Source organism: Natrix helvetica (assembly GCF_964273705.1).
Source record: "Natrix helvetica genome assembly, chromosome: 2".
Classification (NCBI taxonomy): domain Eukaryota; kingdom Metazoa; phylum Chordata; class Lepidosauria; order Squamata; family Natricidae; genus Natrix; species Natrix helvetica.
The window spans coordinates 84,189,004-84,293,171 of NC_138552.1; the positions used below are offsets into that span (position 1 = coordinate 84,189,004).

The following is a 104,168-nucleotide window of genomic DNA, read 5'->3' on the forward strand; positions in this document are numbered from 1 at the left end:
ACCCACATTTATTTGAAGCACTAGTCTGAATTCAAAAGTGAAATAGTTCAAATGATGTTGCTTCTCTATACTCAAAATATAACAACGAGAAACTGATTGTACATGCAGAGATCCAATGGCAATGATATTGTTCTCTGATAACACAAATTATTATTCCAGCTCAAATTCTGGAATAATATAATTATGTATGTGTGTATATGGGTGTGTATGGATGTATGCATGATTTCAACTGAGATGCAAGCAGTTTTATTCAAACTATAAAATCAGAGATATTTGGGGATTGCCCATGGAAGCTTTTCAGAAAATCTCTTTAAAAACTAGATTTTTAAAAATTTGATTCAGTTAAAAAAACAACTGTCTATAGATTGTCTTGGCATTAAAAAGTAACCAAACCACTTCTTAGTCTGATTTATTAAATTAGTTAAAATTAATCCTAGACTTTGGATGTCCGACATCGCAATTGATGCGAAGTACATTCTTCTTTGCTTATTACTTTAGTGTAATGATGCACAGGATTATGAACTAACACTGAGTTAATTACCAATAATAATCCATATATTCTGGAACATTAGAGCAGTGGGAACTGTTCAAACTCATTATAGCATTTCAAAGGGCCTCATTAACAAATGCTACACATACTTTCCAAGTGCAGAATATCTCATGTTCGGTTTCCATCATGCTATTTAAAAGATGTCAGATTGTGCTTGCCCTCCCAGGTAAACTAGACAGGAAATGCAGCTAGATGAACTAATTCTACTTTATTGTAAGGCTACAGTAACAGAAATTTGTAAGCCAGAGAATACAAGCATCTTGCTGCCACATTTAACAGTTCGATCCCTTAGGGTGGATCCTTCCTAAGTTTCTTTCTTTGACTGTTAAGACACCGGGGGCTCCTGCCTCTCTTCTCTGATAGTTTCCTAGGCAACATCTCTTTCTCTCACCTTCCAAGGTCGTCCACACCAGGGGTGAAATTCAGCAGGTTCTGAGGAACCGGTAGCGGAAATTTTGAGTAGTTCGGAGAACCGGCAAATGCCGCCTCTGGCTGGCCCCAGGAGTGGGGAGGGAATGGGGATTTTGCAGTATCCTTTCCCTGCCACGCCCACATAACCAGTAGCAAAAAAAATTGATTTTACCATTAATCCACACAGGACATATCACAAGCATCCTTCCTTAGGAATACTTGGTGTGACTCAGTATCTCTCGTGTAAATTGTTGGTGGGAATAATATTGAAGCACAGTTCTTCTTTCATTATTGTTTCTTAATGGCCTGAGGAAGAGTAAAGGATTCTAGGCACAAGAAGTGGGAGAATTTACATGCCCTGAAGAATTTAACTGAATAACTCAAGCTAATTTCCAAAGGGGGGGGGGGGAGACACACAATTGCTTGGAATTGCTAAAGGCAGGTTGCGCACCATGTTTCTTTATTGGACACTGAGAGCTCTCTTCCCAGAATTTCACTAAATAAATGTGTATTTATTTGATTAAAAAACGGCCTAGGTAAAACACGATAAATTCACGATATTGCCATTGCTGGATAACAAGGTGACCCTCTCTCAACATTGGGAGAGCATCAAGTTAGAAGCTAGGCAAGTGGCTCTTTCACCAAAGCTCATATCTCACCAAAGCACTGGCTAACCCAGGGGTGCAATTCAGTCGGTTCTATCCAGTTTGGGTGAACTGGTAGCGGTGGTGGCGGGAGGCTCCACCCACCCACCCACCCAGACGTCATCATGTCCCGGTTTTGCGCTCTGCACATGTGTGGAAGGTCCTGCGCACGCGTGGAGGTGGTGCATGCGCTCACATTTGTGAACCGGTAGCAAAGGTAAGTTGATTTCACCCCTGGGCTAACCTATGCCTGCTTAGCTTCTCAGTTCAGCCAAAGGCAGCCGAGGATGGCCACCAATTCAGGATTAAAACCAAGGAGGAGGTGGCAAATGTTTAATCAGATGAATATGTAGCAGGAAGTAAATAACTCTGGAGCGAGAGTTTGCATGCCTCTATTAACTCCGTGACAGTTGGGTATCGGGGGAATAGACATGCCAGTTTTAAGTCCCCACTCAACTGTTTGGTTTCAGGACTTTTAGTTCTTCAGGAAAGTATCACCGAAACAGCTAGGGATATCAAAGCCATAGAAACTAAACAATGGAAAGAACAGCAGTTAATGAAGGACAGCTCTCCTACATGGAGACTCTAGCAATGTGTTGGAGCTGTTTGTTCCTGTAAAGGTTTTCTGCCTCTTCCAAATGCCAGTGTTCCTTTCGGTAGAACCACCCACCCCACAGCTTCCTGCACAGTTGTCTCCACAAATGGTGTTTTTGCAAAGCTCACTGATTTGCCAATGTGCCGTGTTTCTCCAGCCTTCCTTTCTATGACATACAGCCCACATTCTTAGTCATCACCCTCTTCTTGCTTCTGAAGTTTCTCCTAGTTGTGTGTGAATTTTCACCCATGAGAAATTAAAGCCTTTGGCTTCTAGCCACGGAAGCTACTTATAGTTTGCACATTTTTCCATGGTAGGCATCAATGTGCAGGAAAACTCACCACATCTATGGAATAAAAAAAGAATATATGTGTATAGGTGTGTGTGTGGTATATATCTATATGCTTACAGCAACAATGCTATTCATTAGTAAATGTGGTTCTTTCGTCAGCAAAGGAGGCTCCTGGAAAGCTATTTTGCTCCATTAGCCCTGTCTAGCTAAAAACGGGGGTTTGTTTTACCAGCGTCTTAACTAGAGAGTAAATCAGAAGTGAGTTTCATATGTTTGACGGGGCTTGCTCCCAAGTAGGCAGATTAGGCTGCTGCCAACATTAGCTCACAGAGAAAAATCTGTGAGCAAAATTCTAAGGTTTTCTTACTGATTCATTGCCATAAATAAGAATTCTACATGAGAAAAGGTTATTTGAAAATCAAAATGGGGTTGACCAAGTCATGCCAGGATTCAAGAAGTTGTTTAATGATGTACAAATTAGTTCTTTAACTCCTAGACCTAGCTTAGATATTTATATATAACATACTGATACTTCTTTTGTGCATTCAGACAGATGTGGAGGGAGAAAAGGGCCTAGGTAAATCTTAAATATCGGGGTGGGTGGGGGGTGGATTCGCTTGCCTATGATGAGGCTGCATTTAAAATACACAGCCAGTAAGAAGAAGGCATACAATTTCAGGTTACAGTTCTGGGGCATATGATGAACAAATAGAGTATCCTTTTCTTTTATTAACCACGGCTGCCTTAGGCTTCACATTAAGCAAATCAGCATTTGCTTAAGCATGGCTTAGGCTGGATTTGCACAAACACAGTAAGCTATAAACCACGGCTGATTTCACACATCGTGGTAAGCCAAAACCAAATGAAACTCATCATAACTCATCTCTACCAGGCATTACAAGAATATCTAAGATGTAAGATTTCCCGATAGCTCTGTTGAATATCTACATGAGGCTGCTGGGGAGCTTATCCATTGGTTTGTCATCAGGCGTCTTCAGAGCGCTGGTGATTCAGTTGTACATCTCAAATCTCTAGATAACTATAGGTGCCGACAGCATGCCTTAGGTGCCATCAATTAGATAGCATCATCTGAAAAGACACATGGTGTCTACCCTGTGGAACAAGGTTTTCCTAGAAATTTGTATGGGCCCACTCTGACCATATTGAAAGAAGAATTTAAACCTTGGCCTGTGCTCCAGGCTTTGGACTGGAGTGGTTGTGGAGCCCTTTGAGGGACGTTCATTCAGATGGTGCTGAAGTTCTTTTTCTGGACATTTATTTTAATCGTTTCATGTAATGAGATGCCCAAGGTTGGGATGGAGTTATTTTATTCCACTCATCAGTTAATCAATCAACAAATCAATCAGTCGTTCAGTTCAACCGTTACACCCATCCAAGGAAGAGACAGCAGATTGTTACAATAATTATTGTGGCAACTTTCTTAATTATTTCAACATCCACAATCTTTTTTTTAAAAAAAAATAGACATACTTGTTTCATGTACACTTGACTTTTCTATGATGTACCTAGATGTTGCTATCCACATATTTATACATGGAATACAATGAAAAGTTTTTTTAAAAAGTGCTGTAGAGAACGAAAGTGCAAGTACAAGACAAACAAAATAGCAATAACATTGAAGTAATTTTCCAAAGATGTGAGGTGCCAAATTTCTATTATGCCTGGGTGGACCTAATATATGATGAGCACTGGTGATGGGTGGGTGGGTGACTCATAGGAATTGTTCTACATTTTAACAAGATCAAGAATACAGCACAGACAACTGTTGCACTTTGTTTGCAGACAGTTGCTGTTTCAGCCATTCTAGTTAATGCAGGGTCATAGAAACACCAAGCCTTGTTTGGTCTTCTATGATTCTGGAAGTGCACCTCTTCCTGATGTTTCTAGAGGAGCAGAACATAATTTTATTTGTTGATCTAACAATCAGAGCTGCATTCAACACTTTCCAGCAGCCTTGGAAAATTCTAGTATCAGTTCAGCAGTTCCACTTTCCCACACATTTCCAAAGCTTTAGAGACAATAAAAATGGAACCACAAAGCTTTTGCAAGTAACAAAACCAACCCACAGAATACATTCAGTTTTGCCTCTGTCACCCATTCACCCAGCAGTTTTAAAATTCTATTTTCAAAGCTACAGAGCCTCTTAGGGATGACAAAGCAAACAGCATTTTAAATGATTTAGTATTATTACAGTATTGCTGCACTTAGTAGCTGTAGAAGAGACATCAAAATCCTCAAATGAAGGTTTTCCCAGTAAACATTTCAAATGTCCTCCTGATACAATCCGGCTATATATAGAAAGAACCAACTGCAAAAACAACAGAGGCCTTTCCAGCAAGCCCTAACCAGTCAGCAAATATCTGTAAGGCTAAAGCTTACTGAAGGCAGGCAGGAACATCGCTTGATTTTCTGATATCTCATGATGTGCAACTTATTTTACAAACTGTGAAAAGGATTGTAGTACAAAACCCCTCTCATCTGATGTGGGAAAGTTCCTTATTCTTCTATGCATAGTCATATGTTAACAGCAATATAAAGACATCTGAAAATACGTGAACATATTTGAATTTTAATCCACTGGGGATGCTTTAATTGTAAATATGTCTTTTATCTTTGTAAACTGTTGAGGATAGGTGATAGATAGAAGATACGTAGATACAGATGATAGATAATAAATAAATCTCATCCTTGTAATTTGTGAGTAATGTTACTGAAATCACCATGATCACCTTGTTGATTTCTCAGATCCTGGAAAGCCAACTCAGCTTGCATTAACTCAGTTCTAATATTCTTCATGAGTCTCAAATGTGTGACATACAAACGGCATCCTTCCACAACCTTCTCTTGTTTGTCACATTGCTTCTGCTGCCCCTGCTGAATAACTCTTCTATCAGCTTAAAATGAATATGTACAATCCTAAATAGGAATTGCTGTTTCCAAAGATAGATAATATTCTTTCTATTTAGAGATGCAGCTCTCTCGTTTTGATATACATATATCTGTAATATATATAAATATTGCAGATAGATTGAAAAACGTGCATGGAACTAGATCCTAAACAGAGCCCATGCAAGAAGCTAAATATACTCATAAACAACAAACGTACCATACCTCCAACAAATAAGCAGTGAAAGCTTCTTGGAGCATATTTAAAGCTGTGAGTTTTCACTCTGCACATCGTTTTTGTTCGGTGGCAGCTACTGCATCAGTTGCATTCGTCCATGTGTAATTTCAGCTCCTCTTTTTTTTTCTATCGTTTTAAGTTGGACAGTTCTAAAGATAGAGTTTGTTTTTAGTTTTTCCCCCCTTCAGTTGTTGTCTGTTTGACTGTTCTTCCCAAAGGAGTATTTCCTTCCTATTAGACAGACACGGGGCACACAATAATCCTGTCTTCCAGAAGGACGCTGACAATCAGGAATATAAAATAGAGCCCGAACATGGTGAAACCTAGCAATTTGTTCATTTTCCATTTGCAGAATGCAATAGAGAGGATGACAAAGAGAAGCATGATGAAGAGAAGAACAATAGCACAGAATAACCCATTGCTGCTCACTTCCACTGGGGAGAAGTTGTTAATTATAGCATAGATGAACCACGGCAGAGGAAGGCTGTTGAAGAAAAAAAATGCCAATAAAAACTAGTTTTGCTGCTAATTGGAAGGTGGCGTGATATATCTCTATCTCTGTCTCTATATCTATCTATCATCTATCTATCATCTATCTATCTATCTATCTATCTATCTATCTATCTATCTATCTATCTATCTATCTATCTATCATCTATCTATCAGCTATCTATCTATCTATCATCTACTATCTATCTATCATCTATCTATCTATCTATCTATCTATCTATCATCTATCTATCTATCATCTATCTATCTATCTATCTATCTATCTATCTATCTATCTATCATCTACTATCTATCTATCTACCATCTATCTATCTATCATCTATCTATCTATCTATCATCTATCTATCTATCTATCATCTATCTATCATCTATCTATCTATCTATCTATCTATCTATCTATCTATCTATCTATCATCTATCATCTATCTGATAAGTAGAAGGATCATTACAATATGTTTGCAGCAGATGGGTTAAAATGATATTTCTACAGTACCTCTAGAAAAGCATTGAAATAATCAACTTTCTTATTCTTAAGGATTATCCTCGAAGCTAGATAGCTGTTGAGTACTAGGAGGTCGAAGCATATTTCAGTGCAATTTCTTTTATGGCGGTAAGGCAATACAATAGCAATAGCACTTATATACCGTTTCACAGTGCTTTTTACCGCCCTCTCTAACCAGTTTAGAGAGTCGCCATATTGCCCCCAACAATCTGGGTCCTCATTTTACCCACCTTGGAAGCATGGAAGCCTGAGTCAACCTTGTGCTGCCCATCTTGCCAAGCTGACCACAGTTGGCTTACAGTCATTCAATAAAAATACCATATCAGCCATAGAAAACACCACATAAAACATTAAAGCAATAAATAAGAACCATACATTTAAAAATTCAGATAAAATTTGATCAACCATAATGGAAAGGAAACAAAACGTACAAAAAGAAAAGGGGGGGGGTCCTGTGTAATTCATTAACTACCCCACCCCCAGGTCTCCTTCTCCTTCCCTCTCCATAACAAGAAGCAAGACTAAAATCTGGGATAGCTCTTTCAGAATTTGAAAATACTATTCTTTTGAAGTAGAGATGAGGCATTAACATTTTAACATATCTTGATTTATATTTACATAAATTTTTAAGTGATGAATGAAATAGCCCTAGTCTGTTATGGCTCTTTCTTTAACAGCCACTTCGGGGACTACAGCAGGTCCTGAATGCAGTCACTCATATAACACAGCTATTGTGCTGCTTATCATTTGTAAGTGCTTGGATATTAGTGTGATTGCTTGTCTCCAATTGACTCTTCCATTTAGTAAGAACCGATAGGGCTGGAATGCTTTGGATCCCATCTATTAAACAATGTCAATTTGCTCAGTCCAGGTAATGGGCCTTCTCTGTTGCTGAACTTGAATGACACTCTCCCAGGGTCTGCAAAGACCTGATCCTGATGATCTTCAAAAGAGTCTTGAAGACTTTTCTCTTTACCCAACTACTGAAATAGGAGGCTGTGTCTTCCCACCATTGAATTGGATTGTTTTGTGTGTAAATTGTGCTATTTTCTTCCAATGATAGCCATTTGCTGGGAGAAGCATATAGAATGCAATGACCAAAATTCAACCACAGAGAAGAATACTTATAGGAGTAAGCAGTCTGAAGAGTTATGGAACTCAGCTTTGAAATCCAATAAGGATTGGAGGTAAGAAGGGTAACTGCTGTACAACAAGCCACGTGTGACTTAGCAACCTAACCTTCAACGAAAGAAAAGTTGAGGTAATGCAAGATGGAATACAACTAACAGAGAATAAAAGGCAAGGCTACATAGAATTTTGTCAGATCTCCAGTTGGCATGCTTCCATCAACATCTGCTGAGAACTCCTGTCCTCCCCAGCTATGTGCATTAACACTTTTGTAGCTGAGCAAGAGCACAAGAGAGTGAGTTTGTATGTCTCAATGTGTAAAGCTCAAGCAGCTGTAACTACTAAAGTTCATGTAGGTTAGCAGAGATTCTCAGCATGTTGTGCATTCCCTTGTGCATTTCCTTATTTCAATGCCTCCCTGTTGACCAAAGTAATGTGCCACAAAGCCTCCCAGATCTATAATCTTGGCTACCTGAAAGTAAAAGTAAAGGAATGGAATATATAAGGAGATGACATTGTAATAGTACTTACCCCACGGTGATGTCAAAGATGTTGCTTCCTACAGAGCTGGAGACTGCCATGTCCCCTAGTCCTTTTCGTGCCACAATGACACTGGTGATTAGGTCAGGGATGGAGGTACCAGCAGCCAAGATGGTCAAGCCCATGATTTCTTCACTGATCCCGATGGTCTCTCCAACCTAAATTGAGAAAGAACCACTGAAATCATTTGCAAAATACAGGTAGTCCTTAACTTATGACCTCAGTTGAGCCCAAAATTTCAGTTGCTAAGTGAGGCATTTGTTAAGTGAATTTTGTCCCATTTTATGACCTTTCTTGCCACATTTCCTAAGTGAATCACAGCAGTTGTTAAGTAAGTAGCACAACTGTTAGGTGATTCTGGCTTCCCCGTTGACTTTACTTGTGACAAGGTAGCAAAAGCTGATCACATGACCCTGGGCAGGGGTGAAATCAACTTATCTTCGCTACCAGTTGGCAAATGTGAGCGCACACGTCACTTCCGCACATGCGCAGAGCGTCAAAAAGAGTATGTGATGACGTCCGGGCAGATGGCCTTAGCTTCCCGCTGCCACTGCTACCGATTCACCTGAACCAGCTGAATTGCATCACTGACCCTGGGGCACTGCAATTGTCATAAATATGAGTCAGTTGCCAAGTGTCTGAATTTTGATCATGTGACCATGAGGATGCTGCTACGTGTGTAAATGTGAAAAATGATCATAAGCCACTTTTTTCAGTGCTGTTGTAACTTCGAACGGTCACTAAATGAACTGTTGCAAGTCAAGATATATCTGTACAGAAAGAAAGGGACTGACTAGGGATCCACAGTGTAAAAGTACATAATACTGCTATATTTGCCGTTTCATGATCTACTCACTTTAGTCACCTTTTTTCAGTCTCTAATAGTGGCTAACACTTAGTTGGGTTGTTTTACTGAGCCTGCCTACTCTTTGTTGGTGATGTTTCTTTTGTGCTTTCAAAACTATAGGATTTTTTAAAAGCAGCGTTGCTTTAATGTTAGTTTGTTAAAATAAAACTATTTTAATCTAGACTACTACTAACTGCTACGGTGCAGAAAATCAACATAAACGTTAATATAAAAATAGAATGTGACAGGTACTTTGAAAATAAAGATAATAGTGATGTTTTAACAGATAGCATCACGTGCACCAAGTAATTGTACAAAGGGACAAAGCATTATGAAGAGCATTAAACTCTTCATCCAGAAAAAAAGTCCTTCATAAATTGAAACATTTCTATCCCTGAGAGCATCAGCTGAATGCCTTCTTCATGTAATAGGCTAGTCGACAACACTATAACATGGGCAATTCTTTGGATACTATAAAAAGCTTCTGTAAAGAGAAATTTGTTTCTAAGACTGTATCATTCCCTTCTGAAATGCCTTTCTACATTAATTGTATTTATTTTGAAAAGCTAATGGTCTGGAGTATGTAAGGACTTGGTTACCTGAAGGGCTACTTTCTGTCCAAAGGAGCTGTTTCAAGTTCATCTTGGGAACCCTTTTCTGACTGTCCCAACTTTAGAGATAAGGTAAAGGTTCCCCCGCACTTGCGTGCTAATCATTTCCGGATCTAGGGGTGGTGCTCATCTCCATTTCTAAGCCGAAGAGCCAGCGCTGTCCGAAGATGTCAACGGTCATGTGGCCAGCATGACTAAATGGCGAAGGTGCAGGGAGCATTGTTACCTTCCCAGCAAAGTGGTTCCTACTTTTCTATTTACATTTTTCTACTTGCATTTTTACATATTTTCGAACTGTTAGGTTGGCAGAAGCTGGGACAAGTAATGAGAGCTCACTCCGTTACACGACATTAGGGATTCGAACCACCAAACTGCTGACCTTTCTGATTGACAAGCTCAGAGTCTTAGCCACTGAGCCACCGCATCCCCTACTTTAGAGATAAAGAGGGTCAATAAGGCAAAAATACTTCTGATTCTCCTGTTCCGTCTCTGAAGTACTCAGCATATTTGGTCTTAACTGGGTATCTTCTTCTTAACCTGGCCTATAGCTATAACAAAGATTTGGTTGTTTTCAGCCTTTCTTAGCTCTTCTTCTAATAGTCCAAAAATTATGATCTTTTAATTTTATCTTGATAATGAAATTTCTGACCATTTTAATGTTTAATTTATTTAAGACAGCTGAATTTCATTCTTCCCCACCCTATAGGAGACTCTCGAAATTTATTTTGGATTGCAAAATATAGCTGTCAACTCTAAAGGTGAAACTGCTTCAGCTCTCAGTCCTGATATTCCCAATACTTTATATATATATATAAATATATCACACTCAATTATCAAGGTAGAAAACTAAAGTCAGTAAAAAGCCTGTCTTTTAAAATGCCAATGTAGAAAATGCATGAGCATGAGATCTACTGAAATATTTAAACTGCAATTTTTATTCATTTATGAAATTCAGAGGCCTTCTCAACTCTGGGCAATTTACATTAAAAAATAATGTTCAATTAATTATTGAATCAATCAATGCAATTAATTAAATATAAGCCAAAACGTAAGACCAAATCCATCAAATAGCTCACCTGATGTGCCCACCAGACCATTAGATAAGAAAATACAGCTATCCAAGAGATGGATCCAAAAAAAGTGAAAGGAAAAAACTTTTTGGATGGCTGAAAGAGAATAATAATAAAAATGTTAAGTGTCCTCATTCTGTATTATCATAAGCCTTTCAACTTGAACATAGCATACAGTGCAGTGTGATTGGGTTTATCAATTTCAAACCAAATTTCATCAAATTAACATGGAACCCATCCATTAAAAATTACTGTATTATTTGGGACTGCATGCATTAGATAAAATTCAGTTTCTTATGTCACTATGAAAGCTACCGAGGAAAGGTAGGTTTCTCAACTTAGCAACTATTTACAATTGGTATACTATGATTGCATTCAGTAACTATAAGCATTAGCAAGATCCTTTTCAGTTTTGAAGTATTTTGTCAGAAAATGAGAATGTCAAGGGGGAGTTCCACCCTGAATTAACGAAGAGTGGACCGTGGCTTCTCCTAGCAGCATACTTCTGAAGACAAGCAAAAATAAAACCGAAGCAAGATCTAATAAAAACATTTTTAATATAAAAGAAAATAAAAATACAAAAGTGCTAACTCAATTAACTACATTTTGGCAAGATCTATGTGCCTGCCACCTTCTTGGCAGGCGAACAGAAGATCAGAAGAGAAAGTAAAGTTGGAATGTGTGACGTATTATGTGACATGCGTATTTACTAAATCACTTGCAGATAAGAACTGGAGCATGCTCAATAAATTTCAGCACAGCTAAGCAAACCAATTAACGCAGTGACAGAGAAATCCATATAATAACTTCAAGGAAGGACAAAAACTAGTATTTATATTTATATTTCTTATTAGCTTTTTTGTTCTAAAACACTAGTTTCTCATTAAACACAGTTCTGGCAACTGGCACTCTTCCACTGTTGATAAAATTTAGGCAATTTTAGTTTTGATCCCTTTCGTAATGATTCACAATATGGAATTCAAATTTTTCCCTGCTGTTATAGAGAATAATTTGATGTGATTATATATCCCTTGTTTCCTCTATTACCAAATCACTTACAAATAGTCAAGGAGATTTGCCAAGTTTTGTAACTACTTGTGCCAAACTTGATTTCTTTTTTTCTTTTTACCTATTGAAATCAAATTCATGTTCAACTCAAATCTTTATTACCGTATAATCACAAAGCCAACAATTAGATACAAATTAAAAGGAAAAATGGAAGATTAAAAAAGAACACTTCATATATGTAATCCTCTGTTAGGTAATTATTTCTAGACAGAATGGATAAAAGTCTGTAGAAAGAGCAATCAAAGAGCATGTAGCTCAAGGACTTTTGAAATGCCCAAATAAAAAGTGATGCATCTAGCCCAGTGGTGGGTTTCAAATTTTTTTAGAACCTCTTCTGTAGGTGTGGCCTGCTTTGTGGGAGTGGCTTGCCGGCCATGTGACCGGGTGAGAGTGGCTTGCCAGCCATGTGACCGAGTGGGAGTAGATTGGCAGTCATGTGACTGGGTGGGCGTGGCCTACTTGTAAAATGTGGTGAAACTCACTTAACAACGCTCTTGCTTAGCAACCAAAATGTTGGCTCAGAAACTCTGGCATTTGAAGCACGCAAGTCTTAAAGCTGTCAAGTTACAAGACCCTTGCACCCCTAACCCTTTAGAAAAAAAAACCAGGGGTGTTCAAACCTGACAGCTTTAAGACTTGTGGACTTCAACTCCCAGAATTCCTTCTCTGGCTCTTCATCTTGATGATGTGTGGACGGGCGGGGGGAGGAAGCTGGAACTGGTTCTAAATGGCACTGTAGATTTGTGGAACCTCTTCTATAGAAGAGGTTAGAACTGGCAGGAACCCATCCCTGATCTAGCCCAGGGGTGTCAAACTCAAGGCTTGTGGGCTGGATCTGGCCCACAGTGTGCTTAGATCTATCCCAAGGGGCCACCCTGGAAACAGGAAAGGACAGGCCCACAGTGCCTCTACCAGTGAAAACAGAGAGCTCCGTTTTCCCTGGCAGAGCACTGCAGGAGACCATTGCAACCCAAACAGACCTCGTGAGAGCTGCATGTGGCCCTCCAGAGCTCTGTTTTTGCTGGCAGAGTGCTGGAGCCATTTTGTCATTCTTCCCTGCTTATGAAGCAGGCTGGCTCTTTCTTTCTGGTATTTTTATAAAGTACCTTCCTTCTTTCCTTCCACCCCAGCCATGCCCACCCAGCCCCCAAAAGTCAAACACAACCTGATGCAGCCCTCAATGAAATTGAGTTTGACACCCTTGACCAGAATGAAGCCATAGCATAGTTTCAGAACTTGTGGAAGAAAGAGAGGAGACTGGCATATACACATGTGAAGAGATGCCACGTACTGCTGAGACTGGGACCAAATTTAAAGTGATTTGAAAAACAATGTCCCAAATAGGCTGCTTAAGTAAAGGTACAGACATAAGTTAAGAAGCAGAAGGGTTAGGAATGAGACACTTCCTGCCTCATTCCTCTTTAATATTGACAACTGCAGAGAGGTTCCCCCTGGGTGAATAATACATGTCAAACTTGTGTTGGAGTGGATAAAGCTACATGAGAAGTGGAAACCTCTCTCTATTGAAGATACACTTAGTTTTCCCCACAGCTTCTCCCTCTGAATTAAATCAAACATTAATTTAAAATTGACCAGGGCTTTGAACAGACTGCTTGTTCCTCAACTAAGATGTTTCAATTTTAATCCAGTTCAATAGTTTGAAATATAGATATGGTTAGCTGGTTAGTTCTATTAAGCAAGCTGATAAGTCTACCATTGGTAGGGTCTAACCTATTTCTTTTGTTATTATAAAACAAGGTAACAATGGAGTAGCTCTAACCAAAAAGAAAATAGGCTGAAGTGTTAATATGGGTAGCCTGGATTGATGTTCATCATTCCTAGTTCTCCTTTAATAATTCTGGGGGATACTTTTCCTCCGATGTCATTTTCAGATTTCGGTGGAGAAATAAAGGTATTTCATTTGAAATGTGGACACAGGAAGAGAGAGAGGTGGAAAAGAGTAATTCACAGCTGGATTGTCCAATGATACCATGATAAAAATATTTGGAAGTAGTTTTCTCAAGATTCTGTGGATATTTGAAGTCGCTCTGTTAGTGAGATGCTGGTCTCCAAATTTAATATATAAATATATGTTGAGGTATTAAATTTAGTAGCTGAAACAGTAAAACGTACAATGGGCACAGTTGCAGTTGATTGATTGTAGAGGGCTGGCTCCTGCATGAGGTAATCTACGCTATGATTGGTTGCTGTGGGTATCAAGGGGGAGTTTCCCTTTCCCCCCGCCTTTTTTCTTCTGTGTGTTCTCTATGCTGTTTGATTTACCTCATGATGTTCCTGACTATCCTGTCTGCTGTAAATCTAAATGGTAAATATATTTATTCATATAAAACTATAAGTTTGTGCATACATCTCTGACTTCATTTGAACACTTGTTGTGCAATTCCTTGACAGGTTATGGGCCCAGAAGCACCTGTAGTAAATTTCTCTGAGGTGAAAGATTTTTTGTGAACCTAGGAAAAGCTGAGGATGATTGGCTTGTGTAAACAGTACAGTGCTATCTGTTACAGGAATGAGAGATGGATTTCCTCTGGTTTGTCTTAATGAGACCAATTCTCTCTCATGGAGCCCAAAAAATAGAGATGTTTTTATAGACAAGATGTTTTGAGGGAAGATTTGTGGACAGTTCAAAGCAATCCTCCAGCAGATCTCAATGAGATGGTGCTCTCCAAATTTAATATATGCATATACATAAATGAATTTGTAGATTGGACCAAAACCCCTAACCCAAAACTGTTAATTAAGTGCTAGAATCAGGAAACTGAGGCAATTCATGTATTCTACTTCTCTCTTGTAGCTTTCCTGGTCTTTGGTTTTTAGAAGGGCTTTGTAGCACTTCTTTACAAATGAATATGGAGGGTTGTTAAATTGAAAAGCATGGACTGCCTTTCTTGCTCTGTCAGGGTTTGAAGCTAAGAAAGTTGTGACAGTCTGAAGATTAAAGATAACAGATTTAGGCTAACTAATCCATCATGGTGTGTGATCGGGCTATCTGAGGGACCGCCTCTACCCGCTTACATCAGCCTGCCCATTAGATCTGGTAGAGAAAACATGCTGTGGGTACCATCAATTAAGAGAACTATGTTTGGGGCGTTCCAGGGCACATGCCTTCTCTGCCACGGTGCTCACTTTCTGGAACATATACCCCCCCACCCTCCCAAAGTAGGTTAGCTCCATGCCTTGCAGCCTTTTGCTATTCCAGAAGGTCCCTCAAGACCTGATTATGTTATCAGACTTGGGGCTCCCAGAGAACCAAAGACATGCTTCAATAGCTCCATTGCTAAGGTGGCCATTTTTCTCCACTCTTTGCTTAGGGTTTATACATTTGTTTTCATAATATTTATTTTTTACTGATGATGTTTATGTCTTTATATTTGTTCTTTTTACATTGTTTTTTTATTGCTTGCTGTATGCTGCCCAGAGTCGTCTTTTTGTGAGATGAACAGCTAAACAAATTTGATGAATAAAATAAAACCCAATCTTGCTCAGGGTGATCTGAGAGGGAAGCTGAAGTGGGAAAGCTGCGTTCAAGAGACCCAAGAGGTCTTTTGCCCACTCTGGAAGACCATTTATTCCAAACTTGCCTTTTGAAATCAATTACTCTGAAAAGAGCTTAGACTGTGAATGGATCTTGTTGGGATTTAAAGTAATGTTAAATTATAGCAGAAGCTTTAGAGTTGTTAATGGAAAAAATGTTGGGTGTCTGCATAGTCCAAGAGGAACATTTCTTCTGCAAATTAAGTTTAATAGACATCTAAAGAAGAAGGCATGCAGACAAACATAAAAGAACTATTAATACAATATTTTATAGGTTGCCATTAAATATTTATACAAGTAAATGGCAATGTATTCACTGTTATTGTCTGCCAAGCAAGGTCTCCAAAAGCTCAAGCCGAATGTAATTTACCATGACATCTTTTATCAAGTATTTTCTCTCCCAAGCAATCTAATGGAAGCTGAAAATGAACTTATTTATGTATACTCAATAATAGTATCAAGGTTAGACTTGTCCTTTACAAACATATTTTGCATACCAATTCATATATAAAAGTTAAAATAGTAATTCTCACTGGATTTCTAACATCAGGTAGAGTCGCCCATAATGGAAAAACGATAGGCAAAACAACCAGATACGTAAGCTGTTTCCGGGGCGTATCAGGCCAGGCCAGGCTGAGAGGCTGATTATCGTCATCATCTTCCTGTTGTGGGGAAAAAAGACAATATTAATTTAAATGAAAAAAATGGGGAAATGTATTTTTTTTAATTTAAAGGAAGTCTACAACAAGCTACCTTCAATGGAAAAAAAAAACAAATAAACTGAAGAAAAAAATCCAGTAATGCCATAAAATGTGCACCAGAATTTGAAGGAGAATTTTACTTATTGAAGTATTTGTGAATATTCTATCTGTGTTCATCAATGTAAGTGGGGAAGGAAATATCTGCCCTGCAACATAGACCAAATCTTGAAAAAAACACCACGTAAGATACTGGAATTTTATTGTTATAGGGTATTATAACAAAATCTTGAATCAAGACTTGGCAATCTTCATTCCCCCCCTCCTGTATATCCTGACTAAGCTGATTTTTTTACATAATGTTGTTGAATTCCTGCTTCAGGACTATCTCTGTAAATTGGATTAAATGATTAATGAAGTCCTTTCAAACTTGTTCTAGGATTCTGTGTAAACCAGATGCTTTTGTCCTGTTGTTGGCTTTCCAAAGCACTTTTTACTGTTATGGAAATGATGGAATAAAAAGGTATTTAGCTTCATCTAAGGTTATGGCACATCTTACATTGTTATGTTCAATATTCTCTAAAATATTTATTTTGCATAAATAAAGATGAGCTTCTATCATTGATTATGTACTTGTTCCAAACACAGAATCCATTAGTCTTTATGCTTGGAAAACTACTCAAATTGTACTTTATACTGTACCTTAGATTTAACAATTATGTTCCTACTAAAACTTTCTCATGATATAGGAACAGTAAGGGATGTATGAATCAATTCTTCAAAATTATATCACTGTACTACTAAATTTATCCTTTCAGCCATGAAAACTGTACATCCTACTCAACTTAAATATATTTGCAACATTTTTAATGGAGAGAAAAATGTATTTCTTTTCCTTTTTGCCCCCTATATGCTTTTCTCAAAGTCACATGTACAAACATATATTTAGTATGCTAAATTCACCATGGGAATAATATTTGAAAGCAGTTTACTTTGATAAAAATCAGATAAAAGCAAAAAAAGTTTACATAAACTTTGTAGATTATATGTTTTGTTTCGGTTTCAAGCCATTCAACAAGAGTTGCTATGCAGTCATAAATTTCATACCAATTTATTAGAACAGATAAACCTAACTTCCTGGATTACAGAGTACAAATGATGATGTATTATTTACATGGATAATGTGGTAGAGATGTATAAACATTTTATACAGATGGTGTGATGTCTAGATTTGTAACGCCAGAAATAACCTTATTTACTCTGGGATCCTCTGAGGTATATTTTGATCCAGTTTGTTCCTAGACCAGAAGTAGATTCAAAAAATAGACTTTCCCCACTCAATATATCACTTAAAAATAATATTCCTTCCTAAATATAACAAAGCTGGCGGTCAGTGCTTGAGAGTAGGGAGAAATCAAATGTTAATTCACTTGTCTTTTCCACAAAATAAAATAGTTGTTACTCCTTTCATTCAATGTAGATAAACCCATGGCTGTATTGCAAGGTATTTTTTTCTCTCCTGAAGGAGAAAACTGATGTATTTTTTTCGAACACCTGTGAGATATCAATTGGCTGAGATAATACACATAACTCTTTAATTGCAGTCATTTAAGTTTTGAGTGACAGATTCACTGTGCACACAATGGAAAAGGAATTAAAGAACAGAATCCAACCTATTAACTCCATTAAAAACTAAGACGGAAAACTGATTTCCTCTTCATTGTAACTAATTATAGTGTGGAGTTAAGTACAGATTGAAATAAATTACATAAGCACAGTTTGCTCTTCTGTTTGTCCTTTAAACCAAAAAAAAATGGCTATTATGCTGCTAAAAGAAATTTAATACCAATGTGACACAGCTTATAAGAAGAGTCATAACACTCCAGCTGAGATTAATGTTATCTGAAATTCACCCATTTAAATGTATGTTTTCTACTCCAACAAAAGCTGTTTTTTTAAATGGAGCCCCTCACTATATTGTATACATGGAATCAGACAAACACAACTGCCTAGACAGAATTTGATAAAATATAGGTTGCATTGGTAAAAGAGATCATATATGACTGTAGAGACACTTCCTACTAGAACTTTTACTGATATAAACTAATCAACACTCTGGTGTGCCAGGGACCTACTGAATAACAGTGGTTCAATAACATACTTAACGATCATAAAGCACATCATGAAATCCTGGCTTCCTTGTTAGAAGTAGGCTGCCTGTTTCTTTCACTTAACATTATCTTTGTGATGTGAGGCACACATATTTTTCTTTCCTTGCTAGTTTCCATAGAAACTGATAAAAAAGGAACATGTCTGAGTATGAGGAGATGAGACTACGAAGTTGATTATTTTTAGGGAAGTCAGAAACGAAAATAATTCAGCTAACTTTGAATCTCACCTTATTTTAAAGTCAACAAATTGTTTCTTCTTTCGATATTTCATCTCTTATTTATAAACAAATTTCTAAAACCTTGTCATTTCAGTCCTGATCAACAAAACTCCTCCATTAAGGGTTACCAGAGATAACATATTTATTTTAAACAGATGAAATAAACCAACGTTATACTCCTTCATTTTACCTCCAACAATCTTATTATTTAATCCTTTCAAATAATATCCTAGAACTTGATTTTTTGTCATTTTTTTCTTTGTCCCTTCTTACAAAATTCTTCAAAGCTTTAACAAGTTTCTTTTATAAATCCAATCTGGAAACTTATCCAAGTCATCCTCTTGGTTTGTCCTTTTTAATTAAAACATTTTTGTAGGTCCAATGTAGCATCTTTTTCCATATGTTCTTCTCCTTTAATTGTAACATTTACTGTAACTTTGTTGCTTGTATCCTTACAATTTATATTGATTGTTTCCTAGTATGATTTGATTGCTTATTTGTACCCTATGACTATCATTAAGTGTTGTACCTTATGATTCTTGACGAATGTATCTTATCTTTTTATGTACACTGAGAGCATATGCACCAAAGACAAATTCCTTGTGTGTCCAATCACACTTGGCCAATAAAGAATTCTATTCTATTCTATTTAATACTTTCTAGTTCCGTCTAGAATCTCCAAAGGTTCAATATCCAACCTTCAAAGTTGTATCCTATCATCTTTTAAAAAAAGAAATAACAGTATTTTCCCATGGGAAATTCTTATAAGAAATATTCTTATAATTAATTCTAAAATCTTATTTCTGGACCGTAACCATTTGTAACTTTACAAAATCAATGTTTTTTGTTTACTCCTTTTTTTAAAAAAATTAAAGATTCCATTGTAGATACAAAACTAATATCAACTTTGAAAGATAAATGAGTTGAAAGGAAAAAAAAACTTATTTCTTTATCCCAGCAAACACACATAACTTTAACATCTCTTAAATGTTGTTTAATATCTCTTATCACCACTCTTAAAATACAACAATATCTTCATCCCATATCTCACCTCATTCTCTATAGATAAATCTTTAAAGCCTTATCATCCATCTTAATCAGAAAAGTCTATTAAGAGTTACCAGAAATAACCACATATCTATTATAAACATTATCTTAAAGAAAACCCAAACAATTGAAATCTTATTTTATATTTATGTCTCATTTTTTATTTTTAAACAAATCCTCCAAACCTCACTATTTAAATCGAATCAGTAAAAATCTAATAAATATGTCAAAGGTAATAATGTAACTGTTTTAACCAATCAGATAAACTTAAAAATATTGCTTTCCCATACAGCAATATCACTTAGACTTATATACCTCTTCAAGTGTTTTACAGCTGTCTCTAAGCGATTTACAGAATTCGCATATTGCCCCCAACAATTTGGCTCCTCATTTTACCAACCTTGGAAGGGTGGAAGGCTGAATAACCCTTAGGATCGAACTCCTGGCAGTTGGCAGACTTAATCTGCAATACTACATTCTAACCTCTGCGCCACCACAGCTCTTATAACTCTTATCTATAAAGAAGCCCTTAAAACATTGTTGCCTAGTTAAAAAAATATTATTAAATATTAGCCAGGATAGCAACTTGTCTATTTAATCTAGGTTAAAATAAAGGCAATATTATATTTTTTCTCCTTTCTCCCAAAGATCTTGGTCTTTAATCCCATCAAATAATGACCTAATACTTGATTTCTTCATTTTCATTTTGTCTTTTGTCATAAAACCACACATTTATGTATTTATTATTTATTTAGAAAATTTATATGGTTGCCCACTCACTCACACTGATTCTGGGTGGCTTAAAAAACAGTAAATTGACAAGTTCCTTTTACAGAACCAATATTAAACTCATAAGGAGCAGCTGCCTGGAGAATATGCAGACCATCTCATGAACTCTATTTTCTCTGGAGAGTTTTCACCAGTTCAGATCCTGCATCCAGCCACAGATGTTAGCTATAATGTTGTCCTTATTTCTTTAGAGACATCTTTCAATGTAGTTTGGTGCTGTGTAGCCAAAAAAAAATTTCAATAACATTCTTGCTTTCCAGGTGATTTTCTCTGGCTCCACTAACAGATCTTCAAACTGCTCATCACAGATGACATTTCTGATTTGTAGACCAACAAAAATGTCTTTCCTTAATCTTTCACAAAAATTTTCATCAGTCTGAGTTTTATGTGAGGTGAGGGCAAAAATATCTTTGTCGGTTCAGCAAGTGATTCATGTGCCACATTTTTCTGTTCTGGAACCAAATTCTTTCCAAATGGCCATTTCTTTTTTAATGTAATCTGGCTCTCTTGCACAGCTGTCCCATTCACATATGTAACAACAGCACTTGGTATCAAAGCTACATTCCAACCAGCAGTCATTATTTTTAGATCTCATAGATTGTACTTGCTGTACTGGATGTGCTTCAACAAGAGTTCTGAATTTTTGTATGCTTCTTTCATGTGTGCAGCAAAGCCAACAGGTACCAAAGGATGAACACTGCCATTGTGTAAAAACAATTTCTATAAAATAGTATGTGATAGGTTAAATTATAGGTTACTTTAATGATTAACCGCTAAAAATTTGTAAGAAACATCCAAAGTGTTCAGGAAGTAAAATCTTTGTTGTCCGGTGTTTCTAGAAAAACCCGCCATTGGTTAAGTTGGATTTACACTTATAACCTTGTGATTATTTACAACCACACAACTCAACTTATGACCATGGTGACTTGACCTACAGCCGTAGTATATATGGTTATAAAAATTGGGATTTGGTCATATGATGATTCAATTTATTTACCTCAATGACTTATGACAAAAATTCTAGTCCCAATTGTGAATATACAGTATATTGAAGACTAACAGTACTTGAAAGCCAAGGCTGGTTATGAGGAAATCAATTATTTTCAGGCCAGACAAATCATTATGTAAATATCAAAGATGTGAGGGAAAGGCTGAGGGAAGTAGTCCAAGAATCTTTGGAGAGGGAAACAAAGATAAGAGAGATAGAAGATAGAAAAAGGCAAGGATTGATGTATTGATTCCTACGTTCTGCTGCACATATATGTATGTTTGTACGTGGTGTGACATTTCTTGTTTACATTAGAATAATGTATCTGACTATTTTGAAACCTCTGACGTCTCTGCTGTTACTAAATACAGATCAACTTATAAAGGAGAATATTTGTAGCTCAGGGTTGAAATGAGGGGTCCTTGATGCTCCCTCTGAGCTTGGTTGTTTTCTTGTAGCTGTTTCATTACACAAACTAGATAATATCCTCAGCGCTCAAAGTACTGATATACCTGCAAGAAAACAAGCAAGCTCAGAGAGCTTCAGGAATCCCACAGATTGACTTTCTAGAGAATAAATATCAAGAGCCATGTGAAGACTGATATTGTGCTGCTCTTGAACATATATTCTTGATCACAGTAATGTATACGCAGCAATAATGTCAAGGATCTCACATTCTCAGATTAGTTCTAATTTTAGTTGTGTGCAATTATAGGCAGCAGACTTTGCTTTGTCATGTTGAGGACTGGTAACCCAGCAACAGGGCAAGTCATCAATAAAAAACTTTCTATTTGTCTAGAGTGTAAGGACATTTGTAGTGGAATGTCTGAAGGAGAACATCTTGCTCCTAGCATTCCACAGATAATGGCATAACTGACATATTATCTTACTCACAGAGCAAATGGTATTGAAAATTGACAGTGATGATGAGGACAATGCAGGAAAGAGGTTCTAATGTAGCTCTGGAACTTGAACATAAAGTCTGTTGCTCACTTTGATAGATTAAGGATTAACATGTCTAGTGCACTTCAGAACAGGGAACTTGTTCTGTTAATTATTTCTAGGGGTTTGATTGCCGGTTTATCCTTGTTAGCTGCCTGGAGTCACCAAGAGTGGGTTGAGTTACCATATACATTTTCTTAATAAATAAATAAGTGTGTATGGTGAAAAGATAGGGTCAAAGATGAATGGCGTATTAATGATTGTAGATTGAATATAAAAATAACTAGTTCAAAAGAATACTAAGGTGGCCTTGGTCAAATGGACAGCATTAATAAAGATGGAATTGCAAAACAATGATATGAAGAGTGAATAGGTCAAGGGGAAAGAGCCAGTTTAGTCCAGTGGATAAGGTACCAGGCTGGAAACCAGGAGACTGTGAGTTCTAGTTCTGCCTTAGGTATGAAAGCCAGCTAGGTGACTTTGGGCATTTGTCTCTTAGGCCATAACATCAGACTTGGGCAACAAGGTGATCAGTCAATTCCTGTCACAACCAATGGATCAACACTTGGTTGATTTAAAAAAGGAGCAGATTTTGCACTCACAGGAAAATACTTGGAACAATAACAACAACAACAAAAAAAAAGAATGGTTCAAGGGCTAGAGGAAAACTGAGAAAGTTTTGAGTTAATGGAATTGGTGACATCCTCAAAACAGAGTTGATGAGATTCTTGTAATTGATAGGAACCTCAAAGAGAAAGTTGTAAAACGTTTAAGGGCAATATACTGATGATGTGACATAAGTACAGTTGGTTTGCAAAAGCTGAAAGATATGGAAGTAATATTTTATAGTGTCAGTGGAAACTGAATTTAATTATATTTTACTTTTTTATAGTTTCCTATCTTTAATTTATTTTGCTTATTCCTTATCACTCAGTACTGCATAAGGATACTTATTCAGAAAAGATACAAAATTGTTAAGTATATACTAACAGTATATATGCATGTATGCATGATTGCATCTCTTTCTGGATGTTGAAAGAAAGTCTCTCAAATAATCTGTTCCATCTAGGAATATCAAGAAAGATAATTGAGTTTTGCCAATGATACAGTAATTTTAAACCTTCATGCTATGTTTCATTTTGTATACTCCTATGGCCCCTAAAAATGATTAAAAGCTATTGTCAATATTGTAAGTCAATTAAATATCCCAACTTTAAAAAATCACTCAAGCAAAATGTATTTTTTCTGATTAGAAAGTGGGGGGAGGGAAACCTAATTGCACATTGTATTCTCATTCTCTCTCGCTCGCTCCCGCTCTCTCTCTCTCTCACACACACGCACACACTTTTCTCTTTAAAAACTGGCTAAAATTTAAATATGTAAAAATGTAATAAAATATATTTTGTTCTCAATATGCTTTAAAAATTTTTAGATTACATTGAAGTAATTTTGTAATTACTTCAGTAATTTACCTTAACTGTCACTATCAACTATTTTAAAGGTTAGATAGAAATCAGAGAGGCGGGGCTGACTTCGCTAGAATGACCATTGGCTTACCTGAAGGGTCCTTTTCTGTACACCGCGGGAGAGTCCAAGCAATGGGTTAATTCAGTCTGCTTGCCCTTAGGACTGAGGAACTATTTTTCCTTTAGCCACACCTCCTCCTGGTGTGCTCAATCCCCCAGAATTCTTAGAAAGAGTCAGTTCGTGCGGACGGAGCGAAGCGTCCAAGATGATGTACTGTTGACACGAAGAACCCGAATCCCGGCCTTGAGAGCCAGGGTGGGTTGGACTCTCCCGCGGTGTACAGAAAAGGACCCTTCAGGTAAGCCAATGGTCATTTTCCTGTACACCGCTTGGAGAGTCCAAGCAATGGGACATACCCAAGTTATTGTCCATCTGGGTGGGCAGAAGAAGGCTCCCGGGATTCGGTCTCTGACACAACCGCCTGGAGCACACGCCTGCCGAAGGACGCCTCAGCCGAGGCGAAAATGTCCAATTTATAGTGTCGCACAAAAGGAGAAGGAGAGGACCACGTAGCGGCCCTGCAGATGTCCAGGATCGAGGCCTGGGTGGCCCAGGCCGCGGAGGTAGCAGCACTCCGTGTGGAATGTGCTGTGATGCCGCGCGGAATGGCCTTGGATTGACTTTCATAGGCTGTCGCAATGCAGGCACGAAGCCACCTGCCAATCGTGGAGGAAGAGACCTTCTTCCCTAGGGAACCAGGTTGGAAGGAGAGGAAAAGAGCCTCTGACTTCCTGAATTCCGCAGTACGAGCTATGTAGACCTTCAAGGCCCTCCTGACATCAAGATTGTGCCAGGATCGCTCTCTGGGATGCGACGGATGAGGACAAAAATTTGGCAACACAATGTCTTGCGCTCTATGGAACCATGAGTTTACTTTGGGGTTAAAGGTCGGGTCCAGCCTCAAAATGACCCTGTCAGGGTGGATGACGCACAGATCCTGGCGAACAGAAAGAGCCGCCAGCTCCGAAATCCGGCGAGCTGACGTGATGGCAATCAAGAAGGCCGTCTTCAGCGTCAGGAATCGAAGAGAAGTAGTGCGTAGAGGCTCGAATGGAGGGCCAGAGAGGGCCCGCAGGACCACGGACAGCTGCCAAGTGGGGTAGCGATGAACGGTGGGAGGGCGAAGGTTAGAGGCGCCCTTGAGGAAAAGGCGCACCTTCGGGATTTTGCTGAGAGGCAAAAGGTGGTCGCCCGACCAGACGGTGGACAAGGCCGCCACTTGGCGTCGAAGGGTGTTCGGGGCCAGGCCTTTGTTGAGCCCCGCTTGAAGGAAGTCAAGTACTCTGGAAACAGGCGCGGTCGTCGGCTCAATGAGCAGCTCCTCACACCACTTGGCGAAGGCGGCCCAGGACGCATCATAAATCCTGGTGGTTGAAGGGCGTCTCGCCGCCTGAATGGTGTTCACTACCTCCTCCGACAGGCCTTGGCCTTTCAGTTGGTCCCCCTCAAGTGCCAGACGGCCAACTGGAGCCACTGGGGCTCTGGATGAACCACGGCCCCCTGGCTGAGGGAGATCTGGTCCGGGGGAATGCGCCACGGAGGAGACACCGACAGGTGGACAAGGTCGGCGAACCACGACCTGCGGGGCCAGTGCGGGGCCACGAGGAGGACCTCCGCTGCCTCTGCGATGACTTTGGAGATGAATTGAGGAAGGAGAGGCAGGGGAGGGAAGGCATACAGTAGCTCGCGGGGCCACTTGCAACGCAGTGCATCTGTCCCCTCCGCCCCCGGGGTGAAGAACCGGGAGTAGAAGCGGTCGAGCTGCTTGTTGTCCCTGGACGCAAACAGGTCTACGGCCGGAGTCCAGAATCTGTCGGACATCTGGTGGAACAGGCGAGGGTCCAGTTTCCACTCCGCAGGATCTATGGTTGTCCTGCTCAACCAGTCTGCCTGTGTGTTGTCCACTCCGGAGATATGGTCGGAGCGGAGGGATTCCAGATGGCGCTCCGCCCAGCGGCCCAGGGACTCCGCCTCTCTCATCAGTGCTCTGGATCTGGTGCCGCCCTGGCGGTTGATGTGGGCCTTGGTGGCCACATTGTCCGTCATCAGAAGCACATGTTGACGATGGATGGACCGGCTGAAATGGCGCAGGGCCAGGCGAGCAGCTCTCAGTTCCAGCAGGTTGATGCTGTAGCTGGTTTCCACTGGGGACCACTTGCCCTGGACAACCAGGGAACCCATGTGGGCTCCCCAGCCGGAGAGGCTGGCGTCTGTGGTGATGATTAACCTCTCGGGCTCCTTGAATAGGTGGCCCTTGAGGGTGGCCGGAGACACCCACCAGCGGAGAGACCTCTTCACGTCCGGCGTAACTCGAATCGGCCTGGTAGAGTTGCTCCTGGATGCCCTCTGGTGCGGCAGCAGCAGCCACTGAAGAGCCCTGGAATGCAGGCGGGCCCACGGCACGATGGAAATGCAGGAGATCATTTTTCCCAGCAGCTGCGACAGAAGGACCACTGGAGCCTGCCTCAAGCTCATCACCTTGTGGGTCATGGACCTTAGACCGGCCAACCTGTCTTGGGAGAGGAAAACCCTGCACAAGTTGGTATCTATCACCGCCCCCAGGTGTACAAGCCTGTTTGTTGGAGTGAGATGGCTCTTCTCTATGTTTAGAGTGAAGCCGTGATTTCTGAGGGATCTCATAGTGGTTTGGAGATCCCGCAGGGCCTGCTGTCTGGACGACGACTGGATAAGGATGCCGTCCAGGTAGCACTGGAGCCTTATGGGCCTGCGTCTTAGCTGGGCCGCCACTACCGCCAGCACTTTGGTAAACGTCCGAGGGGCGGACGAAAGGCCGAATGGTAGAGCTTTGTACTGGAAGTGGCGACCTGCATAATAGAAGCGCAGGAACTTCCTGTGCTGAGGACGGATGGGGATGTGGAGGTATGCCTCTTTGAGATCTATAGATGTGAGTAGATCTCCCTGTCGAATTCCCGCCAGAATGGTCTGCAGTGACTGCATCTTGAACCTCCGGTAGGCGATGTGCCTGTTGAGGTTTTTGAGGTCCAAGATGGCTCTCCACCCCCCTGAGTTCTTTGGCACCAGGAAGAGGATGGAGTAAAACCCCCTCCCCTCTTCGCCCTGGGGAACTGGTTCCACGGCCCTGATGTCTAGGAGATGTCTGACTTCCTGGTCCATACGCTCCCTCTTTTGGGGGCAGGACGGGACTGGGCACCGGATGAAGGTCCGGGGGGGGGACGACAGGAACTCCAGAGAGAGGCCTTCCCTGACTATCTGCAGAACCCAAGCGTCCTCGGTGGTCTGGGCCCAATGGGAGGCAAACAGCTGGAGGCGACCCCCGATGGGCGCCGAGCCCGGGCAGTCACTTTGACTTACGGAACGGCCTGTTGGAGGCCCCACCGCGGTTATACTTGCGGAAGCCGAACTGCTGCCTGCCTCTGTCCCGAAAGGGCGCCCTGTCCTGGGATCTGTCGCCCTGCTGACCGAAGGACCTATTGGAGGGAGAGAAGGAAGAGGCAGAGGTGGAAGGCTCGGAGGCACGAAAGGACTGCCTCCTAGAATAGGGAGCGGTCTTACGTTCCTGCTTCTTGTTTAGAGAAGGGAGGATCTTCCTCTTGTCCTTGGACTCGATGAGGAGAGGATCCAGGGACTCACCAAATAATTTGGACCCCTTAAAGGGGGCGGAAGCCAGTTTCCACTTGTTTTTCTGGTCCGCTTGCCAATGTCGGAGCCAGATCAGCCGGCGAGAAGTGATATTAGAGCCGAGTGCCCTGGAGGCAAATTTAGTGGCATTAAGGGATGCGTCAGCGGCATATTGGGAGGCCGCGATTATTTTAGACACGTCCTGGTGGAGGCGGACGTCTCCCGCCGGGAGCTTGGTTAGGAGCTCGCGCAGCCAGATCACAGAAGCCCTATTGAAAAAGGAGGCGGATGAAGAGGCCCTGATGGCCCAGGCAGCCGCCAGATGGGTTTTGTGGCACGCCTTTTCCGCCTTCTTGTCCTCCGCCTTAAGGCCTTCCAGAAGATCGGCCGGCAGGGAGGAGTTGGAGGTGAGCGCAGCGATGGGCGGGTCGACAGTGGGAAGGGCCAGAAGGTCCTCCAGCACTGGCTCCATAGTATAAAGCTTCCTATCTACCCCACTGGGAGATGACTGCGTGGCTGGTTGAGCCCACTGGCGCTGGATTAGGTCGAGAAACAGCCCCGGGACCGGAACCAGCTCTTGTTGGGGTGCTGGGACATCAAACATGACCGCATTGGGATTAGCCGGAGCGGCATCCGCCGCCGGTGCGGCCGGTTTGGGCTTGATCCCCACCCTGGTGGCAGCCTTGACCTTGTGAAGGACAGATTTGAAAAGGCTGGGCTTAAACAGACCCGCAAAGGCGGGCGCTTCAGGAGGAAGGTCCTCGTCGTCCGAGAGACCTAGCACCTCCGGGTCAGGGTCCTCAATGGCAGAGGCCTCGCTGACCACCGAGGATTCCAGGGAAGGATGGCGAGCACGCTTGGTTGGAGGGGGAGCTGCCTGATCGGGTTTGGGACCCCTAGGGGCCACTGCAGTGGGACTCTTAAATTTCATGGCCTCCGTGATGCCCTTGGCAATGGCACGGGCCATTAGTTCCTGCATGCGGGGAGATAACTCCTCAGAGTCAGAATCAGGATCCAAGCCCTCCTCTAGGGGGGGTGAAGCCTCACCCTGCATATCATCTATGCTAGCATCCCCAGGGGGAGGGGCCTGCTCACAGGCCCAAGAGGGTGCCGGGGAAGCCGGCTCTGCAAATGACCTATTTGGGGATAGGTCCTGGGACTCCACCTCCTCGGCTAGGACCATTTGGAGATCTTCCCGGGAGGGAGGGATTCCTGAAAGGGACTGCTCCCTGTCTGCCTGGCGTCTGGCCTTCTCAAACTGCTTGTCAAGGGCCCGCTGGCGCCTTTCAGCATCCTTGGCCTCAGCCACAGAAGGGGTTCTGGAACGCTGTCTCCCAGAGCTACCCCCACCACTCTTGCCCGCACCCCCACTCCCCGATGAGGAGGAACCTTTGCTAGGGGCCTGAGAGAGGCTCGGCCTAGTATCCTGGGAATCAGGGGGGCTGGGCAGGTCCATAGTCAATGACCACACAAGATGGAGCAAGGCTATGACAAGGCAGAAGTTAGAGAGAGAGACTGGTTGCTGCAAGGGGAAACAAAACGAAAGGATTCGTTAAAATTGCCATATGCACAGTAATTGAGTCAATACGTATGAAATTATCCCATGCTTAATACCAGTCAGAGGCCCAGGGGTAGGATTGGGGCCTGCACCGAGGTGCAAGGCTCCGCAGGAGAAGCAGGGAGGAGAATGACTAGAAAAAGTTTTGGCCTGCGCTTACTTAGGCCTCCTCCCTGAGCCGGTATAATGACCGTTGGAATGGCCCAGGAACCAGCGCCGCTCGCAGAAATAGACAAAAGGGCGAAGGTGGCGATCCTAGCCCGAGAAACCCTTGCTAGGCCCTGCCACCTCCAGCGGTCTCCTGATAGCGAGGCTGATGCAAAATGGCGGCCATGGCTGGGCGCGCTTTTTTTCACGCCTAAAATGGCCGCCGCAACAGCGTGGGGCTAAGGGAGAGCGAGGAGCGAACGCGCCTCGAATGGCGACGATCGCCCACTCCTCCCTGCGGCAGAGGTCCTCTAGCAGGCCGGGGAACGAAAAAACTTCGTCTAAAATAACAAACGAGGGGCCTGGGGACGTAGGAGCCTCGCCGCTGCAGCCGCGCCGTTTTAAACGACAAGCGGCAGGCCTCCGAAGCCGTCCCATGAGGATCGGCTGAGGGGCACCCCCCACCACCTTCCAGCTTACCTCCTGGCCTTCAGATGCAAATTCTGCTGGAGAAAAGTGCAGCGATGAGGAGAGAAACGTCTCACAAAGTTGGGGAAATGTTAGGAAATAGAATAAAACGCAAATAGAGAGTCCAAGCCAAAAAAGAATTAATTCAGCTCAGAGCTCTATCTAATTACGTCCAAACGGGCTGACTGAGGAAGAATTCTGGGGGATTGAGCACACCAGGAGGAGGTGTGGCTAAAGGAAAAATAGTTCCTCAGTCCTAAGGGCAAGCAGACTGAATTAACCCATTGCTTGGACTCTCCAAGCGGTGTACAGGAAAACACAACATGCAATCTTGGAGCTCCAGGATTGCTGTTGATATCTCTGTTGCTGGACGGTCCTTTTGGACCTAAACCATCCCGTAGAGACGGTGATAGAGAAGAGCATGTCCTGCTGATCTCAGGGAGATCACAAAGTCCCTGATCGATCCAGGAGAAAGCTCTTTTTGCCGGCTACAAGAGAAGCAGCCATTTCAAGCTGCATAAGGTTGGGACAGACCCCTGAACGGAAGCTGAGCAGGAGAGAGAGTATGTCGAAATTGGTGAGATAAATTTTACTATTAGAGAAGAGAACACCCAAAAGACTTAGAGTAAAGTTAGAATTGAAGATAGAAGAGAGTAAGTGGCGAATTAGCTTGAATTATAACTATTGTGTTATCCTTTTTTCTTTAATTTTGTTTCTTTTTTATGGAAGAATTTTTACAAATGCCTCTTACTTTTAAATTGGACTGGTCTTTTTTTCCCTTCTGCCTCTATTTTTCTCCATTATTTGTATTTGTGGACTAAGAATCTCTTCCTTCTGAATGCTCGGCTGGATCGGAATTACTAAGCATTTTAAACATTTTTTTTCCTTTTCTCAAACTCGGAGCTTAAAGAGAGAGCTAAAAACAGAGGAAAAAGAAGTAACACTGCCATCTAGAGGCTGGAGGTTTGGTTACATCTGCTATTTCAAGGCCATTGGCTTTGCTTACCGAAAGGGACAGAGAGAAAATCACGTCTTGTTTGTACAGGTGCTCTTTTGAAGTAAAGAGAAAGCCCTGACTTGAAAGATTACACTAAATTTATTTGAAACCTAGCAAAAAGTCTTGGATGTCCTAGTGGCAGTGTTTACAACCTGGAAAATGGTGCAATATGAAGAAGAGGAAATAACTTTGCAAAGAATCATGCTAGAAATTCAAAAACTCCTAATAAGCACAGAAAGAATTGAAAAGAATCTGGGGATTATAGAACAAAGAACAGAAAGAATGGAGGGAAGAGTTGAGGATATTGATGAAACAATGATGAAACTTGAAGATAGAATTCAAAAAATTGCAGAAAAATATGAACAAAGTGACAAGAAAACTGTTGATACTGACAATAAAATTAAATTAAACTTAGTTAAACTTTGAGTATTATGTATAAGACAAAGTAATAATAGTTATAGTCAAATAAATGATTAATAATGATAATAATGCATTTATATATACTAGATTTATATATGGAATTTTATATAAGCTGCAAATGAGGACCATGGAGATGATGTGGAAAAGCCTTTTTTTAAATAAAAGATAAATAATTCTATATAGAATAGAATACAAAGATGTAACACCATTGGATGAGTCCAGGATGATGTAATGAAATGTCATAATATAAATTTACTTTAAATTTAGTATGCTTCACATAAAAAGGATGTAATAATAGCTACATTCAATCAATATTTAATAATGATAATAATCATATGCATATATGTTAGATTTAGGATATGAGCAATGGAATGTGCGAAAATGAGCAAGTTGACATATGAAATTAGAGAATAAGAAGATAAACAATTTTATAGGATATGGGATCTATTTAATTAGTGGTTAGATTTTAAAAAATGGAATTGAAAATTTATTAGAGAATGTTACCAACACCAAAATAATAGAATGATTTAAAATAGGATATATAAAAAATACTTATTATTGGACATGTTGAAGATGATGTAATGAATTATTATAATATAAATGAACCCATATTTAGAATACCTCATTTAAAATGAAGAAATAATAGTGACAGTCAAACAAATGAAGTACTATAATAATAATGTATACAAATATACTTGATTGACAATATGTGATTTTATATAAAATTTAAGCGATGACTACAGAAAGGATGCACAAAAATCTTGTAACCAATCGACACACTGAACGGAATGGAAGATGTTTTTATGTTACGTGTTTTGTTTGTCTATGTTTGTTTTAAAAAATAAAAATATATTTTTTAAAAAAGTTAGATAGAATTCACTCTTTTTAGAAATCTTTATAATTGAAAGTAATCTTCATTAAGGCAAATCAGTTTGAATGCTTCTTTCAGTCACTAGCAACATAATTTTCATGGACACCAACATACATTCTCTCCGCAACTAAAATCCAATATATTTATAGTATATCTATTGCAAATTCCAAGATCAAGAATATTGCACAATTTTAGTGATCTCAATCATAATCCCATGATATTTCACTGTTTTTGCATGATATACTTTAATTTTGGGCTCCAAAAACTGAAATGTTAAGTTATACTGTATATTTTGCAATCTTATGATATTTTGTCTGATTTAGTTGCGATTGTCATGTTTGTTATTATCTTCTGCCATCTCCTATTACTTAATTAAAAATATTTTTTTTCCAAATAGTATGATGATCATTAAATTGATATCATCAGGAATGAACAGGAAAAAGATTAATAATGTATTGATTCACATTCTTTCCTAGTCTTTAAATTTCTCATCACTTTGAAGTGGTAGAGTTAATCAAAAGGCAGGCTTAGGAGAAAACATTTTATGCAGTACATTTTATGCATGGCAACACATCACTTGCCATGCATCAGCAAAGCGATAGTTCAACAGATTTTTTTTAAAGTGTATATATTGCAAAAGTTTATAGCTTCCAATAAACCTGGTTTGTAAAGATACTGTGTATTATCTCCATATAGCTCTCAAGGGTATATTTCCATTACATTTCCATTGAAAGCACTGGTTTTCAATCCTCAAATTGCAAATATTGTTGGATTACAATGCCCTTTATCCTCGATTATTGCCCATGCTATTTGTGAACAATGTAGCTGAACAGAATAATATGTGAGAACCAAGGGCACTGGGTTCCATAATGTAACTTTGCATTGTTTGGAATTGTAATGCCAAAAACTGACCTCAAATTCCAAAAATAAAAGAATCTCTCTATGGTTCACAATACAAATAGGTTTCATTTTTCAGATTGTGATAATTCTAGGATAACATAGAATTAAGCACAGGGAGAAAAGCAAGAATGAAAAAAAAATGATACCTCTTCTGCACCAACAGCACTTCCATTTTGCACTGGTTCATCGCTGGGTGGTGTCACTTCCACTTCAATTTTTTCTGAAGTATAAACAGAAGAAAGAAATGTAAAACTGAAGACCAATCAGTCTTTTATTCAATTTATAAATCACCCAACTCCATATTGACTCTAGGTTAATTTGGATTATGCTCATGCGTTACTTTGACTGAACAACTGAATGCAAGTATCTTATTTTTTGTAGTAAGTTGCAGTTAAAATGCAGAGAACTCAATACCATATATATGAAAGACAAACTGAAATGTTGACATGGGTTGAAATAGCTGTCCTATACTAAGTGTCATTACTCTGAAGAACTGGTTTAAGTAACCTTATTGGGAAATGTAGGTTTAACATATAATTTGTTTTACCTGTTCAGTGAAAAAAAAAAGATCACCCAAGCCTTTTTCCTCAGGAGTCAGTAATAATAATAACTGTGTTTTAATTGAATACAAATTAAATTGGATAAACAAGGTGGTGAATGGCAAGTAAGGCAATCTACATTGTGACAAAATGGAAACACATTGGCAACTGCAACTCATGTAGTAATGGTGTTACATGAGTTGAGTGTCTGATACCTATGCAGGTGCATTTTGCAATAATTAAAGCTTCCGAATACTTTTCAAGAGCAGCATAGAGGGTGTTATAATATATACTAGTCTTATTATTGACCTAACGTAAGTTTAGTTGCATTCAGATGTATATCACAATGATACACATATACACAACTTTGCAATGTATTATAAAGGTTCCAGAGGAATTTTCCAATAAATTAACATATCAAAAAAGCATTTTAGGAGGACTGTCATGTTAACCTATGGTAATAAAAGAAATACCTGTTTTGAAGGAAACAAAGCTGATCTCTTATACTTACCAGCATTTTTGGCTCTTCCGTTCCGTTGTTCACCATCTATTTCTGGGGACTTTTTGGCCATCTTATGAAGAATAGATGCCCTTTCTTTGAACTTTCCTACAAAATATACACATCTTTGTTAAAGCATAGTTATTTCTCAGCCATTGCTTCACTTTTTATTCATTTAGTGGTAGCATGTCACTCTGGATTCTGCTAACTTGGTTTGCTCCCTACTCCGAACTTCTCCCAGCAGAAATAATAAGTATTTCATTTCAAAATATGACATAGATTTAAGCTTTCCTATTATCCTAAACTAGATGGGTAGTTCAAACATAATGGTAGAAAATAAGCACTGAAGAATAGCTACCAATCTTAGTATTTGTAAGGGAAGGCAAAAGAGAGACATTGCTTTGCTTCTCTTTTTTTACATGCCTGTGTTACGGATTGCTTACTATTTCCTTCCTGATAAATCAAAATCTCTTATTTTCATATTAATCTAGAAAAAATAATGGTTTATTACATCAGAAGCAATAAAGCATTGAACAGGAGATGATAAGCATGTACCTGAAAGCTTAGATACCTCATTATGAAATAACAAAATTTAAGAAGTGTAATAGTCACCAATACAATTGTTTTTTCCCCAGGTAGGACACTGGCACATATATCCTTTCAAAAGAATTGCTATTATGAATAGAATTAACATTTCAGAGTTATATTTCAGAGTTATTATTACACTGTTTTTCACAGAACAATATATTTAGTTTAGCTAACACAATTTGAAAATATCAGCCTTTAAATAAAGGTAACACAAATATTACCCTTCAAGAAAAGAAAGGCTATTTAAATAGTTATTTCAAAGAAAAATGCTGAAGACAGAAATAGGTAGTCTGGTCATTCCTTTCATTTAACGTATAAATGGAAAAGTCAAACCTAAAATAATAGCATCAAATTCTCAAATAACATACATTTGCATTTGAATAAAAAATCAGTAGTGAAAAATGCAGAAAGCAAAAATGTAAATTTTCTCTCCTGGAACTTGAACAATCTCATTATGCGGTTTGCTGTATAATGGTGCAATACTGCAGGTACTGCTCCTGCCATCACTAGAGCTGATGTATAGATTGTTGCTGAGTGATAGCGGCAGACTGTCATTACACTTATACTTCCAAAAATGATATGATATGACGTGTAATTCCATGTTAACCTTTCAGACATATTAGAGGACTAGGAAAACTAGGAAAATACAAAATCAGATGGAGTTTATATGAGATTAATAAATTTATCCCTTGAAGAATTTGTCAGGAAATCAAATATCTTTGCTTCATTAATCTGGTTCAGTCATTGTTTGTTCAAATAGCTATCAGTCCCGTTAACATTAGAATACCATAACTATCAAGCAAAATTTTGTTTAAAAAGTAAAATGTTGACTGAAATATTTAATCTTAGATTCGTCAAATACAAGTGTTCTTTTAAAAAAATGGAGTAAAAAAGCAAAAGTTACCCTATGGTAAGATGGGCATAATATTTATAAAGAAATAAATAAATAAGAGAGCAGACTACCATTTTTTCAATTATTCATAGGCTTAATTTAAGCAATGTACCTTAATTTTTTTTCCCTTAAAGTACTTCACATAAAATAATTGTGATCATTTTAAAAGAAGATATATTGTCAAGGAGAAATACATTCTAAAAACAACAACAACACAGAGACATTTGAAGCAAACTGTAAGAATGCCAAAAATAGCAACATACATGTAGTGTCATCACGATGCAAATATGAATGATGCAAATATGCAAGCTTGTGTGAAGAAGTTGGAATGTGTATTTTGCTCCCTATTGCCCCTCCAGAAAAGCAATAGTTAAATAGAAATATTTCAGAAATGATGCTACATTTCAAAGAAGAAACTATTCTGTAGCACTGCCACTCTCATTTCCTGTTTTAAACCTATGTAGCACTAAAGCACATTTCATTATATGAGACAAGGAATACTTCTTTAGTTAAACGACTATGGATTCATTAAAAAAAAGAATTGAATTCCACACTGCATTCACCAAGAAACATTTGTTAAACACACACTTATCTGGTTCATAGAGGAAAGATTTACATGATTCGAAAATAAATCAGAATTCTAACAAGGTCAGGGCAGTTTGAGCAGCTGAGACAAAAATGATAGGGACAGTAAAGGGAAACTGGAAGGTGGGGAAAAAAATAAATATTTTTCTCCCTTTCTCTCCTGCTCAGATTCTTTTGTATATCTGCAGTCTTCGTTGTATTTCCTTAAAATTGTAAGAAAAACATATCCAGGTGGGGTAGACAGGAGAACAGCAACACTCATCTCTCTTCAATACCTTTTATATATCAGAGAAATATGATATTGTTTTGCAAGCACACTGAAAATGTCAGAGGCTCCTGGATAAGCAGTGATGCTGCATAAACACCATCAAAGCCGAATGGTCCTTCAACAAAGAAATGTAGCAGAATTAAAAATGGAGTCACCTAGGTTTTAAAAGCTGCTTCTCCCCTTCTGCTGCCTGTGAATTACAAAAGGGCTGGGCTTAGGAAAACAAAGTACTAAATTAAATCAATCTGATGCTGCTCAGTTTCTCTCTATTTCACATGATTTCGCAAAACTGTTGTCCTAAAGTACAGATGTGTTAAGGCAATAACATACGCAACTCAGAGGTTGTCCTTTCATTCAATGAAGACTTTCTGAATAACAAATGACAGTTCAGCATCTAATACTCATGCAGTCTAAGAATATATAAAGATAAAATAAAGGAAAAATACTCTTCTTGAAGTTCAAATTGAGCTTGATTTTCAGTACAGAAAGAACTGAGAGTATTTCTGGTGTACTTTTTGTCACTTAGTCCTGTAAACTGTTAAATTGATGTTTGTTTAAATACAGTAACACAATTCTACAGTAAGACTTGAACCAATTTCTATGTCTGCAATACCTAGCATTAGTGAGAATCAGTGCTTTTCATTTTCTAAAATCTCGGTGATGACCTTTATACACTAATTCTTCTGATGTTCAATTCTTATGCTTCTACTATAGAAAGCTAAAAAATGCAGCAGATCAACCTATTCATGCTCTCCTAAATACATGAAATTTAATAGCATTTTCTGATATGTAGAAGGTATATAATTAATTTATAGGAAATTTGGCAAAAACACTAATATTTACAAATATCTATTTGTGGAACTAAAAAGATCAATTTCTAAGTTTTTAATATAAAGAACAATAACCATGATGAACAATTTCCCTAAATGTTAATAAAAGTAAATAAGCTCATTTGAGGAATGCAGGGTTAAAAATATGTACAGTTATTTCTTATCTATTGAACATTTATCAATATTATATGTGCTCTTAATATGTTGATCATATACGCTGCATGAAAATAAAATTTAAAATGCAAGTTAGTAAAAAATATTAAAGGGTTAAAATGTTAAAATGGTAACACATCACATTATGACACTGATGTCATGCAGAGAGGAACTGAAAAGAAAAAAAATAACCATGATAGTTTTTTTTAATAAAAATAAATTAAAAGGCTGACACAAAAAATCTAAAATATTTCTTACCTTCTTCAGTCATTGTGTCATAATATTTTAGCTTTCCATATGATCCAAGCTCTACAACATTATAGTAAAAGACAACAGAGATAAGGTAATTGACATGCTTTCATACATTCTTAATCATTTCCTAGCAGTAACTTTTCTATAGAGTAGATTTCAAGTTGCTGAAATCCAAAATTAATTGTTTTTCCATAATTAAAAAAAATAAAAATTCAATACTATTCTATAATAAGCATGTTGTGCAAAGTGCTTTAAACACAACTGAACATGCAAGCAGAATAATCTTTCTTCCTTAGTCCTACAATCTGCAATTTGTATTTTCTTATTATATCGCTAAGTATAATGAAAAAGTGTTAGATTTTGTCTCTGTAAGATGGTCCAGTCTCTTCAAGATAATTTAGATGTAAATGTAGATGAGTGAAATTGTGTATTATTTAAAAGTTTCTGGACCAAATATCTGTCTTTTCAGAGATATGAGAAGCCACAAAATAGCATTCATGTTACTGAATTAATGTATAAATAGTAATAGCACTGAGACTTATATACCGCTTTATAGTGCTTTACAGCCCTCTCTCAACGGTTTACAGAGTCAGCATATTGCTCCCCAAAATAATCTGGGTCCTCATTTTACCAACTTTGGAAGGATGGAAGGCTGAGTCAACGTTGAGACAGTAAGAATCAAACTTCTGACAGCCAGCTTGCAGTACTGCATTCTAACCACTGCGCCACCATGGTTCATATAAATATATATTCTCGGATTATTAAACAGCTTTGCATATTTCTATAATTAACATTACTTTAGGTAAAATCTTCAACTGTGCACTTATGAAACTTGTATTCATTAGAACTTCATTTAAGAAATGAAAATGTAAACAATTCTCTACTTTTTTGCAATATCAGAAGAACATTTTTTTTCTTTAACCAAACTATATGATTTTGTTTGATAATGGTAAACAATTAGTTTTAATGGTTTTTTTAAACTGTAATGATTTATGACAGAATGATTGAAGATCAATTAAGACATTAAATAACCAGAAAAAAGGGATAAACAGAATAAGATAAATAAAATAAGGATTTACGTAAAATACATGTAATTAATATAATATCATTAACTCATATACTACATTTTATTACATAACATAATTCTTATAAAGACTGTCTAAACTACTGGCATCAGACGAGTCAAGTAAATGACCTTTTCACTTTTCCCAAATGAACTGTCAGCTCAATTATAAAAGAAAGAAATGTTGATTAGGGCACTAAGAAACAGGAGGAGACTCCCATTGTTTGTTCCCCTCATCAGATCTCTTAAAGAAGGATGTTCTGGGTCCCTTCTATTAAACAATGCCAGCTTGTTGAACCGTGAAGTTGTGTCCTCTCACTGCCAGTGCCTGCCCTATGGAACAGCATCCCCTCAAAAATTTGTCTGGCTGTAAACCTTTTAGCCTTTTAAAGACACTGAAGACCAAGCTGTTTTCCCCATGCACTGGAATCAAGTGGAAAGATGAGTTCTCCTGTTTTAGAAATGTTTTCCCCCCCTCCCTCTGAGCAATGTAATTGCTTATCCTTGGATCTTGGGGGAATATATGTTGCGAGTTTCTGTGCGAGTTTATGTTACGAGTTTCTGTAAGACATACAGTGTTACATGAGTGGGATGTGTGGCTATATGAAACATTCATAAAAAGTTAAATACATAAAAATAAAGTAAGGCCTCTGGAAGATAAGACCTAGAAAAAAAATAACACATCAATAATAACTTAATTTAGGAACATAGCTTTCTCCAACTCAATGAGCTATTGTCTATATAGTGCTACTCTCATTATCCTCATCATGCATCATCATACATGTTCAATTCATTTAAGGATAAATACTCAATAAATTCTTCCACTGAATTGATCAGTGTATATTGTAATTTTCAGAAGTGCATATAATAGGGTTGTAACCCTGCCCTTCTTTAGGTTGGCCTCTGCTGCCTTCAGTACCATAATAAATAACTTGAGCTTCAATGAAAGACTGTACATCTGATTCCCAATATTAAAAAGCCTATGAAGAAATTTCCTTTTCTAATCACCTATGATTTTCTGCAATAATAATTTGGTATCAATAGCAGATTCATTTACTTATTCATCCTCACTCTCAATAATTCTGTTTACTTCTGTTTCTTCTGATTATTTTTAAAAGACCATAGTAACCATAGGCAGAATTTCATAATCAAAATTACATTTTAAAGAATTACCTTGATTTCTGAGGCATTGCTTTAGATTACATATTCATAAAGTGTATAAAATTGAATGCTAGTTTTATAATTCAGCTGTTATACCATTTGATCCATGTGTTATTAAACTATATTCAGTGCTTGTAACTATTTCTCAATTGTAAATATGCCCATTTCTGCATGTGTATATTCTAGGCGCACCTGAAGGAAATATACTTTCCTTTTCTTTTCTAACTAGCTTCAAACTGAGCACTCTTTCTGCTTTCTTGCTTTACTTTTTGGCTGTCTCCTGGCTCACTATGGCTATGAAGGGACTTCTTCCTCACTTTATGTGTTCAATATTGAGAATCCTTGAGGGAAGTCTTTTCCTCTTATCTCTTTCTACATACTGTATTTTATTCCTTGTGTCTTTTTAATCCCCTGCACTAGAGCCTTTAGATAGGAAGAGGGAATAGAGATGTCAGACAATGTGGTCTGATCTGCTTTTGACAGGCCAACAACTACTTGATAGATGAAGTTTCATTTGTGCTTCTGCTTGTCTGGTGACAAGGGACTATAGATGAATTTATTAAAGAGGTAGATTGGCTCCACTGGACAGCTGTCCCTCCCTATCCTAATAGCAATAGCAAAAGCACTTCACAGTGTTTTTCAGCTTCTCTAAGTGGTTTACAGGGTCAGCATATTGCCAATCTGGGTTTTCATTTTACCGACCTTGGAAGGATGGAAGGCTGAGTCAACCTTGAGTTGGTGAGACTCGAAGTGCCAAACTGCAGTCAGCAGATGTACTGCATTCTAATCACTGCGCTACCACAGCTCTTAAGCTAAAAGATGTCCTACATTTGAGCAGGCTCACTCTTTCTTCTTCATTTTCTGTATTGCTTCAAGTGATATATTTTCTTTTCTCACTAAAATGACTGAATCAGTTAACCCACAAAGTAAAATTCTGTCCTAACTTCTTAACAACTAATCTTAGTATTAATTAGACGCTAGCCAAAAGGGGTGCCATTAAAATAATGCATGAATGCAAATAAATGAATAGATTTGAATTGTTGGTCAAGTTTTTATTAGAATCTATGACTCACCTCAAAAATATTATGTTGGGGTACATTATTATAATGTAGTAAGATATTTGTTAGGGACATCAGCACAGTATTTAAAGCAGAGATGGAATTCAAAACATCTCCTGCAAAATGCATTACAATATCTGTTCTCATTTCTTACTCAGTTGAAACGACAGCAACCTGAGATAAAGATGCAATCTTAATTCTAGAAAGATAGCTTGGTTTAAATTCTTATCTAGGATGTTTAAAAAAACCTGGTGAATGAGGAAAATATCAAATTTAGGATGGCTAAAAATAAATGTCTGTGAAACAGAATGCAATTATTAAAATAAGTACTATAAACTAAACATTTTCAGGAAGATAAAAGCTACATGGAAAGACTAAAATACATATAATAAACCAAAAGTATATAAAACACAATAATTGAAATCCAAGATGATTCTATAAAAAAAGGATTATATGCCCAAAACATTTAAGAGAAAGTATATTAGATAACTAGCATCATTTTGTAAACATTTTATCCCATTAATAGTAGGGACATGAATAAAATTCTAAAATAGAATTCATATTAACAAACAAAAAAGATTGGAGAATTAAGCATTAAAGCAATATGAACATTGCTTTTTCAGTACATTATCGGTACTGCTAATGAGTCTAATGATGTAGAACCCATGCTATTAATTTAAGACTGAAATCATTATACTATCATGAAGTAATCTATATATTTCATTTAAAATTCTGATACCACAGATAAATATATATCTCTCAAACTGTGCAAAAACAGTTACTGGATTGGATTGAAATCTGCTAGCTCCCCTGTGAATAGAAAATGCCAGAATTCCTAGAGAGACAGTTCATTAGACAATGTGATTAGGATGATGTTACCACCAATTCCTTCTTCCCATTTTGGTACCCAACATCAACTCTCCCTTTACAGCATCTGTCACGGCTATTGTGTGAAGGAAGAAATTGGTAAAAATGTCACATCACTCTATCAAACATCATTCAGCAATGTCCATGATTCATCCCATTGTAATCACACTCTTATGTAAGCAGAATAGAGCAAGTAGATTTGTATCTTGATAAATATTTGTAATGCACAAATAAAACACATTCAACCTTTTGCTCAGTGGAGTATTGCTATACTACACTATTCACAATATAGGTTTCAAACATAAATGTAGGAGATGACCAGGTGGACCCCAAAGGTGGGGTCAAATGTGTCATAAGTTTGGAATACCTATGCAGCTACAAGAGGACCAAAGTCAAGCCCTCTGTGAATTCCATTTACTCTTATCTAGCGCCAATTTGCCTTGACCGTTAGTAGATCACATTATTGTGTATAGGTTGCATGTAATAAACTTTTAGTGCTTTGAATTCAACTCCTGTTCTCTGCTTACTTGTGCCCAACAATAAAGTTTCATTCAAATTACTTTATAATGGTAATGGCAAGTACATAGTAATTAACAGAAACTTTGGTGTTGCAACTTAAAACAGATACTTTTCTGATATGCTCCATAGCGAATTATGAACCATTAAAAAGCAACTTCACAGAATGTTGTGTTTTTTAAAAAATCTTAGAATGTTCAATATATCTTTCCTTAAAGTAAGGGTTTTTACTAAATATCATTCCACATTCATGGCATTCAGTATTAGTTCTTCATACATCAAAAATTAATTAACCACTATGATTTTCAAAGGTAGATGAAATGAGAGAGGAAAGGAAACAGACTAATCAGAAAAATAAAAATGGTTCACATTATGAAATGTAAAACAAGATGTTACTTTCCTAGAATTACTTTCTTAGCGTAGAAAGGTGTGAGCAACTTATAGAATAGAATGCAGATAGAATGTGGTGTTGGTCAAAATATAATTTATTAATATGTTATAGGATATTGTAATAAAAATGACAATACATTGCTGTGCAAATGAAAATGTGCGCTAATATTGTGTAAAACCAATGAATTTAATCCAAACCACAATAAATGCAGCAGCCACAGAATAATCTCCCATGAGGATAAATGAACACTGATTTACTTCATCCTTTCTCTCTAATTAATCCAGCGGTTCTCAAATAGTGGGGCGCGCCCCCCAGGGGGGGCGCGAGGCTCCATAAAGGGGGGCGCGAAGGCTCCCTTTCCATCTGGGTGCAAACGAGGGGGCCGCGGCCGCCGGTGCACAAAGAAGTCTTTGTGGCCTCGCTCGCGTCTCCTCTGAGCTAACTGGCGGCGAAGGCGGCAACGGCGGGTCCCATCGGCTCCTCTTCCTCGCAGGCTCCTCTTCCCCGCCCCTCCGCCTCTGCCCTGCTGGCCGAGCAAACAAGCCTCTCGGGGACCGCTTTGGCCACGCCCGGTGGCCGAGCCGCCCCAGCGCACGCCCTGCCTGCTTGCCTGCCTGCCTCCGCCCCGGAGGAGCGCTCGCTTCAGAGCTCGCAAATACAAACCCAGGAATCGCTCCGTCCGGAACATCGCGGCTGCCGCATTGGGATTTCCCTTGCCCCCCACACCCAAACCGGGAAGCTTTGTGGGCTGCGGGGAAGCTGGGCCAAGGAGGGATTGGAGAGGAGGCCATTAGGAAAGGCCAACCTCTTTGCTAGGGCTGGCAAGAAATGGGAAATAAATATTTTTATAATGTTTTTGTTGGAATAGGGTAGGGTGGGGGAAGGAGACAGGAAGGTAAGAGAAAGGGACCTTTGAGGTCTTCTAGTCCAGCCCCCTGCTGGAACATAATACATCTAGTGCTCCTTGTTCAGCTTATTTTCCCTACAACAACCCTGTGAGGTGAGTCGGGTTGAGAGGGAAAATCACCCAGCTGGCTTCCATGCCTCAGCCACTGGACCAGCAAAGTGGATGTTCCACCTCCATCTCAGCTCTGCCAAGAATCTACTACAAGCAGCCTATGAGCTCCAATAAGGTGGTAGTATTTCCAGGGATATTGTAATAATCCTTCTTCAGCTCTCCATCCTTTTGATGGGTTGGCCTTCCTTTCTTCTGCGTAGCTTTCAAGCCCTAAAACCATATTTTCTCTTTGTAGTCCATTATCCACTTCGCAAAATATGGGAGTTTGTTGGCTGGACATCATCGCAAGGGGTAACCATCCTTATTGGGATCCATCATGGATTGACAAGGATACAGTGTTATGCAGAGGTGTACTTATAACAATTTTATAGCAAATGATACTATTTACAGTCGCGCGGGGGGCGCGAAATGTTTTCTTCTTCCTAGGGGGGGGGCATGACAGAAAATAATTGAGAACCACTGAATTAATCAAAGAATTAGAACTCTGCTGCTGACATGACTTGGCAAAAAAAGTATGTCAGACAAAATGAAAACATGTTCTCCTTTTGTCTTCCTCTAAAAGATATAAAAGATCCTTCTTTTATATAGCATAATGGGAGATGACTTTATTATTTCCACTTTAAGCAAAAGAGAATTTGAAATCATTGGAAAGCTAACACTAAATCCCAGTTTATATTCTGCATACTCCTGATTTAATTGATTATATATATAAATGTTTATATATATGTTCTCCTAGGCGCTGCTTGGAGTTTCCAAGCACGGGTTAACTTCAGCTTGCTGCCCAAGGACTGAGTTTAAAGTTCGTGTAGCCAAGCCTCTTGCTTCCCTGAGAGGCTCAGTTTTAAAAAACTCAGTCGCCCTACAGGACGCTTTTTGGGGAGCTCCAGTCCTTGAGCAGCAAGTTGGACTCTCCTAGCTAGCGTAGTGTAGCCTTACAATTTATTATTTTTTGTATTAGTTAGCATTAGATCCTTACGTTGTTGTTTTTTGTTTTCTGTTTCTTCTGTACTCGTTGTCTAAACACGTGGAGCAGGCTGCCTGGAGTGTGGCTGGCTCCCTCGCCCTCGGCGATTCAGTTGCACCGGGGGGGCTTGCTTAGCGGCTGCTAGCGAGCCTCTGGGGACAGGTAGGCAGTTAGGGTCCCCTAAAAGGAGTGTTAGGCTTCTCTAACATCCCCGGGTGTAGCCCTAGGCGCGTGGTGGCCATTTTGAAAATCACGGTGGCCATTTTGGATTGTAAAATGCCGCGTTTTTTTACTCTGAGGCCTGTCCTTGCCACGCAGCCTGTCTCCTGATGCAGATTGCCGCTGGAGAGCAATTTAATCATCAGGCCTAGCCCGGGTCTCCTGGCAGGCCTCCCCTCCTATTTCTCCTTCATTTCATTAGGCGGCTGCAGGGATTTTGAGTCACTGCCAGGCCATTCCTTGCTTACTGTGATAGCGCGGATCTGCGGGCGCCCTGATTATCGCATCGAGCGCCATTCCCAGAAGTTGCCAATGTCTGAAGGCTTTTTTACACCGCCTCGGCCTACAATTGCCACTGCCAACCATCACAGCCACATCTCTCCTTGCACCTTTCATCATGGCCAGCACTGTGGCAGCTGAAGTGGATCCTCAAGCTGGCCCTACCATCAGTAAGCACAGCAGGCCCAATCCTGCTGCCAAGGGTGAGGGGGCTGGGTGCCCAGCGAAGGGAAAACATCCCAAACGAAGAAAGTTTCCAAGGCAGCTGAAAAATTGGACCAGAGACGTCAAAAGGCCCTGGAAAAACAATTCCAAAAGGCCCAATCAGCTCAGCAGCAGCCCCATCTCCTCCCAGGGATGAGGGGGGCAGGCTCTTCCCTTCCCACTCCCCAGCGGGAGGGTTCCCCTTCTCTGGCAGCTGAGGAGGATTTTGGTTTTTCGCCAAATCCATCTAGGGCATCCCTGGGGTCACCCTTCCACTCTCTGGCGGTGGACTCCATCAATGATATGGACTCCTGCTTGGGGGAGGACTCTCTGGCACCCTCTGAGGCCGGATTAGATCTGCCTTGGGCTCAGGAACCCCAATTGTCAAGGGAGATGCAGGATGTGGTCACACGTGCGATCTCCCAGGGCATCTCGGATGGCATTCTGCAATTGGCCTCAAAGTTGCCCCTTTCCATTGGCAACCCTAGCAAGGTTCCCGCCGCTAACCCGGCAGAGGTCATACTGTCCAGGCCCCACCGGCTAGGGAGGCCTCCCTGACCCCTACTGGAGTCAGTGAGGTATCTCAAGGAGAGGGGGTGGAACAGGATGTTCCGGATCTCTCAGAGGACGAAAATCCCACACCTGACACGCTTGCCTTCTCAGGCCTGTTTAAACCCTCCATGTTCAGGGCTATCCTTACCAAGGCTCGGGCCTCTGCCACCCAAATGGGCCTTCCGCTGCCAGCAGATATGCCCTCTTCTGATCAGGGTGCTAAGGAGACCATCGGCCCTCAGAATCCGGGCGCAGGGTTGTTTAAGGAAGCCTCCCCAGCTCCACAGCTGTTTCTAGACATTATACAACACCAATGGGCCCAGCCGGATTCCATGGCTAACCCCAGTGGAATAGATAAAAAACTTTACACCATGGAGAGTCCCCTAGAGAAGCTGTTGAAGCTTCTTCAGGTGGATGATCCCATCGTCTCTCTCACTTCTAACTCTGCACTTCCAGCTAACCTGCTGGAAGGCTTAAAAGCAGAGGACAAGAGGGTGGAGAAAGCCTCCCATAAAACCCACCTGGCCACTGCATGGGCCAAGAGGGCTTCTTCCTCTTCTTCATATTTTAGCAGAGCAGCGTTATTCTGGCTCCGCAAGCTGTTGGCCAACCTGCCAGCTGGGGACGCCAGGGCGAGGCAGGATGTCAATAAGATCATAGTGGCAGTCGAGTACTCAGCCGACGCCTCGCTTAATGCCACTAAATTCTCTTCTAGAGCTCTTGCCTCTAATGTAACCTCGCGCCACCTGTTGTGGCTCCGCCACTGGCAGGCGGACATGAAAGTGAAGTGGAAGCTCGCTTCTGCTCCCTTCAAAGGGGGAAAGCGGTTCGGGGAGGCCTTGGATTCACTCCTCATTGAATCCAAGGACAAACACAAGATCTTGCCTGTGGTCACCAAGAAGCCAGACCGCAAGGGTCAGCCTTTTTGTAGACAGTCTTTTCGGAGCACAGAGCCGTCCGCTTCTTCTGGGGGATTCAGTAGACCCTACTCCCAACCCCAGGACCGTCCCCAGGACAGGCCCTCATATAGGGACAAGAATAGGCAACAGGGCAACCGTAGATCCTTCCATGGGGGGTACTCCAACCGCCCCTTTCAGAAATCAAAGTGACCGTCAATGCTCCCCTCCCATAGGCAATTGCCTCCATCTCTACGCTGCCCAATGGGAGAAGACCATGACGGACACCTGGATTCTGAACACGGTCTGCCACGAATTGACCCTGGAATTCCTCTCGTTCCCTCCAAGGACATTCGTCCATTGTCCCACACCCAGGTCGGCCCTCAAACTTCAACTCATGAAGGCGGAGATAGATCATTTGCTGGCGATAGCGGCTATAGAAAGGGTTCCCCGGGGCCAGGAAGGCAGGGGGTTCTACTCCATCCTTTTTCTAGTCCCCAAATCATCAGGGTGAGTAAGGACAATACTGGACCTCAAGAAACTCAACATCCATCTGGCGTGCAAGCGCTTCAAGATGCAGTCACTGCAAACCATTCTGGGCTGTATCAGGCAGGGCGATCTTCTGACCTCCATAGATCTGAAGGAGGCGTACCTGCATGTTCCCATCCATCCAGCGCATCGCACGTTCCTGAGGTTCCAGTTTGCAAACCAGCACTTCCAATACCGAGCCGTCCCCTTTGGCCTCTCGTTGGCCCCGAGAACCTTCACCAAACTTCTGGCCGCCATCACCGAGCATCTTCGATCTCTCTCAGTAAGACTGGAATGCTACCTGGATGACATCATCATCCATTTGTCATCCAGGAGGCAGGAACGGAAGGATCTCGAGGTCACCATCCAAGTCCTTCAACGCCATGGGTTCTCAGTCAATCTAGACAAGAGCCACCTGAGCCAGACCTGCAGAATCCAACACCTCGGCACGGTGATCGACTCCAGGGACTGCAGAATTTTTCTCACACAGGAGAGAGTGGACAGTATCAGATTCCTCATGAGGACCATCCAAGCGATGGGGTCAGTGTCCATCGTCTCTCTTTCCCAGTTGCTGGGGAAACTGGTGTCATTCATCTCGGTGGTACCGTGGGCATGACTGCATACACGCAAACTCCAGTGGTTCCTACTGCCAGCAACTCCAGGAGGGTGGTGCACCTGCCCCCAAAGGTACTACGCTCTCTCAGATGGTGGCATTCGGACACCCTTCAGAAGGGTTGCTACTTCAGGGAGCTGGAGCGCCTAGTCATAACAACAGACGCCAGCCTATTCGGTTGGGGTGCTCATCTCCAGACTCAGGTTGTCCAGGGCAGGTGGTCGCAGGCGGAGCTCACCTACAACATAAAATGGCTGGAGCTCCGGGCCGCCAGACTAGCTCTACGTCACTTCCATCATCAAGTTGAGGGCCACGATGTGCTAATTCTTACCGACAACATCGCCACAAAGGCTTACATCAACCATTAGGGTGGCACTCGATCTCTGGCCCTGATGACAGAAGGGGAAGCTCTGGGCCGTTGGGTGGAGAGTCACCTAACCTTGCTACGGGCAGACTACATTTTGGGGGAGGACAATGTGACTGCAGACTGGCTGAGTAGAACCACCATCCAGAACTTGGAGTGGCGCCTCCATCCTGCATTGTTCCGCCAGCTATCACAGAGGTTCGGCTCACCAAAGGTCGATCTCTTCGCCACCCCGGCCAACATGCACCTCCCCCGATTCTTCACCAGGTTCCATTGCCCTGGATCGGAGGGACGGATGCCCTTCGGTCTCGCTGGCCTCCTGGCCTATTGTACGTGTTTCTGCCTCTCCCATTAATTCCACTGGTGAGCAGGAAAATCCTGACAGAGAGGGCATAAGCACTGTTTGTGGCTCCACACTGGCCAAGGAAGTCCTGGTTCACCGACCTTGTCAGCTTGTCAGTGACTCAGCACTGGCGCATACCTCAGGAGGAGATCTCCCTCAAGGGCCCATTCAACATCCGGAACCCCAGTGGCTGCAACTGGCCGTTTGGCACTTGAGGGGGACCTCCTGAGACTCAGCATGTTCTCTGACAAGGTCATCTGCACCATCCAGGTGTCCCTCCACTGTCAGGATCTACGAGGCAACTTGGTCCACCTTCTCACACTGGTGTCAGTCTCATTGCATCATCGCCTCTTCTGAGACCGTGCCACAAATCCTGGACTTCTTACAGGAGGGCTTGGTGGGTGGGGCTTGTTTGTTGACTAGGGCTGGTTTCCAGATGTCTGGTAGGTGGGAGGCCCCTTTCCAGCATCTTAAAGCTGGAACCAGGTTAATCTCCAAAACTGAACACTTCAACAAGAGAATAATTATGGAAGCTATCGAAATAGAGAAACACCCCCACAACATGAATAAATGTGACAATACCTCCCACCTACCAGACATCTGGAAACCAGCCCTAGTCAACAAACAAGCCCTACCCCCACCCAGGCTGTTACAACATAAAACAACACACAGCTACTACCAATCAGCACCAATCTACCAATCATGATACAGCCACACAGCCAATCAATCCACTTACTGAAACAAAGCCAGCACTCCACACACACACACCAAGATTTATAGAAAGACGGCAGCTCCGACCACGCTTTAAGCCCAAAGCACCAGCTTGAGGATGGCGAGTGACACCTCACCGAAACGTTGCCAAGACAATCTCAATCTTAGAAAAACTGGGGTAAAATGCTCTATCTATCATCTATCTATCTATCATCTATCTATCTATCATCTATCTATCTATCTATCTATCTATCTATCTATCATCTATCTATCTATCTATCTATCTATCTATCATCTATCTATCTAATAGTTAATGTATCATGTGTATAAATAATGTTAAAAATTGACAATCTTGTGGGGCTGCATTATTAGTTTTCCGCATGCGGCCCCTGAGCTGAACATTGAAGATTCTGGCTCTAAATGATAAAAATGAATGAATAAAAGATAAGGCAAGTAACTTTTCAAAAGATATCTTAAATTACTTTACTTTTAGGAAGTAGATTTAAATTAGTGACTCCATAACTCATTTTTCATATGGCTCAACTAGAACTTTAAAGGCAATATCTGATGCATAGTTAGGAAAAGCAGCTCCTTTTGCAGAAAAAAGTTATTTTTCCCACTTTTGCCCTCCCTCCTAATTAGTTTTATCATTTTTAAAATCTTTTGTTAATGGCAAAATAAACAAAGAATGAAGTAGCAATGAAATACTAATTTTTTATTAATGAGAGCTATCAATTACAAATTGATGCAGAATATTTTTGAGTCTCATTCTCAAGAAGTGTATATCACTAGCATTATTAGATCAATTGATCTAATCAATTAAATCAATTAACTGTAACTGCATCCTAAAAAAGGATTTTTTTGAAAGTATAATAAATCAATATGCATCTAGAATACTATAAAGATCGTATGTAACAAACTGCTGGTTGTACCTGGGTGGTATTTTATTTAATGTAACTACTACATAGGCAGAAGTTAGATTGGAAGAGCGACTTAAACGTAATTCGTAAAGCTCCTTTCAAGACATAATATTTTTATTCCACGGGAATTTTATCACCTGTTTCTTCAAACTGATAACACAGCCTTACCAAGCTCTCTTAGTGCATGGAATTTACCCAGAGACTATGCTTAATGTACATACAAAGATTACGCGCAATATGGCCTTGAAAATAATACAATCCATGTTAATAAATGATTTTGGGAGGAGGGTGGTTTTAAGAAAGAAGAAATTTTTTACTAATACTCATGATATTATCACTCTAGAACAGGGGTATCAAACTCGCATCCCGCAGGTTGAATACATCACGCACTGGCCATGCCAATGCCCAGTTTAGCAAAGGGGGGAAAAGTCATGATACATCACATGATGACACCGTTACAATGTGGGTTTGACACTTCTGCTCTAGAACCTCTTCTTCTAAATATATATTGCATATAGCAAATTTAACAGTGTCTGATAATGCGTGAATTTTAAGTCTTGATAAAAAATTTGTGTGCAAGTGGCAAAAACCAAACCTAAATCTAGAAGATTTGCTGGTCCGGGTGTTTCAAGAACAGATTTTATATAAAAAATTAGGGAACATGTTGTGGCCCAGCAGGAGCCGTTGCAGCTGCCACCAGACTCCGAGAGTGAGGGTCCCTATGTGTCGGCTCAGGAGGATGTGGAGGACCCTGGACAGGATTCCGACTCTGAGCAGAGATCAGAGAGTCTGGTCGGCCACCAGGAGGCGCCTGAGGCATGGCGCAGCGGTGAGAGCCAGAGGAGGAGGGCTCCTGATGTCATGCCTTGGAGCAGTGGGGAGGAGTCACGAGACAGTGAATCAGAGATCAGCAGGGAGTTCTTGGACGCCCGTTATCGCCGTGCCCATAGGTGCAAGGACCGTGGGCGCAATTATCGGCAGTAAGGGCTCTCAGCTGCTGATTAGTAGACTCCTCTTCAGGCTATAAAAGAGTGGACTGAGCATACGCCCTTTGCAGCAGTCAACAAAGAACTCCTGCAAGAAGTTTTGGTCTGGAAAACGTAGCAAGCTGGATAGCTGCTTTCATGTCTTGTCTTTGTGAGCTTTGTCGTGGTGGTTTACCGCCACGGAACTTTCTGTCTGTCTGTGAAATAAACCCTATTAATTCGTATTGTTCCGGAGTGTGTTCTGTGTGGGCGAAGGAGGTAGGGGGGTCAGAACAGAACATATATCTATTTAGTTTTGTTTAATTTAAGTTAGTATGTTGCCCTCTTTTGCTTTTTCTTTTATTTTCCTTTCTATGCAGGCTTTCTTTCTTTCCTTTCCAAAAAAGCATTTAAAAAGTGCTTTTGAAGGAACACCAAACTTAGATTAAGTAACTAGCTATTGATTAAGACCTCTCAAATAAAACTATTAGACTTTACAATAATTTTCTGGAAGTTCCATCTAAATGTATTGTTATAGCATAGGAATTGAAGTACGTTTCCTTCAATCCTGAATAGGATTTGCACCTCACATGGGGTCTGCTGGGACTCTCTGTATAAGTAGGGCATAGTATCATCCCCTCCGTGTGATTGTAGGATCCCACATCAAACTGTAGATCACACTGTGACCGGTTGTGCTTCAAGGGTTAAATGGCTCTAGACATTGGTATTTTAACAGATCGTTTTAACATTTATATTTTGTTGCATCCTACTAATCAATCTAGTTGAAATGTTAAATTATATTGCTAGTACATGTATGATATGCCATATGCTAAATAAATAAATAATAACATTTTCTTCAAGGTTGTCCTATTCAAAAAAACCGCATGCATTCTGATCTTAGTATGTGGTTTACCATAGATACAGTATGCACTACTATGCTTCAAAAAGGAAAAAAAAGAACATACCAGTGGCAATTATAAACCTTGTAGGTTATTTAAGATGGTAAATATGATCTAATCATTTTTATTTCCATTTTAAATTTTTTAAAAGCTACAATTCAGATTCAAGGCAGCCTAATAAGCATGGCGAAAGCCACTTTTCATCAAAGTTCATTTTAGAACAATGAAATAAGTGCAATGGTTATAAAGTACACTCCAACCATTTTAAAAACTACTTGCAAACCGATAACTGCAGAAGAATGGAAAATTAGCACCTTTTTATGTTGCATTAATCTGAATTATGTAAAATGAAATTGAAGGGTCTCTATTTGAGAAAATCTTAAAAGAGACATATTCAGGCCTTGCAAATACAAGCATACTTTCCGAAACACATTGAAATACTGAAAACAAAAATCATAATAGAACATGCACATATATGCAAATATATGCACCAAGCTATGACCATATTATTTATTAATTTAATTTAATTTAAAGTAAGGTAGAGTAGGTCGAAAAATAATCTCAGTAAGTCTTCTATCTTAAAGCAGGCATTTAGAAATATTCAGTCATAACAGGATTTTACATGTACACAACCTTTACTAAGATAATCAGATAGACATATTTAAGAGCTGTGCCCATAGACAATAATAGAGAAGTATGTTGCTTATGAAAATAGTTTTAGTAAACATTGACTTCAGAGTGAGTAAACAACATAAAATCAGTAATAATAAAGTGATACCTTCAGCCAGTGGATCAAGTGTGTGAATCATAAGTTGGAAAATGCTGTTCCTCATTAGACTATTGTGCAGAGATGCAGAACTTCCACCTCTTTGGAGGCATGGTTTAATCTAAAAAAAGAGGGGGAAAAAGATTTCTGAGCATAGAATATGGGGGAAATGCTGCTAAATATGTTTTAAATGACAGAAAGAGAGAAGAGACATTTCTTTCCAGCTTACACTGCAGTAGAATCTGTTTCTATACCTCATTTGCAACCTTGATTGGAAAAATAGGATTTCCTTTTCATGAAGTCAATTAAAAATTGAGACAGGTAATGAACAAAAATATCACTGTACTAAAATGACTTTATCTCATCTAATAAATGTGAGAAATGCTAGTTAAAGGCTGTGATGTACTTCATCATTGATATAATACCCACAGAGGTAGTGTAAATGCAATAGCTATTTGTATCATAATTATATTTCTATAATTATGTCTCTAGGAATTAAAATCCATTCTGGGATCTATTTTTTTTCCATTCACTTATTCAAACCATTTTTCAGAGACTGCTTGGGCAAGTCCCTACAGTTTTCTTTCTTATAGGTTTTCAGAAGTGGTTTGCCATTGCCTCAGGCTTTCATCTCACACACACACACAAACATGGAACCTCTAAAGATTTCCCGTTTTACATCAAGGCTGAAGGAGGGTTAATGGGGGCTTGCCTGCAGAGTTTGCTTTGAAATAGGAATGAGCAGGGAAAAAAACATCCAAAGCAAATCCAGAGTCCCAAAAATCAGATCAGGATTGTCCAAGTTCAAGTTTTCCCTCACAAACATCAAATGCCAGAGGTCAGCCATTGTTTCCAACAAAAAGAGCACAGTCAGAACTACTTTTAAATAAAACTGCAGCCAATTGCCTCTAATAAATACACCCTTGCTTGGCAAGGAACCTTATAGACCTTCTCTGCTCTGCACTTATCTATTCATCATTGATTGGGGATGCAAGGAGGCTGTATGTCACCTTCATTTGATTTCTCCAGCTGCTCAGGTGGCGCCTGTGTTTGATCAGCCTCCTGTGATTCCTGGTCTTGTGTCTCCCAAGGCTGACATTCCACAGGCTCAGCTGGAGCAACTTCTTCGGGGTCAGAATATGAGTTCTAAGCCTGGGCTCCTAGGGCTGAGGAAAATGACTAGCCCAAGGTCACCCAGCTGGCTTTGTGGCTAAGGCAGGATTAGAACTCATAGTCACCCAGTTTCTATCCCAGAGATGTCAAACTCTTGTCATGGCATCACGTGATGTATCATGACTTTTCTGCCCCTTTGCTAATGCATCCGGGCCGCGGGTTTGATACCCCTGTTCTAGCCTGATGCAGCAGAAAATGAGTGCATTTGCACAAGGTCTTTATTTTTTTTTCCTGATTTTGCCAATTTGAAATATATATCCCCATCTCATTTTCTATGGGCCAAGGTTCTCTGGATGTCAAATTTGTCTCCCTTAGTTGTTTTGCTTTCAAAACATTATCTGCATCATATGTAAAAGAATTTGAAGCAAATTAGGTTTCCTGAGTTCCAGACTTTAAGGAGCCAGGATTAAATAGTATAACTATCAAGCCACAATTCACTTAAAAGAAAATACAATTCAGCAGAATAACAGCCAAAGAGTCGTTTCTTTAGCCAACTAAAATTGGTGGGAAATTTGCTGGTTTTGTCTCAGAACTGAAGACGGATTAATAATAGGTTTATCTTCTGTGAAAAGAAAATATTGCTAAATATTTTTGATCAGGGTTTTTTTCATCAACGTATTTTGAATTCAGAAATTCTATTTTCCTGTCATATCTATGTCCAATTCCCACTTCTGTAATACTTATTATATATTTGTAATTAATATAAATTATTTTTTATAATTTCATGTTTTAAAACAGGAATATGGGAAAGAGACAAAAAGGAGACAGAAGAGAAAATGATAAAAAAGGAAAAAGGAAGAAAAAGATATAATAGTATTGGAAGAAATATCTAGGTCCAGTTCCAAGCTGGGAGAAAGGCACTGGAGATAAAATGGAAGCTGGAGACTGATTGGAAAGAAAGGTTCCCTTTATTGTTGAAGCAGAACCACCAACCACATGTGGTTCTCTGACAAAATGGAGTTGAGAGTGGGTGGCTTTGTATACCTCCTTTGGGCTTTGTATTTGAGCTTCCTGTTCCTGTGCAAGAACCTTTAATATTCTATTGGCTGTTGTCAGATTCCTGTGGGGTCATAGCTGGCTCTATAGGCAAAAGGAGAAATGCAAATCCTAGATGCTTGTCTGAGCTAATTCTCTCAACCCTTTTGGCTTGCCTAATTGCTTATTTGGAGTTTCCTGTCTGACCCAGTCTTTCTGAATGGATTACCAAATCTGCATTTCTAAAAGCGGGCCCCTCAGTTTCTGCTTGAGGGCAGGGAGACTGGTTCTGATTTCTGCCTCCCTTAAGATTTTCCCCACTTCTCCTTTAGGGGAAATATTTTGTCCTGCCTTTTGTAATATTTCCCAAAATATTTCATTCTTCTGAGGTGGTGGTGGTGAGCTTCTCACAATAGGGAAACACAGGAGTGAACAGAAATATAAAAGATAGTTAGGTTGTATGTAGTCTAATATTTTCCAAGAATATGAGGCTACCTGGTTTGTTCTGCAAACATCCAAATGACCACAAGATGGGAGCAAAGAGCTGAAATTGTTTGCTTGATTTTGGGAAGGGGGGGGGGGAATGTCTTGTACAAGGATAAATGTATCAAATGGTTTCCAAGCCAAAACAGGGCTAGAAATCATATTAAATCTGGTGTGAAGAATCAATTTTATTGAATAAATAATATTCTGATTCAATGTATTGCCTCAAAAGGAGGCAATTATTAGACAATTATTGATGTATTTGAGATCCACAAAGAATTAAGAGAAACTAGACAAAACTGCTTTCTTCAAATCAGCTAGGACTTCTTCCTAATATGCAGAAACAATTTACACACACACATACACAATTTTATTATTTTTTTTTAAAAAAAAGATTAAAAACCAACAGGAACAAATGTATAGTAAGAAAAATAAGAAGACAAAAGGAAACCAAGAAGCTAAAATTGCAAAAGCAAAGAAAGAAAAAAAGATACAAAGAAGTTTCCAATCTTCTTTACAGCAGCTATAAATATAGGTAGAAATTTACTACTTGCTCAATGGTTACAAATAACTCCCTTCTTTCTATTATTTATCCTATCTTATCATCAAAACAAAAAATGCCATATAAATGTAGCTATGTCTTTTTGTCACTGTTTAAATTGTACATCTGTTGACAAAACAGGTATTATTTGAAACAAAAATATTATCTTTGGTTAAACTTTTGTTTTACCACAGAAATTCTCCCCAATAGTTGCAAGTTTAATTTTTCCCTTCTTAATATTGATTTCAGTCCATGTCGCATCATATTCATTTTTGAATCACATACAATCTATATCTATTATAGTAATAGCCAAGAACTTTACTTGATCTTGTAATTTTATATTTTTGTTAATATTTTTGTTGTCTGATCTTGAAATCTGCTAATGTACTTCGCTTATTATCATCCACAAATGCTATTATGTTTGTTTTTTAACCTTTACACCCATAATTTTCTAAACTTGTCTTATGTTTCTATTCAATATCAAGAACCAAAACAAACAAAAGTAGGGACAGTGGATATCCTTGTTTTGTCCCCTTGTGAATCTACTAAGGTTTTGTTAGTTCTTCATTAACAATTATTTGTGCTTTCTGAAAAACATAAATCAACCTTACCCATTTAATAAAATTATCTCCAAGATTCATATGTTCCAGAACTCTAAAAAAAACCAACCGCGATTCAAATTGTCAAAGCTTTTTTCTACATCCAAGAATATAAATGCAGCTTGTTTTTCATTATGTTGCTCCAAGTATTCCAGAATATTCAAAACATTTCTTTTATTCTCAGAATTTTTTTTAAATAAAAAACTTGCTTCGAACTTATTGAATAAAATCCTGTAAAATTATTTTCAAACTTTTGTCCAAAATCATAGAAAACAGTTTTCTATCATTATTCAATAAAGACTAAAGGTAGTTTCTTATTTAAATCAAATCTTGTCCCTCTTTGGGTATTAGTTATATTAGCCTTTTTCAAACTATCAGGTATCTTTTCATACTGCAAAATAACATTCGTCATTTGCTATAATGCTCATCTTCAGAGATAATTCAAATTAAGGTTTTAAAGTGGCAATTGGGAGTTGGAAACAAAGAAGAACTACCCAAAACAAACTTTTCAAATAAATTAGACAAGTGTTTGGTATACAAGTTGTAAAAAGAAAAAGAAAAGAAAGTGATATTAATCTTAATAGAAGGAAATACTGTAATAACAGATAATGTCTATATGTGAAAAGTGTTTCATCAATAGTATACTACTTTATAAAAAGGTCAAGAAGTTCACACAACTGACCTCTAAAGGAGATGAGAGACTGTCTTCTTTGCAGTTTTCTGCTTGAAATAGCAAAATTTATTTCTAATCAGCAAGTGATCTGCAATACTTTAGAGGACAAATGTTCTTTCATTTCAGTGTTCCCAAATAGGAGCATTTCTTCGGAAACTCAGCTGGTTATTGACACTTATATGTAAAAAGTTCTACCTTCAACACAGGATTTTTCAAAAGGCTGAGCACTATGAGGACAAGGATTAGTAATCATCTTAATGTATAATAATTTTGTGAGGTCTTTAGTGCTCTCTGAGCTTGTTTATTTGCTTGCAGACATTTCATTATTCAACCAAGTAACTATTAGACTTCTCGGCAGCTTTCGATACCATTGACCATGGTATCCTACTACGACGATTCGGGGGGGTTGGGAGTGGGGGGCACTGTTTTGCGGTGGTTCTCCTCCTACCTGTCGGATCGATCGCAGTTCGTGTTGACTGGAAGGCAGAGATCGACCCCGAGGCGCCTCACCTGTGGGGTGCCCCAGGGGTCGGTTCTCTCACCCCTCCTGTTCAACATATACATTAAACCACTCAGCGAGATCATCCGTGGTTTTGGGGTATGGTATCATCAATACGCTGATGATACCCAACTTTTCATCTCTACCCCAAACCACTCAAACGATGCCCTCGACGTGATCTTCCGATGCCTGGAGACTGTACGGATCTGGATGGGGATGAACAGGCTCAAGCTCAATCCCTCCAAGACTGAGTGGCTGTGGTTCCCGTCATCCCGATTTGTGCATCTTGTACCATCTTTGATGATAGGGGGAGAAATTTTAGCCCCCTCAGAGAGGGCCCGCAATCTGGGAGTCCTCCTGGATACGCGACTTAGTTTAGAAGAACACCTGATGGCCGTGACCAGGGGGGCCTTTTACCAGGTTCGTCTGGTACACCAGTTGCGCCCCTTCCTGGATCGGGATGCCCTATGCACAGTCACTCACGCCCTCGTCTTTTTTCGCCTGGACTACTGTAACGCTCTCTACATGGGGCTGCCCTTGAAGAGCGCCCGGAGGCTTCAGCTGGTCCAGAATGCGTCGGTGCAGGTTGTCATGGTGCTCCCATGTTACACCCCTTTTAGGCGGACTGCACTGGTTGCCGGTTGTTTTCCGGGTGTGATTCAAGGTGTTAATTATGATCTTTAAAGCGCTCCATGGCTTGGGCCCAGGGTACTTGCGAGACCACCTACTGCCACCTGTAGCCTCCCACCGTCCAGTACAATCCCACAGGGTTGGCCTCCTTAGGGTGCCGTCGGCCAGGCAGTGTTGGCTGGCGACCCCCAGGGGGAGAGCCTTCCCTTTGGAATGAGCTGCCCCCGGAGCTTTGCATAATTCCCGACCTCCGGTCCTTCCAGCGCGCCCTAAAAAGTTGGCTTTTCCAGCAAGCCGGCCTGGCCTGAATAAAATAAATTATTAATTTTAATTGTTAATTTTAATTTAATTTCTAAATCTTATTCTAAATGTCTATTGGGTTTTTGGATATTCTATTTAATCTTTCTTTTAACTTTTATAATATGTGTTTTTATGTTGTACGCCGCCCTGAGTCCTTTGGGAGAAGGGCGGCATATAAGTCCAATAAACCTAAACCTAAGTATAATGACCTGTAATGCAGCACAATTGGGTTGGTGGTAGGAGAATTGCTATTGTTAAAAACAAAGTTGGAAGGGATCTTGGAGGTCCTCTAGTCCAACCCCCTGCTCAAGCAGGAGATCCTATACCATTTCAGACAAGTGGCTGTCTGGTCTCTTCTTAAAAGCCTCCAGTGATGGAGCACCCACAACTTCTGAAGGAGAGCTGTTCCACTGATTAATTGTTCTCACTGTTAGGAAGTTTCTCTTTAATTCCAGGTTGCTTCTCTCCTTGGTTAGTTTCCATCCATTGTTTCTTTTCCTGCCCATCAGTGTCTTGGAAAATAGGTTGACTCCTTCTTTGTGGCAGCCCCTCATTTTGGAACACTGCTATCATGTCACTCTTTTCATTAAATTAGACACACCCAATTCCTATAACCATTCTTCATATGTTTTAGCCAGAGGGATTAGTTTCCTTCTTGGTAATTGATTAGGATATTAATTTCTGCTTGATTGTTTGTCTGGTGTTAATCTCTGATTATCTGGTGTTGGCTGCTGGAGATGATTCTAAGATTCCTTCATAGTTTTTTTTATTGTCTCTTTTGAATGTGTAAATATGGGTGTGTAAATATGATTGACCTATTGATGGCTCATTTGTCTGAAAGCAAGTTTCCAGAAAATCTGTAACTTTTTTTTTAGCTTGGCTCAGGGTGCTCACAGTTTCTCAACTGACATTATAGTTGAGTCTGTTAATGAATTGTGAGATTAAGGAGTTTTCATTGTGTGTTATGACTGCTAGTAGGTGTTCATGGATGCCCATCTGTCTGTCCTAAGTAGTGGCTACATTCCTTACACTGCATATTATAGATGCCTCCTGTTTTTTCTCATGGGATCACTACTCTCAGGATTCATAGTAAAGACCGTAAGACAACATCTAGACACTATAGTAACCCCATACATGTAATCAAAAGTTGAGACTACCAAGGGAAAAAGCCACACCCCATTAATACTAGTAGGAAAACTACTGTATACTGTATAAACAGGGGACAAACCCCACACTCACTTGCACTGATGATGTTACCTAGTCCAATAATGAAAAGTCTGCAAGCAAACAACCAAGCTCAGAGATCACCAAGAAGTCCACAGTTCAACCCTAAGCTACATATATATTCTTTTCTATAGGATACAACTGGTTTCTCTGTAAAGAGGAAAAATAGGAGAAGATATAGGAGAAGGGGATCTCTCAGTTTGGAATGGGAAAGCAATTACAAAACAAATTGTACTTCGACAGAAAATGGCAGGAGAGGGAACCTTTGGGTAAAGACTTATCTTCTGCAAAAGCTTGCCCTATTGTATTAACTAGGCTGCTAGGTTTTAGATGAAGACAGTTCAACGTTGGAGCCTATGTCCTCCACTCTAATCTTTAGTAATACCAAGAAACCCTAAGCAAATAAATAGTTTATTGAGTTTAATTACAATGAAGTAAATAATTGATTATACCTATTATTCTTACTGAAGGAGCAAGTAAATAAAAAACATAATAATGGTCATTAAAATATAAACACTTGAAGACAACACTTGCACAAAAAACCTTTCTGTACTTCTTTCCAGTATTTTAACACAGATGCACACACAATTATTCCATTTTTCATGTATATCGCCAAATAGCACTTTGGTAAAATAACAGTTCACTGTAAAAGACTGTACTTTGGATAAATTAAACACCTCTGCTTTTTAACATAAATTAAATATCTGGAAGCCATTATCTAATTAATAACTATGATAATCAGGACTAAGGACAGGACAAACATTTAAGAGCATTAAGGTCCCAACAAATCATGCCAAATTTTCTTTCATATTAACAAAGCAGGAGCTTAATGTATTATCCTGTAACAAGTCTACTGCAAAGAATCACAGTATGTCAGAAAGATTATGTGCCTGTTTACCAATGGAATTGAAGCTGCAAGTTAATTGAATTCCAGATTTATTGGAGCTACAAGTTTGCTTTAAGAATTGATACTTTTGTTCTGAAACCTCCATTTTTTATTATAAGACAGAGTTATGGAGTCCAAACTATTGGGCTATGAAACTTAATAAAAATGTTTTAAAGAGATCTAACCCTTTTACTTTGTTGTAAAAAATAAAACCTTGTTAAACATTTTATAAAGTTTTAGAAAGCAATCCAAACCCTAGCCTTACAGTGTCATCAGTTTACAGATATATGCACACACACACGTGTGTGTGTGTGTGTGTGTGTGTGTGTGTGCATGCACATTTGGGGAAAGCTAACATCTAATACAGAAACTATTATTCTTATAAAACTATTTCTAGCCTCATTTAAGGAGCTGAGTGCACATTTGCAAAAAATATGTTCTACTTCCATTCTTAGAATTACAGCTTTTTCAGCACAAGGCTTCATCTAAAATAACTAAAATAACAAACTTACCTATATGGTTTAGTGAAGCAAACATTGAAAAATATTCTCAAAATCAAAACCATTACAATAAATTTTAATAACAGATATCACAAAAATCCTCAAGAGACTATACAATAAGCAGTAACAAACAGAAGAAAAGTCCAGCATTAAAATGATAAAACATCTTTGGATGTTAAATTTATAGATCTCAATATATTTTACAATTGTAGGAAAAGTAAACTAAGTAAATTATTAAAGGTCCTACAGTTTTGTGGAAGAATACGTTTCCATAATCAGATACTAAAACCCAAAATTCAAGTCCCACTGTTAAATCCTGGGCGTTCTAAAAGTTAGCAAATGATGGGTGATTATTTTTGACTTTCAAAATCTTTTCCAAAATCATGTCTGGAGCATTAACAGTGTTTTTCAAGGTACCTTAAATGGCAGTTGGTCTTACCTGAACTGCTATTTTCAGGGCTGGGACAGGAGGCTCCAGTGGATAGTATTAACACGCCCAATTGGCCACGAGACTGGGATGAAGCTGAAGCCATGCCTCTGTGCTCCACCCTTTACTTCCAATTTCATTGAAGTGAGCTCCCCAGAGACCTGAAAACAAGGCACAAAAGGAGAACTCCGACCACCCCAGCTAGACTAACTACCTTAGGGCGGGAACTAGAGCCTCCTATCCCAGCCCAAAAAATAGCAGTTCAGGTAAGACCAACTGCCATTTTCCGGAGCTAGGGATAGGAGGCTTCAGTGGATGGGACCTACCAATGCTAAGTCCCATGGGTGGGGAACTAACGATCTGCAATGACCTGCTGTAGCACCCTGCGCCCAAATGCCACATCAGCTGATGCGAACGCGTCCAACCTGTAATGCCAAATAAATAGTGATGGGGAAGCCCATGTAGCCGCTCTGCAAATGTCACCTATCGGAGCCTGGGAGGCCCAAGCCGCTGAGGTGGCAGCGCTCCTCTTAGAATGTGCGTAGAATTTTAATTGTTTCCATCCATTTGTCCACCTCCTCTTTGTATACGTCTTTGTATACGTCTATATTATATGTATGTTTGTCCATACTTGTATTTTTATGTTTTTATTGTATGCCGCCCCGAGTCCTTCGGGAGAGGGTGCGGCTAAGAAATAATAATAATAATAATAATAATAATAATAATAATAATAATAATAATTATTATTATTATTATTACCGGCCGGCACAGACAACTTCTGGGGCTCGTATGACAGGGTAATAGCTAAATGAACCCACCGGCTAATGGTGGAAGACATCACCCTCTTACCCAGCGACGAAGGTTGGAAAAATATGAACAGCGCCTCTGACCTCTGGACATCCAACCGGTGCCACTGCTGTTCACGTTCCCTAACCGGATCCGGACAAAAATCCGGAAGTACAACCTCCTGAGAACGATGAAAAATGGAATTCACCTTTGGCATAAAAACCGGATCTAACCTCAACACAACCCTATTGCTGTGGAACACACACAAATCCTCCCTGGAGGAAAGTGCTCCCAACTCTGACACTCATCTAGCCGACGTGATAGCCACTAAAAACACCACCTTAAGGGTTAGGAGCTTCAGGCTAACCGTCCTCAATGGCTCAAAGGGTTCATCCATGAGAGCCTGCAACACAGTAGGGAGATTCCATGTGGGGAATCTATGGACCACTGGAGGGCGCAAGTTGGAGACCCCCCCCCCGAAGAAACCTCTTAACAACCGGTAGTTGGGTAAGGGAAACCGGACCCTCGCCTGGAAGAACTGTAGCAAGGGCAGCCAGCTGCCTACGCATGGTGCCCCAGGAGAGCCCCTTATCCAACCCGTCCTGGACGAACTTAGGCCCTGGTGGGCACCACGTGGTTCACCTGACACCAGGCCACGAAGGAAACCCAGGTGGAGTCATAGATCCTCATAGTAGATTGTCTGTGCGAGGCTTCTATGGTTCTAATCACTTATAGCGACAAGTGAGCCTCTCTCAGGCGCTCCCGCTCAATCTCCACATGGCTAGTTGCAGCCAGTGTGGCTCTGGGTGCACTAGCTTCCCCTGGTGCAATTCTATCTCCCCCTCTGGGATCCGCTATGGAGGCCGGACCGACATGGTCATGAGATCCGCAAACCAGGCCCTCCTCGGTCAGTGAGGTGCCACCAGGATCAGCTCCGCCTGTTCCCTGACTAGCTTCTGAACTACCCCGGGGAAAGTGTGGGAGGGGAGGAAAGGCGTACAGTAGCCTGCCTGGCCACCTTGTGTGAAGGGCATCGACCCCCTCCGTTCCCCGAGTTGGAAACTGAGAAAAGCACCAGGGAAGCTGGGCGTTGGTTAGAGTGGCAAAAAGGTCCACCACCGGTCTTCTGAACCTCTGGCAGATGCTCTGAAACAGCTCCAGGAGAGGCTCCACTCTCCGTTGTCCACCATCTCTCGACTCAACCAGTCGGCCTGATGGTTGTCAATCCCCATGATGTGCTCCACCCAGATTGACTGTAGATGGCTCTCCGCCCAGCTGCCCAGTGACATCGCCTCGGCGTGCAGTGCCTTGGAACATGTGCCGTCTTGCCGACTGATTTGGGCCTTGGCCACCACGTTGTCGGTGAGGACCAGAATATGATGACCCTCAACGGAGGTCCAAAAGTGTCAAAGTGCCAGATGGATCTCCCGGAGCTCCAACCAGTTGATATTGTGTCGGAGCTCCTGCCAGGACCGCTGACCCTGCGCCAACTGAGATCCCATGGTCACCCTCCAACTGAACAGACTGGCGTCCGTGGTGAGTACAAGGCATATCTGGTCCCTGAACTCGCACCCCTTGAGCAAAGTTGGGGATAACCACCACTTGAGGGAGATCAGTACCTGAGGGGTGGCCTTAACCTTGGCTAGAGAGCTGCTGGTGTTGCCCTCTGGAACTGCAGAGTCCTGGCATGCAACTGTGCCCACAGTACTACCTCAATGTAGGATATGAGCTTTCCCAACAAGCTGGAGAGAAGGGCTATGGGAACATAACGGTGCCTGCAGACCTGATTAACCATTTTAACCAAACTGGACCTACAGTCTGGGGAGAGGAAAACCTTCCCTGAACGGGAATCTATAACAGCCCCCAAATGAAGGATCCTAGTGGACGGGGTGAGAGAACTCTTTTCAAAGTTAACAGAAAAACCTAACCATTGAAGGGTGTCTATGACCTGCAGAAGGTCCGCCCTCGTTTGACCCGGGGATGCCCCCTGGACAAGAATGTCATCCAGGTAGCAATGCAATCTAATGGGGAAACCCCTCAAGAACACCACCACAACCACCAGCACCTTGGTGAATGACCTGGGTGCGGATGACAACCCAAAGGACCCTGTATTGGTAATGGCGCCCCAGATAGGAGAACCGCATAGGAAATGCCTATGCAGCGGGAGAATGGGGATATGGAGATAAGCCTCCATGAGGTCTAAAGATGCCATGTAGTCCCCCTCCCGTATGCCTGCCAATATGGATTTAAGAGAGGCTATCTTGAACTTGCGGTAAACAAGATATTGGTTCAAGAGCTTCAAGTTGAGAATAGCCCTCCAACCCTGCGAAACCTTTGGCACAAGAAACAAGTTTGAATAGAACCCCCGACCCACCTGGTCCGAAGGGACCGGTTCTATTGCTGCAATGTCAAGCAGATGCTTAATAGCCTGACGCATCCACTTGCACTTGTCTATGTTTTGAGTTGGGGAAAATGTGCAGAAGTAGTTCGGGGGAATGAAGAGGAACTCTAGCCGAATCCCATGAGTGACTGTGCTGAGCACCCAAGCATCTGAGGAAATCTCTGCCCAGGCCTCGGAGAAGAGAACCAGGCGACCACCAATGGGTTACACCTGTTGTAACTTCTCTCGGGCTGCCTCTCCAACCTGGGGGAAGAGTACCTGCTTTGTTGAGCTTCCTGCTCCTGAGGGAGATACGAGGGCTTGTGGTAGAATGGCGTAGACTTCTGCTCCGCCTTTTTTGCCGAAGTGGGCAGCACCTTCTTATTCTTGTCCTCTACGAGGAGCGGGTCAAGGGCAGCTCCGAAGAGAGAGAGCACCCTGTGTAGTCGGCTGACGCCAGCTGCCACTTTGACTTATTGTCTGCTTGCCAACCCCGGAGCCAAAGAAGGCAACAAGAGGTAACGGACAACACCATTGCCCTGGAAGTGAACTTCATGGCATTCAACGTGGCATCAGCCAAAAACTGTGCCACCACCACTAACTTGTTTAGGTCTTGGTGGAGCCACATATCTTCTGGGGGGATGCATTCCTGGATCTTCTCCATCCACAGGATAGCTGTACGATTGAAGAACGAGGCAGATGCCACTGCCTTAATGACCCAGGCTGCCGACTGGAACGCCTTCCTCAGCGTCATCTCTGCTTTCCTGTCATCTGCCTTAAGGTTGTCAGCCACATCTTTGGCCACCAGAGAGGTAGGTGATGCTAAGGCGACCACAGTTGGGTCCACAGTGGGTAGCTGCAATGTCTGGAAGAAATCTGGCTCAATATTATAAAAGCACCTATCATTACTGCCAGGGTTGGGAAAGGCAGTAGGTTTCTCCCATTGTTTCTTTACCACCTCCAGAAATAGGTGAGGGGCAGGGATCTCCTCCTTAATCGTCTTGGGTTCAGAGAAGACTGGGCCTCTAGGCTCTCTTTGCTGCACCCCCCTCCTTGGTGCCCTCTTTAGTTCTGCCCTTAGCTCCTTCCTTAGACCCTTCACCCTCCTCAACCTGTGCAGTGGCACGCGCCTTGCGCAGGAGGGATCAGAATAAATTTGGCGGAAAAAAGGACAATGAAGGCTGGGGGATCAGGCTTGGAACCATCCTCATCCTCAGATAAATCAGGCTCCCTAGTTAGTGAATTGATCCTTCACTAACTAGGGAGGGAAACAAAGGATGGCTCACTGGAGCAGAGTGAGGACGTACTTGAGAGGAGCTGGGCCTGGGGCCTTTGCCCTGGTCCAATGCTAAGGACCAGGCGGCCTGCTGCTGTAGGCCAGCAGCAATGCCAGAGGAAATGGCCCTCTCAAAAAGATTCTGCAACCTCCTGGAAAGGTCATCCACATCTAATGAACCCCAGCTGGGATTCACTGGATCCTGAACTGCCCCAGCCTGGGGAGCCAGAGTAGGCCTGGGCAAGGCCTGATCCCCACTGGGATCCACCTGCATGCAGGAATCCTTCAAATCCAGGTCCTGGTCTTCCAGGGAAAGAGGTGGTAAAGGGGAAGCCTCCCCAAAAAACCTCCCAAGAGAATCTGGAGAACCTGGGGAGGGGGGGCTGGTTGAGAGGAGACCTGGAACGAGGAGGAGAGGCACTTAGCCTGCCCTGCTGGGCCCTTAACTTTTCTGCCCTGGAAAAGGTCTTGGATAGGGCCTTGTGCCTCCTAAGCTCATCCTTCTGTGTGGCATGAGAGGGACGAGAGGCAGCAGCCACCTTTTGAGCCCTAGCCCAGGCTGTGGGGCGCTGCCTGGAAGAGAGGCCCTCCTCGGGGGGCGGTGGGGGAGAAGGGGACCTTTGCACCTCCATTTGCCACATGGCAATATTCACGGCCCTCCAAGCCGTGAACAAAGCCTCCTCAATGCTCCCTCCACTTCACTCTTCAGCTACAGCAAGGCAGGAAAAAAAGGGAACAGTAAAAAGAACGTTGTCTTTTTACCTCCCAGGCAGCCCCAGTGCCGAGCTCAGTGGGCTTCAGGGACTGCCACTGAGACTTCTCTCGGCTTGAAATGCCTACGCGCCATTTTGCTGCTCCACGGCTCTGCTCGCTGTCTCAGAAAGACTTCACGCTCTTCCCAGTGCTGCCGCGGCTCGATTCCAGCCGCCGAAGCTCCCGCAATCAATTTAGAGCAACGAGAGGCCGTGGAGCTGGAAATCCCAAGCCCTCAAGCCTCCTGATCCCTGAGGGACCAGAGCTGCCGCCACGTGGCTAGCGCGGCTCCAAATGGCTCACCACAATGGTGACCGAGCCTTTCCAGCCTTTAGTAAGGCAAATAGTGTCTCTGGAGGCTAGAAATAGAATGCCCCAGCCAGCCAACTTACTGGCAGAAGGAGAGAGCAATTCCTAAGGAGGCTGCAATTGCAAGGAGGGTCCAGGTATGGTAAAAATACAGGAGAGAAAAATAATAGGTCTCGTTTTTTGGCCGGATTGAGATGAAACTGGAAGTAAAGGGTAGAACACAGAGGTATGACTTCAGCTTCATCCCAGTCTCGTGGCCAATTGGGCATGTTAATACCATCCACTGGAGCCTCCTGTCCCTTGCTCCGGAAAATAATAGTAGTCTTGGAGCAAGGCATTGGATCTGGAAACATCCCAAAATGAAATATTCATATTGGCTTCTTTAGCCAGATTTATTAAAACGGAAAGCAATTAGGATATAGAATCCTTGACAACTGAATATTTCACTTTTAGGATTCAATTTGTATCTTACTTTGCTAGGGCAAAGTTTTATTTATTCTCTTAATAATAACACAAATGAATATAAAATGTAGTTATCCATTTTGTATAAAAAATGTTCAGATATTCTGAACTTCCAAAATTTTCAACATCACTCTTACCCTATACTCTTAGCTTTAATAGGTTCTACTTAAATTAGGCAACCAATCTTTTCAATGATAATTCGTCATAATATACAACTCTATGCCTAGGTCTATGCTTACTTCTATCAGTTCTACTCCCCCTCCAAAAACTAACATTTGCAGAAGATGGTCTCTTGGACAAATGCAGAGTCCTCCATCCAACCAGAGGCGGGTTGCTTCCGGTTCAGCCGAACCGGTAGTGGTGATTTGGCCTGGGTTGCAGAACCGGCAGTGACCCAGGCTGGCCATGCCTCCAGTCTCTTCTGCCGTTGCCGGCATGTTTCTGTCCATGCGCAGAACAATTTTTAGTCAACTGCGCATGCGCAAGCAAAGCGTGTGCACAGCAAACCAGTACCAAGCGACTCAGGAACCCACTCCTGCATCCAATGTATGCTTATTGGGAATGTTCATGCTCAGCTTTAGTGAGCACATCAGAAAGAAAGAAAATAATTGCAAAATGTGTACTAGTTAGGTAAAGCAGCTCATCCCAACATAATGGGAACCAGCATGCCTCGAACTCCTATTTCTGTTCCCTCTTTCAATACATAGTTTAGAAAAGTGGATCAGGTTTTAAAATTACCATTATATTGGCATATTAGATATACATGACTTCTGAGGTTCCCACAATTCGCATAGGCTTTCCTTTCCAGTTTTCAATGGTTCAAAACATCATGTTTGTAGCAAATTGAGTTTATCTCAGGCCCTATATCCAACTAAGGATTTGCTCTTTCTCCTTGCCCATTAGTGTGGGCTTGTGAACTATTGGCTTCTCATTTTTTTCTGAGAAAAAAATTAATTAATAAAATATAAGATAATCTTAAAATTAATGATCAATTTACATGAATCAGATCAAATTGACTAGATAGTATATATGCACATATTCAACTGTAAGTCTCCCTGCTCCATTTGATTTCTTTATTCTTAAGTTCTATGAAGAAAAATTAGAGATACTAGATTCTCAATTTTCTCTTTTCTTGAAAAGAGAAAATTGAGTCAAAGGTAGGAGAAGAGGGGATCAAGACAAGGGCAAAGAAGTGAAGATCAAGAGCAGAAGATCAAAGCACAGATAAGACAGAGTGGGAGAGAAGGTCAACAGCAGAAGGATAAAATGGCAAGATGACAGAGGGAAAATAGAAGAAAATATCAAGAGCAGAAGAGTCAAAAGGCAGAGAGGAGAGGAGATTAAATAAAGATCCTTAAAATATCTGAAGAAATCTTACAGAAGAAAAAAACCAAGACCTTTTGCTATCATGATAGAGTGTAGAATGAGACATAATGAGTTTAAGTTTCAAGAAGATAGATCCACCTGAATGTTATAGAAAAAAAACCCTTCCTAAAAGTAAGGGTAAATTGACATGGGAACTAATTACCCAGAACTGTAAGTTCTCCTAGGAAAATCAAGTAAAGATAGACAACTATCTGATAGCAGTATGAGTAGATAAGATTCAACTACCTAGGTTTCAACATGGATTTGAAGTAAAGGGGTTTATCTTTCGAAAATTAATTCAACACTAAGCATCAACACCAATTTGAAAGAATAACCAACTTAAGTGTTATAACTGAACGCAAGGTTGAGATCCTAAGTATCCTCACTCAGAAATAATCTCACTGAAAGTAAATAATAAACACAAATTAATAATTAAGATGCATGACAAAAAATTAAAGGCTTGAAAGCAAATCAAGAAACACAACAAATTGTACTGGAAAGGCTACAAACTAATTTGCTGAATGCAATGTTTGGCAATGATTAATGTCTCCTTGTAACAGTCATTCAAACAGACAACTTTTCTTCGTACTGCTATTACCACGGGAATGCAGAGTTTGTTTGCCCGTTAATCAGAACAAAACAACACAAAGTCTGAACAGCAAGTTCTTCATTATAGATAAAATGTTTCACCCCAACTGGGGAACACAGTAATGTCTCATCTAGTTATTTTTGGCACTTTCATCTATTAGGCTGTGTTTCCAAATAGGCACTTTCATCTATTAGATTCTGCTTCCAAACAGAAAACAAAAATAGTCTCTTTATACCCTTTTCTTTGATATTAAAACATTCCAAGTGAATTGAATCATGCTGATTTCTGAGTCTTTTACACAAAAGTATATGCGATGGCATGCTATGGATAAAACTTTTGCAGGAGTAAAATAATAAATGGGTTAATAATGGGTGAATAAATCGTTCGAAAGAGATACTTTGCAGTGTGTAAGAGTATGTACAAATAACTCTCTTTGAATAATTAAAGCAGCGTGCCTCTTCTTTCAGCCTTACCACACTATTTCATAAACTGCTGTGTATGTAACTACATATTCAGCAATTTTTTTCACAACAAAAAAAAAACTGGCTGCGCATGGAAAAAAAGATGTAGCTGCTTTAATTATTTCATTTCCATCTGGGAATATATTGTATGTATGTATGTATGTATGTATGTATGTATGTATGTATGTATGTATGTATGTATATGTGTGTGTGTGTGTATGTATGTATGTATGTGTATGTATATATATATATATATATATATATATATATATATATATATATATATATATATATATATATATATATATATATATATAATAAAAATAATATATATATAAACTTTTTAAAAAATATTTTCAATTTGTTCAAAACCGCCTCTAAAATTAGGACTCAAATACTAAGAATGAAAATGTAGTGTTATTTTATTCACTTCCCTATGCTCTACTGCATCTTTGAAGGCAGTTTCATACACTTTCAATGTTAATTATGTTTAGCTTGATTATGCCAAATTTAGAGACTTATTTTCCCCACTTCATTGTCATTGGATTTGATCAGGATATTACACAAACAGATATTTTATTTCCACAAATTTTACAAAATTATGGAAATAAAAGCTACAGAACATCTAGATCTTTCTAATGTCATTACCTGTTTATCTATTTATTATTAGATTTTATAATCCCTCAGAATAGCCTTCCTTACACTGGTCTAAGGATCTGAGGTTGAGAAATATCAATTGTTGTTGGATATTAAATATAAACATGGATATGCCTGAAACGGGAGGGAAAGATAGCCAGTGAACTCTTGGATAATCTGAGAAACTGAACAATGCATCTTTTAATATATTCCATCACATCCCTCTATGTAAATAACCAAGTTTTTGAAAGAGAAATTTTGCATGGAACTGTTGGTAAATTTCATATGTATGTAAAATCTTAATTAGGCTGTTTAAATCACTCTTGCTTGAGGGCTTCAGAGCCAGTTAAATCAACTGTTTCTCCAACTGAAAATGAAAAAGATAAGTAGGCATTTGGCATGAGATCAAACTAATCTCACACATCTCTATCTTAATCTGCAGCACATCTGGAACATATCTTCCCCTAAGCAAATTCAGAGGTGACCAACTGTGAGCAGTATCTGTGCTGACCTGATCTCTAGTTTTATTTTTATAAACAGTATTTGACTTATTTCTTCCCATTAGAGTTTAATTAACATAACTAGAAAACTTCTTGTAAAAGAGACTAAAATATGCCTGGTATAATTTTATTACAAATGAGAAGACCAATATGAATCCAACATTATTTTTGTATATAAAGGCATGATACGATATTTTAAGGTCCAAGAGTTCTTTGCCCCATATACTGTATTTATTTTGGTAGCAGCTCTCCATGGTCCTGAAGTATTTGCTTTTAAGTTTCAATTAGAGATTTGTTTTAAAATGCTTTTTCTTGAATTTAGTTTGAATTTTGTGTCAAGAGGAAATGCAAATGTTCTCTTACCAAGAATTTTACTTCCAGTTCTTTTCAGCAATGACACTACTGAATGTGAACAGCTCCACAACTTTACTTAATTTAGTGTGGTTGGGTTCATACAGCATGTTTAATTAGGTCAGGTAACGATCACGTTGCTGCATCTGCACAACTTTGTTTTAATGTTGGTTAGGTTGAGTTTGTGCCTTAACATGTTTACTTAATTTATGGTCCACTTAAATATATTGTGCAAATTCAGTCTTATTTCCTCTAGTTCACTGATGTGATTGATCTACAAAGCATACGGTTTAGAGGCTTAGCCTACAACTGAATAGCCACTACCTTCATGAAGATGTTCCACCAAAGGGAATATTAGGAAGTACTAGCAATTGGATTATAGTTTTGAAAATGAAAGAGACCCAGTGTGGATTTCTTGAAAAACAGGCACAATGATTATACTTTTAAGGTATCTGACACCCATCTCTTCCTGAAAGATGTATTTATTACAGTCTGGATCTGTCTGGTTAATCTCTCTGGCTGGATCAAATCAGTCATGACAGACTGGGTCATAAGTGCACATGGCTGAATGTGTAGCTTTAAGTATTATCACAAGCTGAAAATGATTCCACAAATCCAGACCAGATGGGGCAATGGATCTCTAAGTTGAACTTGCCTCAACTATGGCATCCAGGTTAGCACTGAGGCAAGTGATTTTTATCCACAAAGTGCCTTACAAAAGAACCATAAGCACCAATATTTAATTTATGGAGCATAATTGAATGCCCCTGAATCATATCAGGTATTTCCTTGGGACAGTTATTCTCAGACATAGAGGATTTATTGCTATGTAAAAAGTCCAACAATGTTCTTTAACCAATTTTCATTCAGTTTCTTGCTGACATTTCTGCTACATGTACTTTAGCTGCCTCCCAATCTATTTCACTGCCTGGAAATTCTTCAAGAGTGTTATTGGATCAACAGCAGTATCTCATGTGATGTGCGCTCTCTCTCTCTCTCTCTCCCTCCTTCCCTCTCCTCTCCCTCTCTCCCTCCTTCCCTCTCCTCTCCCTCTCTTTCCCTCCTCCCTCCCTTCACCCACATCCATCCATCATCCATTATCTATCTATCTATCATCTATCTATCTATCTATCTATCTATCTATCTATCTATCTATCTATCTATCTATCTATCTATCTATCTATCTATCTATCTATCTATCTATCTATCTATCATCTATCTATCTATCTATCTATCTATCTATCTATCTATCTATCTATCATCTATCTATCTGTCTATCTATCTGTCTGTCTATCTATCTGTCTATATATCTATCATCTATCATCTTGGTGGTGAAGACAACTATGAGGCTTCCTGGGGTCTGGCAAACATCCACAGAGCTGCATAGACATGGGGGGGGGGAGAGATAAGGAGAGGGAGTTGCAGTTTGACCCTTACCTTACTGAGGCTCAGAAATGGGAGGAGCCAAGCCCAAAATGGCTTGGATTGGGATGAGTCCTCAGCTAATAATTGGTAAAATTTGCTTAACAATGGCAACGGGGATAACCAGGATTGTGGCTGCTAAGAGAGGTGGTCACGTGTCATCTCTTATTATGACTGCCTTGCTTAGCAACTAAAATTCCGGTCCCAACTCTGGTTGTAAGTCAAGGACTATCTGTAGGAATGGCTCTTAAAAGGGGTACATCTGGATTATATTTCAGGAGATATTTTGTTAAAATGATATTACTCTGCTTTCTGATCCAGCTGATAGCTTGTATCATAATTTTTAAGTTTTCCAAACATTATTTTAAGATTATTTTACTGAGTCACTCATGTTCTAATAGTTTCGATTTATAGTAATCAACTTTTAATTGCCACCCTCTTTGGGATCTTAAAACTGAAAAAGGGGTTAAAATTTTAACAAGTATGTAACTTCCTTATCCTCTTTAATAGGTTTTTACTTTTAATAGATTTATTGGAGTTTTATCCAACTGAAGTAGATTTAAATCTCCACTCAATCACAAAATTTTATAGCTTTGAACAAATCTTAAGAATCTTGTGAGCTGCAAATATAATTGAAATAAAAAGTACCATTTACCGTAAGTTATTAAAACAATAATACAATACCATCAATCTTTAATTTATAACCATTTGCTTAGCAAATGGTTACAGCAGTGAAAAAAATGAGTTATTGGTCCTTGCACTCATGACTGTTGTGTTATCCCCAGTTATGTTGTCAAAATTTGGATGCTTTGCAACTGGCATTTATTTATATGGAAGTCATGTAATTATCAACTGCAACCTTCCCAGCCACCTTCTGATAAGCAGTCAATGGAATAAGACGGATTTGCTTAATGACTGCATGATTCACTTAACAACTGCAGTGAATTGCTTAACACCTATGGCAAAAAAGGTCATAGCAACTTCCTGTAATCTTACCTTGTTTAGAGTATGATCTGTATAATATAATATGTATAATCTGATTTGTATAATATAATATGTATGGAAGGTGGTACTACAAAGCCGGAGTGTTAAGAGAGTTGGAATCAGCCAATATAGTTCTTTAAAAACAGATTATTAAATTATGTCCCCCCTCCCTTTTTTTAAAGAATCTTTTGGCACATTCCACTGATTTTGTCAGATATAATTCACTCGACGTTTTCCATTTCTCAAATGAATAAAATAATAAAGATGCATTTGTACCATAACTTTGTACTAAGTTATTCAAATTCAATTTTTGCTTATGTTCTCATTAATAATTTACTTGCGCAGTGATTTTATAGTAATGGCTGAATTCCCATAGGTTCAATTTGGATTGGGACAGAAACTAAAAGCAAAATGTAGAATGCTGTGGAAACTTTTTGGCATTAATCTAGAGAAAGCTGTAAATAATATCTCTAATGCTTCTGACCATGGACTTCAAATAAATATGTTTAACTTTTTAAAAGTTTCTCTATAACATTCATTTTTCTGATCACTATTGTTCCATCTCCATTTACTATTTTCCTAGCATTTATATCTATCCTCTTTTAATCTCAAAGCAGTTTATGGAACAAATTATAATACAGCTTCTACTACTTTCAATAAAATGATACCTTTCATAGTTTCTCAATTGATTTTTTTAAAACTAATAATACTGGGAGTAATGAAAAGTGCACAAAGGCTTCTACTGGGACAAGTTGACTTTCTATATAATCTGGATGACAAGGAAGTGGTCAGGAATCTGATTCTGTTATGGTTGCTTCATTTGAACACAATGGTGACATTACAAAATTGAAATTAGAATGTGCATTTTCCAATCTTTGTTGATGTCCGTTCCTTTGATCATTAAATAAACTAAAACTGGCAGAACTGCTATCAAATGAAACCATTCAATGCCTGCTAATATGGCAGTTACTTAAGCTATGACAAAATCATAGCTCAGCAGCCTGATTCCAAATGTAATTAGTTTTTAATCTATAATTACCTCAGAGAGTTCTAGGTATCAGTGTTTCTCTTGACAATGATACTAGTTCATAACATATTGCTTATTTTCTGCTCTATTTCCACGATACATATTGTTTGCTTGAAGACTGTATTATTTCTATATAGAATGTACATCAATAAATCATGAAAAACAATTGGGCTGCTAATATCAGTTGCACTGTTTAGTATTTTTATTATCTGAATCATAGTAACAAGGTAAGTGCTAGTCTCTGAATTATTTTTTTCATTCATTAAAAGATTCTTCTATTAATATTTTTTATTTGAAAATCTTACCAAATTATTGAGATTTTATGTACCAATTTCACAAATAATTAATTTAAATGTATCTGTGCTAGAAATACATCAGAGAAGTTAAAAACCAACTTAAACCAACATGAATGGAGAATGGAGTATGAAAATTCAGCTGGGTTTTCTCAAATAAATACATTCAAATTGGTATCTAGATGTAGCTTGTAATATAATACTTTCTGGTGGTGCTTGAAAACACATCTAATGTAATCAAGGCACAAATTTTTAAATGCTAGTCGTCTACATGCTAGTTTCAAAAACTAGTCACATTTATTTTTCAGTCAAGATTTTATTCATCAAAATAAAATAAAAAAAGAATATTTATTTTTCTTATGAACCTGAGATGGAGATTTTAATTTTTTTCTAATATATCTTAAAAATAAAAGGTTGAAGATAATCCATGATACCTAAGGATACTGATATTTCATGCAATATTGTTTATTTAATATTAAATAATATTATTTAATTGGTGTCTTACAACTTGGCAAATCTTACTGCCAATGGTGATTAATAATAATAATAATAATAATAATAATAATAATAATAATAATAATAATAATAATAATAATTGGATTTATTAGCCGCTCCCTTTCCAAGTAGGACTCGGGGCGGCGTACAATGGAGCATAAAACATAAAAGATATATAACAGCACATAAACATACATAAATACAAAACACACATACACGCATACACGGAGGAGGTAACAAATTTCATCATTTAGACAGCTAAAAATCAGCATTAAAATACCCCAAATTGTAAAAACCCAATATGCAATTAAGAATTAATATTTAAAGACAATTTAAAAAACAGTTAGGAGGAATAAGAGAAATTACGATTGAGCCAGGCCAGATAATTGAAAGAGGTGGGTCTTCAGCTGTACACGGAAGGAGCGGAGATCGGAAGTAATCCTGATGTCACGGGGGAGGTCATTCCACAGGGCTGGGCCCATCACAGAGAAGGCTCTGCTCCTGGGTGTCGCCCCCCGGCACTGTTTGGCGGACGGCACCCGGAGAAGTCCCTCTCTGTGTGAGCGAATTGGTCGTAGGGATGTGTGGGGCAGGATGCGATCCTGCATATAACTAGGCCCTGTGCCATGAAGCGCTTTAAAGATCATAATCAAAACCTTGAAACGCACTCGGTAGACCACAGGAAGCCAGTGCAGCTCGCGCAGGAGAGGTGTTACAGGGGAGTATCTAGTCCTCCCCATAATCACCCGCGCGGCCGCGTTCTGGACCAACTGTAGTCTCCGAGTGCATCTCAAGGGAAGCCCCATGTAGAGAGCATTGCAGTAGTCCAGGCGAGACGTCACTAGCGCATGGGTGACTGTGCGTAGGGCATCCCGGTCCAAAAAGGGGCGCAATTGGCGCATCAGGCGAACCTGATGGAACGCCCCCCTAGCCACGGCTGTTACATGATCATCCATGGACAATCGGGCATCCAGGAGGACGCCCAAATTGCACACCTGTTCCATGGGGGCTAGTTGGACGCCCCCGATGGCCAGAGATGGAAGCACCTGGTTGAACCGGGAGGCCGGAAGCCACAGCCACTCCGTCTTGGCAGGGTTGAGTTTTAGTCGGTTGCCATCCATCCAAATTAATTTGTCACCATACAAAATTTGTCTTTGTAAACATGTTAAGATTTTTCTTTTGTCTTTTGTTGAAATTGTTCCTTATTTTATCTTGCAGTAATATCTGTAAGCATATTATAGAGTGACTATAAGAATGCTTGAAAAAAACCTTGTCTTCTATCCAACATGAAATAGCTACTTTTGCAATGAGGTCTGCAGAAAGTGCACAAAGTGCTTCTGATACCATTGTTCTGTACTTTGCAACTAATGCCTTACCGGGAAATGCCATGCAATCCAAATACAAACACTAAGCATTTTAAAGATATTAAATATACATTTTTAAGAATATAGAATATTTATTCTATTGATTCACTTGCCTTCATTAATCATTAAAACTATAGCTTTTAAGCCATTGCTTCACTTAACTTTATAGAATATGCCTTTCTGACTGTACAATTGGATTAAACGAAGGTACAATATTTCACACGTAGTTCAGTACTCAAAAACTGGACATTTGTAACATAGAAATGGCTTTCCAGCAAAAATTAAAAGCCAGGCAAGTTTGCTTCATTTCCATGTTCCTTTTTTCTCCAGTTTGAAATGGAAAAAAAAATTGCGATTTTTCAAGCATGATTTCATTTTAATATAAATAACATATACAGTTACATTCTAGAATTTTATCCATCAACTTAATGCTTTCTTGATGTTTTAACTATAACGTTCAAGAATTATTAGTAGGTTTGGATATTACAAACCCTGAGAACACAACTGAGTTCACCTATAGAGATTACAGTGGAAGGTTAAGTGCATATAAAGTAGCAAAATTCTAGCTATCCACAAGATTGATCACTTTTTAGGTTGGCACAGTATCAGTGGTGAGTTCCTACCAGTTCAGCCCGGTTCAGCAGAAGTGGTAGTGGTTTGGTGGCCTGGGTCGCTGGAACTGGCAACGACCCAGGCCTGCCACCACCCCCGAACCGGTTCTCTGGGCGGGGCCTAGGCACTACCATCTTGTTTTTCAGTTCTGTGCATGCACAGAACAATTTTAATTGTATTGTGCATGCATGTGGTGTGGCATGTACACAAGCAAACTGGCAGTAGTGCCTGCTGGAACCCACCCCTGCACAGTATCAATAGTTCATTCCCTCAAGTTATGTTCTGATGTGTAACATTTAAAATTAAAGTATTTACGTAAATAAATTTAAATAGTTAAGATTTAAAAAATAAAGTGAGTGGCTTTGCTTAATGAAAAAAAATATAGTTTTATAATATGAAGAAGTAAGATAGATTTAATGGTCCATATACTTCCTTGTTCTTAATCCTTTTGATGTAAGCTCAAGAACTATGGAATTGATCCAGTGATGGGTTTCAATTTTTTTAGAACCTCTTCTGTAGGTGCGGCCTGCTTTGTGGGAGTGGCTTGCCAGCCATGTGACTGGGTGGGAGTGGCTTGCCAGCCATGTGACTGGGTGGGCGTGGCCAACTTGTAAAATGTGATGAAACTCACTTAACAACACTCTTGCTTAGCAACCAAAATGTTGGCTCATAAACTCTGGCATTTGAAGCACGCAAGTCTTAAAGCTGTCAAGTTACAAGACCTTTGCACCCCCAACCCTTTAGAAAAAAAACCCCAAGGGGTGTTGAAACTTGACGGGCCGAGGTTAAGGGGCTTTCTGCAGCTCAAAAATAATAAGACCTCCCCAAAAATAAGGCTAAGCACTTATTTCAGGGGTCAAAAGAAAATAAGACTGTCTTTTCAGGGAACCACGGTAATATGTCAAATATTAGAAATGAGGAATTATGATTATTTACCTTAAAAGTCAGTTCCACTGAACTTAATACTTAAGAGCATAGGACTGTGGGGTAAACTGATTTGTTTAACTTATAGTTCATTCTTTATGTGACTAATTGGAACCAAGTCCCAATTTTCTCTTAGGCAAATGTGTATATTATTATATTCATATGGGAGGGGACTGGTAACTTTTGTCTATTGAACAATTCTAGAACAGTTGAGAAGTGCCTATGCTTTTATATAATTTGGTTGGTCCTGATAAAGTCAACATATATTTTGGATATCCACCCCTCTACTGAGCAACGAATAATAATACTTAATTTCATCAAATACCAAAATGAAACACTACTAATTTTATTCAATAATCTCTACCTGCTGATGGAAATGCATCTGCCAGCAGAATGGATTCCCCCACACCAAATCTACTTGAGAGGATTATGAGAAGGGGAGGAGGGGAGCAAGGGCAAGTCTTGTTATGCAAGTAAAAGTATGCTCATATAAAAGTCGATGTCAACTGTTACTTATTATAAAAACAGCCAATATTTAAATTTAAATGTTTCATTATATCTAGCAAATTTAATGTTTCTGGTGAAAATTAAGAGTGGCTAGCTGAAAGAGAATAACATATACTAATACAATAAACTGTTTCTGTTTTACATTTCCTTTACTGTAAAAACTTTCCCAAAGTTATCACTTTAGATATTTATGTATATTTATATATGTATGAATGTATGTAATTATTTATATAATTAAAACATTTATGTGGGCAAGCAGAATATTTTCACTCTGTGATTCTTGCAGATGCATGTTTCTGAAAACAATGCAGCAAACTAAAAGTGGTTTTTAAAACCAAACTATTCAAAAGTAATCAGGAGATGCTAAACCAAAAAAAGTGAAATAATGAGAAAATCTTTCAGAATTACTTTTTGGGGATAGCTTGGACAAATTTTGTCAAAAATGTGTATTTTTGTAAACAATCAAACCTATAGAACCTGTTGAAGCTATCACGGCTTTCTTGGGTGGGTTTTGGGGGAACAGTCAATTTTGAAACAAAGGTTCTATGAAGAGACATATTTAAAACATTATTGGGAATGACTTACATTTAAAGTTATTTAACGTAAGAGAAATTTAAAGAGAATTTAAACATAATTTAAAGAGAAAGAGCAGTATAAGAAATGCTGGCACTAACTCCAGGGGAGAGCCTTATATTGGACTATTTCTTTGATGATTGTTGGCAAGGAAGTATCTTTATGAAGAACAAGGAAAAAGTGATATGGATAGACTTTTCTCCCATCTGCTTCCCTTGTGATATTTTTTTCAAAGATCCCTATGAAACATAATTTTCCAATTTTCTCCATGTACTTTTATAGTTTGATTATACTGAATGAGAAGCAATTTTGCAATTAACCGGTGCCACGTGCAATAACCATTATCCTTTTGTAACTATCTATCCTCCCATTTTGCATTTTTATCAAGTCCCACCACTTGTAGAGTTTCTTTAAACTGTCTAATGAAGCTGCTTCCTTTCCTGCCACTTGGAGTTTAACCTGTAACTCTCCAACTTACTACACCTCTGGTCAGTTTATACAATACGCTAATATCCTCTATTTACCAACGCTTTGTAAACAAAATGAAGGCAACTTTTCACAGCCGTGATAAACAAGAATTACATTTTTTCTCACATTCTTACATTTACCGTAAGAAACTAGCTTTTCTGTTATTTAAAAACTGATTAGTACAAAACATTTTAGAGCTGTTGAATAAAAAGACATGATTAATGTAAGCTTCTATCTCATACAAATTTATGAGGATTTTAAAAAATGAACTCTAAATGGTTTAATTCTAGGTAATACATAGATCTGAAGTATTATGATTCCACGCAGGCGTAGATTTCACCAAATATTAAAATTAAATGTAAATCTATCCAGCATACTCAGAATGTTTAAATTCTTCCTCAACTTTTGTTTTTAGATCATTTTTTAGAGTGTCTATTGTACCAGTAGTTTTGTACATAATATCTTCAGCTTATTTCTTTTCTTTTTTAAAAAATTGGGACTGTGTACATTTTGTTAGTGCTGCAGATTTGTTGCTAGGATTACCCTTTAGGCTTTTGGTTCTTTAATTAGGTATCTTAGAACTCTCTTGACCTTCTCCCAGGTTACTGTATAGTCTTAAAAGATAAATAGGTTTAGGTTTAGGTTTATTTGGATTTATATGCCGCCCTTCTCCAAAAGGACTCAGGGCGGCGTACAACATTAAAAACACACATCACAAAAGTTAAAAAAAGATTAAACCCATTTCCCAAAAGACCAAACCGATTTTTTTAAAAAGAAACAATACATTTAAAATAAATTAAAATTAACATTAACAGGCCAGGCCGGCTTGCTGGAAAAGCCAACTTTTTAGGGCACGTCGGAAGGACGGGAGGTCAGGGATTATGCGCACAACAATTTTCTTTGGCTAACACCTTTCCAGGTTTGCAAATATCAGGGCATTTTGGGTACCTGTAGATCCAAAATAAAGAACTTTAGCTGGTCAGTTCTCCATGCTGTAAATAACTAGAAGTACTGCCAAATGAATGTATTTTTTTATTTTTTATAATGGGCTGCTGCTGCTTTTTAAAAATTAAAGACTCTGTAGAATACAGAAATACTTAGTAATCAAAATAAATTCTTCTTGATTCTTCATCACAATATTACCTTACAGTTGTCATTGACTACTACGGTGACCTTGCAATACAGGATAAAATCTGCAGTCAATAAAAGATGTCATTGCAAGGCACATTATCTGCCCTGCAAAAACTACCACTTCAATAATCGCTTTTGAAGCCAGTTCTGATGTAATGCTTGCTCAAGAAGACAGAAATACCATGTTACAAGCTTTACAAATTCCACCCGCATTATATATATTAAGACCAAATTTTCAAAAGATTTTCCAGAACCTAAGGCACTAAAACACTTCTATGAAAATAATTCCATTAAGTCTCAGAGAGCTTATTTCTAAGTATAACCTAGGAGCATAGGAGCACTCTCAATTGAAACAAACAACTTCAGTTCCTCCATTTTCAATAACTGTAACCTAGTTTCTTAAACAAGGTGGCTGACCAATTCCAAACACTGCTGGTTATCTGAAGCCGTCTTAGTCTGGTTTCAGGAGAGAGCCAAGAAGACAACTTTGATTGTTCGGACAGAGGATCTACTGAAGACTGTAGCGGGAAAAGTATCTCCCTGCCAGCACCCCTGGATCTCTCAGCAGCTTTTGATACTACTGATCACTAAGCCCTTTTGGAGTACTAGAGAGTTGGAGATCAGAGACTATCATGGTGCTGTTCCTATCTCGATGGCAGTTTTTGGAGTCCAATATCAGGGGATTAGAGCTGCTAGGGAACTTCAGGGTTCTGTTCCATCTCCTATGTTCTTCAATATTTATATGAAACCTTTGGGTATGATTGTCAGGAGGTATAAAGCTGGATTTAGACAATTTTCTGTTTTCTTCTTTCTATTTTCACACGGTGCATTAGTCCCTGTAATCAGCTCCTTCTTGGACCAGACTGTGGTACTGATGAAACATAAACTTGGATCTAGTGGGTTTGGTTGTTCGTGATAACACTAGTACAGGGATGTCAAACTCAAGGCCTGGGGGCCAGATCACTGGAAACAGTGAAGGACCGGCCCGTGGTGCTTCTGCCAGCAAAAAGGGAACTCAAGCTCCATTTTCATTGGCAGAGGGTTGCAGGAGGCTGTCACAGCTCAAGAGCCCATTTTTACTGGCAGAGTGTTTGGGCCACCACAGGGCCCCGAACACGAGTGATGTTGAGCTGGCCACACCCACCCTGGGCCCTCGAGGTGAAACATAACTCTGATGCGGCCCTCAATGAAATAGAGTTTGCCACTCCTGCTCTAGTACAAGAGGCATTTTCCTTGCATTGACAAGGATTGCATTTCCACTCAAAGAAGTGTGTAACTTTAGGGTACTGCTTGATCTCATACTATCATGAGTACTTGGCTAGAAATAGGGGTTAAGGATACTTTTCTTTTAGCTGTATGAGTTATCAACTTTACTCTATCTGGAGTAGAGCTGACTTGAATTTTGTGATTTACTCCAGTGGTGGGATTAAAAAAAAATGACTACTGGTTCTGTGGGCGTGGTGTGGTGGGTGTGGTGTGGCTTGGTGGGCGTGGCAGGGGAAAGATACTGTAAAATCTCTATTCCCACCCCACTCCAGGGGAAGGTTACTGCAAAATTCCCATTTCCTCCGAATCAGCTGGGATTCAGGCAGAGAATAAATGGGGGTGAGACCAGTCAGAAGTGGTATTTACCGGTTCTCTGAACTACTCAAAATTTCTGCTACCAGTTCTCCAAAACTGGTCAGCACCTGCTGAATGCCACCTCTGATTTATTCCTGAATAGATTACTGCAATGCAGTTACATGGGAATGCAATTGAAGAAAACTGGGAAAATGCAATAAACCCAGAATGCAGAAACTTCTGTCTGGTGTTTCCCTTTGGGAACATGACACCTGTTTTGGCTTAATTACACTGGCTTCCTCTTGCTTTTTGAGCTCAATTTGAAGTGTTTAACATATAAAGCTCTCCATGGCATGGGTCTTGCCTACATGAAATAATAATTTCTCCATGAAATTATGCGTAGGCTTTCCAAGCATCCTATTTGGTATATTATGAGTGTCATCAAGAAAGGAGACCTAGATTAGAAAAAGGTAGATCCAGGGCCTGAGGGTAGATTAAAATCATGGGTTGATTTTAATAGAAACCTAAATACTTTCTTCTTTAAATAAGCATTTATGTCCTTGTTATTGCACATTTATCACTTGTTGCTATGTCAAATATGGATAATATGTATTTTTATTGGTATTCTGTTAATATTTTAACTAGGATTCATTGTTTCTTTGTGAATGCTATTTGAACTGATGTACATAAGTTTGAACTGATGTAAAAACACCTTCATAATGTTTATTGTTGTATTGTGAAAAATCAGTACTCCTCACGTATAAATTTAAAAATGGATTAACAGTGTCCATTGTAAAGCTCTTCTAAGACAAAATATTACTTGATCAACCACAATAAATGATAAACCATAACTTTGTAGGCCATTACAGGAAGTAAGGGAAGCATCACATTATACATTATGGTGAATTCAATCACTCAATAGCAATAGCACTTAGACTTATATACCACTTCCTAGTGCTTTATAGCCCTCTCTAAGCGGTTTACAGAGTCAATATATTGCCCTCAACAATTTGGGTCTTATTTTACCGACCTCGGAAGAATGGAAGTCTGAGTCAACCTTGAGCCTAGTGAGATTCAAACTGCCGAACTGCTGGCAATCAGCAGTCAGAAGTAGCCTGCAGTGTTGCATTCTAACCACTGCGCCACCACCTCAAGCCTAACCACCACCTCAAGCCTAAAAAAAGTCCCTCTACTACTCAGCAGTACTAAAATGCAGTGAATGACATCCTCACACTAATACCAAATCTCCACATCAGTAGCCAGTTTGACTAATAAACTCCTGAATGAAAAGCAGGATATAAATCAAACAGAGAATAAAATATTTTATCAACCCCAAGTACAGTCATAGATTAGGCTCATGGTGGAAATGTAACCTCATACAAGGAAAACTGTATTTTACATTTTCCTGGTGCTTAAAACCATAATATTCAGTACTTGATAAAAGTCAAAAATTTGTCATTGTGCAAGGTTTATGTTTGCGCTTGCTACAGTAACCATACAAAAATCATGAATATAAAAGATTTTTATCTTATATAAATCCTTATCAATCAAAATCTTTCTCCAAATTATTTTAACAACCTTGCAACTATGTGTTTATTCTGAAGAATTTCAGTGCAAGAGTATTCATCTAGCAATAAACATTTTTTGAAACCCTGATTTTCTTAGTGGGATTAAGTTATATGTTCGAGTATAGCAAACCCTCTTATCCAGAATAATTTTCAGTTCTTCATTCTGTATTCATTATAATTTCCCCAAATCAGAATTTTCCACATTGTAAAAAATTCCAAATTTAGTTCCTTAACCAGGGTAAGAACTGATTAAAGAAATATTCATCCAAGCAAGCCTTCTTCCTAGTGGCATGCATGTTCCCTATCTTTGCTATCTTTGATCGCAATAATTAAACAATAAACTAGGGTTAGAGATACTTAACTGCTCTTAAACATTATTAAAAGGTATCTTGAATTACTTAAACATGAAGAAATGTCAAATTACATCATCTCCAGTGAGAAATCTATCTTTTGTCACAAATACACCTGCAATCAAACTAAGCCATAACAATAGAAATAACTTATAATCCCTTTGAAATGAATGTGAGTTGTCATTTTAAGCCTAAAGGAATGTAGACTTTCTATGGAACACAAAAGCTCAGATACAAAACTGGAATGGTCAGGTCCATTCAATTACAATAATCAGTTGCACTTCCAAAATTATCTAACAAATAATTCAATTAGGCCAATGTTAAGAAACTGAGGCATGAATTACACACATAAGTAACCTAGATGTGAAAACTCCCAGAACAGCCAAATATTTTTTGTCATGAAATCTTCACATTTGCAGAAAACGTCTAACAAGTATCTCTGACATATAGGGGAAATACTAGACCACATCTTCTGAGTAATAAACTTTTTTCCTCCATACAATATTTGCGAGTAGTACATTTTGTGCCATAGAAGATCAAAAACGGAACTGCAAACTGTAAAGTCTGCTTATCAGATTGGCATAATCTATAAATCGAGCAGCATAACACAATCACAACACATTATGCATTTATTTGGAAGCAGGATAGCTAATTATACTGCCTTTTCTTCATCAATGTAAATTCTACCCTCATTATTTACTAAGGTGAAGCAAACAGTGATAGCATTCAGATGTTATATGAGCTTGTTTTATACTTTGCTTGCCTTTAGAAACTGTCCTATTATTACTTCAATGTGTTTTTGATACGTTCCTTGTGCCTTTATATATTGTGTCTTAGTTACACATGCTTTATCTTTGAGATTCAGTTTTTGATAAAAACCTAAAGGGGGCATGCATAAGCATACCAGCGTGCCCACCGTCTCTGTATTACTGTCCCCATTTATCTGTACTTACTTCCTTTGTTTATGTTTATACCTATACCTGCTATCTTGTACATGTTTGACATGTAAATAAAATAAATAAAATAAAAAATTTATATCAGTATTAAACACTTTGCGATTGTTAACCACATATTGATTCACAATTGTAGACACAAAACTCAGATGAAATGTTATTTAGATAAAAACATTAAAATAGTCTGCTCCTGGCATACAAAAATCAGGGCAATATAACAATGGTATGTTTTTGGTATGTAAGTGTGGCTACAGAATGATTTCATTAATAACTACAATAATTTTTCTTTGCAATAACTAACCTTTCCATCAGGTTCTGGTGACACTTCATCCACTTTGTTGCTGCTAAGTTTACTTTTCACAAATTCTTCTACTTGCCCATTGAATTTCATGAAAGTCACATAGCATATATATGCACTCAGCAATATTAAACTTTCCCACCACCTAATGAAATTATCCAAAAAGAAGATGATTAGCAGTATCAAGTCTAAGATGTAAAAGGATACATCCCGAAAGAGTGGCCACCAAGTAAGGTGCAAAATCTGTTTAGAAAATAAAGCACACATCCCAATCACAAACAGGATGTTGAATACTGCAGATCCAACTATGGTTCCAATGCCAACATTGCTGTGAGATATAAAGATTCCTATTAAAGAAGTAAAGAGTTCTGGGGCTGAGCCACCAGCGGCCATAAATGTTGCCCCAGCAACATCATCAGAAATTTCCAGTTTTTCTGTGATGACTGTCAGTGAAGGAACAAAGAACTCATCACAGACAATAGCTAAGGCTACAAACATGTAAACCATTCCAATGATATGAAGGATCACAGCACCCCGCCGTCTTTCCTCCAGAGAAAAAAGATCTGTTGGGTAGTCCCCCTGAGAATGTTCTGTGTGGTTATCATCTGCTAATTTCAAAGAAATAGGTGAACCCAGAGTATCATTTTGATTCCGTTCTTGGTAGTCCAATAGAGTTCTTTGACGCACGGACTTGGATTTTTCACTCTCCAGACTGCTGATGGTCTCTGTGCTATAAGGTTCCAACTGGAAAAAGGCACTAATTGAAAGTGAGAGTGTGCTCACAGCCATAATACCCAGGAAAAGTCCCGTTATCCGAATCAGCCTCTTTTTTTTCCTTATATGCTGATGTTTCTTAAAGCCAAGCAATGGCTCCTGCAGACACCATTCTTCAAGAAAATGAGCAGCAATATTTTTGTACTGAACCATTTTTGAAGTAAGTTTGTTTGTGGTGCAAGAATTCAGAGTCCGATAGGTTTTTCTTTCATACTTTCTTTATTCTTCAATTAAATGGTACTTTGATGTTTTCTCTGAACCAAGGATTTATGAAGCTCATGCCTTGGCTGTGATTAAAAAGATAAATATTTTCATCAGTTTAGAAATGTTTGACATCAGGTGCACCTAAAAACATTGTCCTGTACACACACTTCTTTAAAGTTTTAATGTGCTATAATATGCAATAGGTTTACAATAAAAACAAATTTATCCAGTATTTCTTAATATTATGCATGCTGGGAAACTTGGGATTATCTCAAAAGCTAATTTTTCATTGCAAATTTGAACCTTGATTCTATTTCTTTAATTCCTATAAAAGAATCAGAATCTTTTTCTTTCATGATTCCAGAGCAACAATTTCATAATAGCTTCTTTCTACTTATTACTTTTCTTGTCATGCTTAATTTATTGAGCTGATTTTATGTGCATTAATTAACCAGCATAAATTCATTGTTATATTAAGAATGAACCTTAAATATTGTCAGGGAAACAAAATGGAAAGATGTTCTGTCTCATTTCTATATTTACCTAAAACACAAGGCTGTTTTAGTTTTTTTGTTAGATAGGTCTAACTCTAACCAAAGTCTAAATAAACTGGCACCTAGGTACTTTAGAAGTATCTAAGTAGTGAATCAATCTTCAAATTAACATACCCAGTTAAAATTTGATATTTGCTATGCTTTCAAATAAAGCAGAAAATGTAAACATCTTCCACATTTCCTTGTATCTATCCCTAGCTATCTACCGCAGGTCTGTTGGTAAATATACAACCTAAGAATTAAATTAAATTTTCTCTTTTCCAGAAAACACTATTCCTTTAAATATATCTAGAGTTAAGGAGTTAATTATCTTTTTGTTGTTGTTTGTTCTCTTTCAACTCTTATTCCTGTGCACTTTTGGTAACACACTGATTACAGTGAAGTGCAGAAACAGGGCTTCTTGTACTATTGCCTTACAGTTGCTTCTAATGAACTATTCCCCCCAAAATGATATCATTGAAACCCTCAACACACGCACACACCAATTCCAAACCAAAATTTCCAATTCAGCTCTGGGAATCCATCAAGAAGAACCAGGTTATCTCTCACCCTCTTAGGATTAAAAGCCAGAGTCCACAGCCACCCTGCAGATCCACTACTAAAAAAAGAAGTAATTAAAATTACGTAATTATGCTTGGTGCAGGGCCCGCACTGATCTAGGAAGTAATCATCCCCTTCGCTCTCCCTTCTTACTCCCGAGGAGATACAGAGTGTCGCGCTGGAGGCTCCCAAAAAGGTTTAAAAGCCCCCCTGGACCCCTCAAACGGCATGCCTCCTTTTTACTAGCATCCCTAATCGCGGAGCCTATTATTGCGGGAACTTCGCGGGAGGAAGTTCTTCATCCCACCCATCCCCTCGCGTGGAAAGTTCACGCAAGCAAGGGCTGCCGCCTTCGCCCCGAAATAAGGGCGACGGGGGCAATCACCTGGGTCCTGCCGAAGACGCCCCGGGTTCAAGAAACCAAGTGGATCGGGTGGAGGGATGCGGGGGCTCGCCTTTCTCTCCGGCTCCCTTCCTCGGACTTTCTCCAGCCTGCCGCAAACGCTGCAGCCTTCCCACCGCCGAGAGGCTCCTTCCCTCCCTCGCCGAAAGAAATGCCTGCTGGACTCCCTCGCCCGACCTCCCCGCCCAGAAGCAAACGCGGGGAAGGTCAGGAGAACGGACGAGTTGCCGGCCGGCAGATCGCTGCCACCGCCTCTTACCGGGCCACGTGAGAAGACGAGCGCCGGCTCAACCCGGCCGCGCTCCCGCGAAGACGAGCACCCACACACATGCACACAAACCAACCTCTGCTCTTCTCGCCGTCCGGCTTCAACCATGGGAGCCACGCCCACTGTCCCTCCCCCCCCCCCGGCAAAGCGGCACGTGCTGGCCAAAGCCTCCCCCCCCCCGCGAGGCAGCGATGAGGGGTGGGGTGGAGAGGGCGTGCGCGCGGGCTTTTGAGGGTGTATCGTCCTCTGTCGCTTAGCCGCGAAGCTTCCAGCGGGAGCTAGTTCTCAGTAAAATCCCTCACAGGGTTGTTGTGGTTGTTGTGAGGAAGGGATACAGGGGGTCCTTGCACTCAGGATTTCGCAATTGAGCCCAACATGTATCTTGATAAGTGAAGCATTTGTTAAGAGAGTTTTGCCCGTTGGACGACTTTTCTTGCCGCTGTTGTTAAGTGAATCGTCCCAATGATTAAGTCACTAATACAGTTACTAAGTGAATCTGGCTTTCCCATTGACTTTGCTTGTCAGAAGGTTGGCAAAGGGGATCACATGACCCCAGGACACTAGCTATCATAAATATGAACCAGTTGCCAAGCATCTGAATTTTGATCATGTGATCATGGGGATGCTGTGAAGGCCGCAAGTGTGAAAAATGGTCATAAGTCACTTTTTTCAGCACTGTTGTAACTATGAAGGCCACCAAACTCTTGTTAGTCAAGGACTACCTGTACTCTAAACTCTTTGGGAATTTAAGCACAAGCACACCGAGATTAAACCAACCATTTTATGAGGGCTGTTATGTTGAACAGAAAGGTCGGCAGTTCAGAGGTTCAGAATCCCTAGCGCCGCATAATGGAGTGAGCTTCTGTTACTGTCAACCTAGCAGTTTGAAAGCATGTAAAAATGTGAGTAGAAAAATATGAACCACCTTTGGTGGGAAGGTAACAGTGTTCCGTGCACCTTCGGTGTTTAGTCATGCCATCCATATGACCACAGAGACATCTTCGGACAGCGCTGGCTCTTTGGCTTTGAAACGGAGATGAGCACTGCCCCCTAGAGTCAGGAACGACTAGCACATATGTGCGAGGGGAACCTTTACCTTTATGCGCCACAGGCCGTTTCCAAAGCCCCCTGCTCCCCTTGCCCACACATTGCCACTCAGTCCTAGGCTGCATTAACAGAGGGATAGAATCAAGATCTATCCCTCTGAAGTATTGACACCACTTTATAATGCCTTGGTAACACCTTACTTGAAATATTGCATCCAGTTTTAGTCGCCAGGACATAAAAGAGATACTGAGACTCTAGAAAGGGTGCAGAGAAGAGCAATAAAGATGGTTAAGGGACTGGAGGCTAAAATATATGAGGAACAGTTGCAGGAATTGGGTATGTCTTGTTTAATGAAAAGAAGGACTAGGGGCGACATGATAGCAATGTTCCAATATCTGCCACAAAGAAGAGGGGGGTCAACCCATTCTCCAAAGCTCCTGATGGCTGGACAAGAAGCAATGGAGGGCAGCTAATCAAGGAGAGAACTTAGAACTAAGGAGAAATTTCCTGACAGAAAAATTAATCATGGAACGACTTGCCTCCAGAAGTTGTGAATGCCCCAACACTGGAGATTTTTAAAAAGAGATTGGACAATATTTGTCTGAAATAATATAGGGTTTCCTGCTTGGGCAAGGGTTGGACCAGAAGACCTCCAAGGTCCCTTCCAACTCTCTTATTCTGTTTCTAATTATTCTTCAGGGAAGAAACATCCAGGAATTGGAAAAGCAGCAATGGAAGAAATAAGAGGACCAAAAATAGTAGTAGCTGAATGCCCACATCTCCCTAAGCCTCTTGTTTTAATCGTTGTTTGTTGAACAAGCAACAGGCAACCACTTTATTCATTGGAACAAGTGACTCATGACCCTAGGTTCCTGCACAAAACTAAAGCATAATGCGTAGTTTGCAAAGAACAATTGCTGGTGCTGAACACAAACCAAAGAACCCACACAATGGCTTAGCATGAAAAGTAAGCCCAATTCTCCACAGCTTAAAGAGCACAAAAATGTCAATGAAGACTTTAGAGTGAGGGTTTAATTATGTCACTGTTTTACTCCAGGTACTATTTTCAGAATTTGTATGCATGAACAATAAATAAGTAATAAGCAGAATTATTCCAATGCTATTTGCTAAATTTTTGCCAGGACTATTCGTGACAACAAAGTGAATAGACTGTAATAGGGTGACTTAATAGATGGCTTGCCTGCCACACAGCTTTTAAAAACAGTAGTGGTGAACAAATCCTGACTGTTTGGGATTTTACATGTTTATTTCTTTGTCAGTTTCCTGAATGGCAGACTTTTAAAATGTTCTCTTTTCCTAAGTATTGTAAAGCATTGATGGCTAAAAGCTTCACTGGGTTTTTTTCCGCCATTCTTGCAACTGTGAAAGAGCACAAAGCCCTACATTAGAACAAATAATAATAAATCATCCTTAAATTGAGTCCAAAACTTATATCAGGGCTGAAAAATTAGAAGCTGCCCTGTGTATAGACAGAATCCCACATTTCAATAATCAATAATCAATTCAATAATAAATAATAAATCTCCCTCCCTTCTTCCATCTCTCTCTCCCTCCCTCTCTCTATGTTCTGGTGAGAAGGAAAAGCACTCAAAACAACAGAGGAAGCAAATGCACAGTCAGTCCTAAAGGGCTCAAATGTCTGTACACTAATACTCCAAGTATGCGGAATAAACAGGGACAACTTGAAGTCCTAGTACATGAAGGCAGGTACGATATTGTTGCTGTTATTGAGTCTTGGTGGGATGAAACCTGTGATTGGAACATACTGCTAGAAGGATATAATTTATTGAAAAGAAACAGACCCAACAAAAGAGGAGTTGCATTGTAAGTAAAGAAGTACTACACCTCTACAAAAACACAATACCAAGGACGTATTTGGGTGGACATTACAAGAGAAAGAAATAACATTGTTTTTTGTGTGTATTGCATGCCAACCAACCAAGCCAAGGAAATGGATGAACGTTTTGCAAATCCGTTAGTGAGATATGCAGGAAACACACTATTGTATGAATCGAGGACTTTGCCCTGACATAAACTTAAGCGAGTGGAAGATCAAACAGGTTCTTGATATGCCCAGATGACAACTTTGTCATCCAAAAGGTGGAAGAAGGAACCAGAGAGTCAGCTATACTCGATTTTATTCTTACCAATAAGAATGAAACAGTTGAAGGAATGGAAGTTGTAAGAATTTGAGGGAAAGTGATCATGAATGCAGAGAAGAGCAATAAGCTGTAGGATATATGGCTAAGGGAATTACGTATGTTTAGCCTAATGAAGAGAAAGCTTAGAGGAGACATGATAGCCATCTTCCAATACTTGAAGGGCTGTCACAGTGCAGAGGTATTGAGTTGTTCTCCATAGTACCTGAGAGCAGAACAAGTAGCAGTGGGTGGAAGCCTGTCAGAGAAAGATCCAACTTGGAAAAAGTAAGAATTTCCCGATAGTAAGTACAATTAATCAATGGAACAGATTGGCTCCTAGAATTGTGAGGGCTCCATTGCTAGAAGTTTTCAAGAAAAAAAATGAGCAACTATTTGTCTGATATGGTATAAGGACTCCTGCCTTGGGCAGAGGGTTGGATTTGAAGACCTTCAAGGTCCCTCCCAGCCCTATGATTCTGTAAGTTGAAATCCACACCACTGAAAGCCACTTGAATTGGGTGTCTTGTTGAAGCACAATTATTCCCTGATTCTTTTCTCCCAAAAGCTCTCACTAGGGTCAAGAAATATATTGCAGACTAGCAGTTGACAGAACAGTCATAAAGATCTTGGGGAAGATGTCCAAATGCTGGGATAAACCAAACAAGTCATGATATTCCCTGTGACATTCTATGGAAGTGAAAGTTGGACTTTGAAGAAGCAGAATAGGAAAAGTATTGACGCTTTTGAAGCTTAGTGTTAGAGAAGATTTATGAGAATATTGTGGACAGCCAAGAAAATAAACCAAACGGATCATCGAGCAAGTCAACCCAGAGTTCTTACTTAAGGCACACATGATCAGGCTTTCTTTGTTTTCCGGAGAAAGTTCTAAAGCCGAGAAAAGTGAAAGGAAAGAGAAAAAAGAGGAAGACCAGCAGCAAGATGGATGGGTTCAATTACAGTGTGATGGGCACTCACCATTAGAAGACCTAAAAGATCAGGTTAGGGAAAGATCATTGTGGAAAACATCTATCTATGTGGTTGGTAAGAATGGACTATGAGTTAATAGCATATAATTAATCAGTATTGATTGTATTTTTTTCTATATTTAGATTTAAATGAACTAGTTACCTAAATCAGGGGACCCCAACCCCCCCTCACCACCGCGGATCATGGCCCGTTCAGAACCAAGCTGCAGAAAACTGTGGGCAAGCCTGCCTGCAGTTCCACTTGGGTGCGAAGCAGATGGGTGCTTGCACACACACACACACACACACACACACACACACTCCTTTTGTGCAAGTAGGGGGGGTGCATGTGCCTGCCACTTCTGCAGAACCATCCCTCTCCCCCACTCCCCGCCAGAAAGGTTGGAAACCACTGACCTAAATTATTATACTTTTGAGTTGTATAAACCTCTCTGCATGGGGAAGATTGGAAAACAAAGAGGCCCAAATGAGAACATCTAAATAGTATCTAAAAGCAGTAAATGCTAAACTTGAAAATGCTGATGAGCGAGATTACCATGACTACAAAAGTGGCATTTTTAAATACAAATTGGGGTTAGGCTTTTAAATGCTAATTACAATTGAGGAATAGAAGAGGATCGAAACTGCAATCATGTTCCTATTACTTCCTAACTCATGCCCTCTTTAAAGAACAGAACTAGAGGAAACAAATGCAAATTATATGACTTGAATAGAAAGAGATATGAATAATAATTTCACAGGTCAGAATGGAGAAAGCAAAGCATCCTTAGGTAATCCAGTGAAGTAAAATACAAAGGTACATGTTATACGGAAGGTCAATAGTGTTAAGAATCAAAAGTACACATAAGAAAAGATACATTCGTGCAAATTTGTGTAAAATAAGCTGCACTTCAGGTTGATAAGCTTAGAAAATAATAATTGTGGTCAAAACCAGGGTAGGATATTTTTGTCTACTGAAAATATGCTGAGTATCTTGCACTGCATATATTCTCTAACAAATAATGTAGGTGTAAAGCCAGTTAATTCCCATCTGCAGCTGCTTCCCCAAATCCTATGCCTCACATGCCAATATTTACTAGGTCACATTGCCAGTGTAATACCCAAAAGATGCACAGTGTGCCATTTAAGATTTGCCTGGTAAACAGAGATAAATTACCCAAGGTATTTTCTTGTCAAGTCAGCTTCACACCTAAAGAAAACAAGTGAACAAACAAAAAAGTTTAATCCTGAATGGTTTTGAATTAATGAAATATGGGGGGGGGGAGATACTTTTTGAACACACAGCATGCACAGTTAGAGAGCAATGTTGATAAGCTTCTATATTTTGCATACTAGTAACTCCACTAATTTTATAGAGAAAATAACTTTATAGAAATAATCAGCTTTGTACTGATACAGAAAGAATTATACAGCGGAATTCAATAATATTCAAAGCCAGGCTTTAAATGGAGAGGCTGAATTCTTTGGACAACATTCACTGTAGTCTTGCAAATAATCAAATATATGCTGAAGTCACAGGTCACGTCAGCATATAATCTATATTCACAACACTGAATCAGATGTGGGTTCCTACTGGTTTGGATCGGTTTGGCCGAGTAGGTAGTAACTTGGCATGCCATGCCCCCGAACTGGTTCTCTCAGTGGTGCCGTAGGCACCGCCATCTTGTTTTTTGCTTCGGTGCATACGCAGAAGCTTTTTTTAGTACTGTGCATACGCGCATAGCATGAGAAGCGTGCACACACATGAAGACTATGCTAAGGACTATGAGACCCAGATTGCAAATATTTGTATAACCACTAGATGACAGCAAAGGGTTCATATTTCTCTATGACTTTGGTACCATCTAGTGCAGAGGTATCAAACTCGAAGCCCACAGGCCAGATAGGACTTTGCAACCCTCAGAAATACGAATCTGTTGCCAAGCGTTGGGATTTTGATTACGTGACCACAGGGAATGCTGCAATGCTTGTAAGTGGAGAAATGGTCCTAAGTCACTTTTTTCTGTGCTGTTTTAACTTTGAACAGTCACTAAATGAATGGTTGTAAATCGAGGACTATCTGTATATTGGTTTTATGACTAAAAGAAAGAAAAACAAATGCACAAACAACCAAATTAAGGCCTTTGGGGAAGGTGCATCCACTACCTTTTATTATTTTAGGCAGGCACCATATAATTGTCAGAGGATCCCCGTTTTATGTATGTGAAAGTGGCCATGTTTGTAGCTCAAGTACAATAACATTATGGCTGGAAAATACAGTATTCCAATATTTAAAGCTGCTATAGATTTCCCTTGCCTCTATTTGCACTTCTCTATGCTTCCTCAATTGCCAACAGCATCATTCAAGCAAAGATAAGCATTTTTAAATTCCCCAGTGTTCAATTAAAAAAAATATGATACAAAATTTCTTGTATAAAGTCCAAGGGAAACCAGAAATCTTTTGTTTGTTGTGCATGGTGGTACCTACCGTGTTTTTCCAAAAAGAAGGCTGGGTCTTATTTTCTTTTGACCTCTAAAAAAAGGGGCTAGCCTTCTTTTTGGAGGGTTCTAATTATTGACTCACCTCGTGGTGGCACTGACAGCCCCGCCAGCAGGAGCCCGCTGCTGGCCCACTTCTGTGGCTGCTTGCCACCACTTGCACGCATTGCCCTGACCTCCATTTCGCCTTCAGATGCCTGGCGGGAGGCATCTGCAGCCAATAACAGAGCTCTGGATTGATCCAGAGCTCAGTTAGTGGCTGCAGATGCCTTCAGAAAGCCCTCTGATAAGGCTTCTTTTCAAGCTGGGTCATCTTTTTGGAGAAACACAGTAAATTAAAAATAAATGTTTGCTACCATAAATTTTTGATGTTCAAATCACACAACTTTGCTATTTTTGCTGCAGAAGACTAACAGCTATCCATCTGTAATCAGTTTAAATGCTTACATTTGACCTTCTGTTTTTTCTCTACATTTTCATACATAGCCTTGTCTCTTTCTCTGGATGTTCTGATAATTGTGAAGCACAATGGAAGCTTTTTCATGCGTGCAATCATTTCTCATTCTTCTTTTGTAATTTAATTAAGAACGAAAATCATTTAGATGATATTCTTTTATAATAATTCACATTGTAAAAATAACCAATTGTAGAAAAAGTACAATATGGAAATTAAAGCTCACACCGCTAGCTGAATCCTGCTAATAGAAGCCAATCCCAAATAAGAATATTTCACCGTACTTCTCGAAGATCTAAAAAAAGCCTCAGATTTCAGTAAGCTTCTACATCAGGGGGGTCAAACTCACGTCGTCATAGCATCGTCACATGACGTATTGGGACTTTTCCCCCTTTAGCTAAACTGGGTGGGGGCGGAGCCCGCAGGTGACACATTCAGCCCATGGGTTGCGAGTTTGATACCCCTGCTCCAGGGGTTGGTGGCTTCCGGCATCGGTACGTGCAAAAATTTTGCACTCATGCTCTCGCTTTGCTCGTGCATGCTTCCACATTTGCACAAAAATAGGTCTGTGCATGCGCAAAACATTGAAAAACAAAAAATTAAATTTGTGCAATTACAATTGTTCTGCGCATGCGCAGAACTGAAAATCAAGATGCAGGCCCCATAGGAGAACCGGTTCGTGGGCGTGGCAGGTCTGGGTCGCTGCCAGTTCAAGTGACCCAGGCCGCGAAACCATTACGGTTTGGCCAAACTGGTCTGAACCAGTAGGAACCCACCTCTGCCCTGCTCTACTGAGTGCCACTAGGCAGTCATCAGATATAACTCTGGGTGTACTTTGGACAGTCAGGTTTGTTACATCATTGAAATAATGTAGATTTCCATTTAGGAGCAGGGTTTCCCCCATATATTCCTTCCTAGAAACAGTATCCTCATATCTCAGAAAAGTCCCAGCAGCCCTTAACAGAAAGTCAGTCATGGTTTTTCAGAGCCAGATGCTTTGTCATATTAGCCATATTAAATTCAAGACACATTTAAAAAAAAAATCTTGAAGAGAGAGAGAAAAAATCAAAGTGCTTATAACCAATGCAAAAAGATTAGTAATGAAATTACTGCAGCAAGCTCTGGCCCCATTTTCCACCATTAAGAGTAGGTCAGGAGCTAATCAATGCTCATTTAGGAGAATGCCAATAAGGTACAAAATAAATGCGGCATAAAAGTAACAGCAGAGCCTGTAATTCATTAATTCCCAAGAGTCTGCAAACTGCCCATCACAAAAGAATAATTACCCTATAAAGTAAAGGATAGTTAGCATTATCAGCCCTGAATGGCTGCATGATTCCAATCGAATGGAGGAAGTGCAAAAAATTCAGAGAGGATCAAAGCTTTTTCTTAATGAATTGGAAAGAATAGTGTTGCAGCTAAAACAGAATTCACCCCCATGAGCACATCTCTCTCCCTCCCTCCCTCCCGCTCCCCCTCTCCCTCCCTTCCTCTTTCCTCCTGTACTTACCCATCTATCATCTACCTACCTACCAACCTACCTACCTACCTACCTACCTACCTACCTACCTACCTACCTACCATGTTTTCCCAAAAATAAGACAGGGTCTAATTTGCTTTAACTCCCAGAATAAGCACTTGGCCTTATTTTCAGGGAGGTCTTATTATTTTTGAGGTGCAGGAGGCGGTGGTCACCTCATGGCTGCTGTGTACAATATTTTCAGGGAGGACTAATTTTCAGGGGAGGTCTTATTTTAGCATGTGCACTCAAAAGCCCAATTGGGCTTATTATCTGGGGAGGGCTTATTTTTGGGAAAACAGGGTATCTATCATCTATCTATCTATCTATCTATCTATCTATCTATCTATCTATCTATCTATCTATCTATCATCTATCTATCATCCCTGAATAAGTAAAAAAAAAATACACTGGCTATTCATAGGCAATCATCATTGAGGCCATCACTTACTAAATATGCTTTATATAATATAGTCAATGGGACTTGTCCATGACTTACCTTACTGAGCTAAGGAACCCTATAGAATAGGGAAGGATGAATTGTAGCAGTAGTGCCTTCTTAATATATATAGGTTGGGTTATCACCGGGAAAATCAAAAGCAGTGATGAGGTCCTGAAGTTCCTGAAACATGCCTCCCCAGCAGTGGTGGGTTCCGGATCCCGTTGCAACTGGTACGGTGCAACAGGGCCCGGTGTCCACCACATGAATGCGCACAGCACGCGCACACGAGCAGCACGTGCATGCATACTTACTGCCTGGAATACTCCACGATGCCTCTGTGATGCTTTAGCTGCTTGGCAGAGCATCGCGCAGGCGCCGTACACTCCGTGTGCGGAAGTCCCGAAGAGCTCAAATACTGGTAAGGAGCGTGGGTGGGCGGGTGGACCCTCCGGAGCATCCGGCAGGCACCCGGTGCTCCCGGCAGGCACCAGTACGCCCATACCAGGACATACCGGTTATAAACCACCACTGCTCCCCAGCCATATGGCTATGAGTCCAATTTCCCTGTATTTGAGAACTGTGAAGTCAATGAAGAAAATGCTCACCCCCTTTTTGAGTTTCTAAAAGAATCATTGCTTTTCCCACATGATAATCCTGTGTCACTATTCATAATTTAGTGTCTCCTATGTGCTTCAGATATTTTGCATGGGATTTTGAAAAGCTCCTTATTGGTGGTGATGGGGTGCCTTTCAAAGGTACAGAAGAAGATTTGAAGCCATCAAGCAGGATGACATTTAAAAGCTGCTTCAGCAAACTATCTAGATCACATAGGTCCAAACTTGGCAACTTTAAGACTTGTGGATTTCAACTCCCAGAATTCCCCAGCCAGCTCAAAGTTCAAATTCTGGTAGCTGAATTCCACAAGTTTCAAGTTGCCAAGGTTGAAGACTGGTGATCTAGGCTCAGCCAGGTCTCGCTAAACTTACCGTAGATCTCTGTTTCATCTGAGTTTTTTAAATTATACAATGGTACTGTAAAGGGGATGCGATGGCTCAGTGGCTAAGATGCTGAGCTTGTCAATCAGAAAGGTTGGTAGTTTGGCGGTTCGAATCCCTAGCGCCACATAACGGAGTGAGTTCCTGTTACTTGTCCCAGCTTCTGCCAACCTAGCAATTCAAAAGCACGTAAAAATGCAAGTAGAAAAATAGAGACCACCTTTGGTGGGAAGGTAACAGCGTTCTGTGTGCCTTCGCTGTTTAGTCTTGCCGGCCATGACCATGGAGATGTCGTCGGACAGCACTGGCTCCTCGGCTTTGAAATGGAAATGAGCACCTCCCCCTAGAGTCGGGAACAACTAGCATATATGTGTGAGGGGAAACCTTTACCTTTACCTTACTGTAAGTTTAAATGTAACTTTCCATGCTAAACTAAATTAATAAATCTAGAAAAAAGATCTTTGTAGACAATAGGTGCTTGTATATTGTAGCAGCAAAGCTTCTGGGAAATGAAAGAATCTGATAAATTGCTGTGATATAAACTAAATCTATAACTCCTCCTTAAAAGACTTAAGACAGTCATTGGTCTAAGGTGGAAAACTGTAAGTTCACTTTGTATTTACTTCCTCCATGCCAGCTCATTTTTCTGAGAAAATTACTATTTATTAGCCTGGGCTTGGATGACATACTAAATCTTTGTCAAAATAAGGGGTTGCCACAAAGAAGAGGGAGTCAAGCTATTCTCCAAGGCAACTGAGGGCAGAACAAGAAGCAATGGGTGGAAACTAATCAAGGAGAGAAGCAACTTAGAACTGAGGAGAAATTTCCTGACAGTTAGAACAATTAATCAGTGGAACAGCTTGCCTCCAGAAGTTGTGAATGCCCCAACACTGGAAGTCTTTAAGAAGATGTTGGATAGCCATTTGTCTGAAACGGTATAGGGTTTCCTGCCTAGGCAGGGGGTTGGACTAGAAGACCTCCAAGGTCCCTTCCAACTCTACTATTGTATTGTATTGTATAAGCTTACCTATCACCAGCTACCACACCTATGTGTAGAAGGTGGCTCTCTTTCGTCAAAATTTGAACTATTCCTCATTTAGATGACTCAGTTAGTCCAACTACACTTTGTAATCATCAGACCGGGCAAACATATGTGTCCCAGGATACATTCTGGTGAGAGAGAAGTTCCGTATAGGTGGGTTCCAACAGGAGTCCAAAAGTTTGCAAGACAAAACCTCTGATCCCAGTGACCAACTCAAATTGGATCCTGCAATCGGATTGGGCTCCGACATCATGCACAAAGCATTATTTGTTGTCATCTTTTATGGTTAGTGTTTTGTATGTGGACTCAGACATGAATTATGATTTAATGTGAACGTTCATCCAGCCAATAAGATTTTAGGCAATCGGTCTTGATGGAACAAACCACGACTGTTGTATAAACATTTTGTGTATAACATTGCATGCAGAGTCTACCGAGAGAAAAAAGGACAGCAGATCAAGGACCCAAAGCGGAAGCTCTAATTGTGTCATTAAGCACATCTAATCACTGGACTGATATGACCTCTGAGTCACATGACAACCCGGTACACAAAGCAGCTGTTAACAGTTAGTCTAGCCTTTCGCTTGTCATTTGTTTAGATTGTTGACTTCCTTCCTATCCTGTCCCATTTCTGCAACTTCTGAGATTGCTTGAAGTGTTCATATGCCTTTGGGTAATTTATTGGGATAATTCTGATCCCATTTTCAGGAATATCTGTGGGAGTCCATTTGGAAGTCTGGCATGGGACACATAACCATTTCACATGCAGGGCACCAAAGAACATCCTATATAAAATCAAAGCCTGTGGTTGCTTTCAAGCAATATATTGTAATATTTCTTGCAGCAATCATCTCTCGGTCTTCAGTGCAGTTTAATAGATAGAATGATTCCAGCTAAGGATTTTATTATGCCCAGCCTCCACCTAGTATTTTACAAAACTCTTTGCCTTCTTCCTATGTTTTCAACCCTGACTTTAATTTCCTTTTCTGCAAAAGAAAAAAAAAAAGATTAAAGAACAAAATATGGGAAAATATGTGCCAGCATTATCGGCTATAAAGAAATATTCTCTGTTACAGTTCTTTGTTAAAGGTTTCAGGTGAGTGGGATAGTCCTTTGTCACCACCTAGTGGTGAACAAATCCTATCATCAAAGTAAGTTCAGTTTTGCGTTCGATTTTTACTGCAAATTAAACCTTACGTTAGAAAAGAAGTCTGCAATTCTACAGCACTTCCAAAGAATAATTCTAGAAGAAAGTAAGTGAATTGACTTCAGAATAAATCTCCCTAGGATTGTACTATGCTTCCTTCAAAGCTTTTTAAAAAAAACATTTCTATTATTTTATTATTTCAAGATAAATCAGCTACCGAAGGGTTAGAAACTAAGAGAAAGAAGAAAACTTCTAAAAACATTACTGGTAAATTAAGCCCCATGGAAAGTGCTCAGGAAGTGGTTGGGACTATTAACATTCAGAAAGCCTTTTGAACTAGATGCAGCTGTTGTGGCTGCCTGGAGTTTGTAGCAGAGAGTAAATAAAGAGGGTCCTCAACTTACAACAGTTCACTTAATGACCATTCACAGTTACAGCAGCACTAAAAATTGACCCATGACTGTTTTTCACACTTACAACCATTGTAGCATCCCAGGATCATGTGATCAAAATTCAGATGCTTGGAAACTAACTCATATTTATGATAGTTGCAGTGTCCCAGAGTCATGCAATTACCTTTTGCAACCTTCTGACAAGCAAAGTCAATGGGGAAGCTGGATTCACTTAACAACTGGGGCAAGAAAGGTCATAAAACAGAGCAAAATTAACTTAACCAATGCTTCACTTAGCAACAGAAATTTTGGGCTCAATCATCATAAGTCTAGGACTACCTATAATTCCTTTTTGAATTCTGTTTTTAAAACCCCACCTTTTATATGACTGTATGATTTTATTTATAAACTGCCCAGAATCATGCAGGGGAGATGGGCAGTGCAGAAATGTGTTAAACGAATGAATGAAAGAATGAATTGAATTTGATAAGCAAATGAATGAAAGAATGAATGAATGAACAACCCTGGTCAAAGTTGGGGCAGAAGAAGATAAACCCCAGTTTATTTAACTACAGCTAGGCACAGAGGTTAACTGGGGGAGGGGACCCTATTTGCCAATTGTCTATGGAGATTCTCTGTCATCCAGGTCATGCTTGTCCCAAAGATACATTATCAAGAGGCAAATGAACTTTCGGAACTGAAGAAGCTTCTTGGATGAGAAGCAAAATGTACCTTCAAAAAAAACCCCAAAAGTCCCGTTGCCTCTTGAAAGAAGCACATTTGGGACTATTTCCCAATTGCAGGAAAAGTGAGATGATTGGACCTTGAACTGTTGCATCAGGAGAAAAAACTTTGTTTGAGTGGAAATTTTTATTTCCAGAAAGAAAAGCACTGACTAAAGGGGATTGCATTTTCTGTGATTTACCCAGATAACAGTACGGGGAATTACTTTTGCAGATGGAAAGACCTTCTCCTTTGGCAGCAAGGAACTTTGGCATCTGAGGAGGAGAAGGAATATTTTGGTTCACAGAAGACTCTGCTTATCATGAAGTAGATAAGGAGCAGTGGAAAAAGGAAGCATTTAACCCTCTGCAAAGGAATCTTTTGTCTCTCAAGGAGAAAAGCTCTTCTAACTGATACACAGAATTAAAAACAGCTGCCTTAGTGATAACCATGACCAAAATATATGGGGTGCATCATGGATGCACATGTTTTCAGGCCCTTGTGAACAGAGGAATAGCATAACAGTGGACAATAGCAAAACAATACAGATGCAGATCTGTGGATATCATTAAAAGTTTAGCAGCACAGCAATTGATGGGGAACTGAGTGGGCACTGCGTACAGAGGAGAATCTCAAATAGATTGAACAATTTGGCAGACATCCTAAGAGGGAGTTACCATGCACCACCTTTGAAATTATGAAAAGGTTCAAAATATCTGTGAAATTCCATTGGCAAAAACACCCTTTGGGGCACACCAGCAGAGAACTGCTGGGCAAGTCTGGCATGTAGATGACGTGGGTTTACTCTTGAGTAATTATGACTCAATAGTAGCAATAGTGAGAGGGACCTTGGAATCCTAATGGATAATCATTTAAATATGAGCCAGCAGTGTGCTGCAGCTGCCCAAAATGCCAACACAATCCTAGGCTGCATTCAGAGGGAAAGACTCAAGATCATGTGAAATGTTAGTATCACTTTATAATGCCTTGGTAAGAGCATACTTGGAATATTGCATCCAGTTTGGGTAAATATGATATTAAAAAGATGTTGATACTCTAGAAAGAGGGCAGAGTAGAGCAACAAAGATGATTAGGAGACTGGAGGCTAAAACCTATGAAGAACGGTTGCAGGAACTGGGTATGTCTAGTTTAATGAAAAGAAGAACATGGGGAGACATGATAGTAGTGTTCCAATATCTAAGGGGTTGCCACAGAGAAGAGGGAGTCAAGCTATTCTCCAAAGAACCGGAAGGGAGGACAAGAAGCAATGGCTGGAAACTGATTGAGGAGAGAACCAACCCAGAGCTAAAGAAAAATTTCCTGACAGAACAATTAATCAACGGAACTGCTTGCCTCCAGAGGTTGTGAGTGGTTTTAAGAAGAGACTGGACAATCATTTGTCTGATATGATATAGGATTTCCTGCTTGAGCAGGGGGGCTGGACTAGAAAACCTCCAAGGTCCCTTCTAACTCTGTTATTCTGTTAAAAAAAAATAGAAGATGTTACATGATGTGGATATTTATTCCTAATTCAGACCTACCGTGCAAGGGAGACACTGAACATACAATTAGCAGCTTCAAACAACTTAGTTGTGGACATTTCACATGGCTAGTTATTCTCAAGCCGCTGATTTATGGAATGCTATAATGGATTGCTGGGGGGGGGGAAACCCTAATTAAATAGCCAAAGGGGATCTCTCTCCAAGGAAAGGGAGGAAAGCACTGTAAAATCTTTTCATGACTTTGAATCACTGACCAGTAGGGGCCAGCATGGCATTTCATCAAATGCTCACAGGTTCACCATAGTTGGCTCAACAGAAAAAGATTGCAATCAATGGGAACTTGCTTACTAGAGCCTCAGCTGATAATGCTGGGTAAAATCTTCAAATAGAAATGGTTCTGGGTTCTAGGAATAATACAGGTAGTCCTCAACTTACAACAGTTTGTTTCGTGACTGTTTAAAGTTACAAGGGCACTGAAAAAAGTGCCTTATGAACATTTTTCACACTTACGACCATT

General features: G+C 39.9%; 1 protein-coding gene across 2 annotated transcripts; it reads right to left on the reverse strand.

Moving 5' to 3' along the window:
• Positions 1 to 3,809: 3,809 nt before the first annotated feature.
• On the reverse strand, positions 3,810 to 88,779 carry SLC24A2 (solute carrier family 24 member 2). 2 transcript variants are annotated; one of them, XM_081945939.1, is made up of 10 exons: positions 88,754 to 88,779; positions 86,023 to 87,080; positions 52,725 to 52,833; positions 37,422 to 37,472; positions 33,860 to 33,955; positions 32,956 to 33,029; positions 16,002 to 16,130; positions 10,852 to 10,941; positions 8,309 to 8,475; positions 3,810 to 6,121 (listed from the first exon to the last, which is right to left on the reverse strand). In XM_081945939.1, the coding sequence occupies exons 2-10, from the start codon at positions 86,944 to 86,946 to the stop codon at positions 5,872 to 5,874; spliced, it is 1,890 nt and encodes a 629-aa protein (XP_081802065.1). In that variant the 5' UTR covers positions 86,947 to 87,080; positions 88,754 to 88,779; the 3' UTR covers positions 3,810 to 5,871. The 2 variants fall into 2 exon arrangements, with proteins under 2 accessions (XP_081802065.1, XP_081802064.1); XM_081945938.1 differs by lacking the exon at positions 88,754 to 88,779 and adding an exon at positions 88,477 to 88,664.
• Between the last annotated feature and the right edge of the window lie 15,389 nt (positions 88,780 to 104,168).

Bases quoted from the DNA above. Each gene is read 5' to 3' on its own strand.
- SLC24A2 (XM_081945939.1), bottom strand. From the start codon at position 86,946: ATGGTTCAGTACAAAAATATTGCTGCTCATTTTCTTGAAGAATGGTGT. The intron at 37,473-52,724 runs GTATCACTTTAT...ATAATGTTGTAG, and splicing joins ACTTGATCCACTGGCTGAAG to AGCTTGGATCATATGGAAAG. The intron at 33,030-33,859 runs GTAAGTATAAGA...TTTATACTTCAG, and splicing joins CGGAAGAGCCAAAAATGCTG to AAAAAATTGAAGTGGAAGTG.